The sequence below is a fragment of the Cricetulus griseus genome, chromosome 2 (assembly GCF_003668045.3).
Source record: "Cricetulus griseus strain 17A/GY chromosome 2, alternate assembly CriGri-PICRH-1.0, whole genome shotgun sequence".
NCBI classification, from domain to species: Eukaryota; Metazoa; Chordata; class Mammalia; order Rodentia; family Cricetidae; genus Cricetulus; species Cricetulus griseus.
The window spans coordinates 169,421,779-169,565,957 of record NC_048595.1 but is presented as its reverse complement, the minus strand read 5'-3'; the positions used below and the strand labels follow the sequence as shown (position 1 = coordinate 169,565,957).

At 39.3% G+C, this 144,179-nt stretch overlaps 2 protein-coding genes and 1 pseudogene across 2 annotated transcripts; 2 read left to right on the top strand and 1 right to left on the bottom strand.

Annotated features, from left to right (window-relative positions):
* The first annotated feature begins 25,036 nt into the window (after window positions 1-25,036).
* On the top strand, window positions 25,037-51,335 carry Ccdc68 (coiled-coil domain containing 68). Its single transcript, XM_035440071.1, has 10 exons — window positions 25,037-25,153; window positions 26,252-26,338; window positions 32,225-32,359; window positions 33,592-33,717; window positions 34,148-34,276; window positions 38,833-38,915; window positions 42,618-42,723; window positions 43,661-43,744; window positions 48,279-48,355; window positions 50,878-51,335. Exons 1-10 carry the CDS (start codon window positions 25,037-25,039, stop codon window positions 50,933-50,935), a joined length of 1,002 nt encoding a protein of 333 aa, XP_035295962.1. The 3' UTR covers window positions 50,936-51,335.
* A 6,166-nt stretch (window positions 51,336-57,501) lies between these two features.
* Window positions 57,502-121,747, bottom strand: Rab27b (RAB27B, member RAS oncogene family). The gene is made up of 6 exons (XM_027402647.2): window positions 121,445-121,747; window positions 76,164-76,335; window positions 74,604-74,689; window positions 69,664-69,767; window positions 66,134-66,257; window positions 57,502-63,707 (listed from the first exon to the last, which is right to left on the bottom strand). Exons 2-6 carry the CDS (start codon window positions 76,314-76,316, stop codon window positions 63,518-63,520), a joined length of 657 nt encoding a protein of 218 aa, XP_027258448.1. The 5' UTR covers window positions 76,317-76,335; window positions 121,445-121,747; the 3' UTR covers window positions 57,502-63,517.
* A 19,871-nt stretch (window positions 121,748-141,618) lies between these two features.
* LOC100761877 lies at window positions 141,619-142,077 on the top strand (annotated as a pseudogene).
* The last annotated feature ends 2,102 nt before the right edge of the window (window positions 142,078-144,179 follow it).

Below are 144,179 nucleotides of genomic sequence, written 5' to 3'. Positions count from 1 at the left end.
GCAACCTTGACTTGTTCCTGATTTTAGTTGAAATGCTTTGAATTTCTCCCCATTTTCCTTGATGTTGACTATGAGTTTTCTATAAATACCTTTATTATGAATGCCCCTTGTATGCAGGACCTTTATCATGAAAGGGTGTTGGATTTTATCAAAGGCCTTTTCAGCATCTAGTGAAATGATCATGTAGTTTTTGTCTTTTATTCTGTTTGTATTCTGGATCACATCTATTGACTTAAATATGTGGAACCATCCCTGTATCTCTGAGATGAAACTTACTTGATCATTGTGGGTGATCTTCTTGATGTTTTCTTGGATTCAATTTCTAATTATTTTATTGATAATTGTACCAGCTATGTTCACAAAGGAAATTGGTCTGTAATCTTTTCCTTTCTTTCTTTCTTTCTTTCTTTCTTTCTTTCTTTCTTTCTTTCTTTCTTTCTCTTTCTTTCTTCCTTCCTTCCTTCCTTCCTTCCTTCCTTCCTTCCTTCCTTCCTTTTTTGGTTGGGTCTTTATGTGGTTTAGGTAGCAGGATAATTGCTGTCTCCTAAGGATAATTGGGGAATATCATTTTCTATTTTGTGAGGTAATTTGAGGAGTATTGGTATTGATTATCCCTTGAAAATTTGGTAGTATTCTGGGCCAAATTCATCTTACTCTGGGCTTTTGTTGTTGTTAGTAGACTTTTAATTAGTGCTTCTATTTTACTGGAGATTATAGATTTCTTTAAACTGCTTATCTGATCGTGATTTAATTTTAGCACGTGGTACATATTAAGGAATGTATCGTTTCTCTTAGGTTTTCCAATTTGACAGAATACAGTTTTTAAAGTATGTTCTTAGGATTATCTGAATTTCTTTGAGGTTTGTTATGTTCCCTCTTTTACATCTAACTTTATTAAATTGAATATTCTCTCAATTTTTAAATTAATTTCACTAATGCTTTATCACTCTTATTGGTAATTCTCGAAGAATGAATTCCTGCAATTATTCTTTTATTTTTTGTTTGTTTGTTTCTATTTTACTGATTTCAGTCCCAAGTTTGATAATTTCTTGTCATCTACTTCTTGTGGGCATTATTCCTTCTTTTTTTCCTAGAACTTTCAGGTGTGCTATAAAGTTACAAATATGAGTTTGTCCATCTTTTTTTAATGTAGGCACTTACTGATGTCATCTGACCTCTCTCTTAGAACTGCCTTCATTGCATCCTACAGGTTTGGGTATGTTCTGAATTCATTTTCATTCATTTCTAAAATATTTTTAATTTCCATTTTGATTCTTGTTTCATTTCACAGTGAGTTCTTCATTTTCCACGAATTTTTAAAATTTTCTGTTGTTTCTGTTGTTGTTGATGTCTAGCTTTAATCCATGGTAAGCTTTCTGAGTTCTGGTGGAGGTACATTGTACTAGATGTTATTGTGTTTTGCACTGGTATGTAGGGATCTGGATAGGATGATTGTAATTCTAGGTGTTGATATCTGGTCTTGTCTTTGTTGGGTGAGTCTTCCATTGCTTGCTTTCTGTGGATTTTAAGATAGTGTGATGGTGATTGGTTGTCTGGTAGAGAGTGCTTCTGTGTCTCTGCTACATGTGGCCATTGGAAGTCCAGGGTAGAAAGTGTTTCTTGATTTCTTGGCATTGAGGACTGACAGGAAGGAATAGGGGTAATCTAGTGTGTGTGTGTGGGGCACTGAATGGGTCCACAGGAAGAAGGAAAGCTGTGACTGTTCCCAAGGAGAGGAGGTAGTGAGGGACAATGGGCCCTTTCAAGTGGTCTGTTGCAGGGCTAGGGATAAGACTGGGAAATTAATCAGGATGGTAGTGGCGCATGCCTTTAATCCCAGCACTCAGGAGGCAGAGGCAGAGACAGGTGAATCTCTGTGAGTTCGAGACCAGCCTGGTCTACAAGGGCTAGTTCCACTACAGCCTCCAAAGTCACAGAGAAACCCTGTCTCAAACCCCCCCCCCCAAATAAAAAGACTGGAAAATTATCAGTGGAGGAAAGTGAAGATGTATTATCTAATTCCCTAGGTCAGCATGGCCAGCAGCTTCCTGGTAGAGATTGCCTCCAGATATTGGTGGTTGACACAAAGGGATTCCATGAGAGAGGAAAGTTGCTTCCTGGGAGGATCTATAGAGTCCCCAGGGAACAGAGACAGAGAGGGAGAAAGGACCTTGCATGTCTAGAGAAAATAAACATTTAAATAAATACTTTCCTCACGTTTTTGAAATGATCAAATATGTTCTTTTTAGTATGTTCACATAGATTATCATATTGCTGATTTTTAGTAATTATGTCAGTCTTGCTGCCCTGGAGTAAATCTAACTTGATTGGGAAGTAATTTTCTTTTTCTATGGACCCAGTTTCATAATATCATGTTATGAAGATCTACACATATAAGTATGAAAGCCATTGGCTTGGCATTTCACTTCATGTAGTATTCTGATTGCATTCTCTATAGCCTGATCATGAGTACCAGGCCAGTTCCTATCAGCAGAACACAGCTGATAAAATCCATTTTTAGCCTTTCTTTGACCAACTGTGAAGTATTAGATCAGAGGGCACTGATTCAGACACAGATGTCTTTGGTGTCCCTGGCCAGGAGATTGCTCAGATTTGATAGAGTCCCTGTGCCTGGACATTCTATTGTAAGATGAGCAGTTCAAATTTCTGATCGAAAAATGACTGCAAAATCATATTCATAGCCCAGGAGATAGCCAAGAACAAAGATGGTCATTCATTCTTATATTAGACTCTAAACAGAGGTCTGCATTAGCATCTGTGGCAGTTTGAATAAGAATGACCCCCGTAGGCTTGAATATTTGAATGTCTAATAGAGTTAGGAAGTATGGCCTTAGAGGAACTGTGCCACTTGGAGTGGGCTTTGAGATGTCAAAAGCCCACACCAGAGTCAATGTCTTTCTGCCTGCTGCCTGCTAATCAAGAGCTCTCTGATACTTCTCCAGCACCATGTCTGACTGCCAGAAGCCACTCTCCCACCATGATGATAACAGATTAAGCCTCTGAAACTGTAAGCAATCCTCCAATTAAATACCCTCCTTTAGAAGTTCCCTAGGTCATGATGTCTCTTCACAGCAATACAATACTAAGATAACATCCCAGGATATGAAACATGTCCCAAGCTTCAACTTCCTCTTCCTAGAAACACAGGTGAAGAGGAATTATAACAGGACATGGAATAAGAAAGATGCTGATTTTTTATTGTGGGAAATTACTTACACCAAAAACCCAGGTTAGTCTCTGCAGACTTTCGAGACCTGATTGGAACCCCAAAAGAGAGTGTGTGACCTCTCTCTCAGCCTTGTACCTGTGACCATGCCCACAAGCCTTGTAGGTGGTACAGGTACATAGCAATCTCTCCCTACACACAGGTGTCTCTCTCTCTCCATTAGCTGATGTAAAGCCTTCTGTTTGACTTCTAGAATTTGTATAGGTGAAGCACAAATGATTTGCTAAAGCATGAGCTACTGATGGGGGCACAATTTTAATTTCAACTAACTTCAAGCAGAAGTCATACATTTTCAAGAAATAGTAATGGGAGACACAGTTTTCACTGAGAACACTAGGAATAAGACATTAAGCCTTAAACATACAGAAACTCCTTGGACAATTTCTGGAAAACAGGCTGGAGCATCTCTGAAGAAAACATGGAGCAAGGACAGCCCTGGGATAGTCCTTCACTTCCAAACTGTGTCAAATGCTTACTGCCTACAAGCTCTAGCTTGTAGATAATTAGATAAAAGTCCTCTCCTTGTCCTTCTGTTGGCTGATGTGTTTGGGCAAGAACAGTTACTTGAACTAAGTTCTGGAAAACAACTGCTCTTTCAAGTACAAATACATGTCTGTGATAGTTCCCTTATTTGGCAGTTTTCACTTTTTCTTTCTATTATTATTATTATCATTATTATTTTGTATGAGCCACAAGCAAATAAAATTTAGTCAGGACCATGCAATGAAGCCTTTTGGTACAGGTTATGGCTGCCTCTTCTTCTGGAGGCAAAGCCATCACAGAATTTTCCTTGGGTGAAGGAAGGAGAGGAAATGGGTGTGGGATGTGCCACCAACTCCTGCCCAGCCCAAGAGTAAGCTCCTTGGCCTCACTCCTTGGTTATTTGCTTTCTTCTGGAGGCATGAGTCATGGTGCTTTCCACCTGGAGTTTCTATTCTCAGGACCATTGTCCTGTTGACATTTTCTCTAACAGAGGTTACCACTGAGTAGTTGCTAGGTCTTAGAGAGGTAACATACACTCATTTTGATTTCAGTCAATTTGCGATGTGAGTTGGAGTTCTCATGAACAAAAGCTACACCTACTTAAACATATTGCATAGCTGACTAATGAGTTAGCACAACAGTGATTGAGGTGAGTTAGAATGTTACAGCTTCATACAAAAGTTATCTTGAATTATCTCAGCCTTGCTACTGAATGTGACCTAATGTCCTTGTGACTACTGTGAAGTCTTTTGGAATGCACAAATATATCAATAGCTTCCCCAAAATCCAAAGATAAGAATGTAATCACATAATGCCCAATGTCCCTGATTTGCTGTAACCCAGTTACCTGATATTTCCAACAATGTATTTTTTAAAAATGTTTTGATTGATGGCTATCTTTGTTCTATCACTGTATTGGAACATGGTGTAACTTGGCTTTCTCTTCATAGGACACACTTGCTCATATTTGGTTTCAGAATACACTATTGGCATCTTTGAAATGAGGCTAGTTTTTGTTTTTGGTGGGGTGGGGAAAAACTACAATAGTACAGTTCCTTTAAAAAGGAGATCTGGGACAAAGAGCTCACTATCTGTCAAGTGGAAAACTCAGGTTTCATCAGAGCCTCCCTTAGGATCAGAACTGAGAAGAACAGGAACAATCCAGCAGCAAGGAGCTGGAGCAGTAGTGAGAAGCAACCATCAAAGCCAGGGCCCATTTTTCAGAACTGATGCCAGAAGGGCTGTGTCCCTGCCTGCAGTCACCCATATCACTTTAATGTTGCTTTACACAATCCCTATTGAGGTCCTTTGGAGTCCAGATCCAAGGTCCTCTTTAGGGTTCATATTGGATGCTACAGCAAGTGAAAGGAACTTACTATATCTGAGGGCAAGTGAATTCTCTCACAATCCATGCCATTCCAAACAAGTCTCTCTTTTCTTCTGTCTCTATTCTAATTGTTCTGTCCTAATTCTAATTTCACCTAGTTTCTTTTCCCTAGCCTAAAAATTCTCTATCTCATATGGGGATTAAAACAATGAAGAAAACTACAATAGTTACCTCTCATTGGTCAAAAGCACATTCCTAGAGTAAGCTATAAGGTGCCCAGCCGTTTACCATGGCAACACAAGGGTTTAAAGTTTACAGGACCAAGACCTTGATCAAAGCCTGGTGGCACAGTATCCATAGGTCTTTTATCAGCTATGTGTGGCAAGAGAAGAATTGGCATGCTTTCTTTAGGGTGCTTTGTGTAGCAACCTTGGTTGGATGTCTTCGACTCTGGCCTTGTATAGCTGTAAGGTTTTAAAATTATGATCTATTTACAAAAAGCCTTTAGTCTAGTTTGAAGTTGCTCAGAGGTAGAAATGAGCTAATTGTGTGCTGTTAGTCTGAGAAAAAGGAACAATGCAGGTTTTTAAATGTCTCCAGCCCTCATCGGACAAATAGACCTAGTTATGAAGCATGTCCTAGTATATTCGCTATATATCAAAATTATACAGATAAATGAAGTCATCTTCCTGACTAACCATAGACATATGTGCCCATACGATTGATATGTAATCATGAGATTACATATACACATGATATGAGGTTACACACTACAATACAAGTACTGGGGAGACACTAAGCTGACTGAGCAACAGTTTCCAGAGTCAATGGTCCTGCAGGCCTTACCTGGACAGGTTTAACCTCCAAATCTGAAGGCTCCCCACGACTGGGCCACTCTCTAGAGGTCTTACCTATTACACAGTTCCTTCAGAAGACTCCAAGTAGTGCCCCAGATTTCTTGTTAAGAGCAGAAACTGTCTTTACCAAGGACATGGGTTCCATCCCCAGCATCCAGGTCTGGAGGTTCACAGTAATTCCAGCTTCAGTGGACTGAACCCTCTTCTGTGTTTCAAGAGTACCAACCCTCACATGCACATACTCTTTCCTCCCCCACTGCCACACATGTAAGCATACACATAATTTAAAATAAAATAAATACTAAATAAAAGAACAAAAATATTATAAATAAATAAATTTTAAAAGTAAAACAAATGTTTTAAAAGGAGGAAAACAACAATAAATCCAGAAACAGAGGTGTGGATATCAAACTATATTTAACTTCTGAAACATGGTAACCTCAGAAAGGGAACTAGACCATAAGTCTCTCATTGCCCATTAGAAAACAACCTAAAAAGCCAAGAGGAGATGAATCCATAATGTGGGATTCTCCTACTTCTCCTCTGTTTATTTGAACTTTTTGACAGGCCTTCAATGCCTTATGAAGCCAAGGATAACTTTCAATTTGTGATCCTCCTGCCTCTAGCTCCAGAGCGCTAGGATTACAGGCGCATGTCATTACATGAAGTTTATTCTGGAATCTAAACCACACAGTTCATGGCAGTGTGCAAGCACTCTACCAACTGGGTTACATCCCAGTCCCAAAGCCAAGGGTTTAAGTGCAGTTTCAAAAGATGGATAAGGAAAATTTGGGCCAGAGCTGGGAAAATGGCTCAGTGTAGAAGGCAATTGACACAAAAGCATGAGGGCCAGAGTTTCAAGTCCCAGAAGTCACATAAAAGCCAGCCTAGTGTGATGGCCACCTGTAATCCCAGCCCTCATTGGTCAAAGACAGGATCAGGGCAAGCAGCTAAGCAGTAGATCTATACACCCTGGTTTCAGTAGAGATACCCTGTCCCTATAAAGTAGAGAGAGTTCAAAGAAGACACACAGTGTCAACTTAGTGCCCTTTCATGAGCATGCACATGAATGTATGTGCACCCACAAACACACATGTGCCCACACATGTGAACATGTATACACATAAAGCAAAATGAAAGTAAAAGAAAGTTGAGCTCCAGATGTAAGGATCTATTCTATTCCAGCAGAAGTAAAGAACACATAAGCTGTTGAAGTGCTATTGAAATCATCTGAGGTTAGTGAAGACTAAGGGAGAGAATGTGAAAAAAAAAGGCAATAGAGACAGTAGTCCTGAGCTATAAGCTCTAGGCATAGCCAGACACATCTTACTGTAGCCTTATTCTGAGCTTCGCTCCCCTCCTCCAGACAGTCTCTGGAAAAAGTATTTAAAGTCGACATTTCAGCTGTCAGTTCCAAAACACAACTCTCACCTCAAAGGGAATAATAGGTGACTTTATTTGATAGTCGTATATGAGTGACCATAGCCCCAGGAACACAAATCTAGGCTCCTCTAAATTCTATGTTTCAATGTGGTAATGATTTTTTATCAAGATTTTTACAGTAATCAAACAGGTTTTCAAAATGCACTGGTAGGGCTGGAGAGATGGTTCATTGATCAAGTGCACATTCTGCTCCTTTAGAGGACTGAGACTTGGATTCCAGCATATTCCCCAGAAGGCTCACAATCTGTATCTCCAGCTCCAGGGGATCTAACACCTCCTTCTGACCCCCGAGGGCACTGCACTTGTGTGTCCACACACAGACATGTACACATAGACATCATTTGTTTTTCTAAAAAATAAAATACTTAAAGTACATTGGCAAGAACATCAGGCAGAAAGGTTACAGCAAAGCAGGGGAGTCTCTGCTAAAGGCCTCAGCTGGTACTGAAAACATTCTTTACCTGTGGGCTGGTGGACACTGGAGTATTGTTGGCATATTTTAGGGAGATTTACCTACTATTGCAAGGATGGATGTTGAGCCATGGAGGTGAACAAGGAATGATGATTAAGACAGACTAAGACAGGTCAGGGTAATTTGACTCTGTGAGTTTGTCAGTCCTTCTTTCCATAAACACAAAGGTTTTAATCAGTCAGTCAGCCTTGTAGAAACTTTAACACAGGAAAGGCTCACAGTGCAGAGGGAAGTAGCATTTAGAACTCTAACTGTGGTCAAAACAGGTGAAAGCTAAACTCATCAGCATAGGAAAGTCCATAAAGGCCTGGCAGTGGTAGCACACGCCTTTAATCCCAGTACTCGGGAGGCAGAGGCAGGTGGATCTCTGTGAGTTCGAGACCAGCCTGGTCTACAAGAGCTAGTTCCAGGACAGCCTCCAAAGCCAAAGGGAAACCTGTCTCGGAAAAACAAAACAAAACAAAACAAAAAACAAACAAAAAACAAAACAAAACAAAAAAACAGAGTTACTAAGTTCAAACAGCTATTTAAACCAGAGTGTTTTTAAAATGACTTTCCTAGAAGATATCAGATTTGTGTTCGTATGACATTGTTGTGGCATTGGTTTGTTTGCTTTTGTGGTGCCAGGAATCACATACTGGCCCTGTGCATCCTAAGTATCTGTCTTACCGCTGACATGCATCCATCCATCCTAGGCTTGCACTTCTAGTTTTGCTAAGAATGCAGCCAATACTGATACGTAGAGCTCAGGTCCAATTCAGCTGGTTGACATACCAATGGTGTATTGTGGTTAGCGTTTTTTGATTGCTTAACCAGCAGGGGCATATTTTGAATATCATTCTTGGTTATGTCATGGTTTCTGCATCAGTGATGTGAAAGGAATCATATAAAAGACTTACCTACTCAGACAGACTTTCATATACAGATACACATGCTCCTTGTTCCTAAATACTAAGTGTTTTGCCCATGAGCTTCTAACACTGATGAGGATTTCAGTCCCTGTAATGATTCTTTCCATCGTTCCTTCACAGAGATGAACCAAAGCCTACATAAAAAGGAGAGGGAAAGCAAACATTTCCAGGACCTTCTTCCTAGTATCCCACCCTGTTTTACCGCATCTAGTGTCCTTTATCCTAGACTGCACACTCAGAAAAGTGTGAATTCAGGAAACTACACACAGAATCTTGCTTTTCTATTTCATTTTGCAGATCTCTTCCCAGATATCGTCTTAACCAGTTTCAATTGTGATAAGAAAATGAAACAGGGTTATATTTAACTAAATAATCAGTTTCATTTCATACATTTTAAAGACTTGGAAGTTCAAGAGCAAAGCACACTCAGATATGATATGAGAGAGCCTCTTCCTCCTTTGTGTCCTCCTTGCTGTGTCCTCAAATTACAGATTCCTTCTCTTCTGTTTTTTTCTAAAGATACAAAACTCACAGGGCCCCAAGACCTAATTGCTTAAGAAAGAACTCATTTCAAAAAATTATTTAATTTTTACTTTATATGATTGGTGTTTTACCTGCCTGCATGTCTATTTGAGAGTGTCAGATCCTCTGGAACTGGAACTACAGATAGTTGTGAGCTGCCATACAGGTGCTAGGAATTGGACTCAGGTCCTCTGGAAGAGCAGCCAGTTCTCTTAACCACTGAGTCATCTCTCCATCCCTGAAAGATATCATTTTTAAATGAACATGGTCATTTGAGATTCAGTGGGGGAAGGGGAGATAAGCATTTACTCTATTAGCAATCTGATTACCTTTAAATATAAAGTAAGCAAGCAGTTGTAAAGTAGGAAGCCAATTACCTCTGTGGGTTGCTCTTTACATTTACCTGCTACATCCCAGGTCAATGGAGAAACTACTGTTCTGAGGAGGCTTCTGGCCAGAAAGAAAGGTGGAGGGATCCTAGTCAGCATGGAAGCATCAAAGGCTGAGTCAAATCCAAGCTCAGGGGAGGAAACATGATGTTTAAGGAACAGGCCGGCAAAAACAAACACGAGCAAACCAAAGCAAAATAGCAAATGGTTGGGAGCATCTGAACTTCTGTGTTTAAGCCAGGAATAAACATCCGCGGCTATCTTTGGGTCATGATTTTTCTCCAAGCATACATGTATGAGTTTCATAGAGCCACATGGATTAGTGAACAGAAACTTACCCAAGAGCTATGACCTTAAGAAGATCATTTTTGCTTTTTCAATCTCTTTGCTCTTTCTTGACAAAGATAATTTCATTAGTTTACTTTATTTTTAAATTATTGGATTAGTTAATTAATTCAGTGTGTATGCATGTATGTATATAAATATATATCTACTGAGCATGTCTGAGCAGGTCAGAAAAACAACTTTTGGGAGTCATTTCTCTCCTTCCATCTTGTGGCATCTGGGGACTGAATTTAGGACTGCACACAGCTACCTCTCTTCTCTGGTCCCTCTCACTAGTCTTCATTAATTTTATAAAGGAGGATGATTATTGAAAATAACTGTTTCTTTGGCTTTAATAAAAAATCAAATTCTGGAAATGAAAGCTATCAACTTTCAACTGTCCAATTGGGTCACAATCCTCACAAATTAACTTGTTGAGGAAACACCATTTCCTTCTTTCAGATGTATTGGAATTATTGGGTTCAAAGGAAAATTCTGAAAAACCTTTTGGTATTGAGGGATTGGGCAGCAGTTTTTCATATCCTGTTAAATGTGAGAGGGGTAAAGAAAGAGGTGTTGTTGTTTTGTCTTGTGTACTGGTTTTTGCTTTCCCTGGAAGACATAAACATTTATTAACTTTCCAAGGGACATAGAAACTAATGGAAATGGTTCCCCATAAATAAATATACAGGTCCATACTGACATAACTGATTTACAAATACAGGAGAGGTAAGAAAAAAACTAATAATAATGTCTGGAAAATACAGGAAGTAGAGTCAATCTTCCTCTTACTTGGAGTAAAATGAATGGAATGATTTCAATGCAAAGAAGACATTGTGAGGAAAAAAAAATAGTAGTGCAGCAAAGACACCTAGCCCAGACTTGACTTTAATCAAGGGATCAAGGTCAACATTGCTAGTAATGTCTGCTGTTATAATGTTGATCGTGAGAGAATGGGATGAGAGAGCCGGCTCGTCTCTGTAGTTTTCTTCCTGGTATACACATAACAACGTGTGAAAGACACCTGACACACAGATGGATACTTACAAAACCTCACTGGTATACCCTAAATCTCTAAAGCTGTTTGCGACAAGGAAGAACTAAGAAACTGTCACAGATCAGCAGAGTCAAGGTGACCTACATTAATGCCATATAGAATTTTGAATGGCATCTTAGAGGCGGGAGAAGCTAAACTGTATTAGTTCAAAAACTAGAGACATTCGCAGAAATAATGTACATTGCTAATTTCACAGTTATGACAAACCCACCTCTATGAAAGTGTGGACCTTGGGGGCAGTGGCTAAGGAGTCAAGGGAACCTGGTTTTGAACCTGGTTTCAGATCATCCCCAAATAAAGTTTTATTAACACACACACGCACACACATACACTTGTGGACTTTGGCACAAATAGAACGTCATCAGCGAGGGCCCCTCCTCTAGAGCGTCTCTTCTGGGACACGACCCTTAGGCGGAGACTGGTCTTTCAGCCTTGGTGAGCTCCTCCCAGACAGGGATCTGAGAGCAGAGGCTCCTCCTAGGGGCCTCCCGGCACCGGACTCTGCCCTGGACGCCCTACCTAACTGAGCGCTAGCTGCCCACAGTCGCCAAACTGCACCAGCTGGGGACCGACCCTGGTCTCACCCCGGAACTCCCTGAGTTGCGGCAGGCGGGGCAGTGCGCTGAGCACCCTCCAAGGTAGGCGAGCCCCATACAGCTGCGGCCGCACCAGTGGCGCGCCAGGTTGGGGGGGGGGGGGGCGCCAGGTGACCTTGGAGCGGGTCACCCAGCGGAGCTCTGCGCCCTGCGACGATTCCTGGAAAAGAAGGGAAAGATCTTGGAGGAATGAAAAGGGTGTTTCTTTGAACCTCTCTGTTCTGGGCTCGGATTCCGTGGTCCAGAAGTTTCGAGGAAGAGAGAAAGTAGCCTTTCTCCTACAAAGGAATCCACCCCAGGGCACACACACCTGCTGGTTTATTTAGACTGTAGTTATTCAATCCCTTAGTCAGAACTCCCCAGACGTCTGTCTATCTTTGGCCTTGGAGAAAATGCCTATTTCACTGGAGCTGCCGTTTCTGCTTCCGCGAGTTTTAGCAGCAAAAATGAGCGAAGGTGTCAGTTGTTGGCGCTGACTTGCGAAGCTGCAGGTGCATGAAGGGGACAGCTCACTGCTGAACAGTTTCCGACCTTTCAGTCTAGATTTTAGACAGGCCCGAGGCAGCATTGCTAGTGAACAAAATCACCTACTGGTGCAGTTCAGGTGCTAGAGTGGATCGTCAGGGTTGTGAATTTTCAGCCTCTTTCAGAAGGAAAAAAGTGAACCTTTTTTAGCCTTCAGAGCATAGAGCTTGTCTCCAGCTCAGGTCGTGATAATGTTACACCATCACAGTTGTTTTATTCGAAGGATCAAGCCTCCTGTTGCCTTCCTTTCATGCTATCTGAAGGTTAGCTGAGGTAGATGAAGTTTAGGAATGGCAAACAGAAAGTTTAAGAGTGCCAGGAGGTGATCTAGCGTCCCGGTGTTACCCCAGGCCATTAAATATTCAGTGCTACTGAAGACTGGTTTTCCAGTAACTTGAGCTGGGCTGGAGTGGCAGGTGTCCGTGAACAACTGGTGCTGTTGTTCAATTGAACTACATCCCCAGCCCAATCTTTAATAGTAACATTACTAATTTATCATCCCATTCCCGCTTAACAGTGGGACTTTCTGTGTGAAATTGTCTAAGAAATCAAATAAGAATGTCCCAATGTTGCCAAAGCAATGGCTTTTGGGGATAACTTAGTTAGGAATCAGGAAACAGATTGCTTTTTTTAGGCCCCCATTTACCTTGCTGTATGCTGTGACAGTGGGTGCCTTCCACAGAGGGTGATACATGATGACCAAGGCTTAAAGAGTTTTCTATATTTGAGCTGAAACCTGGGTTCCCAGAACCAGAGAGAAGACAATGTCTCAGTGAGTGCCTTTCTGTCCCTACTCAAAGTTCCCACTGTAGAAAACATGAACAGTAAGATAGCATGAGGTCTTCTCTTTTTTTGTAACTTAGAATGAAAGATTTTTTTTAAAACACCCTACACTTGAGGACAAGATAACATGAATCAGACAATATTATTTTCCATGTTGAATGTATTCCCTTATATAACTCAGTTTTTCTGTTTGAAATGTCAGAGGAGCCTCCCGAGGGTCCCGTGAGAGACCCTGGCTGTTTGATCTCAGACACAACTTTTGTTTTTCCCACCTTGGTAAAGGTTTAAAATGTTACAAGACAGATGCATTTTCTAAGTTTTACAGTAGTGGGCTGGAGAGATGGCACAGTGGTTAACAGAATTGGCTGTTCTTCAAGAGGTCCTGAGTTCAATTCCCAGCAACCACATGGTGGCTCACAGCCAGATATGGGATCTGATGCTCTCTTCTGGCACACGGGTGTACATACAGACAGAATACCATACACATTAAATGTCTTTTTTAAAAAAGAAATCTTTAAAAGTTTTACAGTGGCAACATTATTCCATATGCCTCCTAAGTAGTTTTTTCCCTATCCAGGTTTCCATCTTCAGCCTTTTTCCTGCCTTGCACTTCTGGAATTGGTGTGGGAGCATCCCTCATGCTTGTGAATCCACTAAGAGGAAGAACCCGATAGGCATTGAGCTGTGAGCACCCGCTAATTGTTTTCCTCAAGTTCATCTCTGTTGTGAGGATTGACAGGAGGAAGCCTGCGCTGTCAACACCAGGCATCTATCTGTCTCTTTCTAGTATCTTTCTATTATCCCATGAGTCAAGGTAGGTGTTTGGGAAAAGCCAGGCATCTTCATTGTATAGAAAGGAGAACAAATGGTAGCAGAAAGAAAGGGCTTGGCTGCTTCAGGCTCTGAACAGATTTCTTCAACACTCTGCTTGTAAAGGGCCTCAAGACAACCATTCAGAAGGGTCAGGAGTTTTGATGCTGTAAGGGGAGTTGAAGGTTCATGTGTCAAATTTAAATCTTGTTGCCAGTACTCATATGTTTCTTATGTATTTCCTCCTGCTCTTTTATGTTAGAACCTGATGCTCATGATGAACTTTCTCCCTCCCCCTTATATTAAAACTAGATATTTCTCCAACAATATATTCTGATTACAGTTTTCCCTCCCCTTATTCCTCCCAGCTCCTCCTCCCCTCCCCTCCCATTCAGATCCATACCCTTTTGTTTCTCTTTAGAAAACAGACAACCATCTAAGAAATAATAATAAAAGAAAAGGAGATAAAGTAAAAATAAACAAAACAAAATAGGACAAAACAAACAGAAGAAAAAGCACAAGACACACATATAAACACAGAGATACATGTTTACACACGTTCACACACACAGGAATCCCATAAAAACACAAAAGTTGGCATCATGATACATATGTAGAGGACCTGGAAAGGTTAAAAATAAAAGTCTGGACAAAACATTATGAGACAAAGAATATCCAAGGATGCCACTGGGTTAGTTTTCTGTTGGTCATCTACTGCTGGGCATGGGACTTAACTTAAGAATGGTTTGTTTGCCTGTGAGAATCCCCTGGAGCAAACTAATTTTTTCATTTTCAAGTGATTATCAAGTAGAGATAGCTCTTGGACTACTGATGGAAGCCAGTGTCCTCCTGTATTACTTCTAGGAGCCCATCTGAGGCAGATGAGTGCAGGCCCTGTGCATGCTGCCACAGCCTCTGTGAGTTCAGAGCTGTGCCATTCTTCTGTGTCTACAAGGCTTTGTTTCCTTGGTGTTCTCCATCCCCTCTGGCTCTTATACTCTTTCCACATCCTCTTTGAAAGCGTTCTTTGAGCATTTTGTGAGGAGCTACTGTAGTAGGGTTGCTGGACTCTAGTAGAGATATATTGTCCCAGCTGTTATTTGTGTTTTTAGGCTGGTGACTAGGCATCTGGGTTTTGGATGCTTGTAATTATAGGTGCTGATGCCCAGTCTTGTCTTTGTTGGTGGGTATTTTGTTCCTTGGTTCCTTGGTTCCTGTTTCCTTCTCTTTTTCTTTGGAGTGTATGGAGCTGTGTGTTGCCTGGTAGGAATGCTCCTGGGATCCTGTCAAGTGTGGCCACTGGGAGTCTGGGATAAAATGTGTTTCTGGGTATTGGGAGCTGACATTTAGGAATGGGGATGGACTAGAAGGGGGAAGAGGGGATTCTGGAGAGGGAGGAAAGCAGAGTCTGCCACTGCGATCTGTGTAGACACCTGGGAATGGGGACAGGGAGGGAGAAGAGGCCACACAGGTACTCAGTTACAGAGCTAGGGATGAGACTGGGGTATTGAGTTTGGAAGAGAGGAGGCAGAGTGAAAATCACCTAGCTGTTTCCCTGGTCACCATGACCAGTGGGTATCCAGGGAAAATCAGTGATTAACTGTCTTGTTACTCTCAGAAAGCTCTCCTTGTCTCCGTCATCACACTAGATAATTTCTCCTATGGCTCACAAAATATCAACTCTCCTTTCTACCTTCTAGATTACTGTCAGCAGCACAGTGGCCCACTCTGTGACTCTGACATTGTATTTTTTTTTTTTTTTACTACTTACACTTTCTTGTCATAAGCAGTGTGAGTGTGTGTGTGTGTGTGTGTGTGTGTGTGTGTGTGTGTATGTGAATGTTGCATATGTGTGAGCGTATGCATGTGTTTGTGTGTGTTTCATGTGCAAGTGTGTATGTGGGGGCCTATGGATGTGTGTCTATAGGCGTTAGAAGCCAGAAGACAATTTCAGATGTCATTCCTGGTGCTATCTACCTTACTTTTTGAGACAAGGTTTTTCATTGTCCTGGAATTACAGGCTAAGCTGACTGACCAGCAAGCCCCAGGGATCTTCCTATTTCTGCCTTCCCAATTCTGGCACCACAAGTACTTACCACTGTGCCCACCTTCTTTTTAGATGGGTTCTGGGAGATTAAATTCAGGTCAAGACAAGCATCATTCCCAAAAACCCCTCCCAGACCAATGTGACCAAGGATTCTAATGAAGGAAAACAAATCCATTCACCCTTTGCTTCTAAGTCCCATAAATCCAGTAAAGATCCTTGAATTTTAAAATTGTAGTTGTCCTTTCTTTTCTAGTGTACTGGAGATTATTTTGTTAGATGTAAAGTGACCAACACGATTAATCTTTCCAGTGTAGAGTGTTGTTAGCTTTGGAAAGTTATTACAGTCATAAAAGCTCCATCATGCCACAATGTGAAAATTTTGTCATCACTTGACCCTGTTTTCCATGTCCCTCTCATAGTCAGCCTTTCCTGTATACCCACAATGTCAAAGCGCTACCTTATTCTAATGTTTAAAGGCCACACCTTATTCTAATGTCTCAAGGTCCCACCGTATTCCCAGAACTTAGACTAGGTATGCATCCATGGACCACTCTCCACTTCAGAAAAAAGCTTCTCTGCCTCAGGTTGATCAAAGCTCGGGTCTATGGGTATTAGCATAATATTTAGTGGGTAATGTGACAACAAGTCCACTTAGCAAAATAGCAATAGCAATTTCTATCCCAGGGCCTTGGATCACCCCATCCCTGGGCTTTTGACCAGGATTACAGCACAGGGCATGGAATTCCATTTTATGGAACAGGCCCCAGAAAGCAGTTCATTATCCCATAAGAGTCATGCCACTGTTACACTGATGAGCTCAGCTTACCTGGCAGATTGGTATTGCAGCATGCAGGATAGAGCTCTGAGTAAGACTATTGCTATCTTTTTTCTTCCTGCAGGCTACATAGCACTGTCAGGACTCATGAAAGGTAGCCGAAAGGGAGGAAGTTTCCTGGTTGGTTTAAGGTTGATTTTTCTGTGTTCAGAAGTCGAATATGTGATATGGTCAGTAATAGGACCTTATCATGCAATTATGATGGGTTATGAAGGGCAATGACAATTGACAATAGCCTGTCTTGTTTTGGAGACCCTTTGGGTCAACCTGACAAATACCAATACTAATTTCATTCAAAATCTATTTGTTTACTTTTTAAGTTGTGTTTTAAAATTAGTTTCCTAACTCCAGGGCTATCATATAGTCTTAGTTTGGTTAACTCACTTTCTACTCCCTCCTTTCCTCCATTCCTCAGCTTCCATTCTTGCTTAACCCTTTAACTCTTGGTATTCCCCCATCTTCTTTCATTTCACATGTCGTCTACTACCCGTTCACTAGTATTTTAGGTTGAGTTGTGAGAGAGTCGATCTGTGTGACTTTCCACACCATCTTCCTTCAGGTTAGTCCTCCCCTTCTCTGCTTTTTCCTGTATTACACATGAAGAAATAATCCAATTAAAACGAGCTGTGTCTTAATATGAGAGGGGAGGTGCTTAGTCATACTGTGAATTGATATGCCATGTTTTGTTGGTATCTATGGAAGACCTGCCCTTCTCTGAAGAGAAATGGAGAAGGAGTGGATGAAGGGTGGGCAGAAGGGACGCTGGAGAAGGGACTAGCAGGAAAGGAGGGAGGGGAAACCACTAGAGGGGACCAACTAGATGTTCACCAATCGATGGATGAATCAAAAGTGGTTTATACATAAATACAGTATTAGTCGGCTACAAAGAAAAGTGAAATGTGCAAAATGATGGATGGAGCTAAAAAATTATTTTGGATGAAATTTTCTTTCACATGTGAATTCTAACTTCAAATATCTTGTTGTGGGTATTTAAACTGGAGCTCAAATGGAGGTCCGGAAACTGGAAAAGGGACCTTTTGTGTGGGAAAGGGGCAAATTAGGGAGGGAGGATAATAGATTATAAATAAAGCAAAGTAGATGTAGAATACTGGGGGCAGAAAGGCTTAAGTTTGGAAGTATAAAGGCAAGCAATTCCTATTATATAATACATTGTACTTGAAGTAATAGTTTTCTTCTGCCCAAATACCTTATATTTTATATCTAGGAATTTTCTCTAGGCCTCACACATAATACAGACTTGTGCATGCAAACTGAAGAGTAAGGGTGAACAGAACTAACCCTTCCTGAGAATATCACAGAGAAATGCAGAGTGTGGCTTCTTTGTTACATGCATACCTTTGGTGGGCTGTGCTACATTTTCAGGTAAACCCTATCACCTGAGGCTTACAGCCAGACACTGGATGTCACCATTGTGCTGTGTAATGTCACAGAACGGGTGTGCTACTTAATATTCCAGGCATGAACACTCTTCAAGTCTTGGACATGTGTGACTCCCTCTTTCTCCATAACCTGCTCACCCTGCAGGACTTTTCTTCCAACTTACTTTTACAGTTTAGCTGGTATCAAAGCATACAGATGTCTTAGTGATCAAAAACAAACAATACTGTTAGCTCAGAGCCAAATTCTGAAACCTGAAAACTCAGAAAATGTGGCAAAACCAGTTGGGCTCCTGCTTACAGTACACTATAATAGACTGGATCCCTTTGCCAATAAGAATCTGCTGTAAGGATGTGCAATAGCTCCCAGAATTGGTGGGGAAGTTGAAAAACTAGGTTTGGAAAGTGAAAGTCCCTGTGAGGCTAATTCTGCAAGATTAGGTTCCTGGGGTGAGGGTGGGGCAGGGGCCACCACTACTTCCTGAATCTTCTTGGATGAATTTGTGAGGGAATTTTTCTTTCAAGACTGGGGTAAAATGCAAATGGCGGTTCCATCAATCTGTGGAGACATGCTGCTCTGGGTTGCCAATGCCAGCGGCTCTCTGCTGTCTGCCATGGTGCCTTCAGAACCAGCTCAAACAAATCAGCATTGCCCTCCCTCCTGCCTCGCCTGGAATCCGCTTCTTCAGGTAGCAACCGGTTTTCCTCTGTTCCAGACTTTTCTCCAGTGGGACTCGGCTGGGTTAGCTTCCTTTTTGTTTATTCTGAGCATCTCTTCCTTTCATCTTGCTCTCCCAGACTGCTTTGTTCTTTCCACCCCTCCCACGTATTTATTTACTCCTCTCTCTCTGCCCCCCCCTCCGATGAACTCAAAGTTCTATGCAGCAGTCTTCAGAGGCTGACCTTGTAGACCCAGCTCCTGCCACAGCAATGTTCAAAAAAATCTCTACTACAACAAAGAATGAACCATCAGTTAAAGGAAGGAAGTGCCTTTATTAATGTTTCTTGACTTATATTAGATTGCTACAGCAGCTCTAAACTACAGCCACCAGCTGTGTGGCTTAAACAGAAATTTACCATCTTGGAGTTCTTAAGTTTGGAAGTATAAAATCCAGATATTTGCAAGTTAGATCTATTTGAGAACATGGGAAGGAGTCTGTTGCAGGCTTCCCTCCAGGTTGCTAGAGGCTTGAGGCAAATCGTTGGTGTTTCTTGGCTTGGTAGAAGCATCTCATGGGTGACTGCATCTTCACATGGCCTCATTTTGATGTGTCCATCTCCAAACCCTCTTACACAGGTATCTACAATTGGAATGAGGGTTGATGCTGCTGCTGCATCATACCATTTTCACTTAATATTGCCATACATACAATTATCCTATTTCAAAGAGAGTCATCTGAGATGCTGGGGGCTAGGACTTAAGTCTGTACGTTTGGAGAGGGGTCACAGACAGATCTGTATCAAAGCCTTGTGTGAGCTTATTTCATACTCCCTCCACTCCACTCCTATAGGGTCTTTAAGCAGTGAAGTGAGTTTAATTATATCATCCAGGTCCAGTGGTGTGTTGGTTTATCTCACAGAAAATAATGCACCATAATATGTTTGCATTGCTGTGTAGACTATAAGCTATCATTAGCTTCATCATTTGGATATGGAGACAAACTATCGATTCTTTGGTAATAAGGAACGACTGCCGTAATTTGCTAGTTTCAAAATGCCACCCCTCAGAAAGCAGACTTCCCTTTATAACCCAGCTCACAGTGCAGACTACTTCCAATATTACCTGACTTTTCCCTCAATGGCAACAAAACCACTCAGACTTCTCTTCGGCTTTAATTATGGGTAATTGTCTCATATTTTATTTACTCATTTGACATGTGCAAATCATTTATTATGCATTATATGTGCTAAGTGCTTAACAAACATTAACTCAAAAATCACCCCTTGATGATTTTTATTATTAATAGTTACCATACCTGAATTTTACCAGAAAAGAAACGGAGACATGGCATGAAGGGGGAGCACCCATACTGACCATTTACTGGGTTGTGACGTTCATAGGTACCATGAAGCTAGGAGATCTCCTTCCAAACTTTTTAGCTACAGAACCCTTTTTAGTCACTGAAAGCTCCATACTGTGTGGTAAGACAAAGCCATGCTGCCTTGGCTGAAGATGAGGGGCCAAAGCACTGTTTGCGCAGCACCCCTGCTGCCTTGTTTACAAGACCTGATATAGGAAATACCTCCTCTTGGCATGGGGCCACATGGGATCTGTCTTCAATCCATGCTCGTATAAAATAAATAAAGCCTTTCCTCACTTTAATTAACTAATTGCGTTTTATTTTGAAAATTTTATCTGTCTAATCTACTTCTGGCTGAAATAAAATGCTAACATGGATATTCCCCAGGATGATGATGCCATATGGCTGGTTGGCCTGCCTCCTTCCCCCTGCCATCCTATTTTGGGTTTCCTTATTCCACTTAGGGGCTGTTGGCATAAAGGTTTTCTGAACCAAAGAGAAATGGAATTTAATTTCCTATAGGTACTATTGGATGTGAAGCTTTCGAACCATAGGGGTTTGACCTTTCTCTGCTGTTATGGATGGCTAGTCTTCTGAGGTTATTAGGAGTATAAAACAAGATGTGTGGTAACATTGATACTTGCAGCCCATTGGCCCATTGAGTGCCCCCTTCTACCAGCCAATAAAAATAACCCATTTTGCATTTCAGGCAAAGTTTTCTGTAACTTTTACAACTAGCACGCAGGGAGGATGGTGGTTTTGAGAGAAAGTAATTGAGGATCACTTATCAGGGACTAAGGTGAAGATATCATTGTTATTAGCAATGAAACATGGAGAATAAAACATGTTTTAGGATCTATAACATGGGCCCAATGTGATGGTGAGATTAGGAAGAATGAAGAAAGCAAGTTTGTTTTTTCTAACATTCGATTTTAGTGATGAAATTCATGCACAAAATGCATACAGTATGAAAAGGACATTGAAAGTCACTCAGTAAGATTGTGGAGAAGCAAATTGCAGTGGAGGAAAGAACTCAGCTCAAGCTGGGCAGTTGCTTTGCTGGCCCCCGATTGCCCACTGCCATAGCTCCCTTTCTCTGCCATGCCATGATGCCAGCATCAGAAGACTTTTTTTTTTTTTTTGTCTTCTGGAAATGGACGGATAGTAACTATTTTAGTTTTGCTTGTTGTGTACTGCTTCTGTGATAAACGCTCACCTGTGCTGTTGTAGGGCCAAAGTATCAGTGACTATATGCCAGCAAACAGCCACAGATGCTGTGCTATAGTAAAACTTCGTGTATGGACTCTGCTCGTTACTTTAGTAATGCTGTCACTATAGGCAACATAAGGACAGAAAGGTCTATTTTGAGATGTCAGTATATCCTGGTGGGAATGTAGAAGAGCAGGGGCACTGGGTAGAGGCTCCTGACAACATGGCAGGCCAGATAACAGAGAGTGAGTAGGAAAGGGGATGATTAGTAGCCGTCAAAGATTCACCTCTTTCCACCTACTTCTGCCAGCTATACCTCACTGTCCAAAGCTTTCATAGTCACCCCAAAACAGTACCACCAGCCAGAGGAACAGGTGCACAAAACATGAACTTGACTATGTGTTGGATTTTAAGCTACGTTTGCTTTTCTGAATTTCATGCTTACAAATTTCAACCTCACATACATTTCACATTTCATGAGATGATACACTTTTGCATTATTTGGAAGCAATAAAAATATAAGAGTAATCTTAGTTTATAGGGTGTGCAAGCAGAGGGGACCAGACAGAAGACAAAAGTATAGATTGCTGACCACCTTCTTCAAGTTTCTGAACACATTGCTTACTTATTGTCTCTAAGGGATTTTATTTTTCTTTGAGCATTCAAATGTTTTTGTGGACCAAGTCCCTAATCCTGGAACAGACTTCTTCGGAGGCCCAAGAGAGGGAAGTACTTCCATGTCGTTCCACACAGTAGACTTGAGGAGTTGATGCTGCCAAATTGAGTTCTCCTGAAACAAAGAGAACGGTTGCTGCCTTCTGAGAGGATTTGCAATAAAATGGAAAATTCTTGGCATGCCCTGTCAATTTCATTGAAGATTAAAGGATAAACGCAGGGCTTTGTGCCTTCCCTGGAGGCAATCTTCTTTCAACGTGGTGTGGACCAATATAAAAATTCTCTCTGTCTTTTAGCAGCGTGGGTCCTTGCTAGATTTTAAGCCTTTTGTTTCTTTTTAGGGAAGACAGTCTGAAAGGGGTGGAAATGTCTTTGCATTTGGGGTAAAAAGACCAAGGTTTGAGTTTTTTCTCTGCTAGTTTCACTGTGATCTTTGGTAAGTTGACATCACTATGGGAGTCCAACTTCCTAATCAGTAGAGAAAGTTTAATAATTTTACACTTAGATTCTACACATAGATTTTTATTGTAGCTTGTTTTCTATTGGTTTGTTTTCTCATCCCTGTGACATATTGTCGGAGGCCCCACTTAAAGGAGGGTACATTTATTAACCTTGGCCTTCAGTGTTGGAAGGGTGAGTTCCTGTAGAGTTCCTTCCTTGGAAGCCAGCCCAGGAGGTGGAGAACTGGATCAAAAGCAAGGCCTGACTATAGCACTAAAAGGCATAGCCCAAAGTCACCTAAAGGTTCTCTAAACTTCCAAATAAATGCCATCAGCTAAGTGCTACTTGCTTACTTGCGGGGAGAACATTGTAGATTCAAGCCACCTATAGTTTGCCAAACTTTTGAACAAGACATAAATATTGTCTTGTTCCAAACTATATTTTCTCCATCTTTACTGTTTATTCCTCCATAGCAGGTCCTATTGTCATCATTTAACCCCCCCCCCCCAAATCCCAGCAAGTGTCTCTAAAAGACATATTTTTCTAAAAGGATGTCTTAATTCCTTTAAGCTTAGAAACATAAATGATTCTTCATGCGTGCCTTCATGCACAAGTATGTGCCTGGTCATGTTTGTGTAGATGCATGGTGTGTGCATGTGTGTGCAGGCATGTGGAGGTCAGAAGACCTGTTATTTCTCAGATACTGCCCAATTTTCATTTATTTATATATATTTTTCAGACAGACTTTTTCATTGGCTCAACCCTGGCCAAATAGGCTTGGTTGGCTGGCTCATGATTTTCAGGGATTTGTTTATTCCTCAGCTCTGTAATGCTGGGGTTACAAAAGAGTGCCACCATGCCTGGCTTTTTTTCTTGGATTCAGTGGGTTTGATTTCAGCTCCTCATGTTTGTAAGGCAAGCACTTTACCAAATGAGCTACTTCTCAGTATGTGATAAGAATTCTTCACTATCAGCTTTTTCCAGTCAATCTAAAACAAACAAACAAACAAACAAACAAAAATAAAACTACACATTCCTACTGTGTTTAAGGAAGGATTGAAACAGGATTCATCTATTATATTTGGCTGTATGTCTCTTAATATTATTTTTTAAAAAACTTTCTTTGATATCTTTTTATTGTATGTGTTTGTATGTGCCTATGTGTATATATAGCACATGTATACAGATGCCTGGGAAGTCCAGAAGATCGTGTCAGATTCCCTGAAACTGACGTTGTAGGTGGTTGTGAGCTGCTAATGTAAGATTTGCTGGAAACCAAATCTATATCCTCCTCAGAGCAGCAGGAGGGAGCTCTTATAACATTGAGCCCCAGACTCAATCTGTAGAAGACTTAGTTACAAGGATTCCTGAGTATTGAAGCCTCCAGTCTGTAATGTTCTGCATTAAACTTTTTAACCTGGTGTTCTTAGCTGAGGTTGAGGATTCTTTTAGATCCATTCCTTCATAAGCAGTTACAAATGCTGCATTTTCTAAGTCTATCAATTCCTTTGAGTTTATTAGCTGATATACCATAAAACCTTTCTATTATTAACTACTTAGTTACTGAAAAATACAGTTAATGTATTAATGATGTGACATGTGCTTGCTATGTCTTTTTCTTTCTTCTGTCTTTGTCCCATGTCCATCCAGTTGTTGGCTCAGCAGCTTTTGGGGGGGTGGGAGGGAAGATAAATGAAGACCATGGCAATAGTTAGGTTTCACCTGTTATAAGTTCAAGGATTTAGGATTTTTGATATTATTCAGTTCATCACAATCATTTATGATGGTTTCTATATTTTATTCAAACAGTATTTGATCACCTGACATGCTTAGTTTTATGAGCTTTGTGTCCTCAACCTGAATCACTCAAGAAGCTCTAGCTTCTCCATAGGAGGATATGGTATCTAGACTACATACAACCTGTCCACCAGGAACATGACTGTGTATAGTGATCAGAATCCCAATCACTGTGTCTGTTCACTACTCCTTCCCTCTTGTGTGGTTGTGTTCATGTTCTCATTTGTGTGTGTTTGTATGTGTGTATATGTTCCTGTGTGTGTACATGTATGTATGTATGTGTGTGTGTTCCTGTATGTGTGTGTGTGTGTGTGTGTGTGTGTGTGTGTGTGTGTGTGTATGTCTGTAGTCAGAATTTCACTCTGGAACCCAGGCTGGTCTGAAACTTACTTTGTCAAAGCTGTGAGTTGATATTTCTCTTCATTCATATTAGCCACCTTTTTTTTGAAAAAAAAATAAGAAAATGGAATATTATATATTCATTCTGTCCATGTTGTTTTTTAATTGAATCATACATTGTAAATGATATCCCACAGTGGCAATCTACTTACCAATATTACTCAACTGCATTTGGATTTCTTCCAAATTTTCTTTCCATTAGAGGATATTTTGATAAACAGCGTTTATCAAGGTTCTATAGGATCCACACACACAGTTTGATTATGACTGTATTTCTAGTTCCATGGACATTTATTGAGCACTTACAGTATGGTATAGCATAAAGTGAATAAAACAGGGCCCTGCTCAAGAGATTTTGCAGACTAAGATGATACTAATCATTTGATACTAAAGCTTTGATTGTGGCAAAACTCCTTTATGTTGTGTTGCTGAGCTGATGATTTATGTTTTCCAAAGGCCAGAACTCACAATGACAACTGTAACAGTGACTACAGAAGTCTCTCCAAGAGGTAAGACAGAAGGTGACTCTGTCTTGTATGGATCTTCGTCAGCTCACATTATTGAAGAAACCGAGTATGTGAAAAAGGTATGAGGGCATCAGACATCATATCATGGTATTTTTATGATGAGCACCAGTATGGATCAGTGGGCTTTGTGTCCTCATCCATGCAATGCCTAGAAAGGGGTGAACTTCACTTGGCTTAGGACAGCTGACAGCTTCTATTTAAACATGGCTAGTCATTTCTTCTTTACAATATAAACCTGTGTCTACATGGGAAGCAAAATGATTTTCTCCACTCAGTGGAACTGAGTAATGGCCAGGACGGTTCAGTACACCTATCAGCATTTAATTCACACCCCACCACTCGCTGCTGGATTTCCTGCTGTTTTATGACCTCCCCTGGTGGTTTCCTGAATGTGGATGCTGTGCTCCCAAGTGGATGTTTATGTTTCCCGCTGATTCTAGCTCCCTCTCTTCACCTGGTTCCTAAGTGCTAGCTAGTGCCAGTGACATCTCTGCAAGTGATGTCATTAATAATGTAACTTATGAGAAATCCACCAGGAAAAGAGCTAAGAAAGGATACTCACATAAACTGTTATAATGGATAGAAAAATTCTGACACTGAGAGTTTATAAACTTGTTCAGATCAGCTAATTAAATTACCTTGAGCTGTCTAATAATTCAACAGGTTAGCAAGATTGGAACTCAAACTTCATGCATAAATTTGTATGATCCTTTCTTAGGGTTTTTCTGTAGTAATTTTATAGTAATTACTATGTAGTAATCATTTTGTAGTAATTACTATGTAGTAATTATTTTGTAGTGATTACTAAGTAGTAATTGTCTTTTAGTATTACTAAACACTAAATTAGTACTAAATTATAGATAAAAGTGAACAAAATGCACAGTTTTTAAGTACTAATTACTAAATTATTTTGTAGTATATATAATTTAATTTGGTTTGTCATATTTTAGGTTTATCTGAAAAAGAGATATAAAACAAAACACTTATTTTCATCAACCTAAATGATATTAACTTAAATATAATTTTGGTTGGAGGCTAATCTTTAAATGTGACATCAGGATATATATGTAAATAAAGTGCTCTGTAGCTGGTATACAGAAAGAAAAATGCATCTGGAATTAAATGTCTTATAAAAATTAATAAATATTTTCTTACAGATTCGAACTACCCTGGAAAAGGTCCGAAACCACATGTTTAAAGATGAAGAAGAACATGGCAATGAAAATTACCTACTAGATGCAGAGGTAATACATGCACCAAGATTCATTCCTTGCCTTCTTTCAGAAAATTAACATGAAGCCATATAGATTTCTTATTCAATCAACGTTTCTGCCCACTGTTACTCATTGAAGCTGAGCGATAAAATATTTCATGAATGTCTAACATCTAAAGATATATCTATGACATGTTTACTAGGGATGTCATTAGAAGAATCAGATCAGAATGGAACATTGAAAACAGAACATAATTATAAAGTAGATGGGAAGACACCAGACCAAGGGGAACACACAGTAGCAATACCTTTCAGAGACAAAGTTTGCAAGTGTGCTAGGTGGGACACAGCAACTGATGGGTTTGAATTGAGTGATGGGTTTGCTGATCAATATGCTTAATCACCTTTCCCTAATTTCAGTAGCATCTTCATGTACTTAAAGTCTCTTTTAGCTCAAATTGTACCAAATTAAGTACCAATAGAGCCAAGAGCACCTATCCCATTAGCGTTACTGACTATAAACCATGGTCACACATCATACGAGAAGGTAGTATGTGCTACATAAATACAGTCTCCTTATGTCACCCTCAACTTCCCATATAACATGACTAGTGCTAGAGATTTTCTTAATTGCTCCAAAGTTGGGGAAAAAAGAGATTATATTGAGGTGTGGCAGAGAAGAATATATTAAAAATCATTTTTGGCCTTGTGGAGTTTACTTCTAGAATTCCATTGGTGGTTAGACATGATCCTAGATTTGAGAGTACAGATCTGGATTAGACGGACTCAGTTACATTTGACAGGCTATTGTGTTGGTAAAGTCCTGAAACTAGAGCTGGGTTTGGCACTTGAGCAGGAGGACAAGAGACCTGCTTGATTGAAACAGCAAAACTGTATCTCCAGAATAAATAATAAAATGCAATACTTTTGAAAGTGGAGAGGATTGGAAAGCAATACATAGAGAATACATAGAGATGACAGATGATCTAAAGGCATAGTGATGAATTTCCCAAAGCTTGGGTCTTTGGAACAAGAACCATCATGGAGGTTGAAATGGATAGGAGAGAATTAGGAGGAAAAGCCATAGAGTGTAGAATCCCTGAGGGCAGGTAGAAAGAGTAACTGTCCAGTGTTGTCCATGGGCCATGTAAACTGAGAACTGGCCAATGGAGACTGGAAACATTGAAATGGATTTTTTGCTGACTGTCCCGCGCCCGCTCTGTATTCCTCGCCAGCAAGAAATACACGCAGGACACTCGGATCCTTCTGCAGACAAGCTTTAATGCATTAGACTGAACAGAGACTGAGCAGAGACTTAGCAGAGACTGAGCAGAGACTTAGCAGAGACTGAGCAGAGACTTAGCAGAGACTGAGCAGAGACTTAGCAGAGACTGAGCAGAGACTTAGCAGAGACTGAGCAGAGACTGAGCAGAGACTTAGCAGAGACATTAAACCAAGAAAACCATTCCTATATAAAGGCTGACCAGCCGCCTGGGACGTATTACCCTATGAATGGCTTCAGCTCCTCAGGCAAAAATGAGCCACGGGATAGGCAGAGATCAAAGGAATGGAGATTACCCAGCGCCTGTGAAGTAATTCACACCTTGGTGTCTTCAGGCAGCATTATAATGCAGGAACCGGCTTCCTACATATCACCCTTTTTTTATTAATTAATGAAAAGGCTTTATATTATTACAAGCAAATAGGTCACCCATATGTTGAGGGATAGAGGCAGGGGTTGACCTTCCCAAAATCAAACATTAAGACTGTGTACGGGAGTCACCATCAGGCTGTTAGCTTGACCCGAAGTACTCCCGACCTGTCCTCTGCCGTTTTTCTGGGAAAGGGGGACTGGGGCAGGTAACCCTTATGCAGGTCAACGTACCTCCCAGAGAAGCCTGTATAATAGGCAACTCTGTGCGATGCCTATGCTCAGCATCCCTCTTTGGGGCTGCACAAACCAGACACTCTACCCTGTGCAGTGAGCCTAGGCTCCGGGTGTGCAAGAGCTGTCTGGCCGGCGGCCTATTGCTAGTAGCCAAAATATAAGCGCTTGGGTGATCTCTTGGTTTGAGCCCTGGAGCTTACATGCCAGCCAAAGAAGTAACAGCAATTCGCAGGCGGCTGCATCAAACAATTATATCCACCCCTTTTCTCACAGACCAGCCAAAAATAACAGCAATCTGTAAACGGCTGCATCAAACAATTACCCCCACCCCTTAATCAGTTGCCATCTCTCCGCCAAGGACAGGAGTTAATCTGGATAACAATAGCGGCTCTCAACTCCCGGGGGTAGAGGGTGGAGTTTCGACTTTTGAAGGTCTGCAGAGGCTCTTCAGGTTGAATCTTTCTGGGATCCACAGGGGATTCTCTTCATCCTGTGAGAAAACACAATATCGCTCCCCTGGATCTTATGAGAATAGGATCCGGGCCTTTCCAAAAATCAGTTAAGATATCTTTCCATTTTACCATTTCCTTTTGGCCTTTTAGTTTTTGAGGTGAGACGCTTGGCCCGAGCGTCAATGTTAATGAGGCTTTAAAGCCCCAGGCATTCCAGGCCTTTAAGAAGTGTTGAATAGCAGGCATGGCCTTTTCCCCTATCAAAGACTGGGAAAGCCATCTGCAATTTTCTCCGCTCCTCTGATGGTAAGAAGGAGTCGGTTCCAAATAGTGGGTGTGCTGATAGAAGTACACCCGCTGAATTAACAGGCGATGGCCTCATATTTGTTTTTACTTTTGGCAGCTCCTCCTCTAGCTCTGCTTCCTTGTTAGAGTCTAAAATCTCAGAGTCTGAGCTGCTCAGCTCCAAGGCTTCCAGTTTCGTTGCAGGGCAGAGGCTAGGTTCCTCATCTCTCCTAAATTTACCGGGGTGTGACCGGCCATTTCCCATTCTTTCTCCCTTCTTCTCTGTCTCTCCCTCATCCAGCTGAGCTGTTCCTTTTAAAACTTTATCTCTTGAGCTTTTAGAGTCATCAGAGCTATCAAGATTTAAAGCTTTATACACTCCGTTGTCAGTAGACATTCCAGGAGGTCTTTTTTTCTTATTTGTTGCTGTATACACTCCCTTGTCACTAGACACCCCGGGAGGTCCTTTTTTCTTATACGTTGTAGTTTCTCTTCTTACACACACTCCCATGTCACTAGACATCCCGGGAGGTCCTTTTTTCTTATATTTTATTGTTAGGCGCGCCCCATCTCTCATTACATTCGGTTTCTGATATGTAATTCTGGACTTCTTTAAGATTGTTATAACAGTGAGAAAAGTCAAAATAGCTCCTAGTAAAAGCATAGAAGCCTCTATATTAACCTCCCACAATAGCAACATTCCCAAGCCAAAGTCTAGAAAAATCATACCTCTCCGAATTTACCACCCTGCAGTTCTGAATCCGCCTCGTTAGAGGGGTCTCCGTGGTGCTGGAGATGTTAAGATTCCCGGGTTTCGGCACCATATGTCCCGCGCCCGCTCTGTATTCCTCGCCAGCAAGAAATACACGCAGGACACTTGGATCCTTCTGCAGACAAGCTTTAATGCATTAGACTGAACAGAGACTGAGCAGAGACTTAGCAGAGACTGAGCAGAGACTTAGCAGAGACTGAGCAGAGACTTAGCAGAGACTGAGCAGAGACTTAGCAGAGACTGAGCAGAGACTTAGCAGAGACTGAGCAGAGACTGAGCAGAGACTGAGCAGAGACTTAGCAGAGACATTAAACCAAGAAAACCATTCCTATATAAAGGCTGACCAGCCGCCTGGGACGTATTACCCTATGAATGGCTTCAGCTCCTCAGGCAAAAATGAGCCACGGGATAGGCAGAGATCAAAGGAATGGAGATTACCCAGCGCCTGTGAAGTAATTCACACCTTGGTGTCTTCAGGCAGCATTATAATGCAGGAACCGGCTTCCTACAGCTGACCTTGCTAGGAGTATCTCTGGATGAATGGATAGAACATGGTGTTGCTACAATGTAGGGTCTTGCTACCATGTAAAGCTTGGGTTGCTGGCCTGGCAGCATCATCACCTTAAGCTTATTAGGTTTGTACTGTCTAGGCCTACACCCAGACTTCCTAACTCAGAATCTACAGCCCTTTACCATCGGCTGACACCTATGAGAGTACTGATCTAATTATTTGCAACTATCACCACAACCAGTAATCTACCTTCAGCAAGAGTCTATCTGTCAATTATTCATTAGTAAATATCAATGGTTAGGGAAGGTATGGTCTGAAACACACACACACACACACACACACACACACACACACACACACACACACGGCTGAGGATATACTATGTATACATTATGCACTTCACGTTTTGGTTTTGTTTGTTTATTTATTTGTTTGGTTTGGCTGTTCTGGAACTTGCTCTGTAGATCACGCTGGCCTCAAAGTCACAGAGCTGCCTCTGACTCCCAAGAACTGGTATTAAATGCATGCACCACCACTGCCCAACTCATAGTTTTTATTTCTGAGCTATAGACAGTTTATTGTAGTAGAAAAATTGTAAGTTTTGTCGTTAAGCAATCTTAGACTCCAAATATGGTTTCAAGGTTACTTCTGTAGGTGTAACTTTGGTGTACTAGTTAGCTTTAAGTATCAATTTGAGCCATCTTAGAATCATCTGAGAAAGGAAAGTCACCTGGAGGATTGCCCTGATCAGATTTGCCTGTATGGAATTGCCTTGGTGGTTATTAGATGTAGCAAGTCCAAGCCCATGGTGGGTGGAACCATTTCCTGGGAAGGTGGCTTTGGGTTATGTAAGAAAGCTAACTATGCATGGGTTTGTGAATGAGCCAGCATATGGTGTTAGCCATGCTTTCAAGCTCCCACCACAGACCCTTCACTGACTTCTCTCAATGATGCACCTGGCAGTTTACACAGATAAATTCTTACATCTCCCAAATTGATTTTGATCAGTGTGACTTTTTTTCCCCAGCAGCAAAATCAAGCTGGAACAGTTTAATTTGTGAGCTCTAATTTTAAGTTTTCTTACTTCTGTAGAGAGTATAATGCTTTCTTCTTTCTGCAGCATCCAGGCAAAGAAGTGTGTATAACATCGAAGAGATGACATGGTGCATAATAGGTGCTTAGCAAGTAGACATTGTTATCAAAACCGCAGGGTGTGTGGAGTTGCAAGATAGTGTCTCTCTCTGCCATGAAACAAGGTGAAAGATCAGACAGTGCAGATGGTGATCAAGATATTGAGCTCTTGTACTTAACTTGCATAAACTGGACCCTGCTCCTTAGTTTCCACGTCTGTGAAACTGGTGGGCTGAGATGTTCTCTAGTTTCTTAGTCACCTCCACATGCCCATGAGTCTATGTAGATTTATGTTCCAGGTGCATTTTCAGGCAGCATGACTATGCACAGGATTACATTGCAGTGGAGCTCTAGTCTGACATCTCTGATTAGAAATTTAATATGAAGTGATGGCAAGGAAAAACTGTTAACACTGAATGTTAGCAGGTCCAACTCTGTTTCAGCAAAAATATTTTTTATAGGTGTGATTTTAATTAATCCAGTCTCATGGTTATTATTTGCTATACACAACACCTTTAATAATGTATTTAAAGCTGTAAGAAAAATAAAAGGCAAAAGGGATGTTTCTTCTCCCAAGACTCTTTAAATTCAGCAGACATGGAAGCTGGCTCTTTTGTATAGCTAGATTTAATCATCAAAATTTGAGTTCAAAAAGTTGCTTTTGCAGGTTTGGATCCTCTTTTACTTATGTAGTAAATGATAATCAGAGTTGCCAATGTTCAGCGTGGTCTTGTTGGAGGATGTGTGTCACTTTGGGGAGAGGCTTTGTGGTCTCCTTAAGCTTAAGCTATGCTCAGTGTGCACGCAGGGTCCTTCTGCTGTCTGCGGATCCAGATGTAGAACTCTCAGCTAGTGCTTTCTATCTTTGTTCATTTCAGCAATCTGGAAACTTTCAGAATGGCTCAGACCTCACAACAGACCCCAACTCTTTGGATTTTCTCATGGAAAACATGAGAAGAAAAGACCAGCAGCTCCTAGAAATGAACAGAGAAAACGAAATGCTGAAAATCAAGGTACAACTACTAAGAGCTCACAAGTAGTTAGCATTCATCGAGACACCCACACACCCAGAAAGCCAGCAATATTCGAACACATGGCCAAAATATTGGAATGTTGTACAAATTAAGTCTTACTGGTTTATTTTGTAGACTACTTTTAGTATTAAAGAAATCTTTTGAAGGTCCATGAGTATAAATTTTGAATTATGCAAAGGTAGCAAGTTCTGGAAGTTTTCTGTGTGATACAAAATCTACAGCTAACAATGCTATAATGTCTACTTACACATCTATTAAGGGAAGAGATCTTAGACTAACTGCTTTTAACATAATGCATTTTTAAAAGATTTTGCATCTGTAAGAAATATCAGAGCTAGGGAGATACCTTAGTCAGCTAAGTGCTTGTTCTGCAAGCAGGAAAGCCCGAATAGAGTCCAGCACCAACCGCAAAAGCTATGCATGAAGGTGTGTGTTTCTCAGGAGTTGGAGATAGGAGGAGCCCTGGGGCTTCTGACCACACATCCTAGTCTAATCTGTGAGTTTTAGGACATATTCCATCTTAATGGGGGGGGAGATAAGATTAAACTCCAAGGTTGCCTTCTGACTTCCCTATGCATGTATGAACTTTGCATCTGCACCCAAACACATGTGTACTTGGGAACATACCCTCAAATCCAAATACTGGTTCCAACCTTTATTATCAAATGCCTCATTAACTGTTTAATTAATCTGTTGTTGAGTGCTTTATATTTCCCCTTTGGGATTTATTTTATGTGTAGCCTCACAATGATTACCTTGGTATGCAAATCTCAATAGCCACCCTTGATCATTTCCTTAGGTTATATCCTTGAAAGATGAGCACTTGCACTTCATTGCTCTTACTACTCCAATCTTGTCCCACTTGGATTTCACAGAGCTGCATTTATTAGTATGTAAAGAACATTGGTGATAAGAGGCTTGCACCCTATGTGTGCTGACAGGATGCCATTGGCCTATGCAAAGCACTTGCGTGCATACCACTAGGGTTTGGCTGCAACGTAGCAGGTGACCACCTTCAGTGCCCTACCAGAGACTTTTGTATTTGACACTTTCCTCTTACTAAACACCTGCAACTTCTCTCCTACTAATGATCTGGAAGGGGGCAAATTGTAACTAGGGACTGCTTTTAATTGACCATCAAACTGTTCTGCTTTTAACTCTTTTTATTCTGTAATATCTAAACACGCAGGGTGACTTTTTATTTTTCCTAGCTGGAAGCTTCCCGAGAAGCAGGAGCAGCAGCTTTGAGAAATGTGGCCCAGAGATTATTTGACAACTACCAAACACATTCTGAAGACATGAAGAAAAAGCAGGAGGACGGTAGACGTTTACTCCAGGTACTAGCCCCAGCTGTAGATCATGAGCTGGAGAAGTCACCCAGCCATGTGTGTCTTAGTGATGTACTGGGTGAATGATGCTACTTACAGGAACAGGTATATGTGTTCTTAAATTATGGGCCCAGTCCTAACCTGAGTGACTTTGCCTCTTTTTTTTTTTTCTTTTCTGAGCCACATATGCATGTGTTCTATAGTTGGAAGTCAGCTGAAGTCTCCTCCCTAATGAGATCACATCTTTACTGTGACTGACCTTTAGCCTGAGCTATGTATTTAATAAGCAACCTTGGGATACAGTGGGGGCAATTAGACTGCTTTTAGGATATTTTCCTAAAAGAAAGAAAACACTTTTAATTCAATATACAAGATACTATATTTTTGTTCTAGATAACTATTAAAAACAAAGGTCTAGCAAACTTTTTTCTGACCACAGATCAACAGCCTCGAAAAAGAGCAGACATTAAAGCAACGTGCTGAAAATCTGAGTCAACTTTCAGAAAAACTTGAAGAAAAACATGGTCAAATCATAGGACTAGAGAACCGTGTACAGAGGATGGAAAACGTAAGTGCCTGGTAAAGCAAAGACATTCCATCCAGACAGTGTCTAGGGCAAGTAGAATGACATGAATTGGACATCTTCCTTGGTGTGTGGATTTGTGGGGGTGATGCACAATTCTTTTTTTTTTACAATGCTGCTTTTCCCCTAGACATGTCATGGGACCTTCTCTGTAGTTATTGGCTTGCCTGGTTTCTCCTTGTAGTCCATGTGTCTACTGAGTGGTCTGTGAAAGAAATAATGGGTTAGGACACAAAGCAATCCTGTTAGGAATAATAACCGAGTGGATCCCTGTTACCTAGCATTTATCAGTCTAATAATAAATAAATTAGAGTTTACTAAATCTAGATACATTAGAATCCGTGTAGTATCTTTTTTTTAAGCGGTCCATGACTGCTTGGGGTTTATAAGAAACGGTGGCTACAAAATGTTCAATAAAATTGTGACTATTAGAACTCTCAAAGGGTCTACTTAGGGAAGAGCAGCAGAGAGCAAAACTGTGAAAGCCTCATGGAATTGTTAGCACTCCAAATACCGACACAAATAACATAAATTGAAGTATGTGTCTTTGAATTCAGAATTCAGACAGAATAAGGAATATAATCTTTTTCTAGCAAAACAAATGGGAATCTCAGAAACTAAATTGAGACTGGATAAGAATAGAGTCTTAGGCTTCTAGTAAATTATGTCTCCTTCATCGTCCCTCTTGTTGTATTCCTGAATAGGTCCCTAATCTACTCAGCCTCCACTTGATTGAGTTTTCTGAGGTCTTTGCCACTATGGAACTTTCACTTACACCTTTCAGAATTATGCAGGTTTCTGACCAAAAGAATTTGAATTCGTTTTTAAAGTATTTCCCAATAATATAATTAGATAACACTGTGACTGTTAAGTCCAAGTGAAAGTCATGTGGCATAGGACATGAGCACAAATATAACAGGACCTAATAATAGCATTGACCTACATCTTTATTATGCCGTGGGTCACTGTTGTCATTCCCAGAATCACCGGATCCCTTGCAAGTTTGCTTACTCCAAATGCCAGTTCAGGATATTTGGAAAAGCTATAGTATTTGTTAAGTGCCTGATAGTGTTAGAATATTTTATATTTCAGTAGATGGTTTGAGGGACTAAGATACCACAGTGCATATTTTCATTGAGGGAAAAAAGACAGTTCTGTATAGCAAATAGAATTATGGAATCAAACAACTGATTAACCAACTTGAAATGAGAGAGCAGAATTGCGATTACCATCTCTAAAACCCAGAGCAAGGTTAATAGCCACCAGTGGGTATATGAAACTTACCAAAAGAACAGTGGAAGAAAGTCTCCTTTTCTAGCAAGTCCAGGAGTTCAGTGCTAGGCATGAGCTCTTATCAGACTCTTGGGTGTGTTTATTCTACTAGTACCCGCCATGTGATATGCACAGCCAGGCACGGGAGATATATTAATATTTGTAAATGAACTAGAAATAATCACTATTTATGATGATTACAATGTATGTATGTAACTGAATTGTGCTGAGTGTAAGGAACTTTCCAGATTTCCTATTTTAATTCTCCTAAGAGTCCTTTGGAGAAGCTGAAAGCCCATGTAAGGTAGGGCACTGTGAACAAGAGTGTTGATATTGGCCTGTAATTGTGATTGCCTTTCAGAGCTCTGTGACACAGTAAGTAGATAGGATGCCATGCTCAGCAAGGCCATGAGACACCCTTCCAAAATTTATTCTATAAAATTTATTCAGGAATAGCTAAAGGAGGCTGTTGGGGTCTCTCTGGATAGTGGAGTAAATGGGGATTGAATAGAGGAGCACTGTGCAAGGCTGTTGTTTTAAAACACATTTAGCATAACGTTATTTCATATTTTCCAAACAAGTGTGGAAATAAGTAAAATAAGCAGCGAAGCTTGGTGACACCTTCTTGGGCTCAGGAGATAATGAGAAAGCAGGCTGTGTGGAAGTTTCCTGGGTAGGGAATATTGGAATAAAGAAGAGAATGCTGAGCCTTCTGTATTAGTGGGGGCAGATGCAAGTTCAAAAACGGAAGTGAAGATAAAGAGCACACCTCCTCAGAAATACTGAGAAATACTGCCCTAGCAGTGGCTGCTCCCTGAGAAGGATTCATTTGCTACTCACTTGAGCAAGGCCTTGCTCCAGTAAATAGCCATTAGTGCTGTGAGGTCTGGTAATGAAGACATTACTTAAAACCTCCACCATCTGTCCCCACTTTAATCAGGAATGCGGCGAGAATGAATTCCGAACACACAGCAAGAAACTAGCAGAAACTCCCTGTAAGAGCATTTTAGCATGGCATATGTTCCTTTTGCCAGCAGTGTGATTCTGTTGGTTCACATTTGTTTGCTAGTGTCATTGATTTGGCCCCACTGCAATCTGAGGGCTCAAAAGCACTTCAGAGACCACCTACTTCCTTATCATTGTTTTATAAATGAGGACAGAACAAACAAGACACCTTTTTATAATCTCGATTTCTACTTATAACCCTTCCTATGACACCCACCTGTTTTATAATCTGGGGCCAGGTAAATGGCGTAGTAGGTAAAAGGTGCTTGCAACCAGGCCTGCCAGCCTGAGTTGGAGCCCTGAGGGCTGTAAGGTGGAAGGAGAGAACTCCTTCCACAAGCTGTCCTCTGACATCCACACGCATGCTGTGGCACACGCACACACACAAGAAGTAAATAAAAAGGTAATCTTTTTTTTTTTTAAAGAGTATATTCTGGGTTGTTAAGAAATTCATATATTAACATTGACCACACCATAAATCATGTCCGTTTTGATCCATGGGAAATAGTGAAGTCTTGAATTCTCAGAGGGAAATCTTGAACTCTCAGAGTTGAAGCAGACACCCATAGTGAGGTGTTATATATGTGAGGAAGGCACTGGAAAGAAGTGTGTGCTAGGCAAGGGTGATTTCTTGCATTGCCAAAGAGGGGTTCATGAAGAGCCCATGGCATATGCAAGAACCTGGCTAGTTCAGAACACATTATTGTTAGTTGCCTTGTCTCTGACCCTGGCTGCGAGCATTCATTAACCAAGAGAAAGTACGCATGTTCTCTGCACCCCACAAGTTCGTAATACATGGTCTGTGATGTTGTTCCCTTGAGAGTGCAGGCATCAACATCAGCCTCAAGGCATATCCACTATCTCTTGGGAATTATCTGCAGACACTTGAGGCTAACACGGACAGGGTTAATATGGAATCATTTCTATGAGGCAAGATTGCTCTGAGACAATAATTTAAATAAGTTAGCATAATTAATAGTAGCAACTCCCACAGGATATGTAGTAATTGGCACCTTTATATTACTGTGTATTGAAGTCCAACTATCTGCCAGGAAAGCAAGTAGGCTTCTCATCCCACACTAGTTGTCTCCACTCCACTTATTTAATCTTAACTTCATTTTAGGGATATTTATAAAGTAAAAAATATGGCTCATACAAATTGATAATACATTTTAAAAATTAATTTATTACTAATTTTGGAACAAGTATGACAGTAAAGTTAGTTTTCATAAGTCATTTATGGGCATTACGTGTTTGGAGCACATATGGATGGACAGAATACAGGGTTGTGTTACCAGTTTAGGTATATTGAATTAATATCCTTTAAGACAACTAAACTATAGCCATTAGGACAGCACTGGGGATGTTTTGAAACATTTCTAGTCAGTGTTGCCCACGCTGTCAAAGCCACCGTTTTTTGACTTTCTGCTACTTTTCCTGGTTCCCCCAAGTTGGCTCCAACCAGCAACTCAAACTCTGCTTACCCAAGCTTGGCCTTTTGTGGACTTGTCAGTTTTCCCTTGGGGTGAACATTTGGGTTTAATAATTAAATCACCTCACTTTAAAAGATACTCTTTCTCAGTCTTATAGTTTCTCCCAGTTCCTCATTAGGAAGTAGTTTTAACGTTTGTGGCCTCGATCCCTCATTAAGCGTCCATTTACCTGTTTACTACGTAGTGACAGATGCTGTGAGAGCAGGTGGAAACATCACAGTATGTGCAGTGGTGTCCTTGGATACCAACAATTCTCCTAATGTGGTGCAGAGGCAGGTGCAGCAGTAAGGGAATTCACATCAGGCAAGGCCATGCAGGCTTCTTACTCCAGATGTCACGGGCAAGGTGGGTGGGTGAGGTTGCATGGCAAGGGCTCCATTTTGGCAGTGGGCTGGAGAAGGAGCAAGCATTGTTATTCAAGATAAATGAGTGAGTTATGAAGACATTTGCTTATCTTGAGACAGGATCTCATGAAGCCCAGGCTGACCTTGAACTCCTGATCCTCCTGTCTCTACCTCCAAAGTGCAAAGATTAACCACATGCACCACCATGCCCATGATAAACAATACTCACGACACAGCTCTGATTTCCTTTGAAAACACAAAGAACGTTGCCTGGCCAGGCTTCCCAGTGGCACATTGTAATTGCTCGGATGAGATGAGCTCTGAGGCACAGACTATATTTCTAGTATCACAAGACACAGCTATTGTGAACAGTTTGCAAGCACACACACATACACACAAACAAAAGCTGTATCTTGTTTTCTCCTAGGAAAAGAAAACACTCCTAGAGAGAAAATTGTGTTTGGAAAGCAAGCTGCTGCAACTCAAGTCCCATGATGTACATTCGAAAAGGTTTGAGAATCTCCCTCCTAAAAAGCAGTATCTGATAGTTCTCCTGTTCATGGGTGTGCTGGGCTGGAGGCAGGTGGGAGCAGATATAGTAGGGCGGATGCAGGGAGAAGGGATGTCAAATACCTAGGATTAACAGACATGCGTCCCATTTCTTACCTATGAGGGACCAGGGCCCAGACTACAGCAGGGTCCCAGAGCTTACTTGGAGAGTTCAGTCTTCTGAAGAGTGAGTCTGTTACTTCTCCATCTATTAGAAGATGTTGGAGGTATCTTTATGCTTTTATCTTTGTGAATGGGTCTCTTCAACAGTCTACAGCAAACTGGCTAGTCATTATTAAGTGAAACTATGATAGCCTGGCACTCTTCAAACTCCATAGAAAATGAAAGAAATACTATGAAAAGCAGCTGCAGTTTGTTGTGGCTTGTTCATAGTCATAGTTTTCAACCTATTATGTCCCAGTCTTTATTCTGGAGGCTTATGGTCACCACAACAGCTGTCCTGCTCAGTTGCTCCCAGGAAATCCTCTGGAATGTTAGGACCTGGCTCATACCACATTTCCCTAGATTTTTCTTTTCCTTTTGATTCTAAGCTTGGCTGTGGGTCACTGCATCTGCTTCTGTCAGTTACTGGATGTAGGTTCTATAATGACAAATAGGGTAGTCAGTAATCTGATTAAAGGGGAAGGCCCTTTCGGACACCCTCTCCACTATTGCTAGGAGTCTTAGCTGGGGTCATCCTCGTGGACTCCTGAGAATTTCTCTGGCACCAGCTTTCTCCCTAACTGCATAACGGCTCCCTCTATCAAAATATCTCTTTCATTGATTTCCTACTCCATTCCTTCCCCAATTCAGCCTCCTTAGTCCTTCATGTTCCCATTCCTCATCCCCTCCCATCTATCCCCCTCCACTATAGCCATGATATGTCCTGATGTCAAGATAACAATACTCTATTTCAATGTCTTAGCTCAACCATCTAGGAATTCAGTCACTATGTTATCAGTGACTAAAGTATTATGAGCCTCTGAGGGACTCAGATTTTTATTGTACTTTATTTATATTATATAGTCACAGACATCCTTGACTTCCACTATTTCTCATTCCTTTACTATTAAATCTATATTCTCTTCTCTTTTGTTATACTTTGTGCTTTTTGTCTGACTGGTAACTATGCATTTTGATCACTTATGACAATGACAAGAAAAAGGATGAACTTTAAATTTGAATAGTCTGTCATACTAGCCTGCTATTTTTCCTATCTTCCTCTCTGTGAATAAGCATAGAACCCAAGAGACATATGATAGCTATGTATCACTGTTCATCTTGGTAAAAAAGGATGACAGAGAGCAGCTCAGGCATTGGCATCACCTACAGATAGTCACTAGTTAAGCTTATTTTTGGCTTTTCTCTTTTCTCCCCTTTTTTGTTCTTTCTTTCCTCCTTTTGCCCTTAAATATAAAGGTCTTTCTCATGTAACTGAACTATGAACTTACATAATGTTCCTTCTTTTAAGAGTGTAGGTAGTCTGAGTTTGATGATTTCCTTTAAAATCAAACAAACAAAAACAATAATAAGTGTCTTGTCTGCCATATATGAGCAATTCATATGGAATTCTCAAAATATTCTTGTGGAGGTTTTCGAAAATTCTTGGGAAAGCGAGTGCTCTGTGTTTCCAGAAAGGTAACTGAACATCCAGTCTTATTCCATTTTCAAGTTGTAGACATCACAAACACTCATCTTCCTACTTACCTTTGCTGAGTTGTGTGAAGAGGCATTGTTCACTTTCCTGGGTGACAGCAAGAGTGAAATCAGTATGAATTGGATTCAACTCTGAAGTTGAAGCAATAAAAGCTTGGTAAATGCACCACAAATTTGAGATATTTCTCCTAGTCTGAGGTTGGATAGACATACAGAAAGTATAGAGAAGAGCAGAGCTATTTTCTTAAAAGTAGTATTAACTTCATATTGTTGCTGCTATCATCTTGTGTAAAATATTTTGAAGTTCACAGAATAGCTACCTTTGCATTATTGTAATTCCTTCTAGTGGCTTCTCAAGAACAAACTCTGTACTCCTAAGTGCCTAGCTTCTCACAAGATGTGGCACTGGTTTGGCTTCAGTGCTCCCATGCATAGCAGAGTCTTGCATATTGCCATGGAGGGCTTTGATACCTATTCTTTCATTTCTGGAAACTTCTCATAGCCTCTGAGTCTAGTTTCCTTACCCCTCTGTGTGGCAATTAAGGAGAAGCCATGGAAGAATGTTGCTTACTAGGTTGTTTTCATGGCTTTCCCTGCTTGCTTTCTCCTATAACTCAGGAAACCTACCTAGGGATGACACTGTCCTAACATTCTGGGCCCTCCAACATTAATAATTTATCAAGAAAATACCCCACAGACTTGCCTACAGGCCAATCTGATGGAGGCATTTTGTCAGTTTCATTTCTTCTGCACATATGACCCTACCTTGGATCAAGCTATTAAACCCTAAGCCATACACATGTGTGGTAAAGCCCTTTGTCCCAACAGAGCACCCAGAGTTCTGGCTCCTTACCACCCAGAGGAAACACAATTCTGAACACTAACTAGGCCATTGTTACTTGTTTTCTTCTTCACTGGAGGAATTTTAAAATTTTAACATTAGCTTCTGTATTAGCTTTCTGCTGATACTCAGACCCAGAACTGGGCTTTCTGAGACTGTCCTCAGTTGAGACTCCCATCCTCCCATCCCCTGAATCTCATCGACAACTCTCCCTCCCAGCAGACTATGCATCCCAAGACATCTCAGTCCCCCAGCTTGCCTGGCCCCAGTCTCCCTGAAAGCCAAGGATTGCTGACTCTCTGGGTTTCCACTCCTCGCATTCTGTTTAGACTGTTTGAACACTTCCAGAGTCCATAGCCCTTGGTGGGGGTCTGAGTTCCTCACCCCTTTCTTTGGCATGTAAACCTTTCTCTGGGTGTCATGAAATGTCCTCACAAGCTTTCTTTGCCCTGGCAAGGAAGCTGCTCATGCTGAAGCCCAGAGAGAACTAAAATCTGATGTTGCTGTGCACTCATGTGGTGGCAGCCACTCCTTGAACATGACTTTTAGAAATGATGAGATGTCTGGGAGCTCATAGCCTGGTCTGTTTCAATCTCAGAAGCATAAACATTTCCATGAAGAGCAGATATCCACTCATTTCTTTTGCAATAGTTCTGCCCATGAACATGGAAAGAAAAGCCAGATTGACTATACATTTAATTGCTGATATTTCCCATTGCCTTGCAAGGTTTACATTTCTGCTGGGGACTGGGTCTTTTAAAGGACTGTGCTACAGAAACAGGGCCCCTTGTTTTCCTCTCTATGTGCTAAGTAGGCTGGGCTCTTGAGCTTCTAGCCATTTGTCAGTCTCAGCCTCCATGGCTGTGGAAACTCTGGGATTACACATGCTTGCTACCACACACAGCTCTACATGGGTCCAGGGAATCCAAACTCAAGGCAAGCACTTTCAGTCACTGAGCCATTTCCCTACCCAGAAGCAGCTTTTGACCTGAATGTGTATCTTATTCAAGTTCATATGCAAGCAGAGCACAGGGCTATTCTTTTTCATGTTTCTTGTATGGTACACGGGTCCCTGGGACCTTTACTGCACAAGGGTCAACAGCAGGAGGGTAGGGCCAGTGTAGCAAAAAGTCCTTCACTCCTTCCTCTTTTCTGTGCATTCTCAGTTGCCAGGATCTTCAAACAGAGATTTCCATCCTCCAGGAGCAGATCTGTCATCTGCAGTTCGTGATTCACTCCCAGCACCAGAGCCTGCACAGTCTCATCGAGGAGGTCAGAGCAACATCAGGTCGATGGCAGGTTTACAGTGCAAAGACCACACCTGGGCATTTGGCAAGCTGAGTCCTGAGACTCGCCTTCCCACCAACATATCCTTTCAGTTTCTCAGGAAACCTGGCTCTTTCCTATAATGTCAACACCTGTCAGGTTCTAGATGAAGAGAGTTTGAGAAACTGTGCTTAAGCACTCTTTAGATATTTAAGTGATTTTTATACAAGCACAAATGTTCTGAGTCAGATATGCTCTCTGTTATAGAGAAGACTGTGCATTAGGAGGTTCAAACCTTTCTTAAGTAATCAGGTTTGGGTTGTATGTGATATTGATTTTTTCAGTATTATATAGATTGCTTATGCCTTGCATATGCTAGTTAAAAATGCTAAACACAGTCATATCAACAACCCTATTTTACAGTGAATTTGAGATAGTGTCTTGTTTAATTGACCAAGGTAGTCTGGGAATTGCTTTGCAACCCAGACTGGCCTTGAATTTGGAATCCTGCTGCCTCAGCTTCCTGGGTAGCTGGCATTCCAGATACAACCAGACTTGACTATTACATTTTTATATCCCCATAAGCAGTGACTCTAGGGAGTATTTTAAAAGCAGGAAATAGCCTGCACTTTGTTCCTTGGCAAGTTCTGCAGGATGAGCCACATGGTACTAACTGCAGCCTTCCCCTACCTAGACACCTGTTGGGTTTTCTGTAGGTAGGTTTCTCCTATAGATGAAAATGGAGGGTAGAACCATTTGGTAGTTATCTCCCTGGGTGGCAATTTAGCTTGTGAGAGGCCTGCTGGCTCAGCTCATGCTGTGGGATTGCATTTTTTTATTTGATGAGCATCATTCTGACCACAGAAAGCGGTGTAATTCTTGATTTACTTAACTATTCCTCGTGGTCTGACAAAATTTCCCAATTGTTCTTCCTGGTTCTTAGATGGAAGGATTAAAAAATACTTTAAAGGAACAAGATAAAAACATTGAAAATTTGAAAGAAAAGGTCAACATCCTTGAAGCTCAGGTAAGAAGAGAATCTGTACTGTCTGTTTCATTGTTGGTACATGTGTGGTTATGTGTGCATAAGTGTGTGCCTGCATGTAAATGATACATTACCATATGGGTATACGCTTGTGTATGATTCTGTGCCTGTGTGACTTTGCTTGTGTCTCTGTAACTACATTCGACTGTGTCTGAGTGTACATGTAACCTGGTGTACATGCGTGTGTCTTTAGTGTCTTTATCAGTATATATGCATCTACTGTGCATGAGAAATTATAGCTTACTTTCAATAACTACTAACTTGTGACTAAAATTTTCCTCCATTTTTTATTTAACTTAGAAACAAGATTGTTTTACATGTCAATCCCAGTTCCCTCTTCCTCCCCTGCTCCCCTGCTCCCCTGCCCCCCCCACTAACACCCTACCAATCCCATACCATTTCTGCTCCCCAGGGAGAGTGAGGTCTTCCATGGGGGGGTCTTTAGAGTCGTGACTAAATTATTATTGAACAAATGTATTAACTTTTCATTACTAGCTTTACACACTAAATAAATGTTAAAGGTTCAGCCACATTTTCCATGGACACTCACTGTTTTGGCAGAACAGATCTTGTGCTAGAAGCTTGGTCAAGGCTGCCCTTGTTTAAATTTCTATAGCCAGATGGTGAGGCTTCTTGACTCTTTGTTCCCACACCTTTTCCTGGCCTGTGATGACTTCCTCTTCTATTTTTCTTCATTCATTCAAAGCTGGCTTTCCAGCTTTGCCTCCAAGCTTAATTACATCTCAGAATCTGCTGAAATTGTCGTGCTTTTCAGTGTTTTTAAAACTCAGTGTAAAATGAGAGGCTTTTCTTGGGCGTTGGTTAGACAAGTGGTGTGAGCTGGGTTTCCTTCACAGTAGAAGACTCTCCGTGACTGCAAAACCAAGAGCTTCCCACATGGCAGTTATATAAAGAACTGACTTTTAAAAAACTTAAAGTAATTTTACAGTTGTATTAAATTATACTTGTTTTGACTTAACAATTCATCATGTATGAGCATTTTTTAAATTAAATGTTATTGTAAAGACTTAAAAAATCAAAACAAAATAAAAAGAAAACAGAAGCAGCATGTTTTAATTTCCTGTGATAAGGAATGATTTTTGTTCCCATCCACTTCTTGTCTCTCCTGCAAACCTTTTCCTGGCTTTTCATGGTAAATTCCATCTGTCTCACAAGAAGCACAGGAAATCCCTCAGAAAGTGGAGCCCCTCCAAGGAAGATTTTTGTCATTCAATGAGTTTATTTTAACTTTTCCTAGATGCTGTGCAATGATTTAATTGTCTTGGAGGTCCAGAGGTAGAATCAGGAAAGTGTGTCTCTTTCCCTGTTATTCTGTCTTTCTATTCCCGTTTCAGGCAGACATTGTGGAACCCCGCTCCCCCGAGTTAGTGGGGACATAAACACCTGTGCTGCCCCTCATGGGAGCAAGTGAGCTGGCTACAAACTCTTGCCATTGATATCACAATACCCTTCAGTGCTTGCTTGGATTCTCTGATTATAGCTGAACCCCAGGCTCTGTATTTTGTTTCCATTCATAAACAAGGCTTAGAAACATATAGCAAGTGTCTTTATGGTGTCCAATATATTTTCTTCAGTAGATAGATGTTTTCCTTGTCAGTAGCACAATCATTCCCTTGGAGCTTTAAAAGACCAAGCCTTATTAACTAATTGGCCTTGAATGTACTACTCAGGCAAGGATCACCTTGAATTTCTGATATTCCTACTACAACTTCCTCCTGAGTGTTGAGATTGTAGGCCTATCTAAGGTTTATAATCTACTTGGGGTGGAACTCAAGACATAGTGCATGCCACACAAACACTATGCTAGCTCAGCTACTTTGTCTTAATTCATTTATTCAACAAAACATTTTTTTTTGTGTGTATTTATGTACCCAAGAGTGCAATTACTGGGTGAGGCTTCCCTTAACTTCATCTAGTTTACATTTTAGTTGAGGACATAGGGAATAAACAAATGATCTTCAGGAGTATTATGTGCTTCAAGGAATGCTAGGACAGTATTAGGAGTGAGAGAGGAACAGGGCAGAGAGGCATCTTAGAGCAGGTGATGCTTATAGAGCTGTCTAAATTCCAGTGAGTGATGAGCTATGGTGAGTCAATTCTAAGCATACTCCTAGTATGTTCTTCTCTACAACTCCTAACCTGGGTGATACATACTAGAGTGGACCAGGTATCACTTAAACTATAAGCCTGCCACTGGCTATGAAACTGATCAGATATCTACATTGGCTGATTCCCCTCAAAATGGTAACTTTTTAAGTGAATAACACTTCTAAACATACCAACTTTATAAAGCATGTAGACAGTATCATCTTATCTGCCATACTAAAGACAGGTGTCTTCTTTAGTCATACTAAGCAACTCTTTTTTTTTTTTAACCATCAAGTTACTCCAGAAGAAAGTCTGTCTGTCTATCACATTTTGAAAGTGATAAAATGAAATTTCAAACAGATAAAAAATGATTTTAAAGTTGCTCAGGGTCTTAGTTACTGTTCTCCTCTGAAGAGACTCCAGGACCAGTTAGCTTGATCTTGTGCAGGTATTGTGTATACAGTCATAGCCACTGTGAGTTCATATGTACAATGGCCCTGTCATGTCTAGAAAACCCATTGGTCCCCCCTACCTCTGGCTCTTACAATCTTTCTACATCCTTTTTCATGATGATCCTTGAGTCATGGGGAAAAGCAGTATGAGGTCGATGTCCCATTTAGGGATGAGTGCTCCACATTTTTTTATTGTCTGCACTTTGACCAGTTATAAGACTTTGTTAATCATTATCTATCACAAAAACCAAGCTTCTTTGATGATAATTGAGAGATGTACTAATTTATGGATATAATGACAAATGGGGAGGAGTTCAATACTATGTTCATTTAGCAGAGTAATAGTAGGACATTTCCCTTTGTGGCCTATTACCTACTGATCCATGGGGTCTTGGACCAGGTAACAGCACTAGCCATGAGTTTTGTCTTGGGAGTGGACTTTGAATCCAATCAGAAGGTGCTTAGTTGCTCCCATAACATTCATGTCACTATTTCACCAGTGAGCATATCTTTTGAAGTCAATTGTTGTAGCTTCCAGAATTCATAACTAGGGAAAACTCTTGATTTGTTTTCTTCCTCAGTAGAGTACAGAGCACCTTCCAGCACATGAAAACTAGACAATAGGGATGAAGCTTCCAGGTCAGTATTAGTTAGGTTTCTTCATGTTCTATAACTCAGGTATGTGGTGTCTTCTTACCACCAAGTTCTGGAGAGTAACCAGGAGCAAAGGCAATAGCCTGCAACTTTTTTGGGGGAGGGGTCTATGATTTAGTAGTGACCAAAAGCTGGAAAAGAGGTAACCCATGTCTGACAATGTTTTTTGGGAGTTGATAATATATGGCAACTCTCCAAAGGCATTATCTCCCTGTGTAGGGCTCAATTCTGTAGATGTGTATGACTTAGAAAAATCTTGGCTTCAATTACCTCTGACCTTTCAGTTGCTAATTGGCAACTCAACATTGGTGATTTACATTTTTTAAACTTTCACTTTCCAGATATGTGAAATGATTATACTAGCACCTGTCAGTCTCACTGGGAGTAAGTTCATTGCAGTTATTCTCTTAGAACATAGAAAACAGATACACAACTACACCCTGAAAGCTGGGTAATATAGCAGAACTTCAACTTTTCATGAAAAAATTGATAAGTAGACTAGTATAATAGCTATCTGTCTGTAAGTCTTAACACCCATGATGGAGACTGTCTGAATGAACAATTTACATAACTTTACCTCATTTCAAGTCTGGGAAGAAAGTACTCTTAGAATATCTGTTATGTTGATGACAAAATTAAGCATAAAGAAGCTACATAAGTTAAATGACAGCCCATCGATGGTGACTGACTGTACTGGAAATTGTACCTGACAACATCTTCTCTTACCTACTGTCAACTGTTATAGTGTCTCCCAGAATTATATAATTATATAATAATACCTATCAAATAGATTTAAGATGTGATAATATGTGTTTTGTTTCTTATAGTAACTTATATAAGAGAGGCAAGACTGATATCTTTACCAGGAATATAGACATGAAAAATATAAACTTTCAACAATAAACTTGAAGATGAAGATACCATGAACCATTAAGAAGAAACTGAACCTATTTTTACAGGGTTTATAATCAAGTGGTTGCATCAAAAAAGATAATTATGCAATCAGTATCATGTGTTCCACTAGGAGTATTTTCATTTGCCCATGAAGAGGAATTTCTGTAAATTCAAATAGTTCAGAGGATGGATTTCAGAGTATAAGAGTATATTTTTGCCCCTTGGTACATTATATATATAGTTTTCAGGGTGCATTTAATATTGTTTTCCTTGCTTCTAATGAAATAACCACAACAAACTTACTCTATAGGCATGAGGCATGTGTGTGGTAGAGTGGAGATGTAGACGATGTAGGCAATATGTGGATTTGCTCTCTGATCTCTGCACCTTTTGCCTTCCAATTTTAGAATAAAGACCTAAAAACCAAGGTGGCACATTGGAGTGAAACTCCTAAGACATCAGTATCTAAGGCTGTCTCTACAAGGTAAGGTCTCTCTCCCTTCAGCCCCATCTTCCACCTTAAATCATATCTAGAAAACCCCTGAAAGAGATCCTCAGAAGTGTGTCTGGCAAGTTACTCTAAACCCATCAGGTTCATAATGAAGATCAATCATCACACTATCTATTGCCTAAATACTGTTCTGAATTGTTCATTTTATACACTGCTGCATACTGGAAGGTGGATATATCAACACTTATTAAGTAAGTGCATGCAGTGAATATCTTTCTCCCCTCTTTTCTGCCTTAAACCAAGCCCGACCTTAACTTAAGCCCTTTTTTTTCTCAAGTATTACACATAAATTTCCTTCTTCCTCAGCTGCTCTGCAATTTGTGCCATTAGTGGATAATTTAATCACTAGTTGTTAGTACTTACTAGAATTTTCTTGTCATCTGTCAATCAAATACATTGTAAATATTCCCAGGAAACCATGAGGTCCTCCTATTTCTTTTTAATTTTCTTACTGCTAAGAACATGTAACTTCAGCAACCAGCTACCAATGGATGATTTTAAGCAGTGATGATGACCCAAGGAAACAATCAAAATGATACTGAAAATCAGACAAATTTCTTTGTGTATGATATTTATTGTTGTTGGCTGATTCAGAATTTGGGCTCGAACCTCATTTCCATAAGCCTTAGGAAATGATCACTTAAGAAAAAGCATAGCCTGTAATTACACGAATCATTTAAAACATGATTAAAAACTTCCTGTTGTAGCTGCTTTTGAATTTCACTGTCTGGTCCCTACAGGGAAGAATCTCATTTTCTTAGACTCTTGGGCACAAGGCCTGAGGTGGAAAATCAGACTCACTATGATTAACATTAGTCTAGGAATTCAGACAGATTCATCTCTCTCTCTCTCTCTCTCTCTCTCTCTAAAACTCCTAGCGACAATGATTCAGTTTGCTGATGTACATAATTAGAGAGTAAGGATGAGGCCACTTTGAATCATGTCCTCTCAGATTCCCATCTGCTAAATTCTCAAACTTGTTGGTCACTAGCATGGCAACTTCTAAAAAGAAAGAAATGAAGCCCTAGAGGCATTCAAAGAGGTGGGCTTTCCTGGTGAAGGGAGGACGGTCAGTGTTCAGTTCCCTGCCTTGCATAACCCTTTCTTAGACCTTGGTGAGCTTTCTGTCATAACCAAGCGACTTTGACACTGTAGGGAACAGGACCAGCATGGCGTTGTGGAGGAAGCACTGGCTGTTTCTCTTTACAATGACTTTGCATTGATGCTGCAAATCTGGCTGGTACAGGGTTGTGCTCGTCTTTGGTGGTGGCTTTTAGCCACAAGTAATTAGAAGCTCTAGATTTTACTTTTTTTTTGGGGGGGGTGTTATGGAGAAAAGGTTTCTCTGTGTAATAGTCCTAGCTGTCCTGAAACTCACTTTGTACACTAGGCTGGCCTTGAACTCCCAGATATCTGCCTGCCTCTGCCTCCCAAGTACTGGGTTACAGATGTGCATCACCATTGCCTGGCTTCAAGATTACACTTTTAAAGAGATTGTTTTCTTTCTATGACTTACAAAAAGTCAACTAAGGGAAATTTCTTAATTGAAATGTTGAAACTGGACATTCTCTGTGTTTTTTTAATAGAAATTACAGTGTTAAGGGCATAAAGTCTGATCTTTATTCTTAAAATAGCTGCTTCAAGTATGTAATTGAAATATGGCTTAGTAAGTTAAGCCTGGATTTGCCAATATACAACAGAATTTATATATATATATTTGGTTTTTTGAGACATGGTTTCTCTGTGTAGCTTTGGAGCCTATCCTGGCACTTGCTCTGAAGACCAGGCTGGCCTCGAACTCACAGAGACCTGCCTGCCTCTGCCTCTCTAGTGCTGGGATTAACAGAATTATAATTTGAGGGTGATACATTTAAAACTTGTCTGGACAAATTAGTCATATTCCCCCAAAACCGTGTTCTATTCTGTATCTCACTATATATACACAACATTTTTAACCCCTGAACCATTAAGGCATAGAGATGTTTCTCATGCTCAATACAAGAGGTGATCTACTTGAGATAAGGGTCCATATTGCAAAATAAAATACATGCATGCATATATAAATTTGTGCATATATGCATAAGCACATAGATGAATAGTTTTACATACTAGACTCACACGGTAAGCGAGAAGGTTCAGGCTCCTAGAAACATACAGAATTGCATGCAGCACACTTCAGGAACAGGTGTTTGGGTTTTCTCATCTTCAGTTTACTATGTTGCATAGTTCCACCAAGTGGGAAGGTTCTAACTCTCTGCTTCCTCCCAGTCCTCCCCATACTTGTCCCATCCAACCAAGCTGAAATTGCTGCTGCTGAATACCTTCCCAGTGTGATTCCCATGGGGAATCCATCACAGTAAATACATTAATGGTTATCTGTGAGATCAGATTTTACAGTATGGTGGCAGTTGAGGTAGGGATGATGCTGGTATAGTCATTGTATTACTAGATTATACCTTGTTCCACTCTGATAATGTATATTGTCTTCTCTGCAGCGAATTGAAGACTGAAGGTGCCTCTCCCTATCTGATGTTGATCAGGCTACGGAAGTGAACGAGCTGGATGAAGTTCTGATGGAGAAGAACTATGAGGATCTAATTTATTCCTTGAAATGCAGTTTTGGTTACCAAGTTAAAATGACATCATGCCAGTGTTTATTTAAATATAACTTATTATACATCAGTAAAATTATAGGAAGGTGATATTCCAGGTAATTCAACAGATGTCTACTGGAGAGACACTGTTTTTTTTCTTTTTTAAAACTTAAAAGGCCAGGAAACCAGGTGCTTTCCTATGATGGAAGATGAATTCTGCTTTAAACTAAAAAAATGTGAATCCATATCCTCAGATATTTTACTAAAGGGACTCATTTAAGGTTTTCAGAGTTGAGATTTGATAGCGATTTTTATATGTATAGGTGAAAGGAAGTATGTAAATGTGTATGAATGAATGATGTTGGCGTTTAGAGAATAAACATCTTACTATAACATAGTCTCAGCTCCTGGCCGGTTGTTAGTGGGAGAATTGATCTCTACTGATTTATAAGAAGAGGATCAAGTGGATTCTTCTGGGCTCATCCAACAGCAAATGCTACCCTCTGAGGATGAGACTCATGGCAGTTTGGTTGCCTTGTGCTACCTTAGAAAGTCATTGTTCTTCAGAAATTCATCCATAAACACATGGATGATACAACTGGTACATGTTGCTTTTTTACTTACTTTCTTCTTGATATTCATGTTATCTAAAACAATTAGGTAGAAGGATAGAACATGGTGCTGTTACCACATATCTCTGTGATAATGTCAATACTGCAGTTCAGTGGAACATTGGCTGCTGTCTACCACCAGGAAGAATCATAATTCATGAGCTGGAATGTTATGCCTTGTGTTTTTGTGACAGTGTGCTCAAATTCGAGGCATGCCTTCATTTCGGTTGAGGCTTCTGGGTGCTATGAGGTAACACAAAGTCTAACTATAGAAATATTGACGCTCAAGACCAGGAGATAATGCACACCAGTTGATTCACCTTTGTTTTCAGGTCTGCAATGATTCCTGTTAAGGAAGACACTGAATAGCATACAAATGTTAGAAGGTAGAAATAGGACTAGGAACCGAAGCCTGTAGCAGGCACCACAAACCAATTCATTACCTAGATGTAGATGGTCAGTATGTCATCTCTAAGATAGACTTGTAAAAATCCAGACAGCCCTCTCTGATTAAGGTGTTGAAAACCATACAATGCCTCTGCAAAACAAAACAAAACAAATCAAATCAAAACAAAACAAACAAAGCACTGAATATATACCTGGACTAGCCTAATAACTGGCAGCTGCCTTATTCCTACTTCCAATTTATGATTGACCAGAGAGGCCTAAATATAGACACCCTCCCAACAACCACATGGGGTGTGCAGCATCTGTATAACTTAACTGTGGCTTTCCACACTGACATCTTTGATTTAAACACACTTGAGCCTTTCCTCTTCTCTCCACAAAGCTTTCCCACTCTCAAGAAGAAAGAAAGAAAGAAAGAAAGAAAGAAAGAAAGAAAGAAATGAAGGAAAGAAAGAAAAGAAACACTGACACTCAGGAAAGCAGATTATGCTTCAGCTGAATAGACAGTGACTGGATCATTATCTTAGGGTTAAAATTGCTATGATGAAACCCCATGACCAAAGCAACTTGGGGAGGAACAGGTTTATTCAGATTACAATTCCTATTGCCATTCATCATTGAAGGAAGTCAGGACAGGAATTCAAACAGATAAGAATGTGGAGGCAGGAGCTGATGTAGAGGCCTTGGAAGGGTGCTATGTAACGATAAATCTTTCTGCCAAGCTGCCTGAGTTCCGCCCACCACGTTAGGGCCCCAAATAACACACAAAGACTTATATTAGGTACAATGCTGTTGGCCAAAGACTAAGATTTCTTATCTGCTAGCTCAGTCTTAATTACCAACAATAATCATAAGACTTATCTTATGGAGGTAATGGCGGATTGTATCCTGTCTTCCAGGGATCACATGGCAGCTTCTTCTCCTACTACATTTCCCAGAATCCTCCTTGACTCCTAGTCCCACCTATCCTGCTTCCTCATTGGCCAACTGTGCTTTATTCCTCAACCAATAAGACAAACATATACACAGAAGGATTTCCCCCATCAATGCTGCTTATTGGCTTGCTCTTCATGGCTTCCTCATCCTGCTTTCTTATGGAACCAGGACCACCTACAACATGCTGGGCCCTCCTGCATTGATCACTAATTAAGAAAATGACTTATAGCTGGATCTTAGGGGAGCATGTTCTCAATTGAGGCTCTTTCCTCTCTGATGATTCTAGCTTGTATTAAGTTACATAATACTAGCCAGTAAAGTCACTCAAAAGGAAACTTTCCTTTAGGCCATTGATTATTCTCTCAGGAAAGATGCTTCTAGATGGTCCACATGCTGTGTGAAATATAAGTGTTTTCCTTTAAATAATTACAGACATTTACAGGTGAAGTAAAGCAATTTATTTATAAATACATCCAGGTATTGCAGTCCCAGAAATGTTGCATAAAATTTTAAAATTCTTCTCTCATACAGTATATTGAAGTTTCCCTTCTCTCCCCTCCTCCTTGTCCCTCCCCCACCTCCTCTTTCCCCTAGATCCACTCCTCCTCATTTCTCTTTCAAAAAGGGCCTCCCAGGATATCAACTAAACATGGCATATCAAACTTATAATAAGATTAGTCAGACCCCCCTCATGTCAAAGGTGCATGAGGCAACCCAATAGGAGGAAAAGGGACCCAAGAACAGGCAAAAGAGTAAGAGATGAGCCCTGCTCCAACAGTTAGGAATCCCACAAGTACACCAAGCTACAAAACTGTAACATACAAGCAAATGACAGCAGTCAGACCTATACAGGCCCACTGGTTGTTGGTTCAGTCTCTGTGAGCCCCTATGAGCCCAGGTTAGTTGATTCCATGGACTGTGTTCTCCTGGTGTTCTTGACTTCTCTGGCCCTTCTGACTTTCCCACCCTCTTCTGCAAGATTTCCCAAGCTCCATTGTGGGTATCTGCATCTGTTGCTGTGATAAAATACCATGACTGCAACTTACAGAAGAAAAGGTCTATTTTGGCTTACTGTTTCATATAGGTAGAATCCATACTGGTAGGGACAGCATGAAAGCAGGAGATAGAAGCTGATAGCACATCTTGAACAACTAGCATGAAGCTGAGAGAGTGAACTGAAAGTAACAGACTTTTTCATCTCAAAGCCCACCCCCCCCCTAATGATCTACTTCCTCCAGTAAGGCTGTGCTAAGGCTGCAACCTTCCCAAACAGTGCCACCAACTAGAGAGCAAGTGTTCATGCCCAAGACTCTGGTGGCAGGCTGGGTCATTTCTCATTCATATCACCACAGTGTGGAATTAGAGAAGCCCTCCACAGCATGTATAGACTTTTTAAAGCCCAGAGTATTATTAAAATATAGGACAAAAATATGATAGAAATGGGCAAAAGTTATTCAACAGTTACTTTATGAAATAAGATAGATATATACAAAAGATGGTTAATACATTAGTAGTTAGAAAATTGCAAATTGAAACTGTTAGAAGCTAACCACCCAATATCAATTAGAAGAGTGGAAATCAGAAAGACTGCCCAGTACTGAAGATTTGGAACAACTGAACTGATCCACGCACTCCAGATAGGACAAGAAAAGTGGTGAAACCACATTGGAAAACTGATAATTTCTTAAGCATTTGAACACACAATTGTCATATGATCTAGCCATTCAATCGCTTAGTTTTTGCTGAAGGGTCACCAAAGCTTTTTGTACACAGGTAAGTTCTTAATGTTATTTTTTTAAATCACATTTCTATAAGAAAGCTAAAATCATGACAAACAAATGCTCACTGGCAGATGAGGAAAGAAATATGACATACCTACACTCTGGGCTATAATTCACCAAAGAGCCAAGTAACCAACAAAACAATTACATACACCCAATAAAAAGTCAAATTATTATGCCAAGTAAAAGGAATCCTGGAGTAAAATAAAAATATACCATATGATTTTCTAGGTACAACTTGGTGCCTGTAGGGGTCAAGAATTGAAAATGGACAGAGAAACATAAAGATGTCAATATGTTCATTATGGTAAAATTTTATACATACCATCCATGATAAGTTATGCAAATGTACAACTTAAATATGTACAATACATTGGATACATAGTTACTCCAATAAGACATTAAACATGGAAAAGAAGGAAGGATAAAGAAAGAAGAAAAGGAAGGATGGAAGGAAAGAAAGAGGGAGGGAAAAGAAGAAAAGAAGAAGGGGAAGAAGAGAAGGAGCAGGAGGAAGAAAGAGAGAAAGAGAGAAAGAAAGAAAGAAAGAAAGAAAGAAAGAAAGAAAGAAAGAAAGAAAGAAAGAAAGGAAGGAAGGAAGGAATGAAGGAAGGAAGAACTAAATAACTCACCCAGTTGTGTTCTCAGGTAAGACTTACACATTTATTTTTACAAGGAATATTGTTGAATGTCCCTTAGTTGGTAGACCCAGAACTAGATGCTGTAGATACAAGAGGGTATAATAATGCACACAGAGAAGAAAGAAAGAGTTGGGGAACAACAACAATCACAACCAAAATAAACATCTCAATTTTCCTAAAAATGTCTAACAGGGTGAAGGTGTGGCATGGTGGTAAAGCACTTGCCTTACATGCTTGAGTCTCTGAGGTCTATTCCCAGAACTATAAAAAGCATACATTCTATTGACAGGGAAGATAAGAAAGTCAGAGATGTCCGATAGATTGTAAAGAAAATATGAAGCTACCTACAAGGACAAGCAATTGCCAGTATAACTTTACTCCTTTAAGATGGAGTGATATAGTAGTAATTATAACTCACTTAAATGGGGCAGCCATTTAAAATAAGAACACTTCTCTTTGGAAGAAAATTTAAGCAGAAACAGAAAGAGCAGAAAGGGGGGGAGCAGGCACTACTACTCTACCAGGAAGAGGTTCACACTGATGCTCAGGCAGGCCCACTAGTCTCCAAGGAGCCAGAGTCTGGATGTGTCCATGGTCTAGGGACAAAAAGCAAGTTCTGCCATCTTCATACACAAATCCCCTTCCACACTTACATTCTTTCCTGGAAACCATTTCTTTTATCTAATTTGAAAGTATCCATGGGGAAGCTAAAGATTTTTAGGAGCCTGTATGTTTCCCCTCTTTCTCCAGTTTTCTCTGGAAGGGGCTATTGGGGGCAAACTATGTGTAAATGGCTCCTCTAAGTGGTCTTTTAAAAATGCTTCTCCAATGCCCTCATGATACACTTCACTTAAAAGAGGAATAAGAATGGCCTAGGTCCTGGGTGAGAGTAGGGTAGTGTGCATCTGTGTACAGTGTGTTAAATGACAGGGCTTTTTATCACTCTGGGTCATTTCCTAGGGTGAGTGCATGCATTGTGGAGTTTCTGTCATGAATCAAACACACTGAGGATGTCTTCTGTAACTTTAAAGCTGTTGCTGGTTTTTTGTTTTGTTTTGTTGTTTTATCTTCAAACACTTAGTATAAAAGAGTCCCTCATCTTTTAGAGACTTATGAAAATGGTCCAAAGCAAAGATGATTGCAAAAATGTGATTAGCATAACAAAACCACTCTAGGAAGCAGACTGGCTCAGTGAAATCATAATCAGTGTATTGGCCTCTAAACCTTAGTGTGTATTGCTTTTGTGCATTTCCAACAGACTAGCAATGACCATGTTCTTCTTTTGGTTAATTCTTTCTGCAGAAGCAGCAACACATAAAAGTAAATTTTTCCTTAGAATAGAGAACTGTGAATAATACAACATAGTGCAAATACAGTTTAAACACAGTAGTCCTATGATTACACACAAGAAATATCAGGATGCTTTGGTTTTTCCTCTCAATATGGCACATTCTATGCCTTAAAAATTCTATAAAACATTTGGAAAGCAAAACCTTAGCGATTCATATCAACCGATATAGGATGAGGCCAGAAGCAAAAGATTCTGTCTGCGCACAACTGCAATGCTGGGCAGTAAGGTCAAAATAGCCAGGCCAAGGATTTCCTAGCTTGCACAGGTAATCTTGTTGGTCTTTAAATTATAAACTCATCATTGTGTTGGCAAAGCCTATCTAAGCAGCATATGGAAAGAAACCAACTGTGGAAACAAGGCAACTTTGTCAAACAAACATGGAACAGGAAGGTAGATGACTGTGGTTTAGAGTGGGCCTGAAACTGCCAGGCTTTTACCAAGTCTTTGACCAAGGTAGAGCCCATTATGGTGTAGCACTTTGTTACAGATAAAGAACATGGAAGTGCTTATGGACTATAGAACACCTCAACATGTGAACTTCTCATATTAATGAGTGTATCATTCAAAACTATTAGAGAACTACCATTGAAAAGCTCAGCTTTTAAATAATGAATAAATACATTAAGAAAGATGAATAATAGCCACTGGGTTGAATTCAAGCAATGTTTGCCTTGTTCCAAATGGATTCCATTTTTAATGTTGCAAACATTTCATGCTGGTATCTATCAGTGTCTTGCTCTCCACTCTCTGCCCATCCAACATCAGGGCACATACAAAATTCATTTGAATACACAGAATACTTGATAAAAACATCATTTTATTTGAAAACTGTGCAGGAACAATCACTAAGTATAGTTCTCAACAGTACTACTCAAACCCAGACACCACAAAATCATGGTCTGCTATGATTTCTGAAGCCACTGGAACTTTGATACAACGAATAATGACCTAACAGGGTCTGTCTGGAACCACTGCCTGTTTGGGAGCACAATAAGTAATCCACACTCAAAGTCTTATGTTACATTGAAAGCATTAGACAAAACTGAGATCAGTATTGAAAGCAGACAAAACAAACATGCTCAAGTTAAAGAGATAGATAATATTACTGGAACAGAAATTGGTGAGATACTATAAAGCACTTCAGTGTTGTCAGAAAATCTACTTTTAGCACATAAAGTAGGATAATTTATTTTTCTTAAGTTCAAATACAACAAACTTTTAGACATAAAATTTTATTTGTACATGGATTTTAACCAACTTATAATATCCTACATTGAATCTAATTGGTCTCCTTGAAATACAAGATGACACATTAGTTGAAACAGAGCTCATTATTTTTTCCAACAGTAAGATACATTATACATTTTCAATCAAATGCAGTGACCTCAAGGTGACTGACAATCCATTTAGCAGCCTACTACAATTACTATGTTAGCCCTGCAATACATCTTACCATGACAAGTGGTCCAAGTTAGAAGCAAATTTGTTATTCTTAGTTTATGATAATGGTGTCTGTTTATGAAAGGGGTCAATTTCTTTTGTGTCTTTATTTGGAACCTAACTTGAACCCCGTGAGTTATTCAAAGTTTGTTAAGCTCTGTATGAGAAAAGCCACATGGTCCTGAAGTTGTCATTTCTGGCTGTTTTCCTTTCTATAACAGACTCTCCATCAAAGAGCATCTGGGAACAAGAACCACATGGAACAAAATGATAAGCATATATGACTGAGCCCCTTATTATATAGAGTTTGACATGAGGACAACAGTTGCTGGTTAAACAGGGAGCCATTCAGTGAAGGCCAGATACACTGGCTCCTGTAGGATTTACCAAGAGTATTGAATGACTAAGTTAGCCAAGAGGTACTAGCCATAATACAGATGGCCTCTGAATATTGAACAACTAAGTTAGACAAGATGTACTGGCCACAAGGCGGATAACCTCTTAGAAAGGAAATGAGGCAGAAAAGCAAATTTAAACCAAAGGTGATTCCTAAAACTTGATGTCTTTTAAAATAGTTCCACCATTTTGGTACTAATGTTTTTACCATAGTTATCTCTTATTTTTTAAATGATCTTTTCTTATATGAAACTACAAAACATTTCAGCCATAAATTGTTAGTTCAAAGAAAAGTGGCAATAAAGCATCTTTAAATGTTACTGCTTGAAAATTAAAACATAAATTATTAAAAATATCAGACTCATATAGTAAATAAAATACTTCTATGTATCCTAAATATTTGGTAGTCATACATTTTTCTTACCTTAATTCTAAGAGAATAAACTCCACTAAGTAGAGAAAATATGAGGAAACATTTCCACAAATCTAATTTAAAAGTGATAAATCTTTTCTTTCTGTACCTAAATCAACCTATGATCTTCTTCATCATCTCCTATATTGAAAGACCTGACATAGCTAATTTGTCACTCTTATTTCTTCTCAGAGTCTTTGATCAATAATGTCATTGTGGTTGAACACCACTCAAGAATTCAATGACAATATTTTTATATAAAATCTTCTCTATACTCAGCAGTGTTTATCATGTCCATGCTATGAGACAGGCAGCTCCATGCATTGAGATAATTCTCAATTACTACCCAATAATCATAGTCAGGTCTCAGATCGCTGAAGTCACCACAGAAATGAGCTGACATCACTATGGTCAAATATCAAGAAGAAAATATAATATAGTGAATGCTTAGGCAACTATAGAGGGTTTCTTCAAATCTTTAAAAATGATAAAGCTATCCTAAAATGATAAAGCTTTTCTTTCTTACTAGGCCACTTTCAATGTTGTAAAGCTTGGTTGTAGAAAACGCTTTTTTGTTTATTTGTTTTTAAATCAGGGTTTCTATCACTTTGGCTAAACTTAGCTCCCCCTTCTTCTCCCTGCCACTTTATTGTCTGAAGACCAAACCCAAGTCTCTAAACATACTACTCAGATTCCCTACCTCGGAGCTTGAATAACCCCTGACCTTTAAGGAATTACTACATATCTTAGCAAGCTAGAGACTTGGAACTTTACTTCTTTATAGGTTGGGTGTTGAAACATAACTCTAAAACCTTCCATGGATAACAACTTGTCCACTAACTTTGGGTGTGATACTCAGAAAGGAAGGCATATTTTTTTCTTTCTTGAGAGAGAGGTACAGAAGAGTGAATGGTCTCCTCCACAGGCACTCCCAGGTTGTTCACCTTGTCTAGGCACACATGGCATCACCATAGAGTTGTCTCTAGATAGGACTCTTGGATACCAATGAGAAGATGCCCCAGCCTCATATAATCTGTCAAGTCCCAGCAGGCTCACTCTGGAGCTTTAAATGTCTTTGGAATGAGGCTGTTATTACAGATATTTCATGCTGTGCTGTTATTTATGGTCAAGTTTCTTCATTCTTTCCCCATCTCTCTCCCTCCCTTCCTTTCTTCCTCCCTCCCCCTTCCTTCCTTCCTTCCTTCCTTCCTTCCTTCCTTCCTTCCTTCCTTTCTTTCTTTGGATACAAAAGACAACAAAACTTTGATTAAAATTCTTAACCAGTCATCTTATCTGCACAGCTTGGCAAATGATAGCTGTACAATAGAACAAAGCCACCTACTGGTGCAGAGAATGCCCCTTCTGGTTAAAAATTAACAAATAAAGTACTTTAGAAAACAGTGGTTTGGGTGGAGATTCTTTACAGTAAATTTGTAGTAAGTTAACATAAGTAGTAAGTTATGAATTTTGAAACTATTACAGAGAGATCCGAGTTCATGTCCCAACACAGCATTTTCTCCACTTAGTCAGGACTTGTTAGAATAGTCAGACCAAGATCAACATATGTTCTCTTCCCTATTTTGCATATTTTTCAAAAGACCATTCTTGTATTAGAGTAAGAATAGTATTATACCAATTTACTGTTAACTCTCAAGAAATGTCCAATGTGTGACAGGTTAGGGGAAGGAAGCAATAATCTCCAAATCCCAACAGTACTCTTTCATCCTTTGTTGACAATATCAGCTGGCTTTCTGTTACATTTTTGTCTCTGTGAGGCCTTTTGGAGACCCATGATTAGAGAAAATGAGTTTTGTGGTTGGAAACAAATTTGGTCACAGAGGTGTTTGAGGCACTGAGTTTGGGCAATGTAAACATCAACCAGTGTAAACACTCTAGACTTGGTCTCTGTATCATAAAGAAGTATCATGTACATTACATACCTCTCAAAAATACAATATGGTTCATTAAAAGCATTTAAAAAGTAAGAGGAAACAGCCGAACATACATTTTGTAGTGAGATAAAAATTTGGAGTTCTTTAAGCAGAATATCCATGGCACCAGGTGGATACAAAGTTATGTAATGAAATATATAACTATGATCTGGAAATCATAGGAGAATGTTAGAATGACCATTTCTAACAATGGTCAAAAACATTTCAAGTTCTGACAGCAAAGTCTATAGGTGCGAATATTTCTACACCAAGTGTTTATAAATAAAATATTTTCATTTTTGGCAGCTTGAAATGTCAACCCTCTTGAATTTATTACCCAATACGTGTTACTCTTGCAGGCACATTTCCATATTTAAAGTCAGCATGGCCTTCTGCTTCCTGCTACGGTTATCAATGATGCTCTTAAAGCAGGTTCTGAAAAAATTCATTCTGACAATGAAAGAATCCTGGCATAAGCAAATCAATCGTGTAATTGAAGCACAATGAGAAATGGTAAAATGGAAAGGTAAAATTTCTTCACTGTAATATGACTCATCCATTCCCTGTTATGGAAATACTGGCATAATTTGAATCAAAATCAGGAACAGATTGACATTACGGCAGTCACCAGATTTTGCCATAGTTGTGGTCACTTCTTCCCATTTTCTGTCCAGAAGACATGTTGCAAACATTTACTGAGTTCTCCCTTCAAGGCACAGACATTGAGATCAAGAAGAACATCCAAGACAGGGGGAATTGAAGGGAATGCTAACCTAGAATCAGTCATAGAAGTTGGAGGTGTTGGGCTTTTAGCATTGAGAATTGTACTAAGGGTGAATTCCATACAAGCTTCCACATTGTGCTGATTAGTGGCACAGTTCTGGATCTAACTTATCTTAAAAACATTTTATGTAAACATGTCTTTGGATCTGTTTGTATTTCTGAAACTGAGTGGACATCAGATGGAGATTACCAGGAAAAGGTTTAAAATGGCACTGGGAGTTTACTTTGTAATATTTGTAACTTTCAAAGGAGGCAAGGTTTGCAAACGTTTGAGACTGAAAATGTTTTAAAGGATGAGAAAACATCCTGTCACCAATTATAAGCTTAAGGAAAACTAGAAGCAATTTGTCTTTGTTGGTAAAGTTGACCAACAAGTATAAATACCACTTTGATAGGATTGGTTTACATGTACACCAAATTAAGATTAGTAAAAACTAATACAAAATGGTTTTCACAATTATAAGAATAAGTCGATGGGAAATGATTCTGTGGTTAATTCCAAAAAGAAAAGACAGTTTCAAGGAAAAAAATAAAACTACTGATTATAGTTTTGGTTAGATGAACCACAGATTAACCCTTGTTGTTTTCTCAAGAACATCTCAAATATAGCTATTTTTCCTCTTGGCAAAATAAAACATTATAATAAAGAATGAGGTATCACCAATTTTTGGTGATTGATGGCATGAAAATTCAGGGTGACCATAGTTATTGGATCATAATTAGTTTGAAGAAATGATTCATGAACATACTTTCATTGCTGTAACTGCTTCAGTGCAGGGGTGAGTGTTGTTTTAGAGGGAAAATACAACTTAGAATTTCTAGTGCTTTTCTAAAATTAAGTAAAATCTACAATTAATAATCACTCTTTTGTTTCTCCCACCAACAAATTTTATATTTAGAAACTTTAAGACTGAATCTTAAGTTTTCTTAACTACATTTGTAAGATATATTCAATAAAAAATGGTTTATTTTTTCTTGTGACTCTTTGAAAGAATTTAATAAAAAATAAAATGTGAATTTGGGCACCATTAGAAGAAATGCTAAAAATTTGAATCATTTAAATTGAAGCCTCTGAAGGCATCGTTGATCCCAACTGGTAATGCCAACTTCTAATCAGCTTTATTGAAATTTGGCTAAGTCACTTTCTCAGAATTATCTCAAAGATCCATTTAATGTTACCTTTTCAAATGTCATATTCCCATGTTGCATTTTCCTCCAGGGAATGTCCCTCTTATACTTTTCATCCATGATCCTGTTCATGCCTCTCCACCATTTATGAGAAATATAAAAAAAGCATTATTACACAGTTTCCTACAGGAAGTCTGATGTTCATTGCTGACAGCCTTATCAGTGCAGCTTATTGGGTAAACACAGCTATCCTTAATAAGCCACAAAGAATTCTTTATGTGTTCATTTTTAGGAGTATGACTTCTCCAATGCAAATATAGACGTATGGATCATACTCCACATAAATAGATGCAAACAGAATTTATCTTTTCATATTCTCTTTTTAGTTAGCCTATTCTTTTCCCCAGGCTTATGTTAATATGTGCTTTCATTTAAAACTCATGATACTTCTCATACACGCAATTTCTTTATAAAAATACAACCAAGCATCTACAATAGTTCTACCAACTTAGGAAAACTTTGATTTTTGTTTGGAAGGGACTCAGGGTTAACAGTACAATTCTTTTAACACTATTGACTATTGTGTTTTATTAAAATAGTTTGGGATGGGAAGAGAAAGACATGCCATTGCTCATGAACTACTCAACAAAAACTTGGTGGTTTGCATTATTTCAGGACATAGTATTTGGGTGTGCTCTTCATCACTGGTTCTTAGGAGTGTCTCTAGCAGGCACATTTCTTTTCTGCTGGCTTTTCCCCATCCAGCTTTCCCGAATTTCCACCATTGACAGTGTCCGGAACCTGTGTCTTCTCTACACATTGTTCCATTCTCCTCATTATTAAGTCCAGAAGGGTTTCCACAGACTTCTCTACATTTTGTCCCGATGCTGCGCTTGTTTCAAAGTATGGTATGCTAACATAGAAAGACAAAAAAAAAAAAAAAAAACAGATTTTTTTCAAACTGACCTGTAAAATTGTATCTATGAATCATATATAAAGTACTTTTGAAGTGCATATGCATCATAGAAAGGTTAACTCTCACTAATAAACATATTCATGAAATCATCAGGTCTTATTACTATCCAAACTCATTAATTCTTCAAGAATATAATATTACCATCAATAAAAACAGTCAACAGATTGTGGCATTGTGAACTTACTTTATTCTAATGCAGATAGTAATATTCTCATACAAAATCACTTTAAATCACATTTGGGGTTTATTTTTAAAAAGGTTTTGTTTTTACTTATGTATGTATACACATGCATGTGTGTGTGTGTGTGTATGTGTGTGTATACACTCTCTCTCTCTCTCTCACACACACACATACACACACACACACACACACACACACACACACACACACACACACACACGTACAATATGCCCAAGAAAGCCAGAAGTAGGTGTCAAGTCCCCTGGAGCTGGAGTTACAAGCCACCAGACATGAATGCTGGGAACCAAACTGGTTCTCTGAAATAATGCCAAGTGCTCTTAATGACTAAGCCATGTTTCCAGTGCCAGAGCTGAGGTTAATTAGGAACCAGGGAGTCTGCTATGAGATTTTGTCTCCTAGAAATGACAGGGAAGTTACACACCCATGACACTACAACAATATGGCTGCCTAAATAGAAGCTGGGCAATGACAACATCATTTGAAATGCCAGTGTGGACAGGAAAATTGCATGGGGCCCAACCCTCCATGAAGAACTATAGTCAACTAAGGACTGTCAAGAGAGGAAGAATTAGTCTTTCTCAGAGATGAACACACTAAATAATTATCCAATGCCAACAGGTCAGCCCCACTGTGCTCAATATATACATGAGCAACACTAAACGAACTCAGCAGGTGGCATTTATATATAGGGAAATTATGTAATTACATTGTAATTTTTAAAGTTCTGTTCTTTAAGAACAAAGATTTTGGCATAAATTTAAGTTGAGTACAAGGCTTAACAGAAAGAGAGGTACCTAGCGGAAAAAAGAACATCCGACTGTTTGGGGTGGGGGGAGCTTCTCAAGAGGAAGCAGTTTCACACAAAATCCTTTTTTTTCTTTTAAATGAAGAGATCAGAAGAGATACAAGACATACAAGTGATGCCATGTAATTCATGGCTGGCAAAGAAATCTTAGTGTCAGTTTTTGCTGGCAAGATGGAAACTTTCTTGGTTTATTTGCTTGTTTGCTTGCTGGTTTTGTTTTCACTAAATGAAAATTGGTGAGCTGTTATTTCATGCTGTCATGACCCCTGTGTGTGGGAAACCATTAGAGGGAGGAGTCAGGAAGCCAAAGTCAAGGCATCATCACTGCTTTAACACAACAAAGTAAACAAAACTGGGAAGAGAAATGTCTAAACTGACAGTCAGCAGCACCACTAACATGCCACTTCCCTCTGACCAATCACCCAGAAATTTGGCTTCAAAATTTCGAATGCCTTGAATATAATACTCACAGGAATGTAAGTTGCATTTATCTGGAATGAACAGGGTCAAGAAGATCTAAACTTTAAAGATCTGTATGAGCTCTTCCTGGCAGATGGTAAAACTGCTTCAAGTTTAAAAGTCACCAACACATTCTGCCTTGGAAGTCAATCTGCAATTACATGGGCTGGTTTTGTTTGTTTCCAGCTGCCAGTCAAGTCTACCCGGAAGATGGCTCCATTAGCCAGGCCACATCAGATACTGTTCTTTGCTCACCTAAGTAACTGTCAAGTGAGAGGCAGCAAAGCCTTGATCTAGATTCCTTGGACTAAATTTAAACTCTGTTCCTTAATAGCTATTTAGCCTTCTACCAAGTATTTAAACATTCTGTGACTCGGTCCTTCTTATACAAAACGTGGCAACTCCAGTGTCTCCTACGTATGACTATGGGGAGCTCAATGACCTGAAGTCTATCAACAATTGCCAATGCATGATAAAAACTCAATAAATGTTAGATGCTATTATTAATATGACTTCTGGAAGGGAGGTATGTGCGTGCGTGTGTGTGTGTGTGTGTGTGTGTGTGTGTGTGTGTGTGTGTGTGTGTGTTAAATGTATGTATTCGTAAGTTTGTTCGATTGTGAATATCAGTCACTGAATCTGAAGCTCATCAATTTATCTAGACAGGGTAGCTAATGAACCTCATCCCATCTCCCAGCACTGGGGTTCCAGATACATTCTGGGTGCTAGGGATCCAAACTGAGGTCCACACTCTACCCAGTGAGCCATCTTCCCAACCTGGAAAGTCTTTTTAATTCACCACTGTTTCTGATCCACAGGGATTCCTTCAACTCTCTGTCTCATATCTCTGTTTTGTCTGTGTACAAAGTCAGATGGTTCTTAGTGAACGTGACTTACCCATATTTTTCAGCCAGCTCCCGGGCTTGCCGTTCATTGACTTCCCTTTGGTCTGCCAGGTCTGCCTTGTTGCCGATTAATACTATATCTGGGTTTTCACAGTAAGCGTTTGCTTGCAGTTGGCCTTGGTAAGAAAGCAGATGGAAGCAGTGAGTTAGTCACAAACAAGCAATGTCAAAGGACTGCTCAGACTCCAGATTCCTAACCCAGCTGTGCATCTGCAGTCTGGTCATCTCTCCTCGTAGTTTCTTTATCTATAAAATGGAGCTGATGCCTCACAAATTGCAGATAGTAACACTGCCAGATAGGCACACAGGAAATACCTGAACCAATATCTAAACATGCTCACCTATACTGGGGAGCTTGCCCTGTGACCTATGTGGGGTCCTGCCATTTGTTCCTCAGATATGAATATCAGCCTTGATCTAAGCCATCCACTTGGATATAGAACATGATTTTCATTTGCATCATTAAATGGAGGCTTTGTTCTCCTCTCCTGACATCAAAGTGATAATCTATGCAATGGACAGGTTTTTAAAAAACTGGAAATTCATGCAAAAACAAGCTTAAGATAAAAATCTTGTTTTTTCTCTTTCTTTAGGTAAACTGTGTGTGTGTGTGTGTGTGTGTGTGTGTGTGTGTGTGTGTGTGTGTGTGTGTGTGTGTAGGAGAGAGAGAGAGACAGAGAGAGAATAAACTAAGTGACAAAGGAAGGAATACAAGGATGAAGTAGGAAGGAGAGAGGAAAGGAGGAAGTGAGGGAAGAAAATGAAAGGAAAGAAGAGATCACTCCACCTGTGTCTTCCACTTCATTAAGGCCTGCTATGTGTCATGTAGCCAAGACTAGAAGAAGCATTGGTATTATCCTGTAATTTCAATGATTTTCATGTTAGAAACCCAGAGGTTATTAGACAGGGCAATTAATTCTCTTAAATCCCAATAATATCTTCCTGGAGACTTAAGGGAGGGGACCATCTGCCTTGAAAAACAACAAATAAACCATTCTCTGAAAGAATCTAATAATCTTATTATTTTCTTGTCTCAACAGAATCTAATCATAGCACCAGAATTTGGATAAGGACATACAACATTCAAAGGAAATAAAGACAGATCCTAGGGTAAACATTAATTTGGAGAGGCAATTAAGAAAGTCAGGTTTTGTTGATACTTTCCCTACTGGCTGCAACTTGTTACTGAATTCACATTCAAAACACATATAAAATCTTACCTATTTCTATATTTAGTGCATCATTAATTTTGGCTAGCTGCATTTAGTATATAATTAATTTTGTGGAATGTGTTCTATAAGTAGGAATGCAGTAATATAGATATAGATAGACATAGCTAGAGTCTGAACATATACAAAGTGCCAGGAAAGGTGCAAAATATTGCATTGGAATAAATGGATGAAGCCTTGTCTTTCTCAGAGCATATAAATAATAAGAGACACAAATAAATACAAAAATCTGTAAAGATGCTCACTGGTGGCAGTGACCAAATGAACTCTGTAGTGTTGAGGGGACAATGGATGACAAGGATTCCATTAGGTGGAATGGCAGGTCAGGAAAGTTCTCTCTGAAGAGAGAAATAAGGTCTAGGCAAGAACTTGGGAAGGAAAGAAGCAGCACACAGTTGTCAGCTGCAGAAGAGAAATACAGGCAGAGTGGATGGGAAGGGCAAACATCTCTAGGAGGGAGTGGGCTTTCTGTTCTGAGTGTGCCTGAAGGTTAGGAAAAGAGAATAGTCAGGCTTCACAGTGTTCATGGATATAACTGAGGGTCTTTGGCTTTTATTCCAAGCTAAATTAAAGTCATAGACTCTGAGGGATTATGGGAAAGGAGCTGGGGAGGGAGACTGGGGATTTCTCTATTTGAATTATCTTCATATTTGGACAACTTATTTATTTATTTTTGTGTATATTCGTGTGTGTGTGTGTGTGTGTGTGTGTGTGTGTGTGTGTGTGTGTGTGTGTGTGTGTCTGTGTGTGTCTGTGTGTCTGTGTCTGTGTCTGTGTGTCTGTGTGTGTCTGTGTTTTTGCCTTTAGATACCAAAATTCAATAGCATTCTAGTCCTCGAGTGTTCTTTGTCTACTTGTTTCTGGAAATATCTCTCAAATCCTGTGGCTCCAGTGGCTGGCTAAAAATCCCCAGTGGATCTCCTATCTCCATTTCTCTAGTGCTCGGAGTAAAACTGCATCCTACCACTATTGCCACTTTTGCATGGGTTCTGGGAACTGAACACAAGTCCTCATGCATACACAGCAAGCATTTCACTGATTGGGCATCCTATTCATCCCCCTTTAACAATATTTTATTCAAGTAAAACTTGTGTGAACTGTGTGATTCCTGCACCATGTCTTATCAACATTTCTGACTATTCTCTGGAGTAGTTCCTAGTTTAGTTAACCTTTTCATCCTTGAGCATGTTTAGGTGCCAGTGTCCCCTCCCACGAAACACTATGGATGTTCTCTCTGTCTTGTCTAGTCAAATTTAATACCATACATGTTATCTTTCACCTTGTAAGAAATCCCCAAGACTTACTGGGCAAATGAAATTAATGGCTACTTAACCAGAATACTAAAAATCTTAGTGCTGAGATAGTCATATAGGCTTTCTCTAAGAAGACTGTCAAAGAAAAACAGAATTCTTTTTTTTTAACATTTTTTGTTTTGTTTTGTTTTTTCCATTTTTTAATTTGAATTAGAAACAAGATTATTTTACATGTCTATCAGTTTCCTCTCCCTCTCCTCCTCCCCTGTCACCCCCCCCCCAACTAAAACCCTACCTCTCCCATACCCTTTCTGCTCCCCAGGGAGGGTGAGGCCTTCCATATGGGGTCTTCAGAGTCTGTCATATCCTTTGGGATAGGGCCTAGGCCCACCTCTCTGTGTCTTGGCTCATGGAGTATCCCTCTATATGGAATGGGCTCCCAAAGTGCATTCCTATGCTAGGGATAAGTACTGATCTACTACAAGAGACTCCATGGATTTCCAAGGTCTCCTCTCTGACACCCACGTTCATGGTGTCTGGATCAGTCTTATGCTGGTTTCCCAGCTATCAGTCTGGAGACCAAATGCTCCCCCTTGTTCAGGTCAGCTGTTTCTGTGGGTTTCATCAGCCTGGTCTGGACCCCTTTGCTCATCACTCCACCTTCTCTGCAATTGGATCCAGTTCAGTTCAGTGTTTAGCTGTGGGTGTCTGCTTCTACTTCCACCAGCTGCTGGATGAAGGCTATAGGATAGCATATAAGACAGTCATCAATCTCATTATCAGGGGAGGACATTTAAGGTAGCCTCTCCTCTGTTGCTAGATTGTTAGTTGGTGTCATCCTTGTAGATCTCCAGACAGGAAAACAGAATTCAAATCCATGTTGCTTATTGACACAAAAGTCACCCCTCTGAAGGTGACAGAGGGTACACTCTGCTCATGTCTTTTCCCAGATAATCTCTGGCTGCATTCCCACAAGGCAAACAAGAAAACAGAGCTGCCAAGTCCCAGCTCTGCCCGCATGTATTACCCAGTCCACTTACTCATCCAGTTTCTGACGTTCAAGAAGCTCTGTTGACTGGTGAGGTCAAACATTAACAGGAAGCCCATGGCATCTCGGAAAAAGGCAGTGGTGAGACTCCGGAACCTGCCAATGAAACACAGAGTCTGGGTCTCAGACACAAACTCACACTCATAGGACAGACAACACTGTTTCTCACACACACACATTCTGTCTCCAGGGCAAGCCCTTATCTTACTCTAGGGACATGTGAGACTAGGCCAGAAGATGGCTGCCAGGCAATGAGAGGAGATCTGTTTGAAGATTATTTTTTAAAGACCAGTTTTAGGGTCTATGGTGGCATGGCACTGATAGAGTTCCATGTAATCACCAACTTTCAACTACAGCCTCTTGGAACCTTTTTTGTTTCTGACTTATGGCTTCCTCTGGGGCACAATTAAAATCTTAGCCCATTTATAGTGGACTTGAACTTAGTCTTTTCAAATTTTCTTGTCTGTGCACAGAAGAAAAGCAGGCCTATAATTAGGCTGAGAATGAGCACCTCTGTGAGCATGCAAGGCACATCACAGTGCAGAACTAGAAGGGCTGATGAACTCTTTTTAAAGCATCCTTTGGGGTGAAACTCTCCCTCGTGTGTGTGTGTGTGTGTGTGTGTGTGTGTGTGTGTGTGTGTGTGTGTGTGTATTATGAGGAAGAGGGAGATGATTGGGGGCCTAAAGAAGGACAAAGGAGAAACTCAGGAGGCAGGAAAAGAAAGTGAGAATATTCATTCACAATGAAGAATGCTGGAAGTATCCTATTAGACAAATGCTAAGATGCACTCTCACTGACCCCTCCCTTGCTCCTGCCCTGACTTTTTCAGTGATGATGAAGATAACCAGACACCCATAATGCCAACAGCACTGGCCAGAACTAGAGAATGCATACAAGGAAGAGTTGAAGTTAACAATGGAATTCCAGAAACACACATGGCTTTGAAATAGAGAAGTATTGCTCTCCTCAATTATTTCATATGTTTTGGCACTCATTTAAATATATATATATATATATTTATACATATACATCATACATATATATATATATATATTATATATATATATATATATATATATACATCATGTTGGTTTTCTCAGATTTCTATTCTGGATCCTTCTCATTTTATGCACACATACTGGAAGATTTCATTTACTCCCTTAGCTTAGCTGTAGCCTATATGTTGAACAACCCAAGATATGTAGATAAATTTTTCTTATCCTTTGAATTCATGCTTTAGAAAATTTCCCACATAGACAAAATGCAGACATTTCTAGAACCATACATCTCAAACCTGACTGCTTTCCTTACTGTCTTCTTTTTCTAGCAAGTGCATTCTCATCCTGTTGGTGGCACAGTCCTTTTCCTCTTTCCCTCTTCACTGTCTATGTATTAACACAATCTTCTTCATTGGTTCATCTCATCACACTATCTCCTACACACTAGCTTCACACCCATGATCTCTTACTAAGTTACCATCTTAGTAAGCTTCCCATGTCCAGTTTGTAGCCCTCATTTCTTCCTGTTGATTTTGTGATTCTTGCACTAACATTTTTATGATTACTCATGGCTCCTAAGATAGCACCAAAACACCCTACTAAAGCCAGCAAGGCTTTGCAGGACCCTCATCCGTCTATCATTAGGCCTCATCTCTTGCCTACTTCCCACAGGCAGACTAATCTTCTCTTAGTTTTAAGAAAGTTCATTGTCCCCCCTGGGTGCTCTCACATGCTGGTTGTTCTGTGGGTTGCCTCATATTAGCCGTTCCTCTTCCTCTGCCTGTCCTTTAGCCTGGATTACACTCCCTCATGAATTGTGTATGAGTGTAAACATAGCTCACCAGTGGAAACACTGCTTCCGCCAGGAGCCTTCTGGGACTAGCCTCTTCCTGGAGGGCTCACTTACCACCTTCTGTCTTCAGACAGTTGTTCTGGGGCCATGCTGAGACTGATTGTTTGTCCAGTGTCTACATTAATCTGTAAGCTCCAAGAGAAAAGGAGCTGGTTTTCCAATTCTCTGCCCAGAACATGCTGTTTACTTACAAAGTGCATTTTGATATTAAAAATAAGAAAAAGATAGAGTACAGTAAAAGATTCAATGTTCTTACAAAGTTTGAAAACAGAATGATCCTTTGAAATATGGGGGAAGAGATAAATCAATCGTTTCTTTGCCCAGCATTTCTGTAATGCAAAGGTGTAGGTTACAAAAACCAAAAGCATTGCTCGGTTTTTTTTGTTTGTTTGTTTTGTTTTGTTTTTCCATGTAGCTCTGTCTCTGCCTTTGCCTGGGAGTTCTTAGAGATCACAGGCATTCTGTAATAGCTCTCTCTACAGAAACGCTATGCAGAACAGAACTGTTACTTAAGGATTATACTGATGTGGCTGAGAGAAGTGAAAAGTGATCATCGTGTGTGTGTGTGTGTGTGTGTGTGTGTGTGTGTGTGTGTGTAAGAGAGAGAGAGAGAGAGAGAGAGAAGAGAGAGAGAGAGAGAGAGAGAGAGAGAGAGAGAGAGAGCCTGTGTGTTATTTTCCTCATTGCCCACAGCAAATGATGAAGTAGTTAAAATACATGCTCTGGTAGTCATCGGACTGAAGCACATTTTTTCTTCACTAAATAGCAGCACAGATCGGACTCTGCTGTTGTGGAGCAGGCTAACATCCTGTACCATTTATCCTTTGTGGCCCTTCTTTCTATTACTCCCTGGAAGAAATGCAGCTGGCATCTGGGTACACATACTCCTCTCCCATCTCACTGTAGTCAGTGACTCAGGTGGAAAAAACTGACCATAAAAAGCAATAGACCTGAGAATCAGGCACCTTATTCTTCTTTATTCCTTGAGGGGGCACAAGGGTTGGACCCTTTATGTTCACACTGGATTATGTATTTTCCTGCTTTCCCACCATTGACTTTTATCATTGACCTTTACCCTTACCTGGATTATACTGCTAGAAGCCATATAGAGGGAAGGAGGCATAGGGCTGAGGTCTGTGGTATTGTTTATCGTGTTGCTTAACTACACCTTATAGCCACAACATGTAAATTCTCAAGGGATTAATAAGTCTAGAGTTACTAAGACAGTTCGTCCCAGTCCCTCACAATGCAGCTGTATGAAGGGGACAGATGAGAGAAGTCGGCCGTCACACAAGGCTGACATATCATGTGCAGGGACATATGGGAACCACATTTTTTCATATTGCTTCTTCAAAATGAATTGAATTGGTCTATAAAACATACATCTTTGTGACAACAAAACTGACACATGCAAAGAGGCTCTTATGAGGAATGACTTCGGAAGAACCAGCAGTGTTGAAGGGTGTGTGTAAATGGAATTCACAGTCAAAAAAGCTAACAGAGAGGGCCCGGCACCTCTCCTGGCGTTTACACTCACTGAAAGCGAGAACATTTTGGATGCATTTCAAAAATATGGGTGTTTACAAGCATCAGCATTCTAAGACATATGATGCAGAATCAGGGGCAAGATGTCTTCTACATATCTTAGCTGTCACTCTATTGCCACTTTTATTCAATCTGATAGTAGAAGGTTTTATTAGACTTGGCTCTTTAACACTTTGAAATTGGGTCCCAAAGAAACATGTTTTCATTGAATAATGGAATTATCACTGCAAGCTCTAGGCAACCAATGTTACTATGTACTGTTTGTTATCTTGCATATGACAGTAGAGATGATGTTGAAAGACTAGGAAGAATTCTGCCCTTATTCAGCTCACAGCTTTGTTGGGATATGATGGTCACAAGTGAGTCAATAAAGAGCAGTTAGAGATGGGAAGATAATAGAAAATTTTACCTTGTTAAGCAGTGGCATAACACTCATTTAATAGAGTTTTAGTGGAAGAATGTAGGTGTCACAGAGGTTCAAAAGGAAGTGGGATTTGTTACTGGCTTCAGCAGGAAGGTGGAACTTGAGCCAAGGCTGGGGAAGGAGAGGGTTAGGAAGGTGGGAGAGAGGTTAAAGATCCCAGGGCTGAAGCGATCCCTCAGTAGGTGGTATGCTTCAAGCATCATCAGATCATTTTGGATCCCCAGAACACTTGCAAAACCAGACATAGTAGTATACATCTGTAATCTAGGTGCTGCTATAATGAGTTGGGAAGTAGAAACAGGAGAATCCTAAGAAGCTCGTAAGGCCATGTGTGTGCATCAGTGAATAACAAGAGAAGAGACCCTATCTCAAACATGGTAGAAGATGAAGACCTCTGACCTTCACCTGCATGTCACAACCCATGCTTGCCCATACTCACTAACATTGGCATGTACACACACTCGAATATGTATCCCTTATACATAATATGTCCGAAAATATACCCACATTGTACACAGAATATACAGAGCTTAATTTAAAAAATATTCTCTATGTCACTCTGAGTGAGAAAAAGCAATCACCAATCATGTAACAAAGAGTCTGGGTGGGAGAACAGAAAGATAGAGAGGGTGGAACAATTCTTTTTCAACTCTGACTGTGATCAGTTCTTGCAACAGTGCTAGTTCCCTGTCTTCACTGGAGTGCACCTGGAGAAATGTCTCCTGACTAGGAGGTTTGAAGGTGAGTTTCCTCACCTTTAACTGTTTAGATCTACAGTAGCTACAGTTCTACTGTGGATAACAAACTAGAAATCATGGGCCTTCATTTCTTTATAGGAATGTCCACTGGTTGTTTTGTTTTGTTTGTTTAGTTTGAGACAAAGTTACTCTCATATTGTAGCCCAGACTGGCCTCAAACTTGAAGTAATCCTCCTGCCTCAGATTCCTGGGTACTAAGGTTATAGGAATGAACTGCAACATTGGTCATTGCTATCTATTTGGAAATTGGTAGAAAAGTTGGACATCATTTATTTTGAGGTTCCTAGACGACATTCACTTTTCAATGTTTTCTGAGTTACAGGTAGCTAGAAATAAAGAATTTCTTGTTACCGCTCTTGTCCAGCTGTGTCCCAAAGCTGCAGGTGAACCTTAAATGCTTTCCCTGAAGATCCATCTACTCCTTGTGTGTTGTAAACCTGAAAAACACAATCCTCTCAAGTTACTATTGCTTTGGGTTTTGTCAACATTGTAGTTCTCTGGGTTCACTCAGAATGTTTTCGTTGATTACTATAATCAAAGTTCATAGTGCAGATTAAATATTTGCTTTATTTTCCCCCAAGTATCACATATATCTCACTTTTAAATGTCAAGCACAGTATGATTTCCAACACAGTTTAAGCATACTGCAAACTTAAATTAGACACCTTCTGTCATTTCCTCATGGAGGCAGCAGACATCAGATTAGGACGAAAACCCTAGGTTCAAACAACCAACTTTTCATTTAAACTTCTGAGTCTTTTTTAAAAAAAAATATTATTTTGACAAATTCAGACTGTAATCCTTTTCTATTTTGCAGTTGTAATAAACTTAAATAAAATTACAAATCGGAAAACCATTTTAAATGAAATTTGCTTTACAAGTACCTGAGTACTTTTTAGCCTAGGACTAATTTTCAAAATGACTTGGGTAGATGATGTACACAGAATTTCTCAGTGGGTTATGTTGGGACATTTCATCCTCTGTCTTTTGGCCTCTCCTTTAGAGAGCCTTTGTAGATAGTGATCACAGATTAGTGGAAATGCTCTACATTTTTACAAGATTTCTATCTAGGTTGGTAGGCATTGCTAAGGGGAGAAGTCAGAAGAATCCTGGAGTTGCTGGAAGTAGAGCTGCCCACAGTCGTCTACTGGCTCTCAGCTAAGGCATAGGAAGCGATTCAACTTTTCATGCAGTGGCTTTCCACCAAGCATTTCCCTTTGGGATTTGTGACATCAACTGGAAGTCACAGTGATCTTGGCAGTCAAGAATACCATGGGTGGCAGGAAATCTGGCTAAGCTTATGTGCCTATGCTACATGCCTCACATGTCACAATATCCTCCTTCCTGTCATTAGTGTCTAGCATAGGAGAAGTGGTGTTGTGATTCTCACTTAAGCTCCCTTATCATGGAAAATAGCATGGATGGGTCTCACATTCTGTTCCTAACAAGCCAGTGATTGATGGCTGAGGCTACACATAAATAAAAACTCACCAAGAACTTACAAATTTCATGTTCCAGCTCTTTGCCAATCATACTTTTAACCTCTTTGTTAGGAGTAAGGAAGTGAATACTAAGAAATTTACCTCAGACTAGTGAATTAATACTACCAGTACTTTAATAAACGAAAAATTTGAAAGATTCCTTAAGAATTCACAGAAAAACACATTATCCACAAACTCAACAACTCATTTATTTTGGTTGTCTTGTGTACTTCTGAAGACAGATAGTGTCACTCAATATTTTTCTATCAAAATGTTACTGGCAGTTGAAAATGTAATAAATAACATTCTGAAGTTATGAGTTTCATGTGATAAAAAACAGACACTTTGAAGTGTAATAAACACAATTCCTCAATTCTTATTTGATACAAAAGAAGAGGTAATAAGGTTAACAGTGTAGTTAAAAACTTACCACACGTTTTTCCCGGAAATCTATTCCCACTGTAGTGATGAATTTAGGATTGAATTTATTGTCTGTGTATCTATAAAGAAATGTTGTCTTCCCTACTCCTGAGTCTCCAAGGGCCAGGAGTTTAATTAGATAATCATAATCTCCATCAGTCATAGTGGTGGTCTTGGTGGGCCTGCACAGGAGAAGAGAAAATATGATACAGCTAAAGTTGATTTCCTCTGTTTGCCATCAGAATACATCATACATTTAATGAATGACATTAATGTCAAATGTTCCAAAATTCTGAAATAACTTGGTCAAAGTAGCTTCAAGTGTGAGGGTACACCTGCCATTTTGTTACCTTACAACATGGCACATGATACCAAGCATTTGTAAAACAGACATTAGCACCACAATAATAGTCAAAAAGTCAAGGACATTTGTTTCCAAAACATTGACTAGCAGTGTGGTACTCCAGAGAGGAGGGAGATATGAGAACAGAAACTCCATTGGGAATGAAGCAGCAAAGGTAGAAAGTGATTGCATGCAGAATGAAGAAGTTGGGACGGTTTACATCTAATGATGAAGGAGAAACCGTCTATTATATCCATACACAATATTCCTTTTTAGTCTTAAGAATTTAACAACTAGCATGATGCCCCTGAAAACACTGATGTGAAATCCTGCAGCAGCAACTGTTACAAATCTATCTTCCCGGAACAAGGAGGCCTCTGTTCTCCATGAATCTGTGTTGAGTTACACAGCAGTGATTCTCAGGTCTCTAAAGAGAAGCAGAGGCATGTTTCAGCTATTCCAGTAATACACCTCCTGCCTGGGTGAGCAACAGCATCCATTCTTTCTTCCAGTGCACAGACCCCCTCCTTCCTGAAGCCATGATGACTGTGACTGTGGACCAGTCCTAAGCTAAGACAAGTGCATCTCCAGGGGCTATTCCAAGGTGACCAGCACACTCATCCGAATGACACCATCCTCTATTCACACCATCGTGTGAAGTTCCCACGATGATTTGAGATTTGCTACTACTTTCTGATTCATAGGTCACAGGAATGTGTTTGTTCTATCCTACAACAAAGAGGGAGGCCTGTGAAGATATTGTTAACATGGAAAACATTGTTCCATTATGTGAAAAGAAGAGTTTCCTATTTATGAAGACCCAGCAGCTATTATATTCTTTAAGACAGTCTAATCTGCATTGATTAAAATTACATTTCAAAAACAGCGTATTAGATGAGTTAAAACATTCTAGTAATTTTCCGAAAATACAATATAGGTGGTATAGGCCTATATAATTCCAGTTATTTAGGAATCTGAGGCAGGAGGATAACTTTAATTTTCTTCTGGGCAACTTCACCTGAATATGTTAACAAACTAAGAGAAAGGATAAGGTCATAGCTCAGTGTATGTCACACACATGCCTGCATGAGTGAAAAGCTGGGTTCCTTTCAAACCTCCACTAAGCAACTGAATAGAAGAAAATACACATGATTTATATGTACATAAACATAACCCAAAATGTTTTTACTTTGCCATTTTAATTAGTAGTCCAAGATGAAAGACTTTATGTCTTTGGGTAAAATAATTGATGAAGATAATGAGTTACTTATACAATAATTAATAATCATTAAATTGCTTTAGAGATTCATATATTTTAAATATAACCAATTCCTTGAATCCAAACTATATTGCTTCTGCTAAATAGGACTAAGTTGACTATGAATGTGTGTTTCTTTCATTAAAGAATCTTTTTGAAATAGGATAATTAATATTGTTGTCCTTAAATTTTCCTCCCTTGTAATTTGCCTTCATCACTGAGTAGAACCTGCCAAGTCTGACTATAAACACTTTTTATTTTCTTTATGAACTATCTAGATAACATACAGTCATGGCTTAGAAATCATGTGCAACCATCAGCAGCTAGCCTTCCTTAACAAAAGGACATGCTCAACCACAGACACCAGATTCCTCTTGGAGATACCTGTCACATGGGTGACTGCCTCAACCTATCAAATCCTAAACTTGATGGCTCTAAATATCTTTTCAGAGTGTTATAGTTGAATCTACTACTGGTCTTTGAGCCACCTGGTACCCAAGCAGAGTGATGCTCCCTGATACCTGACTGAATTAATATCTCTCCATGTTCCCTGTAAGTATAATTTTACTATCAGCCTGCTCATTTTTTTCTGGGAAAAAGGAGGACTTAAATTTATTCTACGATAAAGGTGACTACTGCCACAGTCTTTCCTGGGTCTAAGCTGTAGAGGGACAGAACTGGAGCTATGGACTGCCTAAAGAGAAAGTAAAGATGGAAGGTACCATGGTTCCCTGGAAAAATGAAAAGGATGGAGTTAAAGTGGTGTATCAGTATGATCTAATTTTTGCTTGGATTTCCTCTATTATTTCACTTTATTGTTGACAGTCATAGGAAAGACTAAATCTCAGACAAATCCAATGAAATCCATCAGCATATGGATGTTGAGCACAAAGATGAAACCCCAAAAGATATACTTCACAATCCAGCTTCTGGCAAAGCTTGAAAGAACTTAAAAGGTGAGAATGAACTCAAGGACACCTGAGGGTGTAGCTCAATTGGTCAAGTGCTTGCCTGAGATAAATAAAACCTTGGGCCTGCATAAAACTTGCTGCAATCATACATGCTTGTAATCCCAGCACTGGGAAGGTAGAGTTGGGAGGATCAGAAGTTCAAGACCATTTCAGGCTGTGTAGTAAGTTTGAGGCCAGCCTGGGATATAAAAGATTCTCTCTCTAAAAATAAAATTAATTTAGCATAAAACCACAAAAAACAAACAAGATAATGAAAACATGGATTTCCAAACTAGGACATGATTGATAAACGAGTGGAATTACCTCTGTGCTTGATAACTCAAAGCAGTAGCCTTTATGAACTGTAGTATTCCTTAGAGAAAGATAAACTAATATGCAATCTTTACAGCACAGCAAGGATCTAGACTGGGTGAGAACCAGGGAACTACTGCATTGGAATCTTACTTCCCTCTTACACTAGGAAGCTCTTAACTACTTTCCAACTACATGACCGAACATGTGTTCCTGACTGGTAGCCAATGTATCCTCTGTTCATTGTATACATCCTGCCTGGGGAAATACCAGGGCTGCCTGAAGTTAAGATCTAATCTGAGGTGAGCAGTACCAGCTACCAGGGAATAGTTTCACTGTGGCCCACATTGCCTCTGCTCTACAAATGAAGAGTGCTGGACACACTCTGACATTTGACACAAATACCATATAAAATGACCACAAGTCCTAGCACTGTGGAAAACATTTACTTAGTGGTTCCAATGTGCTCTCTGACCTATTAAAATAAAACTTAGATGGTTTATTTTAAGTTTCTCTTGAAAATATTAATATTCTGTTCTCTTTCATTTATTTTTATATATACATTCATATCTGTACCTCTGGGATGTATTTGGTTCACTTCTCTTTTAATTACCACATTATTTTCTGAGTCCTAAAATGATGGATATAAATGTTCTTTCCCTGTCAGGTAAACACAGCAGTACAAAGAAAAACAACGCCTTGGCAAGATCTCTTTTTCTAAGAAATAGGATAGAAATTTATCTGGAAAGGATGAAAAAACTGAAAATTTTAACAACATTGTTTATTTTTGGTAATCTTGTCATTTCTCGGTTCTACTGGTCTAAAGCAGACAAAAAGTCAAAAGACTGTAATGTTTTCCACAGCTATGCCACAGAGCCAAGAATATAGAGATACAGAAGATTGGATGCTCTGCTCAGAGTCCTTCATGGGACAGCAAGGGGAAGTAAGAGAAGGAAAAATATCTAAAATACATTACTCCCATCACTTCTGCAGAGTCTGAAAGTCAGCAATAAAAGCAAATAATCACCTGGACCTCAGTGTTCAGATGTGAAGTCAATCCACAAAGGATGCTAGGCTTTCAGGACAGACTACTGATTTCCAACTGAGCCAAATCCCATGACTTCCCCTCATTTACTATAATTAGAAATAGAATACCAACAGATAAGATAGTCTCCAATCTTCATCAAGGAAACATCGTTCCACGAGACAGATCACTACAGAAAACCAAACCAATCAAAATGCAGAGTTGTAGAGCCCAATCCCATCCACACTTTGTCTATTGCTAGATTCAGAGCCCAGGACAATGTTGCAAAAAAGAACTCAGAGAATATTTGTTGGTAAATGAATATTTTTACGTGTGATCCTCCACTCTAAAGCAAAAATTTCTTGACTAATTTTGTGAGCAGTTGATAAAAATGGGTTCCTTCTAAATTCAGCACATGGATTCCATTCTCTTTGTGAGATGGACATTTAGATTAATGGTCATTGTGGTACTTTGCAGCTAGAGTCCTGAATTTGCTCTTTATTTTAAGTGCAAGAGTTAAAGAAATCTGTAGCTGGATCTGAGGATCAAAGAGCACTTACTCCTTCTATCAGAGGACCAGAGTTTAGATCCCAGCACCCACATCTGAAAGCTAACCAATTCCTGTAATTCCAACTCCAGGAGATCTGTCACTGTTGGGAACACACATGCACACACAGACACACACAGACACAGACACACAGTTGAAGACTCTCAAGATGCATCGGAAATTTTAAAATCGTAAGATAATAAAGCATGCACAATGTCATTTACACTCAGTGTAGATCATTTCCATATAAGGCTGTCAGGGATTGATGGCCATTTACCCTTTCTTCACTAAACTCTATTTGGTTGGCTGTGTGGGGTTTCTGGCAGATATATGTTGACTTGTGAAACTCTCATAGACTGTGTTAGCCTGAATGATAGCCAAAGGGGTTCTAACTGATCTCAAAGCATTCATTTCCAGAGGCACATTTGTATCCAGAATGTTGGAGTCAAATTATGGATGGCCAAACAACTTGGCATCTAGCCTATGAATTAATGGAACAGAAATATGCTTTGAAGGAGAAGCCCCTTTTAAAAGATACATTTTATTTAGCGGATTCTACAGCATAATTTTAATGCTAGAAAGGTTTCTCAAAATTCATTTTTATTTCAGTTTAAAAAACTGCTTAGGATTAATGAATGTGAGCCTATACCAAAGGTTCAGACTGAATATATATGTCTCTGTCAACATAAATGAACCACAATGACTGACCGTAACAGGAGTGAATTTATCTATTTGAAAAAAGCAAATGGATGTATTTTATTTTATCTGTGATCAGGGGCTATAATATAATAAACTAATAATTCATTAAGATCTGCAACTTGGCTTCTGCTTGCAATAAAGGCTAGAAATTCCAACAGAGAGGCTTAGCAAGCATACATTTATATTGAAATTGTACCATTATTTGCACATATTAAACTCATTTGTAAGTCAATTTCTTTTTACTCTGCAAATTTTTTTCTAAAGTGTCCTTTAGGTTTGATTTAGTTTTATAGCATTGTGTTGGTTAGGTGTCAATTTAAAACAAACTAGACTAGAATCATTCAAGGAGAGAAAACTTTAATTAAGAATTGCCTCTATCAGACTGCAGGCATATCTGTGGAGCACTTTCTTAATTAATGATTAGTATTGGATGGCCCAACCCACTGTGGAAGAAGGTACCCCTGGTCATATGGTTCTACATTGTATGAAAATGCAAGGTGAAGGAGCAATGAAGAGAAAGCCTGCAAGCAGTGTTCTTCCATGGTCTCTGTATAAGTCCCTGCTTGAGGTTCCAGCCTCCATCTCCTGCCCTGATTTCCCTACACAATGGGCTATTACTTGGAAGTATAATATAAAATAAACCCTTTCCTTCCCAAGTTGCTTTGAGACATGATGTTTATCACAACAATAGAAAGGAAATGCTTTGAAATTTTATACACTCACTGTCTTAGGTTTCTATTGCTGTGAAGTGACACCATAGCATGGCAACTCTTATAAAGGGAAGCATTGGGGGGGGGCTGGCTTACAGTTCAGAGGTTTGGTACATCATCATTATGGTGGGAAGCATGGCAGTGCACAGGCAGACATGGTATAGGAGAGGCAGCTGAGAGTTCTACATCAGGATCAGCAGGCAGAGATTAAGATACTTGGCATGGCTTGAGCATCTGACACCTCAAAGCCCACTCACAGATGTCTTTCTATATGCTGTGAACATATGTTTCTCTTATTGGTTGATGAATAAATGTTGATTGGCCAGTATCCAGGCAGGAAGTAGGCACGGCTATGAGGCAAGGAGAATTCTGGGAGGAGGGAAGACAGAGAAGGAGTCACCAGAGGGAGACTCCGTGTAGCTACTGAGAAAACAAGAGGTCCCGGCATTACTGGTAAGCCAAGGAAAAGTGGAGATATATAGATTAATAGAAATGGGTTAATAATTAAGAGAGACCTAGCCAAAGAAGAAGCCTGATCCATTGTCCAAACAGTTTATATTTAATATAAGTTTCTGTGTATTTCTTTGGAACTAAAGGACTGCGGGACCTGGTGAGACAGAAAGTTTCCATCTACAACACACTTCCTATAACAAGACCATACCTACTCCAACAAGGCCACACCTTCTAACAGTGCCACTCCCAATGAGCCTTTGGGGACCATTTTTGTCCAAACCACCATAATTACCAATTCCCAAAAAATTAAATACGTTTTTATTGAGCTTGTTATTAAGTTTAATGTATTGATGAAGGCAAAGGCAAAGATCAATCTGTCCATTTTTCAGTGTTTAATTTTAATCACACTTGGATCATTTTTGAGAAGAATATTTATTATTGCATTTTCAGGCATTTTAACTTATATGAAAAAAATCCATTATTAGGTGATTTTTACCTGATGTAATTTCTTACTTTGGACTATGAACAGATCTGGCATTAAAAAGGAAAATTGTAGGGGTATACACAAATTCATACACAGATGCTCATAGCATAAATTATTCCAAACTGGAAGAAAACCAAGTGGTCACCTATTGGGTGTGTACATGAAACGTGGTATGTCCATGATGAATGGCCATTTAGTCAGAAAAAGGAATGAGGTATGTATGCATGACATTACCACACAGAAAACTTGAAAATATTGGGTGCAAGAAGCAGGAAGCAAAAGGCCACATACTTTATAATTCTGTTTATATGAAAGATCCTGAAAAAAATTCACAGAGACAGTTTATCAGGAACTTGGGAAAACAAAAACTGTGAGTAATGGCTATTGAGTATGAACTTCAGTGAAAATTTCCTGGGTTTAGAAAGTGACATTGTAATAACTTCATAGATATACTAAAACCACTGAAGTAAGTGCTTCAAAAGGCTTATTCTGTTGCAGATATGTCAATAACACCATTTATCAAAAGTCTAAAATCATAAATATTATTTTATTTTTCAAGTAACTTTTGACCTAGCTAAATGCATGCATCTTTACTTACAATGCAATAACTTGCTAGTAATTTTCATGCATATTCAAAGAAAAACACCCACCCAAAACCCAATGCAAATGGCCTGTGTAATGTATATTCTCTATTTTATTATCACAAATAAGATGGTTTAGTTTTTTTTTTTTTAATTTGTCAGGACTTCATAAGCGATCCTCTGTGCAAATACTTGCAAGGATCAGGACACTTGAGTCTTAGACAGAGATGTTGAGTTGGAATCTCACTGAGGTCAAGCAACACTGGAAAGCAGGCTGAGCATAGACACGATAGAGTATGTCTGTCCCTAGTGGGTCTGATCACCAGTATTCTCTGTGGAGTTTAGATTCAAACCTCCAAGCTTCCCTGGGAAGCTACTTTTAGAATCTTTTAGAATCTTTGTAAGCTGACTCTGGAACATAGAGGCTAATGCTCTGCTTGGGCAGCACAGGGCAGTCGCTGAGATGGAGCCATCTGTCCTCACCAGCGCGGTTCACCTTGAGCCATGCGTAGAAATGACAGAAAAAGGTGAAACCCCATGATTGCTTTGGATAGTTGAAAACACATGACTCCTTCACGCAGCCCAACCAGTGTAGAAAAAAATGACAGGAAAAGAAAGGAGTTGGTTTATCTAACTTGATCCTGTTATGGTTTTAAGCAATTTCCTCCACTTGATTGTGATTCTCTAATCTTGGTGCACAGGCATTGACTGATGGCTTCTTCTGATGAAAACTATTGTTGCCATTCCCTTGACATGGTGCCCAAAGACCCATAGTTGCTCTCAGATAGCCTAAGCTTTGTTTCCACGGAAAAGGGGAGCCAGATTCTTAAACATAATAACCACTCATTCAAAATGCATGTACAGAAGGTGTCACATAAACTTCTCCCTTTAACAAACCAAGCTTCCAGGACTTTTGAAACATTTAGAATATTGAACCTTTTGGAAAGCTTATTTGCTTGCTTGGTTAGTGGGCTGCATGACTCATTAATGCTAAAGAAGTCAGCTGTACTTTAAGAAAAAAGAAAGAAAAGTTGTACTGTGTTCTTTAAACTCCGACTCCCAGTAGAGACAAAACAAAACAAAACATTACAAAAGAGTAAATTCCTTGGGAATCTACAAAGTATCTATCCCATATATTTCTTTCAAGACAGAAAAAGGGTAGTGATAGTATGAGAGGAGTAATCATTATAGAAGCAATAGGATGTATGTAGACCCAGTGCTCTCCAAGTCAGTCACAGACCAGAAAATGGGTTTCCCAACTTAGCCACTCTCAGATCTGTCTGCTTTGAGAAGCCCCTTCTGCCCAAGGCATTATGGCCCCTACTGTGCAAGCAGATCTGAATTCTGGTAAGGAAATGCCACCCACTATGAGCCGGATGATCCATCTTTCTTTGCTGCTGAATCATATCATAAATGAAAAGACATTAAACTTACAATGTAAAGTGAAGCTTCTACTTTTAGAATATCATTAATCGAAAAAGAAGAGATACAGCTTCAAATCAAAGCTATCTTCTTGCTCTGAAACAGTTATTTCTTGGTGCTGAGTATTGAACTTAGGCTTCATGAATGCTAAGCAAGTGCTCCACCAAGGTGTCGGAAAGTCAGTGCTACATGCTTTATCTTTAAATTGACAAATAAAAATGGCACAGAATTATTATGTATGACATATTTTGAGATATGTGTACATTGTGAAATGGCTAAATGGAGCTAATTAACATGCATTGACTCATGTAATTATCTTTATGTTTCTAATGAGAGTATTTCAAAATCACTTTTAGCAACTGTTAAAGATATGCGTTGTGGGGCTGCAGAGATAGCTCCATGGTTAAGAGCACCAGCTGCTTTTCCAGCAAAGCCAGTTTTAGTTCCTAGCAGCTACCTGGAGGCTGAAAATTGTATGTGATTCCAATCCAAGGGATCTGATGCCCTTTTTTGACCTTTTTGCACACCAGGCAAACACATAGTGCATGGACACACATGCAGACAAGATACCCATATGCATAAATTAAAAATTTAAATATATAAACTGTTATTATTAACCATAGTAACCATGTTACACAATAGTGTTCTTAAACATCTCTCTTAAGATGTATACTGTGATCAAAATCTTCCCAGTCTCCTCCTTCCACATTTGTTTATTAAGATCTTTTACTAACTTTTCAAATATTAATGTAATAATGTTGAAAATTAGGCTCATTTGCTAGCAGGCTACTGCACTGAGGAAGTCATGCAGACTTCTGTTTTGCTTAATTATTTGCAAAAGGCATTATATTTAAAATATATACCACAACTGCCTCTGCAATATGACAAAGCCTAACTATATAGCTTCTATGGAGTCGGGGGGGGGGGCAGAGAGCTATGAAAATAAGATGGTTATATTATTAAAATTTCACATTCAAAAATAAATTTAGATAGCTCATGTAGCTATGACATTCTAAGAATAAGAAGGATAAAGCTTCCCAGAATTACTCAGGAAGATAGCATTTACTGGCTATTGTTTTAGCTGATATTTCACAGGCATTTTGTGAGTAATGAGTACTGGGGTGGAGGGAGTCCATCCACAGGGACTGGAGTGACAGCAAAGGAAATGCTAATCTCACAGTGGCTCTTTCTACATTCTGTAGATCTTAGGTTAAATGAAATTTATGGGTCTGAATTTTATTTTTGAAACATGTATGATCTAACGGTAATGAGAAAGTGATGATTACTGCATACACCTCTTAATCCTAACCTGGGTAGGGAGAACCCTTTGTCAGATATTTTATTTGGCATGCATTCTCCTTCAGGAAATTTGGAGCCCTGAGACTGAGCAGAATCCAAAGGAGAGAAACACTCATATGGGGATGGTATGGGGGTTGAATGAATACTTTCTCAAGTAGGCGAGATGAGAGCTGGAGTTTGAGGAGGCAAAGGGGTAAAAGCAAGTTGAAAGGAGTACATTGGTCTTGGGGCAGGACATGTCCCCAGTGTGGGAGACTTGGTTTCAATGTGGCCTGGTTTGGTGAAGTTGAATATCCAGAATTACATGTTGACTGGATTGCTTCAGTGTGAGGCAGGCATTAGCGTGTATCTCTGTGTTTAGAAGTATGATTGTAGACATTTTCTAATCACATGGTGAATTACATAGCCCTTTGTCCTAGAGCTATTTATCTGCAGTTGTGGGTATATACAATGTCTGCCTGGATATTCTGGTACCCTGAATTTTTGTTCACTCCTCTCTTCCCAAGAAATTGGGAGCCATAAAAATTTTGGAGTATGAGCCTAAGATAATAAACACACAAAAACCATTAACCAGTACTGATTTGATTATTTTTAGTCTAAAATAAAGCCAGAAAATTTCTCAGAACAAAGGTGATATGGACATAAGCTGCATTTTAAACTGCTGCTTTGACTTCTACTTTAGAAACACAAGATTGTTTCAGCCACTCAGGAGGTTGCTGGAGCTCTGACTCCAGATAATTGTCTTCCAATTACTGACGACAGTGTTACTGAGACCACTGATTATGTCTTAGCAGTAACCCAGTCAACTAACCATACTTTAAACTCACATAACCCTTTCCTGTAACCAACATCTATAATACAGTCTTTGTCACATTCAGTCCCAGTTGCTCGTGGTGGGGTAAACTCTCACTAACACCCAGAGCCACAGCTCTGGGGGCCTGTTGGGCTGCTTGGCACATTTTAAAGTTCAGAAAAAGAGAATAAAGTGGCATTGTGGTTTCTCAATCAACCTGCCAGGGTTCTGACTGTCTAACAAGACAGTGTGATTCTCAACACTACCACATTCTTTAACTTGGGGGCTGGTAAAAAGTTTGTTGGCTAATGACAGTTTTTCCTGGCAGACCTTGTGAAATGTTTTAAAGTGTGTGTGGTGCAGCCATAACACCATTGTTGGAGTGAATGTCTTTGATTTCTGGTTTAGTTGAAAATTCCTTAGTTTATACTTCAGCCTCTCTTTTCCCCAGCATCACAAATTCCAAAAACAGCCAGCCCTGTGGACCAAGACACTAACTCTTGTACCAACTCTTGCAACAAAGTGAACTCAATAAACATGGTCCCCAAACCCCTTCACCAGGAATTATTCTTCAGCCTTCAGAATATAAAACATCTGATGGTCTTCAGATAGCATGATTCAGGGACACAGTATTTTGGCATTTTTAATTGAAATTTTAATGTTAATTTTCAGGGAACTAATGCATCCTGTTCATCTACAAATGATATGGGTTACAAACAGAAAACAGAGGTCCTCTGTTACCTTTATATTCTGGGGGAAAAAAAGAGACATGGTGCTCTGAGAAAGACCTCACTCTGAATACAGCCTTCCCAAGAAGGAAAGCACTCCTGTGCCAAGTTCTCTATGGTGGTCCTTGTTTGGAAACCAGTAGTTTCTCCTCATCTTCTTGGGTTGCTGGGCCTGAAATAAACCCCTCCCATCAATTTTCAATCCCAGTGTATTAGCTTTCATATGGGGAGTAGCTGGTTGTGGGTTTGGTAAGCACAGTATGATGTAAGTACACTTATGAAAAGATTCCTAGTGGAATCTTGAATTGTATTTTTGTTTAATTTGTGCTAAAACTGAAAAAAGATTTCTCTTCACTGTTCATACCTGTCATCCTTCTTCTCAAAGAAGAATCCAAAATCAGAAAGAACAAAACCTGAAGATAAAGTTTAGTTAAATGCAACAACATTATGTAACAATTCTTAAACATATGGGGCTGGAGAGATGGCTCAGTAGTGAAGATCACTTGTTGCTCCTCCAGAGAACCTGAGTTTGGTTCAGCTCAAAGTACCACCTGGGTGCTCACAACTGCAATTCCTAGGGACCTGGAACCTTTTCCTGGACACTGAAGGCATTAGGTATGCACACTGTACACTTACATACATCCAGGCAAAACACTCATAAATATAAAATAAAAGAAATTAAATATTTAATAATTTTTAAAAAGGAAAAAGAAATAAGCTCTTATGGGCCTGATTAAAAGTGCCTGATGACCCTATTTCAGTCCCTATGACTCTCAGAGAGTAAACAGAACAGATTCCTTCAAATTATCCTCAGACCCCTCCCCCACACACAGCCCCCAAATCAATAAATAAATGGAAACAAAATTGCTGTTTCTTTGGTGTTTGTTTTTAAATAAACTTTGTCTGTGTTCTGGAATTGATCCTTCTCATTTCCATAAAAGATTGATGTGTTAATTTCTGAGACTTTTAAGGAAAAGAATAAACTTAGCACTTTAAGTCAAACCCTGAATGGTTAATGTTTATGGTTGGGGAACAATTGCTATAGGCTGTCACCAAGAGTGGACACCCTGTAGCGGACACGGTCCATTTGACTGATAGTCTGCATCTCAGAGAAATTCTTGGTTCTCAGCAGGAATGCACTTTCAATTTTCACAAAGGAAAATACGCATCTTCCTTCCCCCAGCCTACTTCATCAGTTTTTAGTAACCTCAACTATACATGAGAAATTTCTTCCAGACAAAAGGATTATTTTGCAGCCAGAAGTTGTCCAAGTAGATATTATCTCAAAGGAGACACTGTTGGTTATGGAGGCTTAAGTCATGCATATTACATTTTAGAAGTATAAATTTCAAGTGCATAGAATAGGAGACCAGAAATGCTATGCATTTCTGTGTGTTTTTGTGGCTACAATAAAGTGAACGTAGCATTGTGTGTGACTAACAGAGATTTTTATATTTATTTTAAAATAAGCTTGTCACTGCCCTTCTTGGATAATGCCACTCAGAAGTTAGTTATCTTGTGGATATTAAAAATAAAAGGCTGACATTAAGTAAAAGTGGGGGCACAATAGTGCATACCTTAGACTCTGCCTTCTATCCTATAGTAGGCGCCCAAGCCTCAGGTGAGTCTGGGTGATGCTCTGCCACCCCAACCTCCCCCATCAACCTCTGCTCGCTTCTGACTGAATCCTCCTCCAACAAGAGTGGACCTGCCCAGATCAGAAGGCCCACCCTGAGTCTGGACAACCTGACCCGGTCCACACTCTGCCCTCTGCTGTCAGGCTGCCTCCAGAGGCTGAGCCCTCCTCCTGCCACCAGAGAGAGGAAGAGACCCCACCTGCACTCACTGGAAGAAGGGATGGGAAAAAAGACAGAGTAAGAACATACTCAACAACAGAAAGACCAATATGACACCACCAGAATCTAGGGACTCCACACCAGCAAGATCAGAAAAGCATAACACAGAGAATGAAGAAGAGATGGACTTCAAAAATTATCTTAGGAAGATGATAGAGACCGTTGAAGAGGAAACAAGAAAATCCCTTAAGGAAATAGAAGAAAAAACAAGCAAAAAATTACATGAAATGGAGGAAAAGACAAACTAAAAATTCAAGATGTAAACAAACCTCTTAAAGAATGTAAAGAAAGCCAAGAAAAAAACAACCAAACAAGTGAAGGTAGCACTTGAAACAGTTCAAGGCATGAAAGCTGAAATAGACACATTAAAGAAAACACAGAATGAGGGGATGCTGGAAATAGAAAGGCTGGAAAAATGATCAGAAACTAAAGATGTGAGTATAACCAATAGAATTCAAGAGATGGAAGAGAGAATCTCAGTTGTTGAAGACTCACTAGAGGATATACAGACATTGACCAAAGAAAATCTCAAGTCCAACAAATCCCTAACACAAAATATCCAGGAAATATGGGTCACCGTGAAAAGGCCAAACCTAAGAATAGAAGAAGGTGAAGAAATACAGCTCAAAGGTACAGAAAACATATTCAACAAAATCATAGAAGAAAACCTCCCCAACCTAAAAAATGATACACCTATGAAAGTACAAGAAGCTTACAGAACACTAAACAGACTGGGCCACAAAAAGAAGTCCCCTCAACACATAATAATCAAAACAGAATAAAGAGAAAATATTAAGAGCAGCAAAGGAAAAAGGCCTATAACATATAAAGGCAGAACAACCAGAATCACACACGACTTCTCAATGGAAAATTTTAAATCCAGAAGGTCCTGGATAGATATCCTACAAATACTAAGGGAGCTTGGATGCCAATCCAGACTACTTTACCCAGCAAAACTTTCAGTCACTATAGATGGAGAAAACAAGATATTCCATGACAAAACCAGACTTAAACAATTCATATCCACAAATTCAGCACTACAGAAAGTTCAGGAAGGAAAACTCCAACCCAATGAAGATAACTACACTCAACAAAACATAGGAAGTAGATAATCCAATTTTGCCAAACACGAAAAGAAACAGGAGGGCGAAATATACACACAATGACACCACCAACAATAAATCCAAAACAAACAAGAACCAATAATCAATGGACATTAATATCCCTCAATGTCAATGGTCTTACCTGCCCAAAAAAGATACAGGCTAACAGAATGGATACAAAGACAGAATCCATCCTTCTGCTGTATACAAGAAATGCACCTCAACTTCAAAGACAGGTGTTACCTCAGAGTAAAGGGTTGGGAAAAGATTTTCCAATCAAATGGGCCCAAGAAACAAGCTGGTGTAGCAATCCTAATATCTAACAAATTAAACTTCAAACTAAAATCAATCAAAAGAGTTGAAGAAGGGCATTTCATACTCATCACAGGAAAAGTCCACCAAGATAAAGTCTCAATCCTGAACATCTATGCCCCAAATACGAAGGCACGCACATTTCTAAAAGAAACATTACTAAAGCTCAAACCACACATAAAACCACAGACACTTACAGTAGGAGACTTCAACACCCCCCTTTCACCATTAAACAGGACCACCAGACAGAAACTTAAAAAAGAATCAAAGGATCTAACAGAAGTTATGACCCAACTGGGTTTAACAGGTATCTATAGAACATTCCACCTAAATACAAAAGAATATACCTTCTTCTCAGCACAACATGGAACCTTCTCTAAAATGGACCACATAGTTGGCAACAAAGCACACCTCCACAGATAAAATAGAATTGAAATGACACTCTGTATATTATCAGATCACCATGCATTAAAGTTAGAATTCAACAGCAATACAAATTGCAGAAAACCTACAAACTCGTGGAAATTGAATAACACCCAATTGCACCATTCCTGGGTTGAGGAAGAAACAAAAAAAAAAGAAATTAAAGGCTTCCTAGAATTTAATGAGAATGTAGACACAACATACCCAAACTTATGGGACACTTTGAAAGCAGTGCTAAGAGGGAACTTCAGAGAATTAAGTACCCACATGAAGAAACTGGAGAATAGTCACCCTAGAGAACTGACAGAACAATTGAAAGCTTTAGAGCAAAAAGAAGCAAACTCACCAATGAGGAGTAGACGCCAGGAAATAATCAAACTGAGGGCTGAAAACAATAAAGTAGAAACTAGCAAAACATTACAAAGCATCAATGAAACAAAGAGTTGGTTCTTTGAGAAGATCAACAAGATAGACAAACCTCTATCCAAACTAACCAAAAGGCAAAGAGAGCATGCTAATCCACAAAATCAGAAACGAAAAACGGGGATATAACAAAGGACACTGAGGAAATCCAGAGAATCATCAGGTCATACTTTGAAAACCTGTACTCCACAAAATTCAAAAATGTAAAGGAAATGGACAATTTTCTAGATAGACATCACTTTCCAAAATTAAACCAAGAACAGATAAGCAGTTTAAATCAACCTATAACCCCTAATGAAATAGAAGCAGTCATCAAAAGCATCCCAACCAAAAAAAGCCCAGGGCCAGATGGATTCACTGTAGAATTCTACCAGAAATTCAAACAAGAGCTAATACCAGTACTCCTCAAATTGTTCCACACAATAGAAGCAGAAGGGACATTGCCAAACTCTTTTTACAAGGCTACAATCACTTTGATACCCAAGCCAAACAAAGATACAACTAAAAAAGAGAACTACAGACTGTTACGATAAATCTTTCTGCCAAAAGCTGCCTGAGCCCCACCGCCACATATGAGCTTTACGCCAGCTGCCCACCCGAGTTAGGCCCAAATGAATACACAGAGAGACTTGTATTAGTTACAAAGCTGCTTGGCCAATAACTAGGATTCTCATCTGTTAGCTCAGTTTCAGTTATCATACATCTATATATTTTATGAGACTTATCTTATCGGATGCCTTATTGGCGTCCTTCCTTGCTGGTGAATCATATCCCGCCACTGGAGCAGGAATGGGAAAAGAGAGCGACACTTCCTTTTTCCTCTTCTTAAATATGAGACTCCTTTCTATGTCACTTCCTGCTAGGAATACCACTTCTTTAACTACATTTCCCAGAATCCTCTTTGACTCCTAGTCCAGCCTAACTTGCTGTCTCATTGGCCAAACAAGTACTTTATTTAACAATCAATAAGATAAACATACACAGAAGTATTTCCCCCATCAATAGACCAATATCCCTCATGAGAATTGATGCAAAAATACTCAACAAAATATTGGCGAATCGAATCCAATAACACATCAGAAAAATCATCCACCATGATCAAGTAGGATTCATCCCAGGGATACAAGGATGGTTCAACATAGGAAAATCCCTCAATGTAATCCAAAATATCACAAACTGAGAAAGAAAAACCACATGATCATCTCACTAGACGCTGAAAAAGCCTTTGACAAAATCCAACACCCCTTCATGATAAAGATCTTGGAGAGAACAGGAATAACAGAAACATATCTAAATGTGATAAAAGCAATATACACCAAACCAACAGCCAACATCAAACTAAATGGAGAGAAACTCAAAGCAATTCCTCTAAAATCATTAACAAGACAAGGCTGTCCACTCTCTCCATATCTTTTCAATATTGTACTTAAAGGTCTAGCTAGAGCAATAAGAAAACAAAAGGTGGTCAAAGGGATACAAATTGGAAAGGAAGATGTCAAACTTTCACTATTTGCAGATGATATGGTAGTCTACATAAGTGACCCAAAATACTCTACCAGGGAACTCCTACAGCTGATAAACACCTTCAGAAAAGTTGCAGGATACAAAATTAACTTAAAAAAAAATCAGTATCTCTACTATATACAGGTGATAAATCCAGTGAGAAAGAAATCAGAGAAACATCACCTTTCAGAATATCCACAAGCAAATATCTTGGGGTAACACTAACCAAAAATTGAAAGATCTGTACAGTAAGAACTTTGAGTCTTTAAAGAAAGAAATTAAAGAAGATACCAAAAATGGAAAGATCTCCCATTCTCTTGGATAGGTAGAATCAACATAGTAAAAATGCCAATCTTGCCAAAAGTAATCTACAGATTTAAAGCAATCCCTATCAAAATCCCAACACAGTTCTTCACAGACCTTGAAAGAACAATACTCAACTTTATAGGGAAAAACAAAAACTCCAGGATAGCCAAAACAACTCTGTACAATAAAGGATCTTCTGGAGGCATCACCATCCCTGACTTCAAGCTCTATTATAGAGACATAGTTCTGAAAACAGCTTACTATTGGCACAAAAATAGACAGATAAACCAATGGAATCAAATTGAAAACCCTGATATTAACCCACAAACCTATGAGCACCTTATTTTTGACAAAGATGCTAAATCTATACAATGGAAGAAAGATAGCATCTTCAAAAAATGGTGCTGGCACAATTGGATTCGGACATGCAGAAGATTGCAGATAGATCCATACCTGTCACCATATACAAAACTTAAGTGCAAATGGATCAAAGATCTCAACATAAATCCAGCCACACTGAATATTCAAGAAGAGAAAGTGGGAGATACCCTTGAATGAATTGGCACTGGAGACTGCTTCCTGAACATTACACCAGTAGCACAAGCACTGCCATCTGCAATTAATACTGGGACCTCCTGAAACTGAGAAGCTTCTGTAAGGCAAAGGACACAGTCAGTAAGACAAAGCAACAGCCCACAGAATGTGAAAAGATCTTCTCCAACCCCACATCTGACAGAGGGCTGATTCCAAAATGTACAATGAACTCAAGAAGCTAGACACCAAAACACCAAACAATAAAATTAAAAAGTGGGGTGCAGAACTAAATCGAGAATTCTCAACAGAGGAATCTAAAATGGCTGAAAGACACTTAAGAAAGTGCACAAAATCCCTCACCGTCGGAGAAATGCAAGTCAAAACAACTCTGAGATACCACCTCACACCTGTCAGAATGGCTAAAATCAAAAACACCAATGACAATATATGCTGGAGAGGATGTGGATTAAAGGAACACTCCTCCATTGCTGGTGGGAGTGCAGACTTGTAAGACCACATTGGAAATCAGTATGGTGGTTGTGCAGAAAAATGGGAATCAATCTATCTTAAGATCCAGCAATTCCTCTCTTGGGTGTATACCCAAATAATGCACGTCCACACAACAAGGACTTATGTTCAACCTTGCTCATAGCAGCATTGTTTGTAATAGCCAGAACCTGGAAGCAACCTCTATGCCCCTCAACTGAAGAATGGATTGAGAAAATGTGGTACATTTCTACAATGGAGTACTACTCAGCAGAAAAAAGCAATGGAATCTTGAAATTCGAAGGCAAAAGGATGGAACTAGAAGAAACCATCCTGAATGAGATAACCCAGCCACAAAAAGACAAACATGGTATGTACTCACTCATATATGAATTTTAGACTGATAGCAAAGGATTACCAGCCTACAATCCTCTTCACCAAAGAAACTAGGAAACAAGAAGGACTCTAAGGGAAAAATGCATGGCCCCCAGGAATGGGAAGGGGCAGGAACTCCTGAGCTAATTGGGAGCATGAGGGTAGGGGATGGGGAGCTGTTAGTGAGAGGAGTGAGAAGAGGGGAGGTGATGAGGAAATGGAGGAGCAGAAACACTGAGTTAGGGGAAGAATAGAGGAGAGCAGAATGAGAGATACCATATTAGAGGGAGCCATTTTAGGTCCGAGGAGAGATCTGGCACTAGGAAGATTTCCAGAGACCTACAAGGATGACATGAACTGACAATATAAACAATTGTGGAGAGGGTAACCTAAATGCCCTTCCCGTATAATGAAACTGATGACTATTTTTTATGCCATCCTATAGCCCTCTGATGGAAGCAGAGGCAGACACCCACAGATAAATACTAATCTGAATGAAGATCGAAGGGGTCGGTACCAGGCTGGTGAAACCCACAGAAACAGTTGGCCTGAACAAGGGAGAGCACATGTACCCCAGACTGCTGTCTGGGAGCCCAGTACAGGACTGATCCAGACCCCTGAATATGGATGTCAATTAGGAAGACTCAGCATTCTATGGGGCCCCTGGTAGTGGATTAGTATTTTTCCCTGGTGTAAGAAGGGACTTTGAGAGCCCATCCTATGTGAAGGGATGCACTCTCGGCCTGGACACTTGGGGGAGGGCCTAGGGCCAGCCCAGGATGATGTGGTGGACTTCAGGGAGCACCTGTTGAAGGCCCTATCCTGTCTGGGGAGTGGAGGGTGAATGGGGTGAGGGTAGGTGGGGGGAGGGGGAAGGTGTGTGGGGAGGGGAGGGAGAAGGGAATCTACCTATGTGGCACAGACTGGTCTTATTATTATGAACCACCTGCCTTAGCTTTTTGGGTGCTGGTGGTACAGTATTACAAGCATATGACACCACAATCAGCTGAGACATACTGGTTTTTGTTTGAAGTGGTACTAGGCAGGTCATTCCTAGGTCTCCTTATCTGGAATTAAAGTGGTATCATGGTCATTCCCAGGTCTCCTTATCTGGAATTAAAGTGGTATCATAAACACATAGAAGAGGACAAACTTGGCACCTGTTAGATGGAATGACAGGTTAGACAAACATCCCATCTTCCTGGTGAAATGAACCCCACCAGGTTGCCCACTTGGAGCCTCCAGGGTTCATCATCAGCTGAGATAGAAGATGCTTCAAAGGAAAGATAAAAAAGCTGTCTGATGACACTTCCTTCAGGTCATTTCTTATCCCTGCCTTTGATAAAAACCGGCATATTGATCAGTCATAGAATCTCCCCACTGTGTTGAACACCAAAACCAGAAGAGAAGAAATAAAGAAAACATGGTAGAAAAAAGTGGTAGTTTTAAAATATTTGAAAAAAGTTATTATGAGTCTATCTGGGTTGCATTGTAAGATATTGTCTCAAAACGCCAAAAAGAAAAAATAAAGGAAAGAACAGGAATTTCATCTCGTTGGGGGATGAGGGGAGGTTGTGTGATTAGAACCAGAATCTACAAGATATTTTAGCACAGCTCCATTTATAAAGCAAAGGCCTGGGGTTTGCAAGTGGCTCCGCTGTTAAAAGTTCTGGCTGTTCTTACAAATGAGTTCTCTGGACTCGTGTGATGAGACTCAAAGCCACCTGTAACTTCAGCTCCAGGGGGTCTAATGTTCTCTTCTGACCTCCTTGGCACCTTCATATATGTAGAACACAACACACATAAACACACACACACACACACACACACACACACACACACACACACACACACACACACACACACACGCTCGGGGCAGGGCAGCATAGGCACACACTGCATATAAATAAAATAAATCTTCAAAATAAGTAAATAAAGTGAGGATAGTAAGCTCCTAGATTCACTCACCTGATAAGCATACACATAACACCTACACTACAGGGACTATACCATTTATCTGGGGCATAAACGAAGTGACATAAAAGTCCCACATCTACCACTCTCTGCCCTCACCCGCCTCAACAACTAAAAGTTACTAAACCTCACAAGCAGCAGGTCACTCAGCACAGACCCTGTGTCCAGATCATCTGTTAATAGTGTCCAGTTTCATTCTCAGGAGGGTCCTCATGGATAAACTGGATGGTCCTTGCAAACAACAAATGCCTCTTAATTTGTCCTCTTCCCATTAAACTACAAACAGAACAGAACCAACATACCTGTCTGGCCTGTGATCTGGCACCCACAAGTTCCTAGCTAATTTTCTGTACTTACTTTCCTTGAAGGAGTCAAGTCTTAGCCTGTCTCATGATCTTAATGCTCCTTGTTCCCCTATATTATGCTTACATCTCTGCATTTTCAAAGTTGTCTACTAATTATCATTCAGTCCCTAGCTACCATAGTTCTTCCTCAGAAAGATCCAATGGACATCCATCTATATCTAAAACTGGCTTTACAATCATTTGCTAAGGCTTCGTTCTGAATCAGTTAGTATGTAGTCCCAGTACCTAGTCAATAGCTTTCTCCTTATTTACTATCACCTTCCTTCCCATGTAGAGCTTGAACTCAGGGAGGCCAGAATCCCCACTTACCCTGTTTGCTTCTGGAGCCCAGATCAAAACAGGTGCTCAACTAAAGTCTGGTGAACAAAAATCCTGCTAATTCTGATTTGTGTAATAAATCTATGTGGTTGTATAATAACTCTATGGGTCCTAGAGAGCTTCATCTTATACACCAACTAAAACTGAAATTTCTATGTGAGAAAAAGTATATTTGCCCTCAAAATTACCTTATATATTACATTCAAAGAAGAAATCAACCTTACAAACAATCCATCACAAGGCTCCTCCATAGATTAATTCTCCATAATGAAGGACCCTGAGTGAGCACATGGATTATACTTTTGCTTCCTTGGTTTCAGGACCTTACCAATAACAACCTGTGCTGGGGATGGTGGGATGCTTGGAAGGCCCACATGCTTCAGGGTAAGGTTATTAGAGAGAGTGCCCCACTCAAGAGAAATACTGGCTCCAAAACTCTCTTCTATCCATATGGAAAGCTGTTAGTGTAGCAACCAATTATGTCAGACATCAAATTTTGGTAGCCAATAATGCAAGTGATCCATAGTTTAAACAAATCAAATGTCTGGCTTCACATGATTAAAAATGGCAAACATTTGAAGAAATTTCTATGAAACCCTCTTAACCTGTGTGAATGGAGGTTTTCACTTTGGACTTGACCCATCGACAGCTGATGAGCTGATTTCTCTCAAAGGGACTGAACTCCTGGCCAGATTTCAACTACGTTGAATTGTTGTGACCCATATTACAAAGATTTTACAATAGATTTAATTCACATGATTTAAGACCCAATCACCATTTATTTTTTAAATGAAGTTAACTATGTGACTAAGACAGGCTGGAAGAAATCTCTTATTTTTAAACTATATTCTCTGCCCATAGTACTTTCTAAAATTAGCCTCTGTGGAGAGGTTTTGAATATACTGGAAGACCTGCCTGGCCCTTAGTGCCCGTCCAGCCACTCAACCTGAAGTCCTCTCAAAACAGGTATTTCTAACAGGTCAAGAGCAAGAAGCCCATAGGTGGAGTATACTAACCAATTTCTCTCCCTTTTGCTAAGTAAAGTCATTAAACTTCCTCCCTCCCATAATCATCCAAGTCCTACGAGGCAATTGGAATCAGTAGTGTTCCTATTAACAAGAGACACAAACTGCCCATTTACTAGGTAGTACAAAACAGGAAAGGTTTGGAATAAGGAAACTGGCATCAATGAAATTCCCAAGTGATAAAATAGAAGAGAAACTAACAATAATTAGAATAAGGGTGATGGGCAGATGGAGGATCACTTAAAATTGTGAGCAGATTTCCAAAGTGAAGGTCCCATCTCTCCTCGATGTTTTAAGCTGACTTTAGGGCTCAGTTATGATAAATTCTGACTGTTTGTATTGTAGCTGGTCTCAACCCACATTTGTTGAGCTCTTCAGAGTCTAAAGGGGATTGTGAATAATCTTCTCCTCACTGGTGGCATTTAACTGACTCTATAACAATGAGATGCAGTGAAATAGTAGTGGGTAAAGGGGGATTATCAAAACACTCAGCTAGAATTTATAAAAACACAAGCCCTACTGGGTCCTACTCATAAAAAAAAAAAACAAGCAAACAACAAAACCATAGGCAGAGTGCTATAGAGCAAAAACTATGAGAAATAAAAGCCAGATAAATAAATAGGGGAACGTGAAATGAAATCCTTGTGGGTGGGGGAGATACTGAAAGGTCTGAGCTAGAGGAAGGGTGGGGGAGTTAACAGTCCTGACAAGGATGATACATCCCTCCAAAAGTCTGTGGCATCTAATCTTTTCAACAAAAAAGGTAGAGCAACAAATACCAGCTTGCAGACATGCTGGAGGTCAAGGCACAAGTAATCCCCACACTTTCTAAAAAGACTGAAGTTAGAGATTCAATGCACCAAGAAGTTAACCTACTTTGTAGTTCTCTGCTCTTAAATTTGTTTTTCAATTGCTTTGTTGCTGTCACAGCATTATCCTTTGGCTTCTAGGTCCACACTCAATCCCTAATTACTAGAATCATTCAAATTGTGGTTTCATATGTTCTGGTAAAAGCCAGTCCACAGCTTGCCTCAGATTGCCAGGCATCCAAAACTTTTTCTATTTGATGATGTTCCTTGAGCCTCCAGTGTATTCCCATCTGCTGTTTTGCTGAATGTTGAGATTTTTCAAAAAATTCAGTTGACCTTCTCAGGATGATTTTCCAGGTGTATAAATCAAAAGAAATCAAGATCCCATTTTGATTCCCCTGGACACTTGTGCCATCAATAACATGGTACTCATTTTCCTAAATGACCAGAACACAGCATAGGCTGGGTTCTCAAACACTGTATTAAAATAGTCCACTAAGTCGAATACATATTTACTGAACATTAATTATTTGCAAGGAGATTTCAGAATTGCTGTAAATATGGAGACAACTGAACCCAGCTAAGTCTGTTTCTTCTCTCCTCTCTGAATTTATGACTTAAGTTCACTGGAAGACATCATTGACAGGAAATGACTCTGAAACAGATACTCACACTGTGTTCTCAGTGTAGAAACTCCCATGGTTTTGTGGTTTGTATCTACACCACACATGTCAAAAGGAAAAAAAAGAACACATCCGTAAAGGAAGAGAACGAAGATACTCGGGACATGCAGGAACAAGATATTGACGCCTGGTGTTTTAGTTTAAGTCCTTTATTTCACTCTCAAATCATGACAAGGGCATGACTTTCACACAGTTTGAAGAGCATGGCAAAGTTCATTAGCATAAGAACTAATTTCCTTTCACCTAAACCACAACTTGTAACAATTATGTCCTTTCAATTTTTTGTCATTAGCTTTGCATGCTCAGGTGATCCAGGGCAGGTGAATCAACAAATGTCAAATCCAGTTCCACCTCGTAAAGGCTTTAGTAGAAATAGAAGAAAATTGATTCAGAATTTAACTTGTTTGCTTTGGATTGGCTGGTTCCTTCTAGAAGGCATTTTGTGGGTCAGGCATCAGCTGAGACAGAGAAACCACTGTGCTCACTCCTCACATTAAAAGTAGGAATCTGTGAACTGGATTTGGAAAGGAGGAATTTCAAAATAATAGCAGATTGGGACATAACTTTATAAAGACTATGGGTTCAGATTGTGGTTTGAATCATAGCTTACCTAATTACCAGCTACTTGAGCAATTTCTTCAGCCTGGGTCTTAGATCCCTTAGTAAATAGGGATAGGTATTAAAAAACAGCAGTGAAGTGAGGCCCAGCAAATGGTGAGAACTTCAGTAGGTAGAGGGGAATTCTTTGTATGAACCACTTCTCCAGCTATTTCTTTGCGATCTTTGTACCTTTTGGTACAAAAACTGGTATAAGTTTCATAACAGCAAATGATCAGTAATAATGGTTCTCATTTTATATACTAGACATAAATTAAGATGATAAAGAACTTCATGTTAGTAAAGTGTACATCTCAGGAATACTTGAAAAAGATCCATGTCCTATGATGAAAAGAGGAACTTATTTTTGAGTGATTGTTAAAATATATTAGTAAAAATAGATATGTGTCGTTTATTAAAACTCACTGAACCCAAAACTTATAATGGTTACATTTATGTGTATGTGTTGAGTGTGTGTGCACAGGTGTAAATTGCTTCTCAGTTAAAGATCTTCTGTGTTTTTAAAAGAATTGTGCGAAATTCTAGCCTTCAGAGAGTCAGATGTAATGGGTTGGGCCTGTCCGACTTGTAAACTACCCCCAGGTGACTTAATACAGTGGACAAACAAAATGTCAGGATAAAACAATCTGATGAGCAATTTAAGGGTATCAGGTTTAGCAATTAAGATTCAGAAAATCCAGTTATATTTGGATATTAGATAAAACACCAATTAGTTTGCAGTGTAAGCATGTCCCAATTTAATTGGCTGGTCTATATTTCATTGGACAGCATCAGATAGCTTGCTAATTCTTGTACAAAATAAGAGGGACAGAAGAATACATGAAATCTAGGAAATACCATTTCTTGCTGTGTATTTATTCTGCATTTTGACTTCTGAACCACATGAAAAGACGAATTTTAGAATGAATATTGTTGTGAACTTAAGTAATTTCTAGCCAAAACTAAAGTTGGTGAATGAAGATAAAAACTAACTCATGATATAAATCCCAACAAGGAATGGAGGGGTCCTCATAGGGCCATACTTAGATGATGTGCTACAAGCAGTTAACATCTTCTGAGAGAATTAGTTTTCCCCAGTGATGAGCCCCTTGATTGGTTATCTAATATCAAATGGTCATCCCTGGAAACATATCCATCCAGGCAACATGACTGGACTCAGCACGTTGTATTTACATATTATTTTTATATGAATATGTAATATATTAAAGAAGACATGAACATGAGCATGGGAGGGAGGGGGAGATGGAAAGGGTGTATATATATATATATATATATATATATATATATATAATTTCTCTTATTCTTGAAATTATAATATGATTACATCATTTCACTCTTTCCTTTCCAAACCTTTGAGTATACCTGATCTTCTTCTCTTTCAAATTCAGGGTCTCTTTTTTCATTAATTGTCATTATGTGCATATGTATATGTTTATGTAATATATACATATATCTATACATATGTATATGTGTATGTAAAGTGTATACACACCCATATAGTCTTAAATACAACCTCTTAAGTCTGTGTAATGTTACTTGTATGCATGTTTTTGTGGCTGACCATTTGTTATTACGTAATCAGTTGGTACACTCTTCCTTGGGAAAGGGTATTTCTCTCACTCCCAGCATTCTTTAGTTGCTGGTAGACTTTTTTGTGTAGGGCTGATGCCTTGTGGTCTCTCCCTGTCCAGTTTAGTATGTCTATCTCTGCAACAGATGGAGACCAATAGAGAAAACCACAATGAGTCAACATACAGAGATGTAATTATATTTGAGTTAAATAGAACAAAGAAAAGGCTAACAGAAATTATTTAAATACTTGAATTTATTGTACCTGATTTTACCATATCATATGTAAACAGAATTAGTACTGATAATCGCTTGTTGAGTTGCCCAAGTGCTGTAAAAATTAATATTAACAACCTCTCATTGAATTGTTATTATGCTCACCACTTTACATATATTAAATCATTTAATTCTCACAATAATCATGGGGATTTGAAAATTAGAAGACTGAAACTCAAAACAGGTAAGTCTTTTGCTCAAGACCACACAGCTAAAGTCAAGCCTGGCATTTGAATGCTGTTCTGACAGAGTCTCCAGCCTATTCCTTTCCAATACATGCCAGCATCCTGCAATCTTCCAGAATACATGTTTCTAAATGTAAGAATACTAGACATGAAGATCAATTAGAAAGGAAAGCAATGAATAAGCGCCTTCACATACCAGCATCACTTCCCTTGCTGCGGAACATGACCTGTAAGCAAATTAACCCCCTTCCTTTGCTTCCTTCCTCTCTCCCTCTCTCCTCTGCTTCCTCTTTCCCTCCCTCCCTTCTTTCTTCCTTCCTTTTTAAGCAAGTTCACAAGTATCCACTGTCCACTGCCTGTTGACTAGGAAAACTGCCTATAAACAGCATTTATGCAAATGTGAACACATTTGATTGGTAATTCACCTTTTAAAAGGTTCTCCTGCTTTTTTCAATAGGGAGACTGACCCGGGTTCATCCATTCGGACACAGGTCAAAAGGAAATAATCTACAGGTTTGTTAATCATCCTTCAGCGTTGAAGGATTTCATAAAAAAATGACTAGTAGTTTTTGTGGGATGATGCAATTTTGATAAACTATAGAATATTTAATGACAGATTAAAGTTCTACCCTGAGTCTACCTTAGCTAATCATTATTTTAAAAGTCAATATTTGCCAGACAGAAACAAAATGCCACATAGCTTATCAAACCAGCATTATTTTCATAGCTTATAAAAAACAGGAACACATTAGAGGTGGCTTAGTTTTCGGCTGTAAATAGATCCGTAAATACTTCTCTCAAATCTACTGTCTGCATTCCACATTTCAAGGGTCTGTCTTCTACAGTGTATATTCTCTACACCCCTATGATCTGTTTTCTTCTATAGGATTAATAGTTGGAGGAACTGAGAAGAAAATATCACCTCTCTTGAACATGGCCATTGAAAACCAATACTGAAGGGTCTTTCAAGTTGATTTTATAATTACATCACCAAGAAGGGATACATTGGTTCTCTTACTGGCTGTGAGAATTCGTACCAGTAACACATCAAAAAGGTGGCCAGTTTGTCACAGCCCTATCTAGCTGCTGTGAAACAAGGGAGAACACATTAGGGTTGAGGCAACCTTGTCTACCCCATGATCAAATTATGCACTTTCTCCCAACAAACACCAACACTTCAGAGCAAGCAGTATGGTGATTCCTAATTTAGCCCTTTGAAGAAAGTCTGGAAAAAAGTTGTCAAGCCACACCTGTGAGTCTCTGAATGCCCAGCAGTGGTTCCATGTGTAAGAACAGCCATGGTAATTCTACTTCTCCTTATTATTCCTTATGACATGGAGCAACTTCTTTGAAAGAACAATGTTAAAAATATGGGCAATATTCCTGTCTATGGTTGTATGTAAAAGTCAGTGAGTATTTAGGAGTCCATAAAACTTTTATCTCCTTCCTCTTGCCACCATATCATACTTTCTGAGTGATCCTTACAGATTAGATTCATTGGATACTTGTGTAGAATGCATTTTATTCTAGTAAGGTACAGACTGTACTGAGCTCATGTCAGTTTCAATAAATTAAATCACATTTCAATGTAATTGTATTTACTATATTTAATTGAGACAAGATTTGGCTATTTTTGGAAATTTAAAGGAAATAGAGTGTTGGATTGTTAGTAAGTTTCATAACCACAATGGAGTTTTCCCTCATTCTAACGAATCCCTCATTTCCCACCTTAATTAAGACCAACAAACAACTCAGCATTCTGTTTTCACTTTAAATCTTATAGCCTTATTTTCCAAATGTTAGAGAATGATAGGTTTACCTATGGACAAACTCCATGAATTTTCTCCATTTCCTATTGCATTGATATTAAGGAATGTTTAATGTATAAAATTCTAAGACTGGTTAATAATTTAAGTATCTGTATTTATTATTACCTACAAAAGTTGGTTTAATAATTTCACTTGGGAAATCTGGACAAATTAAGCTCACAAATTTGGCCAATCCAATTGATCTCAAATACATGCAGGAAGGTCTAAATGAATTAATAAGCCATGGTTCTATCAAGTTTTTTCCTTAACTTTTCATACTATTTGAGTTTATGATTTGTACTTTCCTACACATTATGTCAGACACTTCTTAGAATCAATACTAGAATGAGATGTAAATAAAAATGGATGAAGACTTTAAGGGGGAAATTTCAAGTATACATGGTCCCAGAATTGACAGGGTATTTTGATTAACATCAATTTCCTCATCAGAGTGTCTGCTGTGAGTTGAAGATGTCAGCCTATCTCACTTTTCATATCTGCCATGAGGACTCTGCTCTATAGGCTAAGGTAGCTGTCCTCTGCCAACAATAGTTTTAGAGGGGTCAGTAGTTAAGAATACTGGTTGCTATTCCACCAGGACCACCAGGGGTTCAATTGCCATTATCCACAAGACTGCTCACAACCATATGCAATAACTTTTTCCAAGGAATCCAGTGTCCTCTCCTGGCCTCCACAGGCACCAGAAATGCAAGTGTTGCACACACATACATGCAGGCAAAATACTCAAACAAATTTTAAAAATAATGAAAACAAATATACCCCTTCAAACATGCTGACTCTTCAAGGTTCCCAGAGAACATAATATTTATATGATGAGAATTATTTCTTCCAGGGCTCCTTGGATTAAATAACTATATGCTAAGCAATGTGTGGCAGAATTACATGTCTATGTCAGAGCTCCAGAGTTTTAGAACCTTGCAAAAACAAAGCCTCTACATAACAAGTAAACAGTGTCAGTGTCAAAAGCTCTCTTACTGTTTGTTGATAAGAGTTATATCAAGTCCATTTCCATTTCATTTGGCAAAACTAAAATTATAGAGACATTGCTCTTTGTATGCTTAATATTACCTAGAATACAAAAAAACTCTGTAAGAAAACTGGTATCCTTTGTTTTATGTATAAGCATGGCCAAATGTATGTGTCTTAACAGAAAGCTCAGAAGAGTACAGGTTTTTGCACACTCATGCTAACCAAGAAAGTTCCCTAATGAGACCATTTTTCTCTTTCTGCTTCTAGATGATCTGGACTCAGTCCATGCTTGCTTTCCTTCTTCTTTTAGGCATCTGACTGCATTTTTATTTCTAGATGGTGGCAAATCCTCTCAAGGGAGGAAGCAAAACAGTTGAGTCTTGGTACTCAGGGTGGCCAGGTTCTATAAGCAAGGGATGTTGCTGTGAACCTCTGCTGTATCATTCTCACCCTATTATTTCTGTTTAAAGATACCTTGTTTAATTCATATTATTTATTCATTTGGATTGAACTCTAGCTATCAGCTTTATGTCCCATCCCAAATGAAGTTTGTCTACCATACACATTTTCTCTCAAAAGCACATTGCTGCTTTGTCAAACACAAAACAGTATTTCAGAACTGCATGATGGCTACTTTAAACAGGAAAGCTATTGTCTCAAAACACCTAATTCTGAAAAATAATATATGCAATAGTCCTTGGAAGACATTTCTTTATAGTAGGAGAACTAACACACACCAGGGTTGGCAGGATGGTTCAGTGGGTAAAGGCACTTGCTGTGTTATTTTGGGAACTGACAAAATTTCAAATAAGCCCTTATTAACTGTTCATCAGCATATATTCTCTGAAATTGACATTTCAACTTTAGCCAATGACCCATCAACATTTCAAAGGCCAGATTAGCAAGTAGAAGGGAGGACAGGTCAGAATGAACTGCAGACATGTACATTTTGCAAACTTTATTGGGACAGGAGAAAGTCAGAGAATAGACCAAAGATTTGGATCCAAGAGAACTTCCAGAGTGAGCCTCAGGGCCTAGGTCCCTAGATGTTTCCCTATTGGATCACTCCCTGGAACTCTTCAGAACATAATTAAGAAAAGATAACTGGAAAACAATATTAATCTATTTCATAATTTACTTTTTCTTATTTAAGTGATCATTTTGTAACATTCTTACTGGGCTAGAATCCAGGAGGAATTTTATCTTCCCAAACATACCCCCATCCTAAATGTAGACAATGTATCAGAGTATGTGATCAGTCATCATGGTGTTAAGCTTTCTAAGTGAAATTATAATGAGTTTTGGCCCAATTTTTTAAAAATAAGCACAACAATTCTTTTGTGAGATTATCTTTCTAGTATGATGATGAAAAGACCTTAAGCCTAGTATCAGTCACTCTCTGGCCCCCATCATAGTTTCCTTTTCACACTGATGCCAACACAAAGACAAAAATTGATAAACAAAACAGGTAAAGAGGCAAAATGTATGACAAATGTGTTTGTAGTACCAGTACACTCCTTCAGGATAAAGTGATATAGATTCTCAAGGACCTATTATATGAGCAGGAATTCTAAATAAAAAAAACTAATTGTCTCATGAAATGAGTATTCACTGGTTTTCTCTGACCTGGACTATTCTCCAGCACTACCCAAACTTCAAGGATCATTCATTCAGTGAAATTTTCGGATTACTGACATTCCCAAACTACTGTTATTTTAACTCACAGTCAGTGCCCATAGCTGAGGGCTTATCCAGTGTCCTCTGTACAAAGCTGTGTCCTAAAGAGGATATGCATGTAAAAAACACAATCGCATAGCTTGCTTAATTATGAATATGATTTTATTCCTACATTTGTGCCTTTTAAATCTCAGATTCCACCCTGATGAGGAGGGAACTCCTGCATAATTTCCTTGGAGTTGAAACAAGATTAAGGCAGTAAACTTATAAGTCTCAGGAAGTCCCCAAAACTTACATATATGTAAGGCTCCATCTTCCTCCCCAAGGTTACATAAGCAATAAATATTGATGAGGAACTGCTTACAAATTGTTCAAATATTCATCACCCATGCTGGGATGGATTTTTGGTGATACAGCTAGTGCCAAGTTATGCATCTGTTGTAAATAATAATATCTTGCCCATATTCCAATAAATAACTTCTCTAAATTAATTTGTTCACCAAGATGGACTTGGTAATATCTTACTTTGGTCTACTATCACTTTCTTATCTGGGGTGAATACACATTTACTCATGTTTCCCCATGAACAGCCATAGCTCAGTTATAGAAATGACTTTCCTTCTCATTCTATGGCTTTTATCTTCCCTGCCTTGTATGCAGAGCATTGACCCAAGCCTATCCAAATGAATGATCAGCAGACTGATGACAGCCTACTGGGGCAACTGGTCCAAGTTTGTGCTTTTGTAAAATAAAATAGTCTATACTTTGTAATCTTAATGGAGGAAACATTGACTAACTCCAGTTCAGCGAAACTTGAATCAATATTGTAAAAAGAGATTTTGCATTGTACTTTAAATTGTTAGAATCAAGTATACTGAACTAAAGATGAGGCTGTCCAGTTTTCCAATAAGCCAGTTTACTCTGTTTTCTTTAATGATACTTTGACATTGATCTCCTGACTCTGCTGATATGTGGCAGATCCACACCAGGGAGACTTTACTACCATTATTTTATTGCTTGCTAGGTGCCATGCTAGTTGTGCAGTGTGTTTAATACCACCCCAGTCCATGGAGAATAAAGAGAGAAAACAGAAATGAATCATTGTCCTTGATACTACTTTACAAACAACCTGAAGGTAAGTTACTTTTCCATGAGTTAGAAGCAGCCAACACCTACTCAGTGGAGGGGAGTTTACCACCACTAAAACAAAGAATGCCTCTAATTGAAAATCTAGAGTTGTAAGTTTGCCATGCCCTCCAACCTTTAATTAAGCACCAGCTCTATCTCGATAACTTCCAGAACTTCAATTACCAGGAGCCATTTACTATCTTCTCCAGTCAGGTGATGGCTCTTGCTGATACAATAACCTGTATGAACTGCAGATAAATTTGAAGGACAAGTCCTGCCATTTTGGAAATGAATATGTAACTGCTCTTTTTAAAAAAAAAAAAAAGAATGATGTGTCAATTTAAGAGAGCTTGAACAAATGTTTTTGTCTGAAACTAGCAAACCTGGGGAAAGATTATCCATGGCAGTGTCCTTGCAAACCAAAGACTGATTATCTAAATAGGCCTTTGGTTCTTGAGGGTGAAGACAGGTAACTTCTGGTAGCGGGTATCTTATATTTTAGTCAGTGTTTGATTATTACCAGGAAACACAGGAAAAGTCTTCCATATATCACAGTGACAGGTACTTGAAGATGTCCTGACAAAATGGTTATGATTAACTAACGATTCCTTGAGAATATCTGTTTTAATTTTCTTTCAGGCACACAACTTTACAAATCCTTACATGCCATAAAGCAAGACTGTAAACTATGTTAGTGTGTTTTATTGAGTGTCCTAGTAGTTTTATAAAGAAAATACCATAAATCTGAGAATTTTAATAGTTATTAAACCCAGGCTTTTATTATGATAAAATAACACAAGAAACTACTTGGATACTTCTGCACCCTCTTTTTTTCACATGTTTTTGTGGGGTGTGCATGCATGTCCAAGTCTGGATGTGCTTGTGGTGTATGTGCACATGTGCTTGTGGGTATGGACACCTGTTTACTTGTAGAGCCAGAGGAAGGCTTCATGTTTCCTTGCCTGTCACTCTCTGCCTTGTTCCTTTGAGGAAGGGTCCATCATTGAATCTGGAATCCTAAGTTTTTGTCTAGGTTGGTGCTGGGAACCCAACTCCAGCCTCATGCTCAGAAGGCAAGTGTTTTTATCCAATGAGCCCTCTCTCCAGCCCTTTAGTTATTCTTTCTTACAAACAGTAAGGCAAATATTGCTTTGCTGGTTTTATAAACTTCACTGTCTTAAAAATGAATATTATTTGAGGATACAGGAAATATATGTAGGAAAGCAGGTCCAAAGGAAGTTTAAGAAGAAAGAAGAACCAGAAGAGAATTCCCCATGATGAATCAATTAAGTTTGCTTTCAGGCTATTAATTAGATACGTAAGACACTTGATCTTACTTGATAGTTCACAACATTTTCTAACATGTTCACGTAGCAATGCCAGATGTCATTTTGTTCACCATAATTAATAAGGTATGATTTTGTCGTTAAGGAGAGGCAAATGTTACCTCTTTGTAAGGCCTCAATTTTAATCCCTCATTCTGTGTAAGGCGTCTGTTTGTCTAGGCTGGAGGCCTATAAATTGAATTGAATAGTGCACTGGCTTCTATTTCTAAAGGAAACAAAGGGTAACAAACTGAGGTCAAAAATCACTATCAGATTACTGTGAAACTTCCAAAGCATAGACAGCCAACATCCTTTTTACTATCATGTGCCTGAGGTTGGCCATTTACTTTGTAACTGTAGGCATTCTTGGAGATCCTACTGTTATTATTTATCAGTCTATCTCTTGGTTTAGTAGTTGACTGCAGTTGGCTCTGAAAAACATTCACCATTCTTCATAGAACACATGGGTCTCTTGGCTAGTTGCTATTACTTCAGCCTATAGGATAAAGCTACTGAGGAAAATTAAGAAAGCTAATTGGGGCTGAAATTAATAACAACTTGGTATCAGTTATTATAATATGATATTAATCAAACCAAATGGACTTATTCAATCACTTTAGAAATCTCTGAAGATCCCAAGTGGTACTGCATGTTCCAGTCAACTGAGCTATGACTTGTCCTATTTCACAAGGTGGCTGGGAGACAGTATCATTGAACTGAGTCACACAGCAAGGGATGGATGATGATATACTCATAAACTAAGAGCTGCTGGCAGATTTAATATGTCTTTCTAGTTTAGCAACAATGATAAGCATACAGAATCTTTTTTTCTTTTTTTCTTTGAATTACAAACAAGATTGAATTACATGACAATCCCAGTTACCTTCTCCCCCCTTCCTCCCCTACCACCCCACAACTAAAACCCTATCACATATCCTTTCTTCTAATCTACACCTGACTCAACCTTTCTGCTTCCTCATGACCTCTGCATTCTTCCTTTACTTCCCTTCTCATTCTCGTAGCTCCCCCCCCTTCCCATGTTCTCAATTTGCTCAGGGGATGGTGACCCTTTCCCCTTCTCCAGGGGACAAAGTTTGTCTCTTTTAGGGTCCTCCTTGTTTACTAGTTTCTCTGGCAGTGTGGATTGTAGGCTGGTAATCTTTTACTCTATGTCTGAAATCCACATATGAGTGAGTACATATTATGTTTGTCTTTTTGTGATTGGGTTACCTTGCTCAGAATGGTTTCTTCGAATTCCATCCATTTTCCTGCAAATTTCAAGATTCCATTGTTTTTTTTTTCAAGCATACAGAATCTTATATGTCATATTTTCCCTATGTCTACCAGAGCTTAAATGGCATTATTAGCCAAAGCAGAGCACTGCTTATACAAAGTAAATAATAGTCATCACTTCAGTAGGGTGGCTCATTCTCCCCTCAATTCAGGGACATCCTGAGAAAAGATACTTAGTCTCATGGATGTTAGTGACTGTCTCTTACCATTATTTTTAATTTCTACCACTATGAATTCTCCCAGGAGACCTATATCTTGATTGCTATTTTCCTGAGTAGATCCAATTAAATGGCCATGGGCACCTCAAATGGATTCATGTCTGTTTCCCTCCCCAAGTTGTTTCACTCTCTCCTTCCCAGATATGAGTTTTGTGCACCATGCATTATCCATCCACCGAATTCTTTATTAAACTCAAGGCAGTACATTCACCTGTGTAAGTTTTGCCTCCCTTCCCTTACATCTCCTTAGTGCCGACTCATTTTAAGGCTTCCCTTATCTGACCCCTTCCCAATTTGGTAAGTTGGGATTTTTGTTTGCTGGCTGGTTTGTTTTGTCTTTTGTTTTTCATGACAGGGTTTCTCTTTGTAGCCCCAGCTGTCCTGGAACACACTCTGTAGAACAGGTTGGCCTCGAACTCACAGAGATCTGCCTGTCTCTGCCTAGGTAGTACTGGGATTAAAGGTGTACACTGCCACTGCCAAACACCAGTCTAAACTGTGATCTTTTTGTTTGCAAAACTAACCAAAAAGCTCTGAACACTTCAAACCTCTTAGGCCTACCTTCCTTCCTGTCACTCCAGCGGTGTCTTTTTATTATTATTATTATTATTATTATTATTATTATTATTATTATTGGTTTTTTGAGACAGGATTTCTCTGTGTAGCTTTGGAGCCTATCCTGGCACTCTCTCTGGAGACCAGGCTGGCCTCGAACTCACAGAGATCCACTTGCCTCTGCCTCCCGAGTGCTGGGATTAAAGGCATCCTCCACCAACGCCCTGCCCAGCACTGTCTTTTAAGAATGACTTTGCAGCTTACTGGGTTAAGGGCATCTGTTCACAGAGCCTCACCAGGTTCCACATTCTTTGAGAGCACAGACGTGGCCTGTTCATCTTTACAAGGAAAGTTGCAAAAGCAAAAGCAGTGCTGACTACACAGAAGGCACTTAATGTGTTGTCAACAAATTCAGATGAACTAAAATTGTATTGGAGATTAAATTGCAATCATCAGGCTTAAGGTGGTGAAAATTCAATGCTTGAAGTGGGGAGGCAGCTAGTAGTCTCCAAGTAGTGAATTGCATAGATTCCTTTAGTGCCATCAGGAATTAGGAAATCACCAACTTTTTTGAGTTGTTCCTTTATTCAAGGATGTCTATGAGGAAATGTCAAGGAATCAGAGGTTTAAGTCCAACTAAGGAGGCACCTGAATCAATAGGTAGCCAGCCTCTTGTTGTAATAAATGGCACTGTTAATTTTAACTAACTTGACATTTCCTTTAAAATTTACCCTGTGTTATTACAGTCAGAACTTGTGCTGGCCAAAGGATGTCAATAATTCTTTGATTTCTTGTGTTGTGTTTACCCTTTGCATGTGGTGACCACACATTATACATCTTTACTATGGAAAAAAATCAATTTTAAAGCATCTCTGAGATATTTTTAAACCTCATATTCCAGTTTCTGTGTCTTTTAAAAACACAACTTTTGAAAAAATACAATAAAAATGTTTCCACTGCTTACAAAATATTGTTCCACAAATGTCACATTTTAAGAATACATGACCAACATTCATGAGTTTTTAAATGCATATTCTATTAATTTTAATCAGCAAACAAAGGAATAAATCTCATCATGGCATTTCATACATGTATCAGATTTCCTTCTAAAGTGTCCCCTTGCCCTTCTGCTCTCTCCCTGCTTCTTTCTGGTTCACTAGTTAAGATTTTAGATGTAAGAATCAACTTCAGACTGCCTTAAAGAGCTAAAAAGAAAAACTGATACAACACACACTTAATAAAAAATTCAGTGTTTTCTTGAATCATGGAAAGTTGTATTTTTGGAAATAGTGAAGAATGCATATTCCCTGTAAGTAAAAAAAAAAAAAAAATCACTTCATCTGTGTGCCCCAATTTGTGTGAATATTAGCATTTAAAATAAATACATGAATATGCCATAGACATCCTCTAAGTCATTAATAAAAAGACCTGTGATCTGTTTAGCTGTTGAGGCTAACTTGTCTATTGAGTATCTAGCTGCATTATAGCTTAAGTAGTCACAACTAACCAAGATTTTACAAATAAGTGCCTTGATGACTAAGGTAAAAGAGATGTCCAAAGCCATGGAGGAAAAAGAATAGGAGTTAAGGTAGACAACTGAATTCAGGGATACTTGAACTCAACATCTGAATGGTTCTAGAATTTTCATTTTAAATTAGTTCTTCTTCTCAGAGTGGGAAGTCTTTATCCTCAGTGGCCTGAATGTCTTCCAGATTGATTTTAAGAACCCAGCTCAGTTCTCCAGACCACTTAGGCCCTGCTTCAAGACTCATTTCACTAAAGCAGCTCTAATCCAGTCCTCTGGGAACTACTTCCCTGGTGGAATACACAGCTCTACTTAGGGGCTAAAGAGAACTCTGAAAGGGTGTGTGCTTCAAGGAGTGGCACTGAGGTACATTCAGCCAGAAACACTGTGGAGAACCAGAGAGAACCGGCTAGTGGAGTGAGAGCAAATCAGTTGTCATCCTGTAATGTTTCACAGAAAAGCCATGCTGGATTCAATGAAACTGGAAGCATGCAGCTCAGGGCTTCTTAAGTCTGAAGAGAGGAGAACATCTACAGGCTGCTATGACTCTACCCACTGAAGGGCCAAACATCCTGGACAAGAAACCTTTCCCTACACTCTTTATAATCTTAACAATGAATTCTTAACATGTCTGTCAATTCCCAACATTGACAGTGACAGACAGCATCAAAATTAAGGATAGTATCAAGTGTTACTATTAAGTTATACATCCCCATTTTGTCCACTTGGTCATCCTATTGGCTAAGTGAAAAACTGAAATCAAACGCAGGAGATATGAGGAGGCTAAATTCAAAATAAGAAGTACCCATTATCATTCTAGGGAAATCCCAGGACAAAAGTGAATCTATAAATAGCTTTCTCATGTGACATCTACTGAGTAGTCTTCATCAGTTAACGTCAGTTTCCAACTGAAGATTAAAAAGTAGGTCTTACTTCTATGACTCATGGTATACCTGCTTGTTACATCATGTGTTCTCTCTCTCTCTCTCTCTCTCTCTCTCTCTCTCTCTCTCTCTCTCCTTTCTCATGCATGTGTGTGAATATTTACAGGGATATTTTTTCTGTGCTATACCTAATGCTCTAACATCCCAACACTGGTCAGCAGCATTCAATAGTATACTATTTTGTACTATACCTAGGAAGACTAAGGTCAGACATAGGAGGGATAGGCCCAGGACTCCAGACTGGGGACAACAGTTTCTATATAGTGAGCTGCAGTGTGCATCTTTAGTGTAGTCAAGGCTTTACAAAGTTAGCAAAAGAATGGTGTCGCTCCTGCATTTGTAGTCTTTAGAGGAAAACTTCAGAAAATTAGAAGTCTAAATCAGTCCAAAGAAGCACCCAAGTCAAGATGTAGTCAGTCTAGATACTAGAAAAGGTTTCTATTCTTTATAAGCACTAAGAGATGCCCATTTTAGTGGGGCATGTTGTGGGCTGCTTGAGCAAACTATGTAAAGATGTGTCTCTGTTTTACCTCACTTCCCTAATGCTATTGATTGATCTAATAAAGAGCTGAACAGCTAATGACAGGGCAGGAGAATATAGGTGGAATTCCAGGCAGATACAGGAACTCTGGTTTATAATCTTGAGTAACAGATTTTGCCAGCAAGATGTGGAGCAAATCAGATGTACAAATGGAGGAGAGGTAAAGAGCCATATGGCAGAATATAGATTAATAGAAACAGGCTAATTTAAGATAAGAGCTAGTTTGGAACAAAAAAAAGCTAAAGACAAAACTTTCATAATTAATAATGTCTCCATGTCATTATTTGGGGGCTGTGGGTCCAAAGAAAGTCCCACAAGAAAGATCTGCTACAGAGGCATGGTGGCACAGGCCTGTGATCCCAGTACTCAGAGGCTAAAACAGAAGGATTAAGCATTAGTTTAAGTCCAGCCTGAGTGAGCACAGACCAAGAGGCAGTTAAGGAGAGTGGAGGGCCCAATTTTTCATTCCCTCTTTGAAAAAAAGAAGTCTAATTTCATTCTATATTTTATGTATTTGGGCATGGCCATAAATATTTATCTACAGCATGTTTTATTAATGAAAATAATGTACTCCAAGTAGTGACTAAGTACTGAATCATTATTATAATAAGCTCCTTGAGCCCTTGCTTAAGTTAAAGTGGAGAAATATGATATGAACCAACTTTTCTTTTCCTGTGGTGCCCCTTCAGCCAATTTTAATAGTTTTCCTTCTCTGAGTAAGTTGAAGCAGCAAAAGATTGAGTTGGCCCGAGTCACCATAACTGGAAATGAGTGTATGTGCTAAAACAAAGACTTGTGGTTTAACCTCCTGGAATGATTTCCCATTATCAAGTTTATTTGTCTCTCCTCACAAGCTCTTCTCATGCTTTTTACCTTACCCATTCTCTGTACCTTAAATGGGAAGATACAGAAATGGAACTGGGGAAAGGAAAGGAAGGAGAGAAGGAAATAAACATGAAGACTCCTGAGGTCCAAGAGCTTTAGAGTAGGACATTCAAACAATCATAGCTTCTTTTAATTTGCACAGGACAAAGTCAAGGTCTTGAGATGGATTGCCATGTCTTTTAGCTACACATACTGTCTAGTGCTGGCAAAGTTTGCTTAATGACAGAGTAAACTTAACTGTTCTCTATATATCGTCAAGGTATGCACCTACATCTGCCTCCAAAGAAACAGCTTTACCTACCTAAAATGTTTTGATGTATTTGAATATTAAACTATTGAATAAGACACTACCAACCTAATTCACTTTGATCCGTTCTGTTTCTCACAACTAAAATTCTTGTGATCAGTTCTTAAGTTTTTATCTAGGCTACCTATCAACTATTTATTCTACATGCAATACTCTTAGACATGTATGACCACACTTTTGCTTATAGCTGCAAGGCCATTTGATTACATTTAATGTAATTTCCCAGTGGAGGCCACACCTACAACTCCCTGAGTAAATAATTCTTTTGTGTTGCCCTTCTTGGTCTTATCCATCCCAGCAATGAGTTCCAGGGGAGCATGCCCAAGCTCACCGGTGCTCCTTTCTGCCTCCCACTTTCTATTCTCCACACCCTTCTCTCAGTTTCCTGAGCTCATTCCAGGCTAGAAATCCCATAGATGTTTTTGCTCTGCCTAGTTGGTTCTTCTTCAGTTCTTTCCCTGATCAGAACCAGATATCCTTCAGGCTTCAACTGATTTTCTGCGTCTACACAGAAATCTCCTTCACTCCCACCATTATTTTTTTCCATTTAAAGAAATTCCTTGTGTTCATGATGAATGTTAGTAATTTTATTTTCTTTTTTTGGCCCAATGCTTAAATTTAATACTATTGTCTTTCCTTCAGAAATAAGAATGCAAACCCTATGGTGGACACTTTGGTACACAGAAAGGGAGGTCAGTGTGGGCAAAATGGAACTGGGAAAGGAGGTTAGGGATGGAACTCAGTATTAGATCCAGTATGCTGGAGGCCCTGGGTTAAGTCTCCAGCATCAGACTGCGCAGGGGAGGACAGAGAGATTAATTCCACTTTCTCACTTTCTCTCACAGTGATTCAATTATATGAGACACTTCCTCATTCACTGTTTTCTTCTTAAAAAATTGTTTGAAGTATTGATGGTACTTCAGCACTTATCCCAGGCCCACTCTTTCTCAAAGTATATTGAAAACTCACAAACACCTTTGCAAGTATTTATTTGTTCCACAAGCACATTTTTAAATTAACTTTATTAGGGTCTAAATGTAGTTCCTATGCTTTCTGGTGGTCTCTAACTTCTATTTCTCTTAGGATTAGCTAAAAAGTTACTTTCAAATTTTTATATTAGTTTTTCTGAATATGTTATATGAAGAAGTCCATCTCTTGTTAAAATTTCCCATGTCTCCACACTGCCATGCACAATCACACATTTCTCATCTGTCTTTATCTTAGTAACATCTGGCACCACTGGCCATTCGGTAAAAAAACTCCTGTCTTGTGTTCATGATGAAAGTGTCACCTGATGACTATCCTATCACTTTATGTTTCCTGTTACAAGATCCCTCAATGTCAAATCAAACCATAGATCAGTTCTACGATATAGATCTCACTCTCCCTAGCTCTTTCCAGTTGTCTTGAAGACTTCGGGTTTAGCTATGTGTTGGCTTATGATTCCCAGCTGTTGTAGATCTACAGAGGAAAGCCTAACTGGCTGTTTCTACCCAGAAGCCTGAAAAATACCTCAGACAGTTGATAACAGGGCCTTCACCTCCCTCTTAAATCTTTTCTTTATCCATCACTACAGTTGTCATCTACCTAAGCTGTTCTTTATGCATTCTGATGCTCATTTTCAATCTTTCTTTCTGTGATCCTTACTATTTAACTGGTTTATTAGTAAGTCCAATCAGCTCCACTTTTAAATACTTTTTGAATGGATCTGCTTTTATCAGAGACTGCAGTTCCAATGTTCATCTATATTTCTGCCATGTCTCGTCAATTAGAGTAGCCTTATCCTCTGTCCTTTCTTCTTTTGTAGTCAGATTTCAGCCATTGTCTTCAAGGAAGCCAGTGAGACAGCTTAAAAAATCATCTTATTATATATACAATTCTCCCAAAACAAAGTCATAAGTTTTTGAAGAGATGAGCATGGAAAATGTTTCAATTTTATCAGTTCACATGCATAGTTTTCCACTGCTTCTACAGGGTACTGATTTAAAGGCCCCTAAGAATACCTACATGAATAGAAGCATCAATCTTTATATACAATTGTATACAATCACGTAGTATTAGTACCGAACATGCACAAGCATTACATATTTTAAATCTATATCTCAGGTATCTTTGGAATAGTCATAATCAACATAGTGTGAAGGATGTGTAAATAACTGTTACAGTAGATTTCCCAGGAAACCATGATGAGAAATGTCATGTACATGCTCCATACAGATGAAATTTAGCTTCAAATATTTTTATTCATTCAAAGATAGTGGAACACATGGATATAGAAGCCACTCACAAAGAGAGACAACTGTAAACATACCATATTATATTACAATAAAATATGTCTCTCCCCAAGGTTTCTCCTGACCAGTGTCATTATTTTTACCCATTACCGTGCTTTATTTAATAATATTAAGCCTTGTAGGATTATTAATTTGTTCCCATCTCTCTCTCTTCACCCTAGGATGTAATGTGTATATAGCAGTGTCCTTTTATCTTTTTAGCATCTCTTATCCTTGGTGCTTAGAAGAATATTAATGTTTATAATGCTAGGCAAAGATTTGTTGGAGAATGTTTCATAGACTATTTAGTATAGCTTTTTCTCATTCACTCATTTGAGTGAAAACCCAAAGCCTACTATTTATTAACACCTTCAAAGCTCTCTCTGACCTGACCCTTTTAGAGCTAGGGAACATCACTGGCAAATCCTAGCTCCCTAGTTGTTCAGTTTGGAATAGTCTCCAATGGTTCACTTCCTCACCTGTTCCACACAGACATTGAAATAGCTTCTCAGTATCACTTGCCCTAGCACTTATTCTGCAGCCTGGCACACCCGCCCCCACCCTGACACTACCGAAACTTACAGAATAGCTCTCTTTTGCCCTGTACTCTATTTCTCTTTAGCACCCGTGAGTCATGTGTCATTGAGGTAACCTGTTCCTCTTGTCAACTCTTTGTCCCCAGGGTTAGGGATGTCGGGAATAAATAGTAAGGTGCACAAGGTTAGGGATGTCTTCTTATTTTGTTCATGTTTGCCTACAGAGCCTGTAACAGCACTTGATGCTATTTAGAAATATTTGTCAAATACGTGAACAAGCAACTGGATATATTGTTTTCTTTTCTCAAGATATTGCACAAGTTAAAATACTGAATTTATGAAATGATTCTTTTAATCATTTATAAACCAGAAAGCTCTTACACACTAGTCCTTTGCTTATTTAAGGAGGGCTGAGGAGAGAAGCTCAACACTTGAGGGCCAGCAGTAATGACTGAAAAGGGCCTGAAACCAGCCAAGTATATAGTGCTAAGAACAGGTCCATCCAGTGATGCTGTCACTTCCTGTATCTACAGAACATCCATTCCATACCTTATACACCTAACCATGCAGAAAGCCAATCCTTTGCTAGGCATCTCTACAAATAATTCATGGCAAACATCTGGTTTGCCCTGTCTCTTTTTATTGGAACTGTTCTGCATCTCAGCATTACAAGTAATTGCTTCAGAGCTGAACTATTGGTTAACCAGCCTTGATGAATCAACATAAGAAACTAGACTCATCCTGAGATGAGCTTTAGATGAATAGCCGGTGTGCCTTCCTTGCTGTACTAGGTCAGCGTTTCTCAACCTGTGGATCACAACCTCTCTGGGGATCAAATGACCCTTTCACAGGGGTTGCCTAAGACCATTAGAAAACACAGATATCTATATTATGGTTTACAACAATAGCAAAATTGCAGGTATGAAGTATCAAAGAAAATAATTTTATAGTTGGGGGTCACTATAGCATGAGGAACTGTATTTAAGGGTTTTAGCATTCAGAAGGTTGAGAACCACTGATCTAGGTTGAAAGCCAAACTCCAACTTTGTAAGAATGGGGGAAATCAGCAGATTCCAGCTGTGAACCACATGGGACTTTGACATTCATGTTTCTAGAGGAATATTTATGAATGCCCAACCTGAAACCGGAAGACAGAAGTAATTACAATGTGGTACACCATGAGTTAAGAGGATCACTTTCTCAGGGTTACCTTCCTTATCAGGTCAAATATGCCTGTTCTATAAATGACCTATGGGTAGGGAGAACTGTGGTTTGCTTGCATTTGACATTCTTTTTATTGCCACTTGGCAAAGATGAGAACAGGCTTATCCAGTTTAATCTGAAATGTTTTGTTTTTCATTCAGGAGCAAAGATAGTAAGAGATCATGGGAGTTCATAGTCAGTCCTTAATCAGAGAGGTCTCCTTAATGTTAGACTATCTGGCAAGCAATACACTTTGTGGTGATCCGTAGAAGTTCCTGCTGGTAAGAATAGTAGGTAAGGAATTACCTTTGGAAACTCTGAAAACTTGCTATGGGAGTGGGCAGGATAGCATCCGAAAAGTACTTCTCTCCATTTTATAACTACAAACTGAACTTCACAGTACTTAAAAATCCAGTGAACTTATCTGCTTACAATAATACCGATGTCTGCCTTTGCTACATTTCGAAAGTTACAACCATTAATCAGTACATTGTATGCACATGTAAGTATGAATACCAACTAAATATTGAGAACTGTGGGTATTCACTTAAGCCTATTCAAACCAAAACCCATGTCTTTGCTATTAACCCTGAAACTACATGCAATCCATTTAAACGTGAGCCCCACAGCCTTAGTTTTAGATAACTGGCCAACACGTTACAGGTGTGCAGGCTTTGACCAAACATAGCTTTTTCCTAGGAAGGCCATCACTACTTACACCTCACCCGAGTCAATGATTTCCAGAGGCTTGCTAAGATAATGTTGCAGTGAGGAAAATCTTGAATATGGTTGTGTTGGTGCCACTGGCAGTAACACTCACTCCCCACACTCACTCCCTAGATGCAAAACTTTGATCAGAATTCGGAAGTAATGGGGCAAACGCTGGAATGGAACACAAAAAACACTCTTCACTTTCTGTGGCTGATTCATCTTAGGGAAGTGCCAAGACAAGTCCTGTCTCTTGCCTGGACAGCCTCCCTCCGTCCTTTCTCTCTGCATGTCACTCTTCTTGCTGATAATAATCGTTTTTGTTTTCTTTTTTAAAAAATACGGATGGGCATGCCTCTGTCCAGTGTTCTTGTTTGGGTTTGGTTTTTGTTCTACTCAGCTGTAGGAAAGGCACACAGCAAAGCAAAGAGGGTAGATGGAGTTTTCTGGGGCTATCTGAGCAGCAGCAGCAGCCCCAAGGGCTGGCTAGCTCAGCTTTCTGCAGGTAACAGATGGAAGGCTTCGAGCTTGGGGCCTGCACCCTCTGGGGTTCCCCTTCCCTGAAGCCCGCGGGCACCCAGAGTGGGTGGGACTGAATTCCAGCCGACAGCCCGCCTTCCCCAACTCACCAGCCCGGGAAACAGCCACAGCGAGGGCGCTGGTGTCGGGTTTCAGGGCCGCTCCTGTCTTCCCGAGCTCTGGTACCCACCAGCAGCCACTGCTCACCAGCAGCTTCACAGCGCCACTGTCATGGGCACAGCTCCCTGCGTTTGCAACCTGTGGCTCTCGATCGGTGCAACGCCAGGCAGTCCCCAACCTCTGCCTGTCCGGGCTGCGAGTGGCAGGGCTGGTAGCACCACCCGGGAGTCCGCCTAGGCGGCTGGGATCAGGAAGGTTTGTGTGAGAAGAAGGCGTGTCTCTGAGTCCTAACGCGGATGTGCCTGGCTCACCTCGGGCCAGTCTGTCTGGTGACTCAACCGCTGCAATAAGAAACACACTTGGCTGCCGCTGGATTCTCCACGCTGTGGGGGTGCATGTCCTAGCGGCCAGCTCGTTTTCATTGACTTATTTTTCTGGCTTTGCGCTGACACCTCTTTCAAAGAGCCTGAGGCAGTGTGGGGAGACCAGCTTTCATATACAGCTTGCCTACACCCGGGGGGGGGGTGGGGTGGGTGGGCAGCCTCCTAGAGCAAGGGCTTCCAGGTAGAGAGCAGAGAAAAGCATTGGATCAGACTGGGGACTGGAAGGAAACCGCATTTCTAAAGTTAGGGCACGTACATAAGAATGCACAGTCCACACCACGGGATGCTTCCTTCCTAAAGCCATTTGGGGGCTAATGGATTACTGCTAAATAAAATGATAAACACGGTCACTAAACTAGTATTTACTAAGTTCATAGTATGTGGCAAGTTCTATACTAGATAAACGCTTTGGATTTTCCCATTAAGTGAAGATCCTGTGCATTGCATTTTCGACATACTCTGACATCCCGAAATACAGACTCAAGGTAAGAATACAAGATTGAATACATCTAATGGTATTTGACGTATTCCTTCACAAATAAAATAGTTCCAAACCTGTTGCTTATACTCATGGTAGAGTTAGGAAGTTTTAATTTAACTCATCCCTGATCGATGCTTCAGAGTTTAAAGAACTGCTAAGATCTGCTAGGAAGCATTTCTTGTGGAATGCCCAAATCACAGGCCAAGCACAAAGATGTGCTTTTCTTGAAGATAAAAATAACAGGGCCGCTGGGCATTGGTGGCTCATGCCTTTAATCTCAGCATTCGGGAGGCAGAGGCAGAGGCAGGCCTCCTGTGGGTGCTTGATGGGGGGATGGCATTCTGTATATAAGTTTCTCTTATTGGTTGATGAATAAAACACTGTTTGGCCAATAGAGGCAGGAAGATAGGCGGAGCTGGGCAACAAGGAGAATTCTGGGAGAGGTAGGCAGAGAGGGTGGGCAAAGAGACATCATGTAGAGATGGAAGATAGGACACGTCAGGCCATGTAGAAATACATAGATAAGTAGTTATGAGTTAATATTTAAGACAGAGCTAGCCAATAAGAAGCCCTAGCCATCGGCCAACAGTTTTATCATTCATATAGCATCTGTGTGCTCATTTGGGGATGAAGCAGTGGAGAAGCACAAGCAACAGGTGCTGGGAACCAAAGCCTGCCCAGGTCCGCAGAAAGAGTGATAAGAGCTCATAAAAACTGAGCCAACTTCTTGAGCTCCAATATCACTTGACTCATAAACATTGTCTTGACTCTTCTACCAGAAAAAAAAAAGTTTGAAGGTAAGGATTTTAAAGGCTCTTTTGTGCCTGGGGTATGTATATGTGGCACAAATTAAACAGATAAAATTTTTGTCTCATTCTTCGAAGCAGCTCTAATGTATATGCAGATACCATTGTAATTGGGAAACTTCTAGATGAAATGGCAAATTCATCATCTGTGTTTCATCCTCCTTTCATCCTCCTCAAATTCCTTGAACATACACACACAAAACAAAATCAATTCTGAACTTCTAAAAATAAATTTTAAACCATAAAAGGAAATAAAAAAGACAAGCGACCTCACCAGATAAAATAATTTGTGATGGAATCTTTTAAAGACGTTAAACCAGTTGGAGGCAGGTATTGACTTAGAGAAGCAGTTTACAGGTGCCTGTCTGTCACAGAGTTAAGGACATAGGGTTATTAGCTCTTCTCCCCCACAAAACCCAGCAGACTGAGCGTTTTTAAGGCAGAAATACTGGCACAGACTGGTGACAAGTGGTGGAGTATTGGGTTTAGTTAGAGACACAGAATGGTTGTACCTGAAGTTCCTACCCACTGTTATGTAATCAATCAAGTTCCTTCATCCGCTTCTTCCAGCCTCCAGTCTTCCGGAGAATACAAGTAAAGTCATGAGTGGCTTACCAGGAGCTGAACACAGACCCTTTGACTCTGCTTATAGCAAGAGTGAACAGCAAAGAAATTAATCCTCCGCAAAGTAGAACAAAAGCTACATAAAATGTTGAAGAAGAGAAAAAGTGACAAAAACAATCATAGAAAGTTCTAGAAGATGAGTTCTTTGTGTGCAGAAAGGGACGGAGGAGTGAATGGAAGGAAATAATGCTTTAAGAATTCCACAAATAAAGACTATGGACTTGTGAGATTGAAGGTTCCCTTTACATTTACTCATTAATTATATATACATCATTCTGAAATAATAGTAACCCATAAACATTAAAAATGTGTTTCGAGCCATAGGCAAATCATTTACACAGGGAAAAAAACTGTGTTGAATTTCCCAATAATGATAGCAAATGTAGATGTTTCCTTGAATGCCTCATATATTTAAAAAATTAATTTATTTTGAATCTATAATTGTATGACCAAATTGATTGTTAGTCATTTAAATGATGGCATTTTCATGCACAATTTTAAAAACGGCTTCCCTGAAACAAGCCAATAAACCAGGAAGAGCAAAACTCAGAAAACTCAAGTCCAACATGAGGGACAAATTAGAGTTCCTCAGAAGAGCTCTCATGAAGCAGGCCAGGGGGCAAGCAGGAGGAAGGCTGAAGTAGGTCTATCTCCAATCACAAGAAAGAAGATGTTAGCATTGGTGCCTGCACACCAGGAAATTATCCACTCTGCTCACCAGATCCCTTTCATTCTCCAGAGCATTCCCTCTGGACTTCTCACTGAGCTCCCTACATGTTGGGGAGCGTTCAATTGAGTGTTAGCCAAGAGTATGAGGCAGAAATGACAGACATCACTGCTAGGTCACATCCTTAGCATGGATCCTGAGTGCCTCCCTTGCCTACTACACCTAGACTGGGTTTCTCTGTGTTACCCTGGATGTCCTAGAACTCACTCTGTAGATCAGGCTGGTCTTGAACTCAGAGATCTACCTGCCTCTGCCTCCTGAGAGCTGTGATTGAAGTCATGCACCACCACCACCTGACAACAATCAAGCTTCTGAAGGAAGAAAGTTATGACCCAGAAAAGTCTTAGCCAAAGAAATCCCAGCTGGTACTGCTGAACCATGACATGAGCAAGAAGTAAAAGTGTGTAATGACATTAAGATTTTGAGGTTGTTACAGCAATTAGACTGTTCGGACTGTCACAATTTAAAAAGAACATTTGAAAGCAATTTTGAGTAATTTAGAGTGTGTACAAAGGACTACATAACATTTAAAAGCACCTTACAAACTCCAGGAAAAACAAAATGTTGTATAAGAAAGGGAATACAAGGTAGAATGCTGCTTTATTCTGGCATGAATATAATTAGTTTGATAATATTCACAAGGGAACTAAGCAAACTGCAGTAAAACTGCATGTGGAAGGTGTGATGAGGGAGACTGGGAATGTGCATGTGTAACAAAGCTAACTGCATCCTCAATTATGGTCACATAAGTTAGTGAGTATTGTGTAAGATGGCCAAATAATAATTACTAGGCTAAGAAACCATTTAGAAAAATGAAAGAGGAACCTGAAAACATGAAATTTATCACTGGACTTAAGGGAAGAACTGTGGCTTCTTTAACACCATTTTCTTCCTTTTCTGTTTCATTATTTTAAAGCTCTCTCTCTCTCTCTCTCTCTCTCTCTCTCTCTCTCTCTCTCTCTCTCTCTCTGTCTGTTTGTGTTTGTAGTATATGCTTGTATACACACAGGTGCCAGCCAGCAGAGGCCAGAAGAAGCATCAGAGCCCTCTGGAGCTTGAGTTACAGTTACAGGTTGTTGTGAACCATCCTAAGTGGGATCAAAGTGTAAATCAAATACCAGGAATGGAGCCCTGGTCCTCTGGAAGAGAAGGGAGTGCTCTTAACTGTAAAGCCTGCTCTCCAGCCCCCTTAAAGACTTTACTTGATTAATTTTGAATGTATTTGTCCTTTGTCAATGTCATATACACATGTAATGCTTTCTGGCCATGCTCTTCCCTCTACCCCCATTTAACCTCTTCCTGCTTTCACCCCCCAAATCTTGATCTCATTTTTATTTCTTCTTGTTTTATATTACCTTAATAAAAAATACAATTTAGAATCCTAATCTTCCTACCTCCACCTCCCTGGTGATAGGATCATGCATGTGTGATACAGTGCTTAGCTTAGGATGGATGGATAGATAGATAGATAGATGATAGATAGATAGATAGATAGATAGATAGTTGGATGATACATATATACATGTATATATATGATAGATGATACATAGATAAGATAGATACATGATATGTAGATTAGATAGATAGATGATAGATAGATAGATAATAGATAGATAGACAGATAGATAGATGATAGATTTAAACAACAAATGTATTTGATTTCTTCTCTCTTGTCTTTTGTGGTATGAACTACAGACATTATAGTCATGATACTGACTTTGAGTCTTCAACATTCTCTTCTTATTTTTTTCTGTATAAACTCCACACTGTTGGACATCATGGTTTCCAGGTAACTTCATTCCTGTAATGAATGATAGTGAAGGTAGGTTTTTCTGGGCAGGCAGAAGGGTGTGGCTGCACCTTCTGCTGATTGCTAGTTCGTGTGGTTTCTTCCTAATCACAAATAAAAATCTGCTCCTCCCCAGCTGGAGGAAACTCCAGAGCATGACTAACCAGTCATAAGACCAGACTCCCAGGCCATGCTGGTTGTCCTACCCACTTCCAAGGATGTAACTTTAGGACATGTGAGTGCTTAGAACTTTAGACAGTAGGTTGATCCAAATGTGAAGCACAAGTAACTCTTTAAACATGTTTTCCACACTGGGCATGCAGTTACCATTGTATCTGGACCATCCATGTGCTCTGACCTTCTATAACTTCTAATCTCAATTTGCCTCACATGCTTAGAATGTGAAATGAGGAAACCTAATTTGGAGCTTATTGTAATTTATGTTGAATTCCTTTTTCTTATGTTAAAGGAAAACAACATGGAGAGGGCTTAATTTCATGTATAATGTTTGCATGCAATTTTAATGAAAACTGATTTATGAGAAGTCACAGTACAAGTGGGCTCTGATATGTCTATGAAAAACTGCATAAAGTTTAACCATGAACACAATTACAATAGACATTGTTCAATCATTTCAATAGCTATGGCAACAAATTGTTAAATAGAAGAAAGTTGTATTTTAGAAAACTGAGTATATAGGAAAATGTAGGGCGCATGAGCCAGTCAAAGATGGAGCTGAGGGGAAGTCAGATGGGTGAGTCCTGAGTTATTTACAAAAAAAAAAAAAAAAAAAAAAAAAAAAAAAAGATGATTGGTTGCCTAGATCAAACAAGATGAGGTCACTGCATGAACAACTTGTGTTCATTAGGTAAAGCCTAGTGCGCCTAGGCACATGATAGGCTGACCTTTAAAACCATTAGCTGGCTGTTTAATTAGTGATTGATATTGGAGGGTCCAGTCCATTGTAGGTGGTGTCATCCCTGGTCTAGTATTCCTGGGTTATATAATAAAGCAGGCTGAGCAAGCCAGTAAGCAGCAACCCTCCATGGCCTCTACATCAGCTCCTGCTTCCAGGTTCCAGGTCTGCTTCAGTTCCTGTCCTGATTTCTTTTAGTGATGGATGGTGGTGTTTAAGTGGAAGATAAATAAACCCTCTCCTCCCCAGATTATTTTTGTTAATGATGTTTCATCACAGTAAGAGTAACCCTGACCAAGACAGTCACTATGACAATATTTGGCATACAAATGAAACTGCAGCTTGTGTAATGACACGTTTGGCAGTTTGTAAGTGGTTACCTAGTCTGCATTTTGTTTCAGAAAATCTGATTATTATTAACTGAGACATCAAATGTTGGAAATTCAGCTTTGTGAAATGGAGTAAGAGCATTGCATATCAGACTCCAGAAAGAGGTAACCGTATAATGTCTATGGCAAGTAAAGGGAATTCTTTCAATGTGCACATTTTTTAAGTGAAAAATCAGATAAAGAGCCCTGAAACCCTCCCAGTATTTGTTATGATGTAATGGCACAGTTAAGGTTTTAGCAGTTCTCTCTCTACATTTGACATGAGAGAAGTAACCACAAAATGCCATGTCTCTTCCTGGACGCACAACTTTGTACCCTGTCATTAGTGGCAAAAGTGGAATGGTAACAATCAGAAACATGGCCCATACTTGCACCCAGCCACTTGTCATCACCATTTGTAATCACCTTTCTCCAACTAACTGTGGGTGTCTTAGTGCAGCCAGGCATGGTGGCATGGTGTGTGTGTGTGTGTGTGTGTGTGTGTGTGTGTGTGTGTGTGTGTGTGTGCAATTTGTCAGCAATTTGTTTTTACTTTTCCTTGAGACTACCATTGTCAAGATAAAATATTCCTTAAAACTTTTCTGGTTTAGAGTTAGAAATAAAAAAAATGATATATTTGCTACATCTACTATAGTTTTAATAATGATCAATAAGTTTTAATCTTTAAAATATAACTCTATCTAAGCTAATCCCTTATTTATTTTGGTACAAACATATATTCACCGAATTCAAAATGTTGTAATAAAAGTATTTGAACTATTGGCAGCAGATAATTTTCAAGGATTAGATATTTAAGCATTTCACTTCTGTGATCTCATTAGTATTAATTCACCAGCTAGAGTTGTCTGTAAATTATTTTAAAAATTTGTTTAAATGTTCCTGTTTGTTAGATTTGAGACTCTTGCCTGTGATCTTCAACTGGTTTATTGAATACAGTTTAGTTGTGTGTAAGATGGTAAAGATTTGTGAATGTCAACATTTCCTATCTCTATATGGTATGGCATTGACACAACTCGTCTGGAGTTACAATGGGAATGGTGTAGTGACTGTTCCTTCTGTGTCCGAGCATTGACAGTCATCAAGAGGCCAGAAATGCTTTCTGAACCATAGGACCAAGTTGAGAGTGAGGAGTCTGCCTCCACTCACAGAAGTCACAGAATCATGGCGTTAGGAGCTAACTGACCCTACCTGTCCCTCCCAAATGCTGGGATTATAGTTGTGCACCACTACTGCTGGTGAATTTTGTTTTAGTAAGTATTATGGTGCTTAATGATCTCTGTAAAAGTCTTTGTCTGAAATGTCCTGTTCTGTGGTGCACTGGACATGAGAAGGCTGCTACTTCTTGTATTTTTCATACAAGGCTTCTTGTGTTCAATGGGTTTGAGTTCATTCATAAGTCTCGTCATAAAATTCTTCAATGACTACTTAAAGCTTGTTCAGCACAATTGACTCCTGAGAATTTACATTAATCCTGGGCTCAGGACAGACATGGTACAGTATTCCTTCATGAAAATGGTGTGATCAGTAACACTAAAACTTGGCCCTCTAATTCTCAACTACAGTTTTTTAACAGAAATGTTGAAGTCCTTGGTCCAAAGGGTTTGGCTTATGATAACCTTGGGGGTTTGGCATCCACTTTTACTTTTAAATTTTCTTTCTTTTTGTCATTTATTCTACAAGTTGTTACAGAAAAACATTCTTTTTAATAGTAAACAGTAGAAGTATCAAGCTGGATAATTGCATTGAATAATGAAGTAGGGTGGGCTCTTTAGAAGCGAGAAAGCAAATACCCTGTCAGCAGGGAACAGTGATCACTGTTAGCAGTCATCAGAAAATGAAAATTAAAAGAACAGCTAAGTGTTCATCCGTATGGTTATAGGCAGGGGTCCAATGAGATCCAGTGCTGATGAGGACACAGAAGAAGTGCAATTTCCATTTCCCACCACTGGGAGTATAGACTTGGCTTGACTATTTTACAAAACTGTAATCAACTAGATACATTCTTTCTAAAATTTACAGTAACTATTTTCCTCTTAACCATAAATTTAAAGTTATCCTCATGTCCATTAAGGATACACATAATAATGCATATTCATAAAACAGAACACTACTCATGTGCAAGAATAAACTCTGGCTGCAACAACATGAACGAATTGCATCAGCTTCATTATGAACAACTCAATTCAGGCACAATAAATATATTCTGTAGGACTCCATATGTAGCAGTGTTAAAGTAAGGCATATAGAATCCATAACGTCACAAGTTAAGAGAATGGTTATCCTGAAGGGATTTAGGCTGTGAGTGAGAAGTGTCACAGAAGTTTCTAACAATGCTTCATTTCCTCATTCATATGCTACTTGTGTGAATGTGTTTCTTGTGTGCCATTCAAACAGAATTATGGTTTGTATGCACTTGTGTGTTTTTTGTTGTTTTAATGAAAATCATCCTAAAATGCAAGATAGCAGCAAAATAAGATTCACATGGGCTGTGGTGAAAAGGAATGAAGGACAAGATGAAGAGGGGGCTAGTAGAGAGAATGCCTGCCCTGACAGTCACACTTCACACCAGGACAGATGATTCTTTCATTCACTGTGTCTGTGGGAAGACAAGCAAATGTGTTGTTCAAGAGAAGCCTGAATCCATTCACAGGATTGAAACCAAAGGAACATGTCTTCTATGATTGGAGTGAGGTTTCGTGCTTGTCCTGAACTATGACTTGAGGAACACCCTTATAGTAAATACTTAGAGGGAGTGCCTGGGGCTGTTGCTCAAATTGCCATCAGCTCAGAAAGATCACATTAATAAATTATGGAGAAAGAGTAAGCAAGTAGTTCTGTGGGAAATACACATTTGGCAAACAGGTGCTTATGAACTTAGACTTAATCAAGGAATCGATGCCAGAGTAAGGAACTTCTATGGCTATGTCCTGAGTCACGAGGACTTGAAAATACATCATGCCAAGATTGCCTGGGTAGTGGCCAGAATGTGTTCTTTGTTAAAGGAAGCCATGTGGTAGGTAGGACCAGTGATGATAAGATTCTGACTTATGGAGTAGAGAAGTCTGATGCATGTCTCTGTCTTTACAGAACTCCCTATTTCTGTTCAAGTTTAAACCACTGTTTTATTCTTTACAAAGAGGTTTAGGTTGTCTCCTCCACAAAGTGATGTTAATCCTAAATTTCTGCTTGCATTAGTGTAGTCCCCAGGGGAAAAACTGAAGTGGGTGTGATCCATACATATTTAACTGAGAAATATTGCTTCTGGGGGCAAAATTTCTTCTCTGAAGTGCATGACCTTATCTTTCTTCCATAGAAAATATAAATAATACATACAGTATACAAAGAGCTAGATAGTAAACTGTAGTATGAAAATGTAACTTGGAAAATAATATCTGCAAAGGCTTTATGTGAGATGGGAAAAGTGAGATGATTAAAGAAAAACTTGGGACTGGAGCAATGGCTCAGTGGTTATGAGCAAGTTCTGCTCTTCCAGTGGGCCTGAGTTCAGGTCCCACCCAGTCCTAACACAGTCATCTGTACCTCCAGCTGCAAGGGATCTGAGGCCTTTTTCTGACCTCTGATGGCAACTGCACACACTTGGCATATGTTTAAACACACACACACACACACACACACACACACACACACACACACACACACACAAACCTTACAAATCCTGCTACTTGGCCAATCTTTTTGTCCCCTGAATGAAATAAATTAAAAAGTATAATCTTAATGTTCAAACGTACTAAGTAATAAAGATGTATTTTGAAGAATACTTTTACTAAATAAATATAGTTTATACACCTGGAGCTTGACTTGTTCTTGCTACAGTGAAAGAGTTGAGTGTAGATCTAATAAAATAGTTGTTATATAATCCATAGGCCTAAAACACTTACCATCTCACCCCTTGAAGACTGCTTATTATCCTAATAATCGAGGATTTGGTTCAACAAGTAATTTTTCCCTCATTTGAAACAGACCACATGCATTGAAATGTGAATGTTTAAGTGAAAATATACCTGTGATGCATATAAAGCAGGTAGTTAGAGCAGCATGTACAGTTGGAGTCACTTTCTGTCAAACAGGGTCCTCTACACAACCCACACTGGACTTTCAGAGTTGAGGAACACATGTGAGTTTACATGCCTCAAACATATGTTAATAGACAGTTTTGTTAGATATTGAAGAAACACAGGATTCCCTGGGACTAATTTTAATCAAATGCACCAGGAGCATAGTAAATATCAAGCCACAGTAAAGCCTGAAAATTAATTTTACCATCAACGAGGAGGAGATGTGTAAGGGATTGGAAACCACCAAGACACACCTTTAGGGATGACAGGCATGTCCACTGTCCTGATTCAGATGACAGCTTCCGTAGTACACTCTCATGTCAAAGCCTATCACGTTGTGCACTTTAATAATATGTGGCCTACTAAACACACACACACACACACACACACACACACACACACACACACACACACCATTCATACATCAAAACAACTCTCAGCAGAGGAACACAGACAACTTATCAGCCTTATGAGGACATCATCATCTTTTAACTCTACTCCTCTCCTCCCCCGAATTCTCTGAGGGAGCTGCAATGTGGGCCCTTGTTCTCTATGTAACTGAGGGTGTTACTCCTTCCATCATGGTAAATTTCCACTAAGGTTTTAAAAATCAATTGTTCTGGAACCTTCACTTTATTTCAATGCTGAAGAGCTTGACAGTTAGAAGAATAAAATTGTGAGTGTTTCATTAATTAATTAGCCAAAATATCTTCCTAAGCCTTAAAATATCAGCACAATTGAGTACATACAAGAATGGGTATGTTTCTCAAATAGCAGTTAATTAAAGACAGCTCATTTTCCAAGAAATTAATCTCGACATGTTATATATCTAATAAATCTTTGCTCCATTTTTAAATGAAGTGAATAATTAATTTACAATCACTTGCATGTACTTAACTAAAGTAGCTCCAACCAGGCTGGCTCCCAAATGCTTGTCTTTGAGGAATGCATCAGCTAAGTTTTTCCTAAAATATTGCTCTACAATAAGTCACCCCAAACTCTAAGACTTAACACAAGATGTACTCTTTTTCTCAGAACTCTGTGGTTGTCTGCTCTTTGTTGGCTTAGTCTGTGCTCTGTGCTCTGAACTCCAGGTTCAAGTTGAGTTAAAGTCTGTTACAAGTGTCTCTCATCCTCCTGGGGCCAGATATTCTCTGAAGAATGTGATCTACTCTCCAGCTCTTATTACTGGAACATAAGCTACAAGGTCAAGAGCTTTTTTGTACAATCTCTAATGGTGGATTTGAAAAGCAACAGATAAACTGATAAACAATGGCTCTTCAGGCTAATGCTGGGTAATGTGTGATAACCTGTCCAACTATATATTGGCCAAAGCAGGTCCTTGTTGCCGGAACTCATTCAGCTAATAGTCTTTGAGATACTCGCCTCTTTGGGGTGGGGTCTCAGGTGCAACTCGTGGAGAGAGAGCAAGCAATGGTTCTCAGTCCATATGCGTACCTGAGACCCCGCCCCCAAAGGGGCAGGTGCCTCAAAGACAATTGGCTGAGTGAGTTACCACAACAGGTCCTGCAACCCATCAACAGCAGTGATAATATGGGAAGTATGTTAAGAAGGAACTAAATACTTCCTAAATTATATAAAATGTCACATGTTTTCTAGAAATTGGTAAGCAAAACACACAGAAAATGAGTTAATAATGCTAATACTATGAAGCTTCTTTATAGTTTTGTTTTCTTGTTTTTTTTTTAATTTGGAAATGTTTACCCCAAAGAATTTATCATGTACTGTAGCTGTATGCTCAATTTCCTTCTGTTAAATAATTGAGTTCACTTTTGGGTATAAACAGATATTTATTGATTATGATTATTTTCTGTTGTTTCAACTGGTTCATGTTATTTCTACTTAATTGAAGTGGGCAAATTTTAAATGTGTGCATCATCTTAAACCAGAAACTATTTAAGGCTTATGTGTGTTTCAAGAAACAACAGTCATTTTATGTTTTGAATGTTAGGAAAATAAATTGATATTGTTTGGTCAATAAAACAATGACATGATGAACCACCAACGAATTTTAAACTTATCCATTAGCATGTATGTATGTATGCCATGGGTGCACAGATCTTATCTGTGAGTGGCAAACACTTCTATGTTCTTTAACATCTTTACTCCTGTATAAATGCAAGTTGAAACCTTCATGGCCTCTCAAGTATTGTTTGAAAAAAGGGATTAGTTTGGCTAATAACATATGACAGAGATGATGTAAAATACTTTCATGAGAAAATTACCATTTATTGGGTGCTCCCCTTATATTGCAGTGGTTGTTGTGTCTCAGAAATATAAAGGGTTCCCCATAAACTCGTGAGATTGACTAGTTGGTCCCAGCTGGTGGCACTGTTTGGGGAGACTGTAGAATCTTTGGTCCTAAGAGTGGAGCTGAAGTGTTCCAGACTCCCCCTTTGGTTGAGCTCTTTCTTTGTCTCCTGATCTATTGAGATGCACACTTGTCACACTGCCTGCTCTGATGCCAGAGTAGAGCCAGCTATATCAGTGTACCCTGAAACTTGAGCCAGAATATACCCTTTGTCCCTTAAATTGCTTCTGTCAAGCATTGTGACAGAATACAGTGATCGTAGAAGGGTGGGCTGACCTGAAGATGCCATGGGCCAGAAACTGACAGCCTGGAATGTTGGGTGGGTATGTAAGTGACAGCTGCCTTGAGGGCATGGTTGGATCTACCTGAGTGAAAAAGAAACAGCTCAGACACAGGATCACTTGTTGCCACAATATGACTGAGTCTCTCTAGATGATGACAAATGTAGATTGCTAAGCAGCAAACAATGAACAAAATTTAAATATTTAAAGTAATATATATAATATATTATATATATATATATATATATATATATATATATATAATCTTGTTAATTACAGTGGAAACGTATTAGGCTTTGGCTGGCATTTATCAAGACTTAGCACATAGTATGTACAAAATTAACTCCTGTTCTGTAAGATAAAAACAGACTGAGTGCAAGATAAAGACCTGAAATACCAAACCAAGTGCCGAATATTCCTATATTAAGAGATAGATTGTATCCCAGTAAGAAAAATTTATTTTGTGGGTTCCTTCCTTCATTTGCTCAGACATGATTGTATCTTACTTTCAGAATTAATCTGGAGGCAAGTACACACTGAGGGCAGAAATAGCTAGGCCTTCAGCCTCAATGAGTGTTCAAGACCAAAGTGTTCATGTCCATGTCAAACACCATTGCAACTCCACCAGTAGGACAATTAACTATTTGCACTCAGCATTGACAAACTGGCATTTCCCCACAGGTGGCAGTACAATGATGATGCCTCAGAGTTAACAAATAAATGGTTCTGTCAAAGGCATCTTAATGATGTGAGTTAAGCTATTATGGTCACTCCTGTAATGCCCCAAGTGCCTGGGGAGATTTTACTCTCAGACCTGCCCTTTAAGACCCTGGTTACTCTAGTGCATATCTAGCCAGATGCCATAGTATGAAGAAACCAGGTTAAAGCTAGGCTTAATATATTTTTTTTGCATCGCCTTCTCTAGCATTCATCCTATTTTCACTCCAAAAATATCCTCAAGTACAAGTTTTTTCCTTAAAAAGTGTAATTAGAATACAACAACTTTACCTCTTCTAATTTTGGTGTTGCAAGTTTCAGTGGGTGCATATAGTATTTAGTCACCACTGTCATCAAGATAAAGAAGGCTTTGATCAATCCAAAAAATCCCTGCATGTTCATAGCCCCTCCCCTGTTCCTATAGTTTTGTCTTTTGAAAAACAACGAATGAATGGACTAAAACAGCATGCATTTTGCCACTACAATTTCACTCAGTAGTTTTCTTATGTAAATATAATCTTAAGCTATTCCCTGTCCTTTCTCCAAGCATATTTTCTTCCTTCTTAAGTATTAAGTATGTATCTTCACTTCATTTTCTATAGTTTATGTTTCTCATGCTTTAATTCCTAATGCAAATTCTCCACATGAACTAATTGCCTGAAACAGTGTTAGAGTTTATTTCTTTCCACTTTGGTGTATCTGTTGAGTTGTTCTCCCCTCCTGTTACTTGGTGTGTTCTAGTATTCCTATATTCCTAATTTCAGATCTGTGCTTGACTTATTGATTCTCTGAAAAGCAAAGCTCATAGCAAACCTTGTGCTGAACCTATCCTCTAATATCAGAGCTGTTTTGTATTTGTTTTCTCAACTAACAGGTTGTCTAGAGTCCTTGAAGTGAGATAAGTAGGGAAAAGGTTACTTGTAGAGGCTCATAATGACAACTGAGAAGTCCTATAAAGAAGTGTTGGGAAAAGACCAGTGACCCTTCTTATAGACTTTGTTCAACTTGTCAGCTGGTACATTGGAAAAGTCAGAACTTACACTCTTAATTAATGAGTATGGAAAATTGAACATTTGTTTTCTGCAGATAGTATGTTTAATTGGTACAGCTTTGGAAGGGTAGACTGCGGGGGGGGGGGATTATTCCTTCCTATTGACTCACTGATCATAAGAGCCACTTCTGGAGATTTCCTTTTACCCTATAGTTAGTAACCCAGGGAGAACACCCAGCCCCTAAATAAGCAGACGACATGGGGGAGGGGCTATTAAATTCATGCTATTTCCTGTTGTAACCATTGCAAAAGATATCCAAAAGAGACAGCAGAATTCTAAAGCAAATGTCATGATTTGGATTACCTGTCTGTTACTCTCTGAGAATCCCAAGAAATTAATGTTGTCCCCCAATGGTCCAAAACCAGAAGTGCCCAAAATGAAGCACACATCTTTGATATGAAGAATAGTCTTTGCATTTACATTATTAGTCAAGTTATTAATCACCAAAACCTTACATATTATTAAAATAGTGGTTCTAAGACCTTTGTTTCGGTAGAAAGATTTTCCTAAAAAGTAGGTGCCACCAGTATCTGTTAGTAGTGTTAGGTAGATGAGTTGAGAGACAATAGGAGTGGAAAATTTTTATTGGTAAAAACAAATAGAATTGGATCAGAAAGGTGGCTCAGTGATAGAGAGCACTGGCTGTTCTTCCAGAGGACCTTATTCAATTCCTAGCATCAACACAGTGGCTCACATCTGTCTGCTACTCCAATTTCAGAAAAGGCAACATTTCTTTCAGGCTTTGATGGGCACCAAGAACACACGATACAGAGACAGACATGTAGCCAAAACAGCCATACATGTACCAAAGAAAATAAAAACAACAACAAAATAGTCAAGAGAACCGGCACATGTAGCCTTGCTTGTGATTGAAAAACAAAACAAAAACATTAGGCTCAACAGCCACTGTTGACTCCCTTGTAACCCCTTTCTTCTTTGACAGGAGTAGTACAAATGTATTCTTTTTCTTCAGGGCCCAGGTGAATGCAGTCTCACTCCTAACCCATTCTGCATGCCCAAGTCACACTGGAAGTTAGAAACATTTCAAGTGGCTGATTATGAAAATAATAAATCAATATAAGTAAACAAGAACACCAGAGCTTCAGGGTGATTCTGACCAGTTCCATCCTCATAATTCCTGTAACAATAACCTCTGAAATATAAATTTAAGCTTTTAAAATGTGAATGAAAAGGAAATTCCATTGGCTTTTTTTTCACTAAAGTATTGTATGTCTGTCTATACTTGAAATAAAGAGCAGAATGAGGAGATAAAAAGGAACCAGCCCTCCAATCATCCTGTAGTACAAACCTCAGGCTATCCACACAGAGGTGCAGGCCTCTCCAGGTATTATCTTACTGGGAGCAAAGAAGTGCTGTGTTCATCAGATGATACACCTACCAGCCAGTTTTCGGTCCTTGACCCAGCACATTATCTGTGCTGGCTGTCAACATATTTCAAAATCTGCCACTCTCTAAAGAGCATAGAGTGCGGGCATCGGAACAAAAAATTAAATAGCGGAGTGCTTCCTTCTCTGAAGGAAATCCCACAGCTCATAAGCAAATCAAGTGAACTGAATATGACATTCATTTTCATCACAATGAGTCGTGATGAAACATTAGAATAAGATGTTCATCCCCAGAGTGGCTTGGCAAAATGAATACACAGTGGCGCATGCCCTAGTACTCTGTATTTATTGGAGATCTGTTCTATTTAGAGAATCCTGTGGATACTTCAAGTTTCAAGTAACTTAATCCTACATAGATTCTTCCCCATACATATATACCCATCTAAAGACTTTAAAAACTCAAAATAATTGCGAAAAAATTCTTTAAAAATATCCATATACACACAATCACCCAAACTAATGCAAATAGATAATTTCCTGGTTCTCTAAAACTATTCTGAATTCAAAATCATTATTATTTATGCATTAAGTTAAACCTTTTATTTAAAGACTTTAAATCTTTTGAGAGAGAAAGGAAAATTTAAGTCATTTGAAAGTTTCATTTTAAACTGTCACTCTCTGAGACAAGTGGCAATATCTAATCCAAACAGAATCCCTGAGGGCTGAGAGATGCTTGCTGGTCACAATGAGGACTGGTTGCTTTTGTATAGGATATGGAATTGGGTCCTAGCACCCACATGGTGATTCACAACTGTCTGTAACTCCAATTTCAGGAAATACAACATCTTCTGACTTCTGATGTACCAGATACCCACATGGTACACATGCATGCATACATGCTGGCAAATACCTATATATATAAAATAAAAACAAAAAGTGAGCCAGGTGGTGGTGGTGCACACCTTTAATCCCAGCATTTGGGAGGCAGAGGCAGGTGGATCTCTGTGAGATCTAGACCAGCCTGGGCTGCAGAGCAAGTTTCAGGACAGCCTCCAAAGCCACAGAGAAACCCTGTCTCAAAAACCAATATAAAAATAAAAATAAAGTGTCCGCCTTGGATATTATGAATTAAATATTGATTAATCTTTGGTTACTACTTTTTTGGTGCACACACATGATAGGAAAAGCTTGATAGAAAAAATTTTCAAATTTTTCAGCCATCAGTGATTTTTCTCATACCCCTGATGGAGCTTATAAAATTAAGTTAGCAGCTTTCATTTTGGCCATTTACAAAAAATTAGAAAAATTTAAAAGCAGTTTTTAAAACTAAGCACAGTAATAAATTAATCTTGATAGAAAAATCAGAGAAAGTATAAAAACTTGCTATAGTAAAGTTATTTGAAACAACAGTTATTTTATCCTTAGACTTCTCAATTTACTATCTTCAGAACACAGTTGTCTCTGGGATAGGTTGCGATTGATAAGCACATCATTTTCACAGAGCAATTTCTAGTTATTTAACCGACATATTTTGGGTCCTAAATTATAATTTCTACGGAAGTAAAAATAAATTTGTCTTTGTAACAACATTACTCTTCAACATGAGATCCAATTTCTCTAAACCCCATCTTCAGTTTAGGAACTTTTACTTCATAAATCTAAAAATATTTGGTGAATGGGAAAGTTAACCTTGAGATGATACACAACTCTACTAACAGTCAATAACAATTATCTACAATTATCTACTCTTTCAATAGAAGAAAATACCAGAGGTAAATTGTTTGCCTCCACAATCACATGCACATACTTGTGCATATATTTGCACACACACACACACACACACACGCGCGCGATTTTATCATCTTCATTTTCAATATAGCATGTGATCCCTTAAACTCACAAATTAATTATGTTAATATTTTCAAGTCCATATCTCCACATAGTTTATCATCATCATCATCATCATCATATTTTAAAAGATGGATCTTGAACCACACCGAGGTCAACAGTGCTCATAGGTTCTCTAAGTAAATGAGAAGCTTTTGTTACCATGAATTACTGTGAGCATTGTTTTATACTTTAGAAGTGAACCTGTGCATTGTCAAGTTGACAGTGAAGATTAACCGTCATATTCTGTCACAGCATGATGACATTTTACTTCGTTGCAGTACCAATGATTGAATCTAGAGTCTCCTGAAGTCTGAGCCAGCTCTCTATCTTAACTTTCAACTCAACAGGATTTAGAATTGCCATGGAAACACACCTCTAGGTTTGTCTGTGAGGGTGTTACCTTTAACAAAGGAGGAGGACTCACACTGAAATGTACAACACCATCCTGTGGCTAGAGTTCCAGACTGAATAAAAATAAAAAAGAGAAAGCAAACTGAGAGCCATCCCCTCCCTTCTCCTTCCTAACTTAGATACAATGTGACTGGATGTTCCTGCTTTCAAAATTTCCCTGCTGTGATCAACTGTTTCCTCAAACTGCAAGCCAATAGAAACTCTTCCTTTTGTAAGCTGCTTTTGTCAGATAGTCATAGCAGGCAGAAAAGTAACTCATCCACTACCTATGAGTTAGATCCAAGACTTTATGGTTGTCAGAATCTTACAAAGTTGTCTTGGGTGGCCTTAGAATTACTCAATAACCCAACTGGCCTTAACTTTCAATTCAAATGCTGGAACCTTATGTGACTACAGGCTTATACTATAGAGTCCATGCAGCAAGTACTTACCCCGATTAAGTGTCAACTTTAAATATAAAGGAATATATTATTTATGCAAGAAAAGGCAACTATAAAATCTCTAATAGTAAACAGTCATTATTACAAAACAAATATAGCTGTTTCAACCGTGTTTCTGGGTTTTCTGTAACTAATTATCACTGTGAATCCCATCCTTGAAATTTCTCTGATTATCTCTCTGACATTCTATGGCTTCCTTTTCTTACCTGGGACAGCTCCTGCAGCAGACTATGAAGGAGGCCTGTGAGGAGTGCCTAGTGATCCTAGGTGGACCTCTGCATGCTAGCTGAAGCTGCAAGGAGGAGGCTAAGCATGCCCTTAAATTGAGCACTCTCCTGGTACCTTCTCCTCCAGCTTGGTCACAGCAAATAACAACCAAAACTAAACAAATACTCAAACAACAAAACCATTCACCATGGCCCTTCAAACACACACACAAAAAAGAAATCTTCCATATATCCTTCATCTGGGAACCCATTCAAGTTTGGCTAGTTGTCCCAATTGTATCTTTTTTTAAATGTTTTTTTAACCACTGAATTTATTTGTTAATCTTTACACATGCTACGATGACTTCCCAAGTAGCATGAAGAATTGCATTTAGTTAACATGTCTCTTACTTTACTTAAATCTGCTGTCTTCCTTTGACTTATACAACCATGACAGTTTTGGAGACTTTCCCTTCGTACTCTGCCAGTGGTCTACCAGCTTGGGTTTATCTGATATTTCTTCATGATTTACTGACAGCCTCCTCACCATCTACTTTCACTGGCATATTGATGTCGTGGGGAATCTTGTTAAAGGCCAGACTTTGATTCAATTAGACCGGTGAGATCCACATTTTTTTTTTTCATTTTTAACAGGCCCCCAGGCCATCCATGGTGTTGAGCTCATTTAAAACAGCAACAGCCCTTGGGAGATCAAGTAAAAAGAGTGGGATATAATTAGGACTGAGTGCTTGCTGTGAAAGCTAGTGTTAATTGTCAACTTGACAAGATCTAGGATCACATAGGAGAAAAGCCTATTAGCCTGTCTGTAGGGGACTATCTTGACTATATTAGTTGAGATGGGAATACCCAGGTACTGTGGGTGGGATCTCTTCCTAGCTATGGGATCCTGGACTGTATTGGAGTGGAAAAAGTGAAGTGAGCACTAGTATGCACCCATGCACTCATTGCTCATTTCTGACCAGAATTTAGTATCACCAACTCCCATTGCTATGACCTCCTTGCCACAGTCAACTAAAACCTGGAACCATGAGATAAGTACACCCATTTTTCTCTTTAGCAGCTTTTGTCAGAGTACCTTTGTCACAGCAAAAGGAAAAGTATCTAGTATATCCAACTTCTCCATCACAGTCAATACCTAATGACTGTTTAATACAGTACTTTCAAAGATCCAAACCTCTCCTAAATTATGGATTTTAGCACCAGAAAGCCCGAACTTAAAGAACTTACTTATTTCCTAGTTACTGTAGGAAAATGTCCCAATGATCTGAGAAGTCAACATGTATGATTTGACCAAGGACCAGACTACAGAATGAGGGGCCTTTTCAGTCTTCTTGACTAAAGGGGTGATGTCAAAATACCATACAGAGAAAGCAGGGATGTGATAAGTGTGCTGGGTCAGCCAGAAACCTACCAATGTCTAGGTGTTCAAAGTCCTAGAGAACACCTAGAGTGATGAGATAAATGTAGAGCTGATGGGCTTTGAACACTTGCTACCCATGTTCCAGACTGTGGCCAGGAACAATGACTAAGGAACTTATGAAGAATATGTTGAAGACCTTCAGGTGTTTTATAAAGAAGGGGCTGTTAACATCATGGGTGCTGAAATCCATCATTTCCTTGTCATGTTTGGTGAGAAGATGACAGAGGATGAAGTTAAGTTGCTGGTATCAGGGCATGAGGGTAGCAATGGTTGCATCACCTGTGAAGAGCTTGTCCAAATGGAGCTGAATGGCTGAGGAAATTTTCATATCCCAAGCCACTAAGATTTCTCTATAGTGCAAAAAGCCCCCTAGCCCTTTTATCCTAGCACCTTGTGCCTGGCCTCTCTTGAATGATGTTTGTTGTTAGCCTTCACCAAATAAATTCTCTCTTTGCTCCAAATAATTAACATACTTCACCCAATAACCCAATGAACCCACAGCACTACCCTAATTAAATAGATGGTCATTGGTTTCATTCACCTAGTGACTTAACAGCAAGGCAAAGAAAGCAACCCTGGTGATTTCTCTTGTTCAGTTCTCCAGCCATTTCAGTAACCTGGTTAATTTGAGACACACCCTAGGTCTGGTCTTTGCTGGCTACTTGTGTCTGCTGCTCATGATGAATACTATCTCCTTCATTTCTTACCCAGATATGACAGTCATTTACTTGCTAGTATGCTTCTGTTTTCTTCTTAGCAACAGAAAAATCCTTCTAAAGGCCTCTGGCTACATTTAGCAAGAGACAAAAATCCAAGGATCTCACTTTTCTTCTTTCTTTCCTCTTACAGTCTACTCTGATCACAATGATCTGCTTGATTACCTTTCTCTGATCAATATTTACACCCCTTCTTTCTTTGATAGACTTTCTCTTGACGTTTACCTAGCTCACTCCATCCCTGTTATTCAGAACTCATCTCCAAATACATTTCTTTGGAGGACCTCTTGATTGCTTATCTAAGTTAGCACCTTTAAGCTGACCTTAAAGCCTGCTGCCTGCTATCTGGCTTCTATGGTAAGAGAGAACTGACAGGGGATGCCATTCTGTATGCTTATGACTATGTGTTTCTCTTATTGGTTGATGAATAAGGCTGTTTCAGCCAATGGACAGGTAGGATTTAGCCAGCTGGGAAATCCGAATAGGTAGAGAGAAAGGTAGTAGGTGGAGTCAGAGAATCACTATGTAGCTGCCAGGGAGGCAGGATCCTGGGGCATTACTGGCAAGCAAAGGCCATGTTGAGATATACAGATTAATAGAAATGGGTTAATAATTAAGAAAGAGCTAGTCAGTAAGAAGCCTAAGCCAATGGCCATAAATCATAAATAGATATTAAGTCTCAGAGTGGATATTTCATAGCAGCTGTGGGGACCCAATTGGGTGAAGAGAAACCAGTCCAGTGAGACTGAAACTAGAAGGAGAAAATCTCCCAACAGAAGTGGGTTAATGATTAATAGAGAACAAGCCAATCAGAAGCCTGAGCCATCGGCCAAACAATTATAATTAATATTAAGCCTCAGAGAGGTAATTTAATAAGTGGCTACTGGGACTGTTGAGTGGGAGAGAAACCAGTCTAGTAGGACTGGGCGAGACAGAGCAAAGCTTCCATTTACAGAGAATACTATGCAAGCTGCCAAGAGAGGGAAGCAATTAACCACTTTACTTTGCTGTGACACCTTTGAACCACATCAATGACCATAATGGTAAGATATACCTAAAGGTATAGTAAGTGGTACTCTTGTGTTGCTGGTAACCAACAGCTGTATAATAGGACTTAAGGCTCACTCAGTAGTAGGGAAACCATTCCTGGTACTAGAAACGTAGCCAGCCTCCCATGGCCAGTGAGATTATGGTTCTTAGAAGAGAGTGTACTACCACCACTTTGTTAGACCAGCATAATTCCTAAGTGTACCTTAAATCTTATTCTTTTATCCACAATAAATATAACTATAACCTCTCATCAAAGAAGCTTTTCTACAGCAAATGGAGACCACTATAGAAAATCACCACTAGACATACTGCAGAGACCCTGGGACCACAGGATCCCATTCCCAGTAGATATGTCTATATCTTACCTCTTGCATCTATGATTCAAAAAACATTATGGAAGTAGGGTGGAAAGATAGTAAGAGCTAGCCAGGCATTGGTGGCGCACGCCTTTAATCCCAGCACTCGGGAGGCAGAGGCAGGTGGTTCTCTCTGAGTTCGAGGCCAGCCTGGTCTCCAGAGCGAGTGCCAGGATAGGCTCCAAAGCTACACAGAGAAACCCTGTCTCGAAAAATCAAAACAAAAAAAATAAAAGATTGTAAGAGTCAGAATACCAGGGAATCTTCTGTGAGACGCTCCCTTATAGAAACTGCTG

Excerpts from the sequence above, each read along its gene's own strand:
- Ccdc68 (XM_035440071.1), top strand. The coding sequence starts at position 25,037 with ATGACAACTGTAACAGTGACTACAGAAGTCTCTCCAAGAGGTAAGACA. Across the intron at positions 34,277-38,832 it reads GTGTACAGAGGATGGAAAAC|GAAAAGAAAACACTCCTAGA; the intron begins GTAAGTGCCTGG and ends GTTTTCTCCTAG. Across the intron at positions 48,356-50,877 it reads TCTAAGGCTGTCTCTACAAG|CGAATTGAAGACTGAAGGTG; the intron begins GTAAGGTCTCTC and ends TCTTCTCTGCAG.
- Rab27b (XM_027402647.2), bottom strand. The coding sequence starts at position 76,316 with ATGACTGATGGAGATTATGATTATCTAATTAAACTCCTGGCCCTTGGA. Across the intron at positions 66,258-69,663 it reads GAACGTCAGAAACTGGATGA|GCCAACTGCAAGCAAACGCT; the intron begins GTAAGTGGACTG and ends TTTCTTACCAAG. Across the intron at positions 63,708-66,133 it reads GAGCTGGCTGAAAAATATGG|CATACCATACTTTGAAACAA; the intron begins GTAAGTCACGTT and ends TTTCTATGTTAG.